The 143,257-nt window shown below is 48.3% G+C and overlaps 2 protein-coding genes across 5 annotated transcripts in view; one reads left to right on the plus strand and one right to left on the minus strand.

The window, feature by feature from the left end:
* CRACR2A (calcium release activated channel regulator 2A) overlaps positions 1-2,277 on the plus strand; it is a 237,888-nt gene extending 235,611 nt beyond the window's left edge. For all 3 annotated transcript variants that reach the window (XM_060190258.1, XM_060190257.1, XM_060190259.1), the window contains one exon: positions 1,531-2,277. In XM_060190258.1, coding sequence (XP_060046241.1) covers positions 1,531-1,615 — 85 coding nt within the window. In that variant the 3' untranslated portion in view covers positions 1,616-2,277. The remainder of the gene's footprint in view (positions 1-1,530) is intronic.
* A 12,690-nt stretch (positions 2,278-14,967) lies between these two features.
* On the minus strand, positions 14,968-105,316 carry PRMT8 (protein arginine methyltransferase 8). 2 transcript variants are annotated; one of them, XM_060190265.1, is made up of 11 exons: positions 104,972-105,316; positions 68,966-69,151; positions 53,335-53,490; positions 50,092-50,155; positions 36,875-37,017; positions 35,906-35,993; positions 29,069-29,184; positions 26,413-26,563; positions 16,676-16,797; positions 15,956-16,057; positions 15,655-15,745 (listed from the first exon to the last, which is right to left on the minus strand). In XM_060190265.1, exons 1-10 carry the CDS (start codon positions 105,044-105,046, stop codon positions 15,962-15,964), a joined length of 1,197 nt encoding a protein of 398 aa, XP_060046248.1. In that variant the 5' UTR covers positions 105,047-105,316; the 3' UTR covers positions 15,655-15,745; positions 15,956-15,961. The 2 variants fall into 2 exon arrangements, with proteins under 2 accessions (XP_007526315.1, XP_060046248.1); XM_007526253.3 differs by lacking the exon at positions 15,956-16,057 and having other exon boundaries at positions 14,968-15,745.
* Between the last annotated feature and the right edge of the window lie 37,941 nt (positions 105,317-143,257).

The following is a 143,257-nucleotide window of genomic DNA, read 5'->3' on the forward strand; positions in this document are numbered from 1 at the left end:
CCTCTGCCTACACCAGAATTCAGAAAACAACGACACAGAGCACCATTGTCAATGCTGTGGCTTTCACTCATTCATTTCACTTCATCCATTCTCCCGCCCACCCACCCACTCATTCACCTGTCTCCCCACGCACCCACTTGGAAAGAATTAAGGCAGGCGAGCAGTCCTTAGCAGTATTTTTCAGCTTTTCTCTCCTGCATTGAAGCTGGAATGCTAGCCGTAGGAAGCAACTCTCCTAGAGAATTAATAACCAGCTTGTATATTTTATTTTATTTTAATTTGAGTGCTAGTTTCTGTGATGGGTGAAAGAGACAAAAGGAGACAAAAGGAGACAAAAGGCCCCTCCAGGAGCTCATTCTCTGCTGGGAGGTGGCGGTGGGGGACAGGGTTCTGCTGAGGAAGCAGAGGGAGGCTCGGTGCCAACAGGGCACTCACACCCCCCTAAGGAATCAGAGCAGGCTTTCTGGAAGTGGTGTCTCAAAGGACAGAATAGACTATACTCTGGCTTTGACACTGTGGAGGGAAGACTTGAAAAAAAACGATTTAATTATGAAAGAAGAGAAGAGGTAGATAATTACAGCGTCATTCTGGCAAGAGAGAGAGGGAGGAAGAGAGAAAGAATGAGAAAGAGAGAGAACCAGAGCATCACTCGGGCACACACAATGCTGGGGATTGAACACGGGACCACGTGCTGGCCACCTCACTGTGCCACCTCCCACACAGCTGTCCTTTCAGATACTTATTCACATTTTATATTTCAGATACATATTTATTTCAGATACTAATTCCTGAAGGCAGACATACCAGAGGGAGTTTAATAAGCAGCTTAGACATAAAGGGAGGAAGAAAAGGAAGTCCACTCCTGGAGAGCTTTAAGAGTGGTCACCTCCACAGAGAAATGCTGGGTCCTGTCTTTTGTGTTTCCCTTAGCCCCTCTTTCCCAGTGTCCACCATCTGCCAGTTTCTGTCAGTGCAGCTGGCTGACTTCTGTGTTTGCCCTGTCTGTTTAAGTTGGGGTGGGTGGACCTTGGGGGGTGAAAGTTCTCAGGTCTCTAGGGCTTCACAGCTCAGTGTTAAGTTTTTCAGAGACAGAGCAAGGAAGAGGAGAGAGAGGGGGGTAGAGGGAGAGAGAGAGGGGGGAGAGGGAGAGGGAGAGGGAGAGGGAGAGGGAGAGGGAGAGGGAGAGGGAGAGGGAGAGGGAGAGGGGGAGAGAGAGAGAGAGAGAGAGAGAGAGAGAGAGAGAGAGGGGCAGGCGTGAGGGGCAGGGAACCACACCATTGAAGCTTCCTCCAATGTGGCGGGGAGGCTGGGCTAGAACCTGGATTGTACACATGGCATAGCAGCAAACCATTTACTTTCATTCTGAGGGTTTCACAGATCAACTTCTGCTCCACGGGGAGAGGGGTTATGGAACCCATCTTTTAGCCCTGGTGAAGCTGGCTCCCTGCTCCTGAACCCGGGAGGCCTGCAGTCCTGGGGTGTCTGGCCTCTGAATGCAGCTCCCACTGACACCACTCTTACTTCTTCCAGGGTCCTCAAGGAGCAAGAAGACACAGAGAAGGGGGACACGGTACAGGTGGGCTGCCCTGCCAAGAAGAAGCCCTGCTGCAGCTGAGGTGCACCCAGCTCAGCCCTGGGTTCAAGGCCTCTCCTTCACGATGCCCTGCCATGGCCTAACAGGACCAGTACCCCTGGCAGCCACCTGCCTCCCTGCCATGGAGGAAACACTGGTGCAGACCCAGCCCCGGGGTCATCTCTTCCTGGCTCTCCCTTCCCCCATGCCACCACCCCCAGAATGGCTTCCTGGGAACAAAGAGACAGATGCGCTTGTCCAGAAAAGCCACAAACGGACTCCTGCACCTCCCTTCTCCTCCTGCACCCTTGGGTGCCTCAGGTCTTTGGTTGTCATAGTAACTGGGGCCTAGTCTCAGCACTGGGGTACAGCCAGGGTCGTGGGAGGCTCCCACATCTGGCTGGAGGGGGGCAGCAGGGTCCTCTTGATGTAGCTTCGTGGACCTTGAAGTGCCTGCCTGGCATTTGGAGAAGCAAACCAGGCCCCTCCCTTTTGGGGGAACCCAGCCTCTTAGCCCCTGCCCCATAGGGCCCCCCTCAGACTCCATGGAACAGTGCCTTCCAGAGAACCTCAGTGGGGATCTGTGTGCAAGGGAGGCAAAGGAATGAAAGGAAATGTGTGTGGGGGGGGGCTAGAAGAGAACTCCATCTGCTGCCAAATAAAGTGGCCATTCTGAAGGGTATAAATAAAGTATATATTGCCGTGTAAAAGCCATTTTTCTAAACGGGTCTTAAAATAGCTCCTGGAAAAATCTGAACATGGTGATTAATGGAGAAGATTGACAGGTGGTGGCAGCGCCTGTGTAAGCCCACTTTACTTTCTGGTACTTCTCCTACCCCCAGCCCCCACAGAAGACCGTGTTTAAGAGCTGACAGGCCTGTCTGAGGGGGCAGGTTGGCCCCTGGGTAGCACCTTCAGCAGGGCTGGGGGGGTGGGGAGGGCACACACACCTTGACCTGCAAGGGAGCCGGGGTGCTTTTCTCTGGGGAGGGAGCTCAGAGAGAAAGAGAACCAGTGGATAAAGCACTGGACTCCTATGCAGAAGGTCCTGAGTTTGCTTTCTGGCATCACATGTGCCAGTCTCTCTCTCTCTCTCTCTCTCTCTCTCTCTCTCTCGTAAATAAAATCTTGGGGAAAAAACCCCACACAAGTAAAAAACAGAAAGTGTTCTCTCCCCAGTCCTTTTTAGGCCACCCTCACGGCTGACAGGTAAGTAGGACAGAGTGAGGTCAGGGAGGGAGGCACCTTCTGGCTCTTGAACAAGTCAGGATTCAGGCTCCACACCCATCTGCAGACGGGAGGGGGTCAGTCTCCCCTTTTCAAGGACACCTGTGTTCTGTGACACAAGGCACATGGAGTCCTGGGCACAGTGGCCAGCACACAGCAGATGCCAACAAGTAGGGGGCACTGTGTGGGGTCAGAGCACAGCCCTCAGCACCTCCTGCCCCCACCCCCTCAAAAACTGCACCTCACTGGGTACCTGTTTCTGCTGCCCCCCGAGCTCATCTTGCATCTTGCTCCCTTGTTATTGTCACACGTCACACACCCGTACATTCTGAGCATATCAGCACAGGTGTGTGATTATGACTTTAGGAAGTTGTCTTTTAAATCACATAGAAAAAAAGGTACACCACTGGGTGGTGGTACACTTAGTTGAGCTCACACATTACAGTGCACAAAGGCCCAGGTTTAAGCCCCCAGTCCCTATCTGCAGAGGGGGAAGCTTCATACGTGGTAAAGCTGGTCTGCAGGTGTCTCAGTGTCTCTCTGTTTCTCATTTTCTATTCCCCCTTCTCTCTCAATTTCTGTCTATATCCAGAAAATAAATGAAAAAATAATGATTTTTTTTCTTTGAAAAGAAAAAAGTTACAAGCAAAAAAAAATACATTTATACCATCTTCTCTGTTTTCTTAATTTATTTTCTGACCATCTCTGACTATTAGTGCTGCCAGGACTCAAGCCTGCAGACCTCTCGCATTCTAGTCCAGTGTGTTAGTGCTGCATTGTCTGCCCACTGAGTAGTAGTTTAATTTCATTTCAGTAGTGTTTTCGGAAGGACTGGTCTGCTAAAGACAAAACCTTTCAGTTCTGTGGATCTTAATTCAACTTTCATTATTGAAGGAAAGTTCTTTTGGTTGATAGAGTTTTTTTCCACATCTGCCTTTTGAATATACCACCCCACTTCTGACCTCTGTGGCCTCTGATGAATAACTATTTGTAATTCTTTGTGTGTGTACAGTGGTGCTAGAGCTTTGCAGATAAGTGATTCTACGCCTCCCCAGAGCCTTTTACTTGTACTTTTACTTTAAAAGCCTTGTACTTTTACTTTAAACATATGTGTGTGTGTGTGTGTGTGTGTGTGTGTGTGTGTGTGTGTGTGTGTGTGTGTGTGTGTGGAGAGAGAGAGAGAGAGAGAGAAACAGAGAGAACAGGTGAGACACACAGCTCTGTTTGTGGAGCTTCCCGCTTCCCCCAGTGTCACTCCTGGTGCTCTCATGTGGTGCCAGGGCTTGACCAAAGACAAGTGAGCTTTGATGTTGTTGTTGTTGATGTCAGCCAGGCTTCGCAACTCCAGGGTGATTTTTTTCACATGGAATGAGAAAGACAGAGAGGGAAAGACACTGCACTAAAACTGCACTAAGTGCAGAGGGGACTGGACTGGCACCTGGACCACGTTCCTGCAAAGCAGGTGCACTGTGCTGGTGAGCTGTCTTGCTAGCCCTTAGCTATACTTTCTTTTTTTTTTTTTAATTTATTATTTATTTATTCCCTTTTGTTGCCCTTGTTGTTTTATTGTTGTAGTTATTATTGTTGTTGTTGTTGGATAGGACAGAGAGAAATGGAGAGAGGAGGGGGAAGACAGAGAGAGGGAGAGAAAGATAGACACCTGCAGACCTGCTTCACCGCCTGTGAAGCGACTCCCCTGCAGGTGGGGAGCCGGGGCTTGAACTGGGATCCTTATGCCGGTCCTTGTGCTTTGCACCACCTGCGCTTAACCCGCTGCGCTACAGCCCGACTCCCAGCTATACTTTCTTTCTTACTGCTTTTAACACTCTTTATAGTTTATTACTCTGATCTCTGAGTTTATCCTACTTGAACTTCGTTGAATTTCTTGGGTGTGGAGATTCATGACTGACTTGGAATATTTTGGTTATTTCTCTAAATATTCTTTCTGTTCCTTTCTCTTTCCCTCCCTTCTTGGATTTCTTTATGCTTATGTTGGCAAGCTTGATGGTGTCCCATTAGATTTTGAAACTTGGCTTATTATCTCATTCATTTTACTTTATGTTCTTCAGACTGGATAATGTGTATTAACCCTGTCTTCAGGTATACTGATTCTTCTTTCTACCAGATCAAATATGTAGGTAAGACTGATTATAGTACTTTTGTTCCCACCCTTGTACCTTTTTTTTCTCAACTCCAGTGCTCCCTTGCTCCAGACTGACTTTCTTTTCAGATAGAAAAAGTGGGGCCAGTGAAATAGCTCACTTGGAATGTGAGCTGCTTTGCAATACATGACCCAGGTTTGAGGCCAGCCCCCACTACACTGAAAAAAGTTCCTCTACCTCTCTCTCTCTGTGTCTATCTCTCCCTCTCCCTCTCCCTCTCCCTCTCTCTCTCTCCCTCCCTCTCTCTCTCTCTCTCTGTCTCTCTCTCCCTCTCTCTCTCTCCCTCCCTCTCTCTCCCTCTCTCTCTCTCTCTCTCTCTCTCTCTCTATATATATATATATATATATATATATATATATATCCCTTGCCCTCTGTCTTTCTCCTTCTCTCTCTCTGCCTCTGTCTTCAAAGTAATGGAGAAGAAAATGTATGAAAAAAATGAAAAAAACTTCACAACACTCAAGTTTCCTTCACTAAAGTGGGACCTGGGCTCAAGCCCGGGTTGCTCACATGGCGATGCAGTGTTCTATCCACACAAGTTATTTTACTGGCCCTGTTTTGCTTTCCAACTTCAAGCTGGGGAGGATTTGGATTTTTATTATCATTTCTACCTCTTTATTGATTTCTCTATTTGCTAAAAAAAAAAAAATCTTTTTTTTCTTACTCTTATTTGGTGGAACATTCATTCTTTCCCTTTGGACATAGTTTCTTTTAGGTCATGAACACATTTAAGTTCGTTGATTTGCAGTTTCCAAAGCTCTCACACTGGTGGGGAGGTAAGACAGCCTCCTGGAGAATGTACCTGCTTTTCATGGCTGCAGATGAGCTTCAAACCCGGCCCTTACTGCAGTGGGAGTTTTGGTACTATGTTATCTTTCTCCCTCCCCTTCCTCCTCCTCCTTTTCCTCCACCTCTTTCTCCTCTCTCTCTAGCTGAAAAGCTCAGCCCAGATGAAATCCTGACAATGACCTAAAAAGATATCAATCACCCTGGTAGCCAGACTACGCTTGCGTGCCGGCTTCCTCTCAGTCCCCACAACACAGGGCCCTAGTTTCATTCCTCAGCCTGCCTTTCTCCTCCTCCCCAGCCTTTCCTCTCTTCAGGGCTGGAAGAAGGGCATGAAACTCATAAGTCCCTTGGTCCTGAAGACCTTCCCTCCACTCTGAGCTACTACTGCCTCCGCCTCCTCCTCTTCCTCTTCCTCTTCCTCCCCTCCACCCCCCACCCACCCACCTGCCTCCTCCCCCACCTCCTTCTCCTCCTCTACTTTGTAACCTATTATCTTTTAAATATATTTTATTGGAGCTGGGCAGTGACACACCCAGTTCAGTGGACCCTTTACCAGGTTTAAGGACCCAAGCTTAAGCCCCTGCTTCATGAATGATGAAGCAGGTCTACAAGTATTTCTCTTTTTCACTCTCATTTTTTATCTTCCTCTCCCCTCTCAAAATAGCCACCAGGAGTGGTAGACTCATAATGCTGGCACTGAGTCTGAGTGATAACTCTGGTGGGAATTAAAATTATATTATATTATAATATTAATTTTTTTAACCTGGAGCTAGGATGGGGACCAGAGCACTGATCAGCTCCTGCTTATGGTGGTGTTGGGGAATGAACCTGGGACTTCAAACTCCAATCAAGTTTGGTCAAAAGTCACAGAGTTTTTTGCTCTGCCAGTTATTTGTTCTCTATGATTTTTTTGTCATCCTATTTATTGTCTGTGTGACTCCATTGTTCATGGTGGACACTTTCTTTTTGATAGGGGGTGCAGATAGAGAGACCGACCCCTGCAGCACTTGTGAAGCTCCTCTTCTAGCAGGTGAGGACCAAGGTCTTGAACCCAGGACCTTGTTTATGGTAATGTGTGTGCACTACCAGGTGCACCATCACCTGCTACCCTCATCTCATCCCCAGCCCCATCCCTCTCATTTTGCCCTGTTCTATTTGTGTTGGGACAGAGAGCGGCAGTGGTTGGTGGTGGGCACTAGAGAGGTGCTATCTAAACCTCCTCACTTGCTTTCTCTATTGGTGTTTCTATTCCGAGGCATTTTAATTATCAGCAGGAACAGCCAGGAAGGCTGTCCCAGACCCACCCCTCCCGGCACAGTGTGGTGGCCACTGTAATTGAAGTGCCCTACTTAGACAGAGCCCTGCTAGAGAGGATGGGGGCCGACAGGCCAGATGGTGTCTGGCAAGGGCCCTGAAATTCATGTGGAGACTTGAGAGTTTATGCGAACTCGTGCCTTGTATCAATCTGAGGTAGGGCTGATTCCAGTCTGGGAGCTGGCGCTATGGAGGCACCAGGACTTGAGGGGGCTATGGCTGTGATTCAGAAACTGCATGGACAGCCGGGTCACTGCACCAGTACATGCCAATGAGGCCTCTGAGGACCAGTGTGGGGTGTGCTATCACCCTGAATGGTTACTGGAGCCGTCTAGATTATAAAAAGAAATACAACCCACGAAACACGGTTCTAAACTAAGACGCTGGAAGAACAGGGACGGAGGACTTGGAAATGGGTGTCAAAGGTGGGCAAAGGTGAGAGAAAAACGAGGGGCACTCTAGGAACTGGTGAGTTTCCAGGGAGTGTGGGATGAGTTTAGAGAATGTGGCAGAAAGCTAGGGACCACTGAGTGTGCAGCAGCCCCAGGTCAAGGGCAAAGGACAGGATGTGAGCCAATGTCTGGACCATTCTGTAACTCAGGTGTGGGCACTAAGCCCAGTTCAGGGACAGAAGCAAAGACCCATCTCCCTTCATGCTCAGCACAGTGTCAGCTGGTAGGCACAGGTGAGAGTAGAATTCTTCCAGAAGAATTCCCTTGATGCATTACCAGAGGCCCAGGTCCCCAAGTCTGGAAGCTTAGCCCCAAGGCCTGCTAGACCATGGAGTCTGCTTAGCAGTTTCAAATCCTGCTACCACTGACCTTTAATTAATTAATTTACCACTAGAGTTAATATCAGGGTCCTGTGCCTGCATGATTCCATCACTTTCAGTGGACACTTACTGACTTATTTTTAGGTAGAAGATAGAAGAGGCAGAGAGAGGAGAGAGAGACACACACAGATATAATAGCATTGCTCCTCTGCACAGGCAGGTGTTCTCATGGGGGGAGGGGTACTGGAATCCGGGTCCTTGCACATGGTAAAGTGGGCCACCTCCCAGCTGCCAGCTTTTGGCGCCCAGAACAAAGTGCTGGGGAGTCCATCAGTGACTTCGTGTCCATTACATCCAGGCAGCTGCCATCAGAGCCCCTCTGCTCACCTGTTTCCCAACGGCCCCCGGTGACCATCAGTTACCCGAGAGAGCTCAACACTTCTGCTATACTCGAGTCCAAAAGGATACAGCAGTGTCGCCCTCAGAAGGGTTTCCCTGAAGAAGTGGGGAGAAGTGAGGGAGAGAGAGAAGCTCCTCAATGGGGAGAGAGGTTCCTTATCTCTCAGAAGAGAAGAATTGCCAAGGGGCTGCAGGAGACAGAGAACATTTATTTGGACAAAAAGGTGAACTAGTGGCATTTTGTGCTCAGGAGGGCAATCAGTTGATTTGGTCTAGGCCTCCCTGGGTAGCCTAGAGACTTCTTGGGTGTGGCCTGCTGATCTGTAGGTAGATTACTCACTGGGTATTCCAGAGAGGGTGTCTTTGGATTTGAGGAATCCCTTTCTTCTGGAGTGTTGCCACCTTCCTCTGGGGGCTCGAGGTAACCATGGCTACTCTTTCCCCTCTCTAGCCCTCCATGGCCCTAGGGCTTTCTGGCCACTGTAGGCTGTTTTATATTTGTTTAAACTGCCTCCAGGGTTATCAGTGGGGCTTGGTATCGGCACTATGAATCCACTGCTCCCAGTAGCCACCTCCCCTTTTTCTCCTATTTTATTTGATAAGAGACATTAAGAGGGGAAGAGGAGATAGAGAAGGAGAGAGAGACCGGTATCCCTGCTCCACTGCTTGTAAAGCTTCCTGCCTACAGGTGGGGATCAGGGGCTTGAACCTGGTTCCCTGGACATGCTAACATGTGCACTCAGCTAGGTGTGCCCCTGCCCAGTCAGCCCTCTGGTGGTATACTTGCAGAGCCCTCTTCCAGCAGCCCGGCTTCTTTTACCATCCCAGTTTTGGCTAGGGTGTGGGGCAGAAGGGGGTGGAAGGAAGAGCCTCTCCAAACATTCAGAGTCAATGTTTATCTGCAAGCTTGGCCATGTTTTCACTCTGGCCTCCTCCTGCTTGCTCTAGCCTGCCTGCACCTCCCCCCACCATCAAGTCTCTCGGACAGGAGGTTTTTTTCCCTCTCCCATCAGGAGAGTCGAGAAGGAGGCTTCTCTGCATGAAGTGGGGTCTTCAGGAATGGAAAGCCCAATGCAATCAGTTCTGTGTCATTGCCTAGTTTGAATTGTCCAGCCCTGGTCTCCTTCCTGCACAGAGACTCCCACTTAGATGGGGCTTGTGCTGGTGGGGGGGGGGGATGGAGGGATAGGGGATGAGGGGACTCACATGAGTGTGTTGTAGCATCTATAAGTTACCTCAAAGCCGGCCTCTATGTGATTCCCACCCTAGGACCTTTAGGCAGAGTCAGACCAGGTCTACTTCTCCCCTCCTCTCCTCTCCTCTCCTCTCCTCTCCTCTCCTCTCCTCTCCTCTCCTCTCCTTTCCCCTCCCCTCCTTTCCCCTCCCCTCCTCTCTCCTCTTCTTACTTCTCTCCTATTCTCTCCTCTCTTCTCCCCTCCCTTCTCCTCTTCTCTCTCTTTCTTTTTCTTTCTTTCCCATCAAGGTTATTGCTAGGGGCTCAGTGCTTGGAGGACAAATCTACTACACCTGGTGGCCATTTTTCCCCTTCCTTCTTTTACTTTCTTTCATTATTTTCTTCCCTTTTTCTTCTTGTGGAATGAGACAGAAATTGAGGGGCAAGAAAGGGAGGGAGAGAGAGAGCTACAACACTGCTTCACTCATGAAGCTTCCCCCTGCTGGTGGGGACCAGGGATTTGAACCTGTTTCCTTGCATGTAGTACTCTGTGCACTCTATTGGGTGCACCACCACCTGGCCCCATCTCTGCAGGGGATCCCACCTCCCTGGAATCCTGTTCCCTACTCCCTCCTCCCCTTCCTCAGAAACTCCTTTTGCCAAAGGCCCTCTCCTCAGAAGCATGAGAAGAAATCTAATCAGAGGTAATCAATAGGAGATAATAGCAGAGCCAAATTAACTCCCCAGCTGGGTGAGAATCACCATGCCCCAGCCAGTTGGCAGCCAGTGTCCTTAATTCCATTTCCTCCTCTCGGTTATTAAAATGATTTTTCTGAGAGATACACCCATTGCAGTGGATTCACAGACTCATACGCCCTGGCCACGTGTCTGAGAGGCCTGAGCAGGAGCTCCGGGCTGGCATTTCACAGTCTGCCAGGAGCTCCACTGCCCCCTCAAGCCTTCATTACACACCCCAGCCTCCCAAAACAGCCCAGCAGCCAATCCTCTCCCTCCACACCAGAGACAGGACCTTGTTGGAAAGAAGCCCTGAGTGGGATCCAGTTGTGGTGCACCAGGTTAGAACACACATAGGCAAAGACCTGGGTTCAAGACCCCACTTCCCACCTACAGGGGGGAAGCTTCACAGCAGTGGTTCAAGGCTACAGGTGTCTGTCTCTCTCCTCAATCTACCTTTCCCCTATCAACTTCTCTTTGTCTCTGTACAAAATAAATAAATAAAATATGAAAGAGAGAGGGAGAGAGAGGATGGGTGGAAGGAAAGAAAGGAGAAAAAAGAGAGCAAGAAAAAAAGCCACGGGTGGGGGTGGATAGCATAATGGTTATGCAAGGGACTCTCATGTCTGAGGCTCTGAAGTCCCATCTTTAATCCCTGCAGCACCGTAAGCCAGAGCTGAGCAGGGCTCTAGTTAAAAAAATAAATAAATAAATTACAAAGAAGTCATGTGACAGCTGCTGAATCAAAGCATGTCTGATCCTTGAGCCCAGGTTGGCAGGGGGTTGGGAGGAGCTGAATTAGCACTGAAAGGCCAGCCTCAGGGAGACACAGCTGGGCAGGAAAGCAGGCTCTGAGCCACCACCAGGTGTATGAGCACAAGACTTGACCCAGGGGTGAGGTGTCCAAGGTCAGGCAGAAGTCACAACACAGCCCAGAGCCATGCAGTGATGGCCAGGGCACACTCCACATCCTAGAGGACTGTCTCTCCCCAGGGAAAGCAGCTAGAAGTTCAAGGAAACTGAGGCAGAGAAAGGCTTAACTGGAGGCCAGGTGGTGGTGTACCTGGTTGAGCACACATGTTACAATGTGCAAGAACCTGAGTTTGAGTCCCCAGTCTCCACCTGCAAGGTGAAGCCTCATGAGTGTTGAAGCAGCGTTGCAGGTCTCCCTCTCTACCTTCCCCTTACCTCTTAATTTCTCTGTCTGTATATAAAAAATAATGAAAGTGCAGAGAGAGAGAGAGAGAGAGAGAGAGAGAGACTTAACTGAAGTGCTAGAGGCTATGCAGCCAGGAGAAGGAGAATCAGGGTTTGAAGGGGGTCACCCACCCCCAGTGCCCTGGGGTACCTGGTCCCAGGACACTGTAAGTAAATAACTCATGCCCCCCCCCCCCCCCGCCGCTGATCTGGGCTGGCTCCCCTCTCAACTCTGCACCTCCAGTGCAGCCCCCTCCCTCCCACTCAAGGGGAATCGAATCCAGGCCATTACCCAAGGTCACTTTCAGAGTTCTCTTTGGATAGCAGAGAGAGGATCTGGCATCTCTGATGGCACAAAGTTAGCTCCCAACTGCCCCATGGTAGCCAGAGACCACAGGTGGGGGAGTCTTTCTCTTTCTGGAAAAGGTCAGATCCCCCAGGCCTTCTTGTTGGGTACTTGGCCCCAAGACCAGGAGAGCTGGCATAAAGGACTCACTCATTTAACCTGTGAGACAGGTCTTTTTGTCCTCATGACACAAGGGACAGATTCACACAGGAACAGAAATACTCGGTGACTTGATGCAGGTCATATGGCCACCAGCCAGAGCCAGGGGCCATCTCAGGCCTGTTCATATCCAAGTAGGTGGGAGTTGAAGGCACCTTGCCTGCCCAGGAAGTCAAGACGCTGTTCTGTAGGCACCTGTACCTCTCTCCAGCTGGGCCAACTTGTTGTGGCCAGAGGCACTGTTGACCTAATAACAGAGCCTCATACCCCCACAGAGCAGCCAGGGCTGCCTCCAGGACATCTGCTGTGAGTTGAAAGTGATGCTTTCATGATGCTCCCTTGAAAACAACAGGGCTGGGGACCTCAGTGCAGACCCAAAGGCTACCTGCCCAGCAGCCTGTGAATGGGTATGGTGTTCACAGATGGCCCTGCCACCTCCCACACTGAAGCCTTCCAGGAGCTTCTCCTTCACAACGAATAAGTATCCTCCATGCAGCAGCACACAGGGCTCTTGGTCTGAACCTCAGCTGCTTCACAAGGCTGCTGCCTCCCCTCCCCCCACCCTTCTGTTTTTCTGCTCCTCCTCTGGGGGTCCTGATCTCCTCTGCACTGGGCCTGGACTTTCAAACACCATCGACCTTGTCCTCCTTTCTTTCTTTCTTTCTTTCTTTCTTTCTTTCTTTCTTTCTTTCTTTCTTTCTTTCTACCTCTCTCCCTCCCTCTTCCTTCCTTCCTTCCTTCCTTCCTTCCTTCCTTCCTTCCCTCTGCCACCAGAGATATCACTGGGGCTCAGTGTCAGCACTATGAATCTACTGCTCTCGGTGGCCATTTTTCTAGGATTTTTGTTTGTTTGTTTCTATTGAGAGGGAGAGGGTAAGGGAGAGGAAGAGGGAGAGAGAGAGAGGGAGAGGGAGAGAGAGAGAGGGAGAGGGAGAGAGAGAGAGGGAGAGGGAGAGAGAGAGAGGGAGAGAGAAAGAGGGAGAGGGAGAGGGAGAGAGAAAGAAAGAGGGAGGGAGGGAGAGAGAAAGAGGGAGAGGGAGAGAGAAAGAGAAAGAGGGAGAGGGAGAGGGAGGGAGAGGGAGAGAGAGAGTGAGAGAGCTGCAGACCTGCTTCACTGCTCATGAAGCTTCTTCCCTGCAAGTGGGGCCTGGGAGCTCAAACCTAGCTCACAAGGTAATGTGAGAGATTACCTGGGTGGGCCTCTGCCCCTCCTCCTCTGCATTTTCACGGTGCTGTTTGCAATCAGCTGCAGAAAGGGTCTCCTTGCTTTTGTCTTTTATTCTGAATGCAGTAGGTTCCCACCACTAAAAACTCAGTGCCCAGTTTCTACATTTTGTGACAGTGTAATTGCTGTTTGTTACTAATAACAGAGTTCTCTTTTGAGGCCAGGTGGTGGTACAGTTGTTAGAGGTCATACATCACAGTGTGCAAGGACCCAGGTTCAAGCCCCCGGTCCCCACCTGCAGGGAAAAAGCTTCACAAACATTGAAAACAGTACTACATGTGTCCCTTCCTCTCTATCTCCCCTTTCCCTCTCAATTTCTGTCTAGCCAAAAGAGATAAATAAAAATATTGGGAAACATTCTCTTTTGTGCTGCCAGGGTTATCACTGAGGCTGGGTGCCTATACAGCTCCACCATTCCCAGAGGTCTTTTTATTTTTTCCTCTAGATAGAAGGTGAAAGACAGAGAAAAACAGAGAAGAGACACCATAGCATTCTAGGGGGCTGTGATAGTTGCTGTACTCACAAAGATGCATGAGGAAGGTCCCAGGAGACACAGAGAGGGATCAGGGATACCATCTGCTCAGCTGACCCAGTCCCATCTGGGACAGGAAACAAACCCAGGTTACAGGAGGCTAGTGTCTCTCCCCTGTCCCCAAAGGACCCTGCCATGTGCCCTGGTCACACACATCCCTGGGCCACAAGGCCATGTGAGCAGCTCAGCTGTGATGCCTCCCTGAGGTTGGCTCCTTCCTCCCCAGGATGATGTCCTCTCAGGAAGTTCACCGTGAGTCCTGGGTACATCATAACCTCTTTTGTTCTGTTCTTCCAAGGCCTCTGACTCACTTCTCTCACTTCTGTGACAATTCACAGCAGCAGAGAGCTGTAGTTTATACCGTATCACATGTCACAGACCAGCCTCAAGGATCTTGGGGCTGGGATGTAGCCCAGAGATGGCTTCTCAGCCCCACCCCTCATGCTGGTTCTCAGCACATGCTTCTGAGCCACGAGCTCTGACTATCCAAGAGAACAAGTGTCCAAGTGCAGATACTCAAACTCGTGTATATTCCTCACCATGGTCAAACAGGATTAGAGAAGAATTTTCCTGGGGCTGGGACCTACGTGAAAGGAGCATGTTAGATTGCTACCCTTTTCTTCCAGGGGATTTGAGTCAGACACAAGTGCACAGAAACCAGTGTGGATTTCCTGCACAAGAGGCTCAAGGTCACAGCAGTCCTCGAGATCAGACATGTAGCAGGAGAGAGACAGAGGTGAGGCCCAGGCCTGCCGGCTCTGAGCCATCCTGGAGAAGGAGTCTGTTTCAGTTTTCAGAGCAGTATGGCCAGGATGTGGCACAGTGGGTAAATGATTGACAAGCATGAGGTCCTGAGTTCAATCCCTGGTAGCGCATGTACCAGCGATGCTCTGGTTCTCTCACTCCCTCTGTCATGAATACATACATCAGTCTTCATGACAGGCCCTGTGGCTCACCTGCTCCCAGAAGCCTGCACTCCTGCAGTGAATGCTGGCCCAGAGCCTGAAATGGGGGAGGGGGGAGGAGCTGGGATGAGGGCCCCTCTCCAGTACCCGGGGGTGTTGTGGAAACTCAGCACCCAAGACAAAGAGTGTCTGCTGCCCCCTTCAGGCCTTGTCTTCATGCTCTGCCCTCTCCTCTCCCCAGAGGCCAGGACCCCAGCTCAGCCACCTATTTGTTCCTGGGCATCCAAGATGCTGCTCCTGGCCTTGACCTTCTGCAGATTGGGCTGCACTGGACACTCCCTGGAATCCATACAGCCCAGCTCTGGAGGAGCCACTGGCCCCTTCCCTGGGCTCCATGGTCTCACCATCCTCCCTGCCTCCCCTCCCTCTGGGGCCAGAGAGACAGCCTCCAGGCTCACTCACTCTCTCTCAGGTGCATTTATTGGGTCCCCACGGGGCGTGGGGTGCTCTGCCAGCTCAGTACACAGAACGTTTTCTTAGCTGCTTAACATCTGGGAAGGGCCAGGGGATAGGAGAGCTAATCACAGAACAAGTCCCTACTCAAAGTAACAGGATCTCTTCTGAGAGTGATACATAGATTCTACACACACACACACGCACACGCACACGCACACGCACACGCACACACACACACACACACACACACACACTCCCCACAGGGACAGAAGCACACCCCTCGCTGTGTCAGAGGCTGTGACACTGTGGCCATCTGATGACTCAGGCCAAGGCCTACACCGCGTCAGCCCCAGGTTCTAGGGGGCGCTCTGTCCTAGATGCCTGCGGCATGCAACACTCAGCATCCAGAGTCACGGTGACGAGGACCGTGGGGGTGTGCCATCTGCCATCTGTCCAGGCCCTCAAGGGCACTCCCTGCCTGCAAAGGGCTCTCAGAGCACAGCTGAGGGGCCAGGGCTCTCAGGCTGGTGGCTGGGCACCCCCAGGAGCCCCAGAGAGCCCCCTGAGCTCCAAGGCAGAGTCTGAAGCTCCGGTGTCTGAGGGTACAGTCCTGCAAACAGGGTTCCCGGGACGGCGCCGCAGGTGGGGCGGAGGGTCTCTCCCTCCTGGCTGCTCTGCCGCCCACTGGCCCGTGGGCTAACGCATCTTGTAGTCGTTAGATATCGATGTTTCACAAAGCTGGCCCTTAAAATCCAAGTCTACCGTGAAGTCGAGGTCTCGCTGTGGAGAAGGGGCAGAGTTCTAGCATTAGCATCAGAGGAAGAGTCAGAGCCAGCTGTACCCACCCCCATCCCAGGTAGAGGGACAGGTGGTGGGGTATGGGCAGGATTCTTGAGGTTCCCTGGCTGGGGGCTTCTGCAGATAACCTCAGGAGTCTGTCCTGGGGGCAGCACTGGAAGGCCACAGGTCTCTAACCGACATCATTCTTACTGTGATCTATGTAGGGTTGTTGCCTCTGATTTCATCCTGGGACAATAATGGGTGGAGGGGTCTGCAGCCAGGTGACCCATCTGTCCTGGGTTCAGACGAGGCCTCAAACACAGTGGAGGAGGAGTCAACACTGTGGTGGTCCCTCCTATCTATCTATCTATCTATCTATCTATCTATCTCTATCTATCTATCTATCTATCTATCTATCTATCTATCTATCTAAAAAAGTTAGCTTGGAGTGGTGAAGCCCCAGTAATGACAGAAGAAGGAGAAAGGGAGTGGGGAGGAGGAAGAAGAGGGGGAGGAGTGAGAAGAAGAGGAGGAGGAGAAGGAAAAAGAAGCAGAGGAAGGAGAAGACAAAGAAAAAGAGGAGGAGGAGGAAGAGAAGGAAGAAGAAAAAAAAAAAGGAAGGAGAGGAGGAAGAGAAGCAGAAGGACGAGAGAAGACAAGGCTCAGGCCCTGTCCTACCCACCAGGCCAGTGAGGAAACAGGAACCACAAGTCTTCCAGGCCCCCAAAACTACCGCCAGTGGCTGCCTCTTCCTGGAGGAGGTGAACCTCACACGCAGTGACACCTCCATCCTCCTAGCTCTCCCCCCACCCAGGTCCAGAACAGCCACTTTCCTGGTTGGGCAGGAGCCCCTGAGGGGTCTGGGTGATGGAGTCCAGGGGCTCCCTAGAAAGCCACCCCCTCCCCCAAGGAGGCCACCTCCACACTCACCACATTTTTGGCATTTGGCTTCATGGAGATGGTGCCGTAGATCTCCTCCCCCCTGCGCACTGTGAGGTAGTCCTCCAGGTAGAAGACAGTCTGCTTCCAGTGGGTGTAGGGGGCGTCGGGGGCTGGGAGCATCAGGGAGGAAGAGTCAGAGCAGACACCTCCCCTGCAGAAATTGAACCCCATCCTGCACCCAGGTCCTCCCAGCCTCTATCCTGAACACCAATCAGTCTCTTTCTTTTAATTTTAATATTTTATTTATTTAAACAGAAATGGAGAGGGGAAGAAGAGAGAGAGAGAAGGGTCAAGTGGTGGCGTACCCAGTTGAGTATACACATTACTATGTGCAAGGACTCAAATTCGAGCTCCTAGTCCCCACCTACAATAGAGAAGCTTCAGGAGTGATGAGACAGTGCTACAGGTCCCTCTCTCTTGCCCGGCTAGCTCAGTCGGTAGAGCATGAGACTCTTAATATCAGGGTCGTGGGTTCATGCCCCACGTTGGGCGCCATTTGTTGTTAAAATTTGGAAGGCTCTTGCTGGCCGGGCTGACTTCACAGGCGGGTAACAGAGACACGGAGACAACGGCTGGGCAGGGAAGCTGTATTTCTTTATTCAGGAACCACGATTCATAAACTAAGACAAACTAATCACCAAACAGAACTCGGCTGCCTCTTTGCGGCGGCACAAGCACTCCCTCTTACTCTGGAACTCTGGAACTCTCTAACTCTGGAACTCTGGAACTCTACTCTGGAACTCAGGAACTCTCGAACTCTCGTACTCGGGAACCCTCTGAAACTCTGACACAATGGAACTCTCTCTTACTCTGTAACCCTGAAACTCTCGAACTCAGGAACTCAGGAACTCTGGCACTCTCGAACTCAGGAACCCTCTCCCGGGGTTCCTTGGGGTGGGGCCAAGCAGGCCCGCGAAATTAATAGGACTGATCCAATTCTCTTGGCGGGGGAGGGCTAGAACAAACCAATGTAAAGCATACGACAGGCGTACCCAGTTTAGTATACACATTACTATGTGCAAGGACTCAAATTCGAGCTCCTAGTCCCCACCTACAATAGAGAAGCTTCAGGAGTGATGAGACAGTGCTACAGGTCCCTCTCTCTCCCTCTCTCCCTCTCTCTCTCTTTCTCCCTCCCTCCTTCCCTCCCTCTCCTTTCATCCCAATTTCTCTCTGTTCTGTCAACTAAAATAGAAAAAAGGGAAAGTAACCACCAGATTTTTAGTGCTGGCACCAAGCCTTGATAACCCTGACGGCAATAAAGACACACACACACACACACACACACACACACACAGAGCGACAGAGGAGAGGGAGATTGGGAGAGATGAAGAGACACCTACAACACTGCTTCACTGCTCATGAAGCTTCTCCCACTGCAGGTGGGAAGCAGGATCTTGAACTCAAGTTCTTGTGCATGGTAGCATGTCACTCAACCTGAGTGTTCCACTGCCCAGCCCCCAGCATAAGCCAGTCTCAGTGGAGACACCAAATGGGTTTGGAGAAGAGACTCCCAGAGTAAGTCACACTCCCTGAGCAAGTCACAGCCCTCCACCCCAGAAATCGGGGTTCATACAAACACCACAGCTCAGCCGTGCCCCCAGGACACCCCAGTCCTATGGAACCTTTCTTGGCCTCTGTCTCTGCCCTGGGACTGAATCCGAAGCTTGGGGGCTTGCTGTGGAGTGCTCAGGTCACCTTTCTAAGAGGGAGACCATGAGCAGCCCCAGCCTGACATCCCCCATGAGTCCATTCACCTCACAGTCATCAGCTGGCCACCGAGCACATTCCAAGTGCCACTAGGTGACCCGGAGGAGCCTTCCAATCCCCAAGTCTATTTTAACTGTGGTGAAGAGTCTGTCTCTCTCTGACCTTTGCAATAAACCAGCTTGATCAAATGTCAGTGGTTTGGCTAGAGACTCAAATAGCCCTTGAGGCTTGCACCTGGGAAATCAGTGCTAAGTGAAGGTCACAGAGAGGACAGAAAGCCACCAGAGCACTGGGCAGGGCTCCAAGGGGCATCGTGTAGGACCCTGAGCCCCCAGATACAACCAGCCAGCCAGATGTCTCAGACTGAAAGATGAAAAGAAGACCAGCAAAATAGCTCACCTATGTAGTGCACCTGCACAGATGTTCATGGAGAGAGCCCACCTGCTCCTAGCACCTGCCCTGCCAGCTGCATCTAATGAATTATCACTGGAGTGTCTCTGGCTGTGTAGAGAATGGCAGAGGTTCTCTCTCCCTCTTGTCTGCCTCCACCCACTCAGACAGGTGTTTCTCCTGCTCTTAAGGAGTTTCAGGAGAGCCACTTTGTGCCACACCTGGTCAAGCGCACACATCACCAAGCTCAAAGACCAGGGGTTCAAACCCTGCTCCCTACCTGCAGAGGGAAAGTGTCATGAGTAGTGAAGCAAGTAGGTTTCTCCCTTCCTCTCTCCCTTCCCTCCTCCAAAATTCTCTCTGTCCTATCAAAAGAATAGAAAGCGAGAAAGAGGATGAGGAGGGAGAGGGGAGGGGGAGGAGAAGGAGGAGAAGAGAGGAAAATATGGCCTCCAGGATCATCAGATATGTAGTGCAGGCACTGAGCCTCAGTGATAACCCTGGTGGCAATAATAAATAAATAAACTTTAGGCAAAAACCTTCTACCACCTCAGCCTTTTTACACAAATCCCAGCACATCACAGTCCTCAATCCCAGGAGCCTGCCTCTGATGGTGGCCCTCCCAAAACACCAGCCTTGGGCTTCAGGGAAGTGACTGTTTCCCCAAGATCAACATCAAGAAGCTAAGAATCTCCCTAAACATCTCACTGCCATGATGGGTCTACTAACCAGCGAGTCGCTGATACTAGTGTCTATAATCCTAATACCCCATCACAGGGTCCAGAGAAATTTTCAGAACCTCAGGTACTTGGCTGTGTGTCTGTAATTTCTAATTTTGTGGTTCCAGGAGTGGGTGGGCAGCAAGGAGGAGGTGTTTGTGAAGATCTAACAGTGTCCCCCCCCACCATACACACACTGGCTCTGACAGAAAGCCAGAGCCAATGGTACTGCCCAACCTGATATTTTGCCTCTAATGTTATTTTGCAAGTGGGTATTAGCAGAAGGAACATGGGCAAGGCTATAATAGCATCCTTTCCAGGCTCTGCTTGGTCATGCCCCTGCACTGGGACCCGGGGCTGCTTTTCCCAATCTGCAGAGGGTGGGGAGAAGAAAGAAAGAGAGAAAGGAAGGAAGAAATAAAGAGAGAGAGAGAGAGAGAGAAGAAAGGAAAAAAGAAAGGAAGGGAGGAAAGAAGGAAGGAAGGAAGGGCAACTGGGGATAAAGCACATGAGATTCAGCACAGAGCCTATGTAGAGATGACCAGAGGAAATGGATGAGGTGCATGCCAAGGTATCAGTACGATTTCAGATAGCTCACATGGGTCTATTACAGGGCTACGAACGACCTAACTTGCATGTGTGAATTATTAATTGGCATGGAATAAATTAAATCATAAGTTAAATTATAAATAAATATTATACAAATAATCAGTCATATTAATTTCGGATAGGATTCCATCCTACTAATTAATCATTTTCTTCTGGTGAACACTTATATTCCCACTAATAACAATCTCAGTATTAGCACATGCATTTTCATTCCCAAAAGGAAAATGTATTTACTTCGAAGGAGCACAGTGGTGAGTTCACAGATGTTCAAGATCATAGCCAACAAGTAAACACAAAGTAGATCTGGCATAGCCCAGTGCTGACAGTGTGCCCTGAACTGAGAACCAGTGATGAATCCAGTGCATCCTAGGGCCTCAGAAAGTAAGTGGAGGGACCAGGTGGAGGTGTACCTGCTTCAGTGCACAAGGACTGTTCAGGTTCCTGGTCCCCACATGTAGAGGGGAAGCTTCATGAGCAGTGGAATAGTGCTGCAGGTGTTCTCTTTCTCTCTCATTCTCTCATCCTCTGACTCTCTCTCTCTCTCATGCTCTCTCTTTATCTCTCACCCTCTATTAAAAATTACATCAGGGCAGTGAAGTCCTGCAGGCAATCAGAACAGGAAACCTCAATCAGAAGAGACAGATGTGTAGCCCTATGTTCATAGCTGTGTTATTCACAACAGCCAAGGGGTGGAAGCAGCCTAAATTTCCATGTGCAGATGAGTGGAGAAGTTATGGGACATGTATTCAACTGAACACTACTCTACAAAAAGAAAAAAAAAAGGTGATATATCTTTTAGGGAAAAACGGATGAAACTTGAGGTGATGATACTTAGTGAAATAAGGAGATGAAAGACTACCAGATGGGTTCACTCATATGTGGAATTAAAAAAACCCCAAACTGTCTGACTTTGGGAGAACCATGGTGGTTGGGGGGAGGTGGGGGGTGGGAGATATGGGGAACTTTGGTGGAGGGTGTGGATACACACAAATACACACACGGATGGATATAAAACTATAGCCCAATAATCTTACAATTCTATAAACCACTATTAGTTTTTTTAAAGTTAAAAGCTACATCTTGAAAAGCACCATTATATATGTACAATATTTTGTATAGCATACATAATTATATAGAAACAATGAATAATTAACTATCATTGAATATTGTGTTCATATAATTATAGTATATCATTATGATAACAATATATATTAATACAATAATTATGTGTCGGGTATTAAGTCAGTCCCCCCCCCCTGCTCCATCCTGCATTGCTGATAGTATATCCTATTTACATAATCATTGTTTTGCCTGAAAGATCCCCACGAATCCCAATTGATCTATTTTCTTTCTACCTCAAGACCTGCCCTGGTTGCAGGGTAACATTAATCCTACCAGTTAAAACCCTCGCAACAGTTGCTAAGGAAGCTTCTACCTTCCCAGCGTGCTTTTGCCTTCCTCCACCCCCTTTCCTAGCCATTTCCATTTCCGACTTGCCACTTCCGGTTTTACCCTATAAAAGCACTGGCTCTCTGGTCAATAGATACTTTTGCATTACCACGCTGCCACGAGTTTCTGAGTCATCTATCTCCCATGTTGCTGAGTAAGTAGAAGCCCAGGCTGAGTCTGGTTGAGTTCTCTCCAACACAGAGAGCATGCGCCCGGGGAAGCAACCCCACGCTAGCCCGGCAATTCTGATATGGTAGTTTGACATGTAATTACATATAATGTAAGTATAAGTATATATAATTATATAAGAATACATGTATCTTAAATATATTTATAAATACCCATGAGTATTTATACTCATGGGGAAGACATGAAGTACTTTTTTAAAATGTTTGCTTATTTATAAGAAAGAAAAAATCTGAGAGTGAAGGAGAAGACCCACTCTAGCACATGCAATGCCAGGGATCAAACTCAGGACTTCCATCTTGAGAAACCAATGCTCTATGCACTGAATCCATCCTGGATGTCAGGTGCAAAGCTCTGGCGAGCCCAGAGGATGTCCCTCAAGAGGAGATGGAATGGTTTCTGGAGAAGGACGTGGACACTGACCTGAGTTCCAGCTTCATGCTCAGACAACTTTGCACTGGGACATCCTTCTTGGACCTCACTGAGCATTCCCAGCACCTCAGAGGCTTTTTAGGACACAGATCTGGGGAGGACTAGCAGTGGTGCACCCAGTTGAGCACACATGTTACCATGCGCAAGGACCTGGGTTCAAGCCCCTTGTCCTCACCTGTGTGTGGGGGAGCTTCATAAGTGCTAATGCAGGGCTTCAGATCTCTACCTTTCTCCTTCTCAATTTCTCTCTCTTCTATCTAACAAAAAATAAAGGGAGAAAAAAAGGGAGAAATGACCACGTAAAGCTGTGGATTTGTTACGCAGGCACCAATCTCAGCGATAACTCTGGCAACAATAAAAGTAATTTTTGAAAGACACAGATTTGGGGGAGTCCCTAACTCAGCAAGTCTGGAGTGGAGTCAGCTGGCATGTTATATACTTTCCTGGGTGATGCTGAGACTGTCCAGCATGACCAGGAACCCCTGAACTGAGTGATGCTCTGGTTGGCTATGCTGACCTGGCTCTGGGGATCTGGACCAAAGGAAATGGGCAGCACTCCCACACTGCAAGGAGACAGAGCATCCTCCCCCACACACACACACAATGCAGGACCATGGTCCCGGGGGTCCGTGGGGAGCCCAGGGGTCATAGCCACCCCCCACTTCTTCCACATAGGACTGAGTAGAATGATGGCAGGTAGGACCAATAACAGAATGGGGACTTGGAGCCCTAGAGTCCTCTCTCTCAGGCTGCCTGGGGCTAACTGCTTTGCTTTGAACTTGACTAGTTTTTTAAAAGATTTTTTAATATTTATTTATTCCCTTTTGTTGCCCTTGTTGTTTTTTTTATTGTTGTAGTTATTATTGTTGTCATTGTTGTTGTATAGGACAGAGAGAAATGGAGCAAGGAGGGGAAGACAGAGAAGGGGAGAGAAAGATAGACACCTGCAGACCTGCTTCATTGCTTGTGAAGCTACTCCCCTGTAGGTGGGGAGCCAGAGGCTCGAACTGGGATCCTTAAGCTGATCCTTGTGCTTTGTGCCACATGCGCTTAACTCACTGCACTACCACCTGACTCCCTTGACTATATATATTTTTAAATTACCACCAGGGTTTTCACTGGGGCAGTCATCATTTCCTTTTTTTCCTTTCTACTTTATTGGATAGAGACAGAGAAATTGAGAGTGGAGGGGGCAGATAGGAAAAGAAAAGGAGAGCCACCTGTAGCACTGCTTTACCACTCATGAAGCCTCCCCACCTGCAGTTGGAGACCAGGGGATCAAACCTGGGCCCTTGTGCAGGGTAACATGTGCACCACCGCTTAGCTCCTGAAATTGAATTTTACTAAGCCTCGGGGATGATACTTCTGTTGTCAGTAATCCAGACCCTCTTCTCTGTGCAGAGTGGGCAGGCTCTCCACTTGGCCTCAGGACTGAAGACAGACCAGCTCACAGAGATGGATGCCTGGCTCAGATCTATGGCAGCAACCAGGGCTGAGATGCCGGCCTGGACCCCTGGCCTCTGGGACAGCCTGGCCTTCAACCTCCCATGGCCCCCACACCTCATAATGATGGGCTGTCTTTTTCATCTTCCCAACCCCACACCTGGCTACACTTGTCCCCTAGGAACATGAACTCACCTACTGCTCCAAGGAAAGGCCACATCTGTGAATAACCAGGTCGGGGCCTCTGGCCTCTTCATTCCTCCCTGCCCACCCCTGCCACTTGCAGGAAACACAAATCTTACATATGCATAGCTTCACTTTCCTGAGATGTTTGCATACAGATAGAGACAAGGGCGAGAGAATATAGCGATAGGGAGAGAACACACCCCCAATGCCATTGTATCTTCCATGTGGTGCCAGGGTTGCAGCCATAGCAAGGTGCATGTTTTACCTGCTGCCTCTCCTGCCCAGCACTGGATGCTCTACTGAAGAACAGAAGACCCTGATTTTGAGTGTCAGGAGATAGCACATCTGGAAAAAGTCCTTTTGTCCACAGGGAAGAAGTCCCTTTTGACCATGACTTAGGGAAGTAAATAATCATGGCCAAGGGTTCTGGTGGAACCTAGCTGCCACACACACACGCACACGCACACCCACACACACACACACCAGTGACATGGTAGCATGCTTGTGATTACCAGGGAGATATCACATAGACAGCCACCCTGGACACACTCAGGAGCAGGGTCACATCTTCAACAACTTATTCATAGCCATTGCCTCAGCCATATTTGAACTAATGTTCGTGCAGAAGCCAGAGCTAGAGATCAGGGAGACAAGATCTGAACCTGAAAGGAGACTGAGGCTGGCTAAAAAATACGTAAAAAATAACAGGTGGAGGTATGGAGGGAACCAAGGGCCATGCAGCGTCTCCTAGAGTGCTGTGAGGCCACTTTCAAAGCGAAGGCAGGTAAACCCAGAGGCCCAGAGTGTTAAATGCAAAGCAGCAGAGGGCATGGTCCACAGAGGTTTATGGAAGATGAAGCTTGATGCTGTACTACAGTTATGTCAGTCACCACCCTGGGGTGGGAGGAGGGCAGACTGGAAAAAAGGTTCACAGAACTCCATGTACTATTTTTGCCACTTCCTGTGAGTCTATAATTATTCCAGAATGAAAAGAAAGAGGTATCTATAGATAGGTAACATGTGTGCCCCACTGATGCATTCTAGAAGGGAGACAAAGAATCCTGGGCCTGAGGCGTGGAGCAGGGAAGAGGTGGAGAGAGCTTTCCTGACTCTCCTACCCTTTTGTCTTCTTGCTATCATGCCTGCGTACATTAATTGTGAATGAATATGCCTTTACAGGATTATGTGTGTTCCACACTTTCAGCATCACCTTAAGCAGGGAGCAGGCAGGAGAGAACAGAGGCCTGGGTGAGAGCTCAGCCTGTGCTGGAGCTGCTGAGCTGGGGTAGGGGGCTTAGCAAGGTGGGGACAGGTTGGGGAAACAGAAAGGGGCCAGGCCAGGGACATCCCATGTGCCATAATCAGAAGTTTGGACTCATTGTGTACAGGCAATAGAATATATCAGGAGGAGGGCAGAGTGGTCTTTGATGAGCACTCTCAGGATTGAACAGATGGGCCAGGTAGATGTAATGAAGACAGGAAGGAGGCAGAGAGCCATCGTGACAGGGAATGCTGACTCCTGTCACAGAAGTCTTGTTCTATCCCGTACTCCAACCCCTACTCCCCACCCACCATATGCTCTGAAGCAGGCCATGCCAGGCACCATTTAATTCACCTTTTCTGTGGCTGTGTGGACCTATGGCCTCTGTGGGCTGCGGGAAGCACAGGAAGGGCCCCCAGACAAAGGGCCAGGTGGTGGTAAACCTGGTCAAGCTCACGTGTTATCATGCACAAAGACACAGGTTCAAGCCTCCATCACCACCTGCAGGGGAGAAGCTTCACAAATAGTTTCTCTCTATCTTCCCCTTGTCTCTCAATTTCTTTGTGCATCTATCAAAAATAAACAAGCAACTAAGATTTATGAAAAAGCTACAGATATCAATTTAATTATATTAAATTACATTAAATAGATCAACATAATAAAGCCCAAACACAAGTATAAGGATAAAGAAAGGATGGAAACATATTATTGTCTCCAAACATCTAAATATTTCTAAGAAATTTTTGCATCTGTGTTAATGTAGGATATCAGTTTGTAAGTTTTTTCCTTTAAATGTTAGTGAGAATTTACCATTGAGGACAGGGTGGGGCATACCTGGTAGAGCTCACACATTACCATGCACAAGGACCCAGGTTCAAGTCTCCTGTGCCCACCTTCACAAGCAGAAGTATGTATTGCAGGTGTCTTTCTGTCTCTCTCCCTCTCTCCCCTTCCCTCTCAATTTCTCTCTGTCTATATCCAATAAATAGATATACTATTTAAAAGTACTTTATTTATTCATTCATCTGTTGGATAGATACTAGAGAAAATGAGAAGGGTGGGGGGAGATAGGGAAGGAGAGAGAGATACCTACAGCACTGTTTCACCATCTGTGAAGCCACAATCCCTACCTTCGCCCCCACAGGTGGGGCCCTAAGGGCTTGAACCCAGGCCCTTACACATTGTAATATGTGTGCTCTACAGAGCACATTGCCAGCAGACTCCTAATGTTTCTAAAAGGGCCCCCAGATTATGGCTCCTTTTCACCCTGAAGGAAGTCAGACTGGGCCCTGTCTACAAACGCTTGGGCCCGATACCCAGCAGCCCAGCCCCCAGTTCACCTGTGGAGAAGCCCATCTTCTTGTGGCACTTGGTGAACTCGATGTTGAAGTAGGTGACCAGGGCATGCACATAGTCATTGCGCTGGATCTGCAGGCAGAAGGCAGAGCTGAAGGACAGCTCCTCCGTCTTCACTGTGTAGATGTCCACCTCCTGTAGCCCAGGGGAAGAAGACAGACCGGCCACTCAGTGCCCCCCCTTGGGCATGGCCTTGCTGGGCAGTGGAATACTGGGGATACCCTCAGAGTGCCTCTCCAGGCCTGCCCCACCACTCTGTGACCCCCACCATCAGGTCTAGGCAGGGGCACAAATGGACCTCCTTCAGAACTGAGTCAGAGACTTCATCAACTCAAGGGATGGGGGCAAGAGAGAAAAGATGATTGGATGCTATGTCCTCCTCAAGCCTGGTCAAGGCAGCCCCTTAGCAAGGCCACCTTCACCTAGTTGTTGTCACCCTGTGAGCCCTGGGTAATGAGCATCAGTGTCATGGGGGGGGGGGCAGGTCCCTGTGAGGAGACACAGGAACCCTGGGCTCAAGGCCAAGCTCCCTTCAGACCCAAAGTCCTCTTGGCTGGAAGGTGGCTTTCTACACCTCCTCCATGCCTCATGGGCTCCCAGGGGTCTCCCATGGCTCTGCCTCCAGGAAGAGATGTTTCAAGGGGCTGCCTCCCTGCAGAAGGATGGCGGTCACAACAGAGTGTTACTTATAATAAAGTATCACACTCCGTGCTGCTACTGATGGTGAGAATAGCAATTCAGTGCATGGAGAAGGGCAAGTATTTTCCCTTCTCTGAAAGATATGAGCACATTAGCACATTAGCAGAGCTGGGGGGTTGGGGGGGGAGTCTCCTGGTCCCAGAGATTCTCCGTCAGATCACAGAAAGAGAGAGGAGCCTCCCCACACATACCCAGAGCCTTCAGAGTCTGGCTTCCTACCAGGAGAGAAGAGAAAGGAGGAGCCCAGAGGCCAGGTGAGGTGAACAACAGCAGATAAAGGCACACAGCAGTTCATGCACAGACCAGAGACAGCTGGGAGCTGGGGCCCAGCACCTGTTAGATTCCTCACCCCAGCCCAAACTTTTGCCCACAGGCACCTGCTGGGGAGGAAGAGTGGCCATGGGCTGTTCTGGAACATTTAATGGCACCAGCCAGAACCCACCTAGTTTGTACAGTGGCAGAGGTGGCCTGTTCTATGACCAGCCACTCCTGCAGGGCAAGACACTCCTTATCCTGGGAGCCTGGAGACCTGGGGGAGACGTGGGGGCAAGGGGAAGCTTGGTTTGCTCACCATCAGTTCTTCCTGGACTTGGAAGGGGACAAATGGAGAAGCAGGAGTCACTCTTCCCAAGGGCAGTGTGAGGCACCCAACATCTGAGGCAGCAGGTGACAGAAGGGAGTTGGGGGCTGAGAATACTAGATAGCACTATGGTGATGCAAACAGACTCTCCTGCCTGGTGCTCAGAGGTCCCAAATTCAATCCCCAGCACCACCATGGAGCTGAACAGGGCTCTGATCATGGTAATAATATATCAATATTAACTTATTATTATTATTGCCAGGGAGCCAGGTGGTGGTATGCTGGGTTGAGTGCACACATCACCATGTGCAAGGACCCAGATTCTAACCCCTGTCCCCACCTGCAGGGGGGGAGCTTCAGGGACAGTGAAACAAGTCTGTAGGTGTGTCTCTCTGTCTCTCTCCCTCTGTATCTCCCCCTCTCCTCTCAATTTCTATGTCCTCTCAGATAAAATAGAATGAAAAAAAATGACAGGTGGGAGTGGGAGATTCATCATGCATACAATGAACCCAGCAATAACCCTGGTAGCAATAAAAATAAATAAATAAATAAATAATAGAGGAGGATATGCCAGTCAGTTCCACATGTCCCCTGGTATCCTTTCCTAAAGTGGCTATGGCATGAGGGTCCAGGGCTGAGGGTCTCAAGAGATCTCCTGCTGTCAGGATGGAAAGCTGGTTCCTACCTGGGCAGGTGGCATTTTGCACCAGACCCTCCAAGGGCCTTCACTTTCCAGGCCTCATCCTCCATTCCCACCTTCTCCCCCATGGCAAACAACCCAAGAGAAGGGCCTTGGACAAGACAGTGAGCCGAGAACTGGGCAAGCTAGCGCACATTTACATAATGAGCTCAGATATTTTTAATTGGAAAATTAGCCTAAGCACTAGGAAATGGATGCCTTTCTAAGTTTAACCAGAAAAGCAGTCATATCACACGACACAAGTTATCTCTGTGTATAAATGTAAATGCTTGGGGGAAGGAGGCCAGAGGGAGCCAGCCGGCCACGACCCTGAGTGCTTGTTGCTGAGCAGGTGGTCCTCAGGGTGCACTGATCAAAGGTCTGGAAGGGCAGGTGGAGGGAGGGAAGTGTGTAGAGGAGATGCTCAGGGTGGGGGCAGCCGTGTGCTAGGAAGTGGGTGTGCAGTGACAAGGACACAAGACGCAGAGGAAGACAGGGGCTATATTCCTGAGAGGGGCTACTACCTCTGGGTCCAACAGCCTCTCCAAAGCTGAGCAGGCCCTCCTTGAGCCTTGCTGTTCTCTATGACTCTCCTACCCCAACCCCACTCCATGACCCTCTGGATCATTCCTAGCAGGTACACCCCAGGCCAGCCCCTGGCCAGCTGAGGTAGTCCACACACCTTGATGAGGCAGGCATTGGTCACCACTTGCTTTGGGTCCACGATGTCCACCAGGGGCTCCTTCATCGCCACGTCCCGGATGCAGGTCATGTCAAAGCCATAGACGTTCTCCCACCCTGGGGACATAGAGCCAGGCATGAGGTCCAGGGCAGGACCCTGGAGCATCCCAGTTCTGAATACTAGGTGCGAGGGAGAAAAATAGAAACTCAGGAACATCTCCAAGATCAGCAGAAGGAATCTTGGTGCTAAAGTTTCTATCTGTCATCAACTGACCTGTGTTTCTCTGAGAGACAGATACCAGATGGTTCTGCTCACATGTGTAATAGAAAGAACTGAAAAACACAAACTTGCTTAAAAGAAAAAAAAATAATTGAGCTGTCACTATGACTTTGGGAAAACTATGGTGGTTATCTTTCAGGGGAGAAGGGTGAGAAAGGGGGAGGAGGAGGGCAAAGAACTATGGTGCTGGGTGCCATGTAGAACTATTCCCTTGTAATCTTATGGTCTTATAAACCATCATTAAATCACTAATAAAAATACATTAGCAGGAGAGACAGCATAATGGTGGTGTAAAGAAACTTGTGTCTGAGGTTCCAAAATCCCAAGTTCAATCCCCAGTACCACCATAATCTAGAGATTAACAGTGCTTTAGGGGGAAAAATACAATAAATAAAAAAGAATGTAACAGGGATATGTGTACTAAAACTTGACTATTTTGGCACGTTCTCCCTCATGCCCTCCCAGTCAGTCATGTCCTAGGTGATTTCTGGTGGTTATCCACATTTCTCTCTCAGTGCCTCTGCTTATGTCACTCTATCACCCCAGAAAGTCCATCTTTCTCTCTCCTCCTATCCCTCCCCACAAGCCTTGAATGGTGCAGAGAGAAGCAAGGGCTTTTAAAGTGACATTCAGCTGCTGTATCAATCCCAGTGCCACTCTTTACTCGGCCAGACCCCTGTGCAAATTCCCTGAGTGCTCTGAACATCACTTTTTCTCAACAGCAAAATGAGGGGGCTGGGTAAAAGTCTGGATTCATAGAGGAGAATCTATCCTAAATAAGAAGAAATGTCACCAGTGTGGGACCCAAGTCATCCCAGCAGTACCATTGGCCCTGGGAGCTGCTGCTAAGACTCTTTGGGGGAGGCTGGGTGGTGGCACACCCAGTAGAGCACACATTATCATGCACAAGGACCCAGGCACAAGCCCCCAGTACCCACCTGCAGGGTGGACCCTTCACAAGCAGTGAAACTGGTCTTCAGGAGTCTCTTTCTCTCTCTATCTCCTATTCCTTTTCAATTTCTCTCTGTCTCTTTATCCAACATAAATAAATAAATAAATAAATAAATAAATAAAATGCTCAAAACAATTTTTATTTGTCTTTTAAAATATTCACCAAAGGGAGTTGGGTGGTAGTGCAGCGGGTTAAGTGCACGTGGTGCAATGTGCAAGGACTGACCTAAGGATCTTGGTTCAAGCCCCCAGCTCCCCACCTGCAGGGGAGTCACTTCACAGGTGGTGAAGCAGATCTGCAGGTGTCTATCTTTCTCTCCCCCTCTCTGTCTTCCCCTCCTCGCTCCTCTTCTCTGTTCTATCCAACGACGACGACTACAACAATGAAACAAGAGCAACAAGAGGGAATAAATAAATAAAGATAAAAAAAGTTCGACAAATAAATGGCACCCTAAAAGACTTCAGTCCTAGATGTGCTTTAGGTATCGGTGAGAGGAGGGGATGTGAAGGATCCTTTGAGTCATTCACTCCTTTCTAAGGCATGCAGAGACCTTCCCAGAAGAATAAGGCAGAGAAAAGTCTCTTATAAAATTCTGGCTGGAGAATGAGACGCCAGTCACATTCCATCAAATTAACAGAGGCTGGTGCCAAGTTCCTAACTGAGATTGGCATTTGGAGAAGGAAGATGCCTGGTTGGCAACTGCACTGACTTCAGAGAAGACCCCCCTCTAGAATCTGGAAATAACTATCCATCCTTTCCCTAGAATAGCTGCTCACCCTCTCTCCAAAAACATCCATACTGAGATTAATACCTCCAGTTTGCAACCCTTCCTGGGAGCCCTGTAGCACTGTAGCCCTGCTCCTGCTCTCTCTGTCTCCTTCCCCCCAGCCTATCTTATGTTAAGAGGCGGGACAGAGCCCAACAGTGGTTCACCAGGATGAACACACACATTACCATGAACAAGAACCCAGATTCAAGCTCCCAGTCCCCATGTATAGGGGGAAAGCTTCATAAGTGGTGAAGCAGTGCTACAGGTATTTCTCTATCTCCCCCCCCTTTTTTTTTTTAACATTTTATCTATTTTAGATAGACAGAAATTGAGAGGAGAGGGTGAGCTAGAAAGGAAGAGAAACACTTGTAGCACTGCTTCTCTGCTCTTGAAACTTGCCCCCTGCAGGTGGGCACTGGGGGCTCAAACCAGGGTCTTAGTGCACTGTAATGTGTGCACTCTACCAGCTGCAACACCACCCAGCCTCTCTTTCTCTCCCTCTCTCTCCCACTTTCTTCTTTTATTTCATTTTTTTAAGTCAGTGCAAAAGCTGAGCAAATACTCACCTCTAAGTGTTCAAGAAACAGCTAAGGGCCTGGTTCCTAGAGTTCAACTCTGGACCCTGCAGTGTGTCTCTGTAACAATAGCTAGAATTCAAGCTCTCCAAAGCATGACTTTTCCTTTAGAATGAAGATGATAGTAATTAGATTTACTCTACAGGATAGTTGAGCTTTTTTAACTGAAGTTCGGTCCTGCCTATTTAATGCCTGAGCTGCTTTAACAACACTTCAGTTGCCACTTGAGGAAGCAATTCACAGCTTGTTTCCCCAGATAGAATGCCCTACCTTCAGTTATTTGGGTGACAGGTCACTCCAGGATATTACATTTTTCCTCTCCTTTTTGTTGACCATGTATTCCCTACTAGCTTATTATCAATGAGGGAAGATAAAAACAAATTTAAAAAGATTAAAAAGATAAAAAAAAATCAAGCACATTTATTTTTGTTGCAGTTCTTGGTCATCTGTTGAGTAGGTGGGTTTGGGGTAAGGGCATTAGTCATTAGATAGCAAGCAAGAAAGAAAGAGAAAGAAAGAAAGAAAGAAAGAAAGAAAGAAAGAAAGAAAGAAAGAAAGAAAGAAAGAAAGAAAAGAGAGATGAAAGAAGGTAGGAGGGAAGAGAGACAAAGAAGAAAGAAGAAAGAGAGGAGAGAGAGAGGAAAATACTTGCCAGAACTGGTGAAACACTGGAGGCACTGAACCTATTGATAACCCTGGTAAAGCAAGCAAGCAAGCAAGCAAGAAAGAAAGAAAGAAAGAAAGAAAGAAAGAAAGAAAGAAAGAAAGAAAGAAAGGAGTCTTATGAGCCTAATCCTTACCATTCACCAATCTCTCCCTCCTCCTCCCCCTTCCCTCCCTCTCTCTCCTCTAGTAGCTGGAGAGCACAATGTGGGTAGTTTCCCTTCTTCAGTCATTCTTGTGTTTCCATGGTACATGTAGCCAGGAAGGGAAGGGAGAGAAGAGAAAGCTGTTTTTCTAGTAATTTACTTTCTGAAAGAGGTTGGGCAAGTTTCACTCTCCTGCCTGCTTGAAGATTTTTTTTTTTCCCCCTTGTCTAGCTGGTTCTTGAGCCAAGTAAAATTTGCTTACAGTTGTTCCCTTGGCAACCAGCAACCTTTCCACTTTACTTTGGGTTTAGAGCTTGGAGTAACCACAGTCTCCACTAGTTTTAAACATATTTCTAAATGCACTCACTTTCCAAACTAAAGACAAAACTAGTCATGTTTTACAAAGCCACTAAAATGCAAAATGTAGGAGTATTTTAAATACACTTAAAATGTGCCTATGGGGGCCTGGTGGCACAATTGGTTGAGTGCACATGTTACAGTGCACAAGGACCCGGGTTCAAGACACCAGCCCCCACTTGCAGGGGGAAAGCTCTGTGAGTGGTGAAGCAGGTCTGCAGGTGTCTCTCTATCTCTCTCCCTCTCTATCTACCCATCTCCTTTCAATTTCTGGCTGTCTCTATCTAATAAATAAACAAAGATAATAAAAAAATTTTTAAGTGTCTATGATTTTTTTGGAGGGGGAAAGGCATGGGATCAATTTTTTGTTTTCTCTTTTCCCCCATTTGCTTTATTTGACAAAGACTCCGGAAAAGTGATCCACAAGAAAAAATGAGTTTGAATTGATTTTTTTCTTTCCCAGAGACTATAAATATTGCAGCTGGTAGTATAAGACTAAGCTACATGATCCTCTTCCTGCTAGCACCTGCATGAGTAATAGCTACTGTCTCCTCCCCTCCCACCCCATCCGCCAACCAGCTCCTCACAGGGTTCAACTGGTTCTCTCACAGTCCTCACTGTTTTTTTCTGTCACCAGGATTATCAGTGCCTGCTCAACTCTACCACTTCTGGTAGCTATATATATATATATATATATATATATATATATATATATTTTCTTCTACATAAAGAATGAGAGAGAAAGGCTGGGAGAGAAGAAGAGACACCATAGTTTTGATCCACTGCTTATGAAACTTTCCCCACCCATGTTTTCCCATGTGGTGGCCCAGGAGTTGAACCTGGGTCCTCACACATGATAACATGTACTCTACTAGGTGAGCCAACCACAGACCCTACAAAGGACTCTTTTCAGTGTGCATGAGATAGAGGTTACCAGGTGGGATCTAGGGCATCAGAGCTCAGTGAATATTAAAGTGCACGTGAGAATTAAGGTTGTGCTGGAAGGTTCCCAAGACTCTCAGTACAGTTACATGGCACAGACTCCAATAGCCAAATTATAATGCAGCTCCAGGGCAAAATATGTCCTATTTATACATGCATTTGATCAATGTTCACTGTCGGATTGTTTTGCAATCTACTGTGAGAACACATCTGCCCTAGATTCCGAGTCACCGGAGACCAACAAACTTGGCAGTCAGGCTCGCCTCTGGAGCCATAGAAAGAAAAAGGCTGGTAAACCAGCAGAACGCACACTTCACTGTGCAAAAGGATGCAAGTTCAAGTCCCTAGAGCACCAGGAGAAGCACCATGCACTCTTCATGAGTGGTAGAGCAATGCTCGTGGTGTCTTTCCTTCCATCTCTCTCTCTTGAATTTTGATCCACCAGGAATGGTGGAAATTGTTGGCAAAAAATAAGAATAAATAAGGTTTGACAATCTTATGAATGAAATCCAGTCTAGCACCATGTATAACACCAAGGACTGTTGAGTCCTTTGATGTGTAGTGCATGCACACTTAAACTTGTCAACAGATTCTGGAAACCAGGACTTTGCATGAAGTCAATTTAACTATCACACACAAGGCAGACAGACCAGGTCTCAGCAACACTCCCAGCCATGAGATGATAATTATTTGAATGCACAGAACAACAACAGCCAGTTAAACAGGGCATCTTAGCCATAATAGGGAGAACGATATCAGCTCCACTGCTGCAAATGTGAAGCCTAAATCAGAATCTTGAAAATGGTGGGGGAGGGGCATGATACTTGACCTCCAGGAGGAACCCTCTACTGTACCTGGCCTGTGTGAGGGTGCCCTGCTCCTGGCTCTGTCTAGTTCTGGGAGAGGGGCTACAGCTACTTGTTACCTATGTCAGCATCTCACAGAGACCAGGCTGTGTCACTGAGAAGTGTTACCCTCTACAAGTCTAACCAACAGGGCAGGGGGACTTTTTTCTGCAAAGGTCTTTTGGATACTTCTAACAGCATTCACAGATCATGAGAATTATCAATTTAAATGAGCACTCAGTGCAGCTATGAGCAAAGCTCTGGTTGCCTTTGCAGGACCAGACCAAAGGATTTTTCTGGCATTTACCACCCATGCTTTAAATGAAGTAGGACTACATGGCCCTTGGGGTTGGGGGCAGCTAATATAGTGGAGAGGTGTTTTAATTTTTCCTAAGAGAACAACCAGTTTTCAGCTGACAAGGTTGTTTGTTTTATTTCATTGCCATCAGGGTTATCTCTGTGACTCAGTGTTTGCACAGCTAGACCACTACCCATGGTCATCCCCCCACTTTTCCTTCTTCCAGACAGAGGGTGAGAGACAGGAACAGGAGAGACACTACAGCTCTGCCCCACCATTCATGAGATCTTCCCTGCAGGTGCCACCATGTGATGGCTTAGGGCCAGATCTCAGAACAGAAAAAAAGACATCATACTTTTTTCTATTTTCTATTCCATCATTCTGCATAGAAAAAAAGACATCATAATTTTTCTGACAACCCAAAATATATATCACAGCACGGAAGCTTCTCCCAGTGCAGTGGGTCTGGACTTGAACCTGGGTCTCGGGCTCCCTCCCAAGTGATCTATCTTGCTGGCTCAGGTTGGCCATTTTTCTCTCCATGGCAAACTCTCAAGATAATGGGGCTTCAGAAGATTTTATGCCACTTGGATTTTCGGCAAAGCCCTCTGCTTTCATCCAAGTTGCAACTACCCCTTCTGTCTACAAATATTTGTCTGCTACTAGCCATGTTGATTACTTTCTCTCAGGCTGGAGAGACAGCATAATGGTTATGCAAAAAGACTTTCATACCTGAGGCACCAAAGATCTCAGGTTCAATCATCAGTACCACCATACACCAGAGCTGAGCAGTGCTCTGGTTAAAAAACAAACAAACAAACAAAAAACTCTGGGGTGTTGATTACTTTCTCTCAGCTGACCTCCCACCTTTGGGACTGGAGAGACCTATTCAGAGAGGAGCACCCAGAGCAGGACCCAGGTGCCCCTCCTCCACAGGGGCAAGACAGACCAGCCTAGCCTCCTGCCCCCAGGGAGTGGTCCCTCCCAGAAGGGGACTGCAAGGTGACTTACAGTGGATTTTGAAGTCCTTGTACTGCCTGTCCTCAATCGCTACCACGTACAACGCTGCCCGGTCTGGAAACATAAGCCCTCCAGGTTTCTGTTGATGAATTGTGGGGAAATGGGTCTCGTAATCTATTCACCTGACAAAGACATTACATTTTGAACTGCACGTGACGTCGGCAGACAGGCAGCCCCTTGCAGCATTCCTCACTCATTCCCCAGCACCTCCGTCAGGGGTTGGGCAGGGATGATAGTACTCCCATTTCCTTGGGGGGACCCAGGCTGGCAGGGTCAACTAAACACATCAGGTACGGCTTAGCTGAGTCGAATGTGTAATGGTGGAGGATGCAATGATCTCTTGGTCTAGAGAATCCAAGAATCAAGGTCAAGGTCAGAGGCACACTTAACTCCTGGGCAGGCATGCAGGTCCTAAGTGCTTACTGACCAGAGATGGCCTTTGTCGAGACAACTGAGGACAGGTGTCAGACTCAGTGAGAAGGCCCAAGGCTAGACCTGCACAGCACCCTGACAGACCAGCATGACAGACCCAACCCCTGGAACATTTCTGATTTACAGGGTAGTGCCAGGGGGTCAGATGGTAATGTACTTGGTTGAGTACGACTTTTACCACGTGCAAAGATCCAAGTTTCATCACCCCCCAAGTCCCCACTGCAGGGGGGACACTTCACAAGTGGTGAAGCAGGGCTATAGGTGTCTCTCTTTCTCTCTCCCTTTCTATCTCCCCCATCCCTCTCAATTTTTCTCTGCCCTATCAAATATTTTTTTAAAAATGGAAAAATGGCCACCAAGTGCAATAGATTCATGTAGACACTGAGCTCCATCAATAGCCCTGATGGCAATAAAAATAAATAAGTAAACAAATAAGTAAATAAATAAAAAGAGCTGGGCCTGGGAGAGGTGGCCTTCTGATCCAAGTCCTCTCTGGAGCCAACTCAGGGTCAGAATAGGGACACTCACCAGCCATTTGTCCCTGGCAAAGATGACAGTGTTGAGCATGGACTCGTAAAACAGGCAGTAGCCCATCCACTCACTGATGATGATGTCCACCTTCTCCACAGGCAGCTCCACCTCCTCCACTTTGCCCTTAAAGATGGTGATGACTGCAAAAGAAGATACCCTGCCTCAGGGCCACATGTGGCAGCACACACACCCTCCCTCCCCAGGCTGAGGTCTGCTGCAAGCTGGCTCTTTCCCAGGGCCAGCTCATACCAGGGAAATGGGAAGGTTCCCCCAACACCGAGAAGCTTCTGTGTGTCTGGCACAACCTATGCCCACTGCATGCTCCCTGCCACATCCTCCTGCAGCTTTATCAAGACCATTACTGGAGCTTCATCTGGAACTGAGGGGAAGGAGTGGCCACAGATCCAGACCTGGTGAGCCACCATGCTTCTCATCCTCGCTCATGATCCCCACTGACTGTGGGCCACCATGATGATTCCTCCCCAAAGGCAGGGTACCTCCTTTACTGCTCTTGCCCCTGTCACCAACCAGGACCACCCCTGGGGACTGCCCACTGAAGAGAGACAAGTTGGTATTCTGGCAGGAGTATGAGCTCCACAGTCAGACAGTCCTGGGTTTAAATGTTAAGTCACCTCATTACTAACTACATAAGTTTCTGTAAATTACTTGACATTTTTTCTTTTTCATTTTTAGAGAGAGAGACAGAGAGGCACCAGGGTCCCTACCACATGGAAGGAGCAAACCACAAAGACAGCAGGAGGTAGGAAACACCCCCAAGACTCAGTGCAAGCATTTCCATTTGCAGACTGCTCAGCCATACACTGTATAAACAAGGTTTGCTTGTAGAGTCACATATCAGGTCACCAAATTCTTCCCAAGCTAACAGGTAGTCCAAGATTTGAAGATCTTTTCTTCTGACCCAAAGACCCAGGCCACCGAGTCACTCTTTCAGCTCTTTATCCTCCATGAAACAAAGGACTGAGTAGGCATAGCTGGGCAGAGGCTGATGTGGTAGGGGCTAGACTTGGTCCTGAGTCATGCACATGGCAGAGCAGCACACTGTTCAACTGAGCTAATTCCAGCTTTCCATACATGACTTGACCCAGTGGAACTCCAGTTCCTCTGAAAGAATCCAGGGCAAGTAACCTCTCTTTGGTGGGTCATGACCAATTCAGTGAACTAACACACAGGAAGTGCCAGGCTCACAGCCAGACTTAAGGTAGATGGCATCTTGGTATGATGGTCTTTGTGAGCCAGCCAAGAAGAGGTGAAAGGACAAAGGGTGAGGGGAAGAAGTCTCTGCTATGTCTCCTACTCATGCCCAGAGACCCCATACAGGGCAGGAACTCAACCAAAAGCAGGGCCTTAGGTGCCCAAGAGAACTAGAGGACAAAAGAAAGGATTCCTAAAAAACATAAGCAGAGTGCTCAGTCTGCTTCTTGTTCTGATACAGAACTGACAAGGATACACTGGATCCACCTGCCTCATTGGCATGCAAAGTCTGCTTTGTTTTGCTCTGGTCAATGACTCTTTAAGTGTTCTCATGGCCTCCAGTCTTTTCTCCATATATGAACATTTCCCACAGACTCTTCTCTGAGGCCCACAGTGTCTAGGTGGCCGTGGGTCCCTCTCATGACCCAGACCCCACATCACTAAGGCAACGTCAACCCAAGGTTGCTCTGAGGTCACTCTCTCTGGAACTGCATCTTTATTATGTAAGATGGAAAGGGGGCCAGTGGTGGTGTACCTGGAAGAAAGAACACATTATCATACACAGGGTCCTGGGTTCAAGCTCCTGGTTCACACTTATACAGGGGAAATTTCACAGGAGGTGGAGCAGTGCTACAGGGGCCTAGCCCCACCCTCTTTCTCTCTTGGTCTCTCACAAAAATGGTCACTGAAAATGATGGAGTCTTATAGGTGCTAAACCTCAGCAATAACCCTAGTGGCAAAAGAAAACAGAAGAGTAAAAGAATGACAGAAAGTATGTTCACCTAGCTATGGCAGTACCACAGCCCACAAATTCTAGAATGATCCTAATCACAGCAGGGAAGGAACATGCAAATTGAACAACTTTCCCCTTGTAATTTCAAATCCATAAGCAAGACACCCAGATTCTTTTCATCATTGTGTTGAGGAAAATTCTTCTTCTTTTTTTTTTTTTCTGACTTTCTGACTCAAAAGGTTAGTACAGAAATCTGGTCACTTGGGCTCACAGTTGTTTGCTTGGTTCTCTTTAAAAAAAAAAATCAGGCCAGGCTCACATGTGCTCATGTGGGTCTCTGACGGGTCTGCCAGAGTCAGCTGACCTCACAGGGCTGAAGGGGTACCTCCACTTCAGACTCTACACTGTTTCCTAGAGCAGGTGCCATCCCACTAAAGAGTGGGACTGAGGTTCAGGAGTAACAGACCAGAGGCACTTTGTGATCTCCTGATGCCACTACGCCGCAGCCAAGACCCCCTGCTCCCATCACAGCTTTACACACATATACACATTCTCTCACACCCCTATTCTCTCTTTGCCACACAGGGAGTTTGCTGCAGCTGTCCCCATGGTCATCCCTTCCTGTCCCTGGGACCAAGCCATCACCACTGAATGAGTGAGTGAGTGAGTGAACAAGCACCTTTGAATAGACAGTGTTGAATGCAGATTGCCAAATGAACCAAGAACATTATCTCAACAGTGCCCACAGAACTCCAGTGGACTTCACCACTCCCTCAACCTGGTGAGAAGAATCAGATATCTTGAGGCAGGGCCAGAACTGGTGCAAGTCACACAGGCCTGCCCTTCCCCTGCAGGTGAGGAAGCAAGGGCCTCAAGGAAGAAAAAAATCAGGGAAGACCCTGGAAGACTGGTTAGAGGGAAAGGGGAGGCAGAATCACTGTGAGCTGCCCAGGAGGCCCAGAGGGTGGTGGAGTTAGAAGACTGGCTGTGCCAGCTCCCTCAAGTCAGTAATCCTTGGCTAGAGGTTCAACAGAAGCTTGAAGGAAGACTTTGGTCTAGATACATGGAGGAGCTTCTTCATCTTAAAGTTGTATTTACTTATCAACATTGGGAAAGAGACAGAGAGAGGGAAAGAGAGAGGGAGAGAACCAGGGCATCACCCTGGCATATGTGATGCCCGGGGCCTTATGTTTTTAAGTTCAAAGCTCTAACCATGGTGTCAGCTCCTGGACCATGGAGAAACTCTTCCTTTTTTTTAAGTTTGAGTTTACTATACTGATTTACTTACCCCTTTATTTATTTGATAGACTCAGAAATCAAAGGGAAGGAGGAGAGACTCTTGTAGCACTGATCCACTATTCATGAAGCTTCTCCCTGCAGGTAGGAACTGGGGGCTTGAACCTGAGTCCTTGTGCATAGTAACATGTGCTCTACCAGGTGTGCCACTGTCTGGCCCAAGAAAAACTCTTCCTGTAAGACCAAGCCTTAGTCTCCAGCCAGTGGAGTTGAAAGGAAGAGATGCCCAACAACTCTGGGGTCACTCTGATGGGATGTGGGCTACATCTGACAGCAGGTAGTTCCCAGTCCCCACTGCCTACTGCAGGAGGGACACTTCAAGAAATGTAGAGCAGGTCTGCAGGTGCCTCTTCGTCTCTCTCCCTCTCTCCCTCCCCTCTCAGTTTCTCTCTGTCTCTACTGAATAAACCAATGAACAAAAAAAACAAAAGATTTACATACAAAACAAAGAGCCACTGCAGGTGTTGCCGCACCTGGAATGATCACTCCTCACTCCAATGCCCTTGTGCAATGCACCTGGGCACAGACAGCAGCCTGTGGTGAGCTGGGCTGGGAAGGGACTGAGTTATGAGCAGTGCTGGATAGAGGGTTGGAATCAGTGAACACAGCAATGACCCTGGACTGGGAATCAGCATTATCCCATGCTCTGGCCAGGCACACTCACTCATTGGGCAGAGAGGACTCCCTCTCCTCATGGACTAACACCAGGAAGACTGTTAACCCCACTTCTATTTTTGAGTTTGCTGACCTCTGTCCACCAGTTAGGTCTGTCCTCAGTGTCCCCTCTCTGTCCTGGCACTGTGCTAGGTGGGGTTTAAAGATGGACTTTGAGAAGGGCAGGGAGCCCTGCCCACAGTGATTGTGGTGTGGATGCTTCCCCTGCATGAAGACCAGCTCTCGAGAGCACCCATAGCCTCCTCCCAGTTGGAAGGGGACACACTAGTCTCCCCCACAGCTCCACCATCTCTGAGAGTTATCCTCATCGTGCTGTTTGCTCACAGCTTGCACACTAGTCCTCTCAGGAGACTGCAGCTTTCAAGAGAGTGAGGTCGGTGTCTGTCCAGCTGGCCCCGGGCCCACCTGTGGTCATGGAGCACAAACACCTGAGGGAAGGAGCTCTGAGCCCACCCCTTAGATTATCAATGGCCACTCACAAGCCCTCAGGGACAAGGAGCTGCGTTACTGGGAGCCACAAGTACGGCTTCATTAAAAATAGCCACATCTAATTAACTGTGTTTCTTCTTCTGACAGGGCTATTAGTCAAGTCGGTGAGTGAAATGATAATGACAGTCAATGTGTATTAGCTCCTTCCTACCCACTAGATGCCACCGGGTTTGCACAGTGGGGAGCTAAAATGCACTTGACAGGAAGCCATGATTGGCAGCAAGAACTGGGTTCCATGTGTCAGAGAGCCCCCACAGCCCCCACCCATGGCCAATTTCATGCCATCAAAGTGACTTTTTAATTTAATTTTATTTATTTATTTTTGCCTTCAGGGTTATTGCTGGGGCTCAGTGTCTGCACCAGGAATCCACTGCTCCTGGAGTCTATTTTTCCCCTTTTGTTGCCCTTGTTGTTTTATTGTTGTTGTGGATTATTGTTGTTGTTATTGTTGTTGTTGTTGTATAGAACAGAGAGAAATTGAGAGAGGAGGGAATGACAGGGAGGAGGAGAGAAAGACAGACATCTTCAGACCTTCTTCACTGCCTGTGAAGTGACCCCCCCTGCAGGTAGGAGTCAGGGGCTTAAACCAGGATCCTTCAGCTGGTCCTTGCGCTTCACGCCATGTGCACTTAACCCGTTGTTGCACTACCGCCCAACCTCCACCATCAAAGTGACATTGTCTGTCCCACAAAAACACTGGCATTTCACTTGGGAGGGGGAACAGAAAGATTCTGGATCCTGCTCCAACACACCACAATGTACAGCTATAGCTCCTCACACTGGTCTTCTGGGAGACACACCTCTCCCCTTTCAGACAAGGAGACTGAGATACAGAAGCAGGTGTGACCAGAGGCTGGGTGGTAGTGCACTCTGTTGAGCACACACTTTACCAATCATAAGGACTTGGGTTCAAGCATCCCACTTCCCACCTGCAGAGGAAACACTTCACAAGTGGTGAAGCAGTGCTGTAGGTGTTTATCTTTCTCTCTATCTCCCTACTCCCTTCCAATTTCTCTCTGTCTTCATAAAAGACAGAACGAAAAAATAGAGAGAAAATGGCGGCTGGGAGCAGTGGATTCATAGTGCCAGCACCAAGCTCCAGCAATGAGGAGGATGAGGATGAGGAGTAGGATAGGGTATGACAAGATCTCACCTCTATGGCATCTTCATGGAGAAGGTGACAAATGACTTAATTCAAAGGCTCTGAACAAGAGTTAAATGCAGACCAGCTTGCAGGAGCTTGAAGTCACCCCAGGGCACTTGTTAAAATGCAGGTGATTGTAAACCCCATCAATTTGATCTGATCTAGAGCCCATATGCAGCTTAGGAGTTTATGTAATCTCTGTATCCCTGTAGATCTGAGCTCACATTCTGAGGTCAGGAGTAGGAACTTATCAAGCTGCCCCAAATTCCAGGACCCATCTTCCTCAGGTGGAACACAGAGTATCCCTTCGGAGGATGGAGCATTCTCTACCGTTGTTGATCCAAGTTGAGGGCAAGGTTCTATGGGGGCCCACAAAGGGGTTTACTGTGTTGTTTCTGATAGAGATGACTGGTAACAATGGAGAGAGGGATTTATTCGAGGACTAGTCTCATCATGTCTGTTTGGGAATCTCAGGACTCCCCAACTTGGGCCCCAGCTAATGGGGTGGCCTGATAGTAACTAAAGAGTCATTGTTACAGTATGCCAGTCTCTTGCCCTTATTCAACTTTTGCAGTCCTTACTTTGATAAGGTTAGTTTTGGAATGAGTGAGGGAAGTATAATAGGAAGTAGGTGAAGAGGGTATCTAAGTCTAAGTAGACACTATTTCATTAGGAACTTTATGGAGCTACTCTCTTCCCTGATGCAGCTTTCTGGTCCTTTTTCTAGCCATGGCATCATCTCCCCAGACAATAACTTGGATCCACCTGCATATCAGATGTCAGGTTCAGAAAAAAAAAAACTAGTATAGTTATGGGCCCTTTGGAATATAACTAAAATAGACCTACTAACTATCTACAAAAGGACACCCCCCAACTCTTCATCTGAAGTATTCCAGCCTTTAGGCTCATGATCAGTCAACAATTTGTGTTGACTAATAATAACTCTTTTTTCAGCCACCAGGTTCCAGATGCTATCATGATGCCAACAGGACTTCTCTGGGAAGACAACCCCACCAATAGTTCCTAGAGCCCCGCTTCCTCAGAGCCCTGCCCCACTAGAGAAAGAGAGAGACAGTCTGGGAGTATGGATCAACCTGTCAATGCCCATGTTCAGTGGAGAAGCAATTACAGAAGCCAGACCTTCCACCTTCTGCACCCCATAATGACGCTGGGTCCATACTCCCACAGGGATAAAGAATAGGAAAGCTATCAGGGGAGGGGATGGAATATAGAGTTCTGGTGGTGGGAATTGAGTGGAGTTGTACCCCTCTTACCCTATAGTTTTTGTCAATGTTTCCTTTTTTATAAATAAATTTTTTTTAAAATGCAGGTGACATCAAGCAGAGAACAACAACCCAGAAGAGAGATGTTCTAGGGAATCTTAGTTTCTGAAGATGGATCATGGCAGAGGGACTCCAAAACAAAGAAACTGAGTGTGAGTGAGACTTCAGGGGGACAGAGGTCACCTGGTGGGAAAGCAGTGCCTTCAACAACAATATCAAGGGACCCTCTCAGGAGTGCCATCGAAGGACCAGAGAAGTGTCTCAGGGAGACATTGCAAAAATGTCTCCCCACAGGGAGACATTGCAAAAGCAGAAAATTCCAGCATCATTTGTAGAAGAGACTTGGAGTGTGAGGCTGAGAATGAGCCTAGTGCAGCAACTGCAACCTGAAAAGTTATGTAGTTCACACTTGCTGATACAGATTTCACTGTGCATAGACCCTGTATTAGGCATTCTCTACTCATCCATCATCTGTGGTTCCCAGAAGCTCTGCAAGCAGAGTGTGTTTGTTCAGGGGCTCAGGAAGGTGAGGCAAGCAGACAGAGTTCCCTGTCACGATGACTCTTCTGGTCATTGGCATTCTGTCGAGTCTTGCTTGCCTCCGCTTTGTATTAATGATAGACACTGATGCTTTGGAAAAACAGGCAGAAATAAAAGGATGCATTTTTCCCCTATAAGTTTATAAGTAAATGGATCACTTTTTGTTTGTCTCCAGAGTTATAAAAATCATATCAGGAAGGGTGGTGGATTGTCCTCTAGAGTTCCTCCCTCAATTGTGCAGTATCTAGCATGATCCACCAAGACACAGAGCATGGAGTGGTCCAGCCTACATCCAGCAGGTGGCGTTGATTGGGAGAGATGCCCATAGCATAATGGTTATCCAAACAGACTCTCATGCCTATGGCTCCTACATCCCAGGTTCAGTCCCCCACACACCCATAAGCCAGAGCTGAGCAGTACTCTGGTATAAAATAATAACAATAATAATAACAATAATATCAATACCTGAGCTTCTAAGTCAGTTTCCACAAATGGATTGACCTTCTTAAGTAGATTGGCAGCTTTCCGGTTTCCATGGCAGAGAAAGAGGGGAAGAGGGAGGAGGAATATTGGGGTGTCGGAAAACTCATGACCTTTTTTTTGTTTTTCTATGCAAAAAGGCATCATGCCTTTCCCAACAGCACAATAATAGCTGTGTGTGCTCACAGTGACTGCTGCACTGGTTGCATGCACACGTGGACATGCCTCTGTAGGAGCTCAGGGAAGGTTTTGCATCCAAGCAGGTGGCTTCATGAAGAGGTGTGTCTCTGTGTAACTCATTGCACCCAATCAGCAGCTCAGAGGTGGTGAGGGAGAGATTCTGGGTGGCAGGTATTTTCTGGGTTGTGTTGTTGTGTCTCTCCCACCTACACTCCTGAGACCACACACTTAGTGGGCACAGCATCTCAAACGCATTCCCATGGAAGCATATGTGCAGCCAAGCTGTCCTTTCTCCAGTACACATGCCCAGGATGAGTCAGCAGGTGCAGCATATAGGGCCTGGGCAGCTTCCCTCACCTGTTGCAACCTCCTGGGAGGAAGCCATAAAGGCTGACTACTTTCCCCTGGGCATGAATCTCCTGCCTCCTTGGAAGAATGGGTGTTAGGAGTAGGCATGTGTTAAAGGCCTGAGGGTGGTTATTCAGGCAGGAATGGTGGTTTTTCCTCTAGAGTTTCTCCCTCAACTGCAATATCTAGCATGATCCACTAAGATGAAGAGAGTGAAGTGGTTGAGCCTGCAGCCAGCAGGTAGGTCTGAGTAAGTGAGGTGCCCATGCTGCCAAGAAGAGGCAGGTATATATGCTACAGCAGGCTGGCATGGGAGAGTGAAGTCTCAGTGATAAGGATGGCCTAGCTTAGCAAACCAGAGCCCAAGCAGGGAGGGAGCCTGTCCAGGACATGGTGTTGGAATGAGCTTATTAGATGTGTGTTAGTAAGTAAAACCTTTAGGGAGATGGACTTGGTGGTGGCATACCTGGTAGGGCACATGTGTTACCATGTGCAAGGGCCAAGATTCAAGCCCCTGATCCCCACCTACAAGGGGGAAAGCTCCATGAGTGGTGGAGCAGCGCTACAGGCGACTCTCCTCTCTGTCTGTCTCTGTCTGTCTCTGTCTCTCTCTCTCCCCTCCATCAAAAATAAAGAAGAAAAACACATGGGAATGCATCTGAGATGCTGTGCTCACGAAGTGTGTGGTCTCAGGAGTGTAGATAGGAGAGACACCTTCTATGCCCGAAGGTACGAACACTCACCAAAAACATGTGGAAGGCATGGGGGGGGTGGCTCACCTGGTAGAGCGCACACATTATTATCATGCTTGACGGTCCAGATTCAAACCCCCACACCTGCAGAGGGGAAGCTTCATAAGTGGTAGATCAGTTCTGCAGGTGTCTCTTCTTCTCTGTGTCTCTTTCTCCCTCTCTCTACCTCTCACCCTCTGTCACAAAGAAAGGAACAAGAGGGAGTCCAGCGGTAGCACAGCGGGTTAAGTGCAGGTGGCATAAAGCGCAAGGACTGCAGTAAGGATCCGGGTTCGAGCTCCTGGCTCCCCACCTGCAAGGGAGTCACTTCACAAGTGGTGAAGCAGGTCTGCAGGTGTCTGTCTTTCTCTCCCCACCTCTGTTTTCCCCTCCTCTCTCCGTTTCTCTCTGTCCTACCCAACAACGACGACAGTAAGATAACTACAATAAAATGACAAGGGCAAAAAAAGGGAATGAATAAATAAATATTTCTAAAATTTTTTTTAAAAAATTAAAAAATAAAGTAACAAGCACAGTGACCAAAGCCTGAGCACAGTGAGTGTTAAAGCAAGAACTGAAGATGATGGATCTCAAAGGACACTCAGACACTAATTAGAATGAACACATGCACCCCTATGTTCAAGCTCTATTGTTCACAATAGCCAAAGAAAGAGTGGAAGCAGCCTAAATGCCCATCAGCAGATGACTGGATAAAGAAGTTATGGGATACATATTCCATGGAATACTATTATGCAATCAGAAAAGACAATATTGTGTCATTTGGGACAAAATGTATGGAACTAGAGGTGATTATGCTTAGCCAAGTAAGTAAAGAGATGAAAGACAACTGCCAGACAGTTTCACTCATGTGTGGAATTTCGAGATCTGATTCACATGAACTTGGGGGTGGGGGAATCAGAAGCAAGCAAACTGTTTCTAAGATTTGTGAGAACTATGGTGGTGGGGCCAGGTGGTGGTGCCCCTGGTTGAGAGTACATGTTATAATGTACAAGAACTTGGGTTCAAGCCCCAGTCTCCACCTAGAGGGGGAAAACTTCACAGGTGGTGAAGCAGGCCTGAATTGTCTCTCTGTTTCTCTCCCTTTCTATCTCTTCCTCCCCTCTTGATTTTTGGCTGCAGTATCCAATAAATAAAGATAACAACAATAACAGCAAAAAAGAACTCTGGTGATTATCTAGGGAGGTGGAGAGTGGGGACACAGAACTCTGGTGGTGAGTATGGTGTGGGACTGTACACTGTAATCTTACAATTTTGCAACCAACTATTAATCACAAATGAGAAAAACAGAAATGAAAAATAGAGATGAACAAACAAATATGAAGATGGACCCAGCCTGTCTAGTAACGCAGGAGGTGTAAAATGAAGGTGGGAATGTGTGTGTAGTCTCTTGGCACCTCTCTCAGGACAGCTGGATGAGGAGGAGGGGAAGGCAGGAGATTTCCCTGGAGGGGCTGGCAGATGCCACCTTCACTGCATGACTTCTGAACATCACCATGACAAAGCCACAAGCAAGCTGAGAGCAAGCTGGGACAGTACCCAGGTGCCAGGGGCCTCTCTGCCAGGCTGCGTGACCTAAATCCAGTTGTGGGGAAGCACCCAGAACCCCCACACTGACCGACAGAGCACTGTCCTTGGAGTTCCAGGGTCAAGGTGATGGAAGCCAACTGAGAGCTGAGGAGGGTCAGCTGCCAGCTCAGAGGAGACTGGGTCCCAGGGGGAATCATACAGGTGGCTCAGGCTATGAGCTTCCTCCACTGGGAGGGAGGTGAGTGGGGTGATGGATATCCACACAAGGGCTCTGCTCCCCACATCACTGTCCTGCATCCATTGCCTTACTTGCTATACTGCCAGAGCACCCTGGAGGGGAGGGGTTTCCCTACTTGTGGGATATGCCCTGCGTGTATCCAGGGAGGTGGGGGCTTTTTCTGCACCTCATTCAGATGCTCCAGATAGAAAAATACATATAACTTTTTTTTTTACTATTTGATCATGCACTGTTTGGGTCAAATGGGGTGTTTTGGAGTTAAAGAAAGATGCAAGGAAGGAAAGAGGAACAGGAAAGACAGGGGTTTGAAGTAGGAGAGGGTAAGGAGGAGCCCAGAGGTGTACCTCAGGAGGATCCCTCCCCCTACACAAGCACAAGGCTTCAGAGAGCCCCCTCCTTAGAAAGGCAGGGTACCTCAGAACTGGCAGTGGGAGAGACAGATGAAAAGTGGGGTGTGTGTTCATATACCCCAAAGGTCGAACATCACCATGTAGGGGAACCAAGGCAGAAGCAGGTCTCAGTGCTATTTCTTGGGGACCCCTCCTGCCCTTCGCCCAGGGATGAATCTCTGCCCTCACATCCACTCCCTTTCTGAGCAGACTTCACTTCTCATTTTCAGAAGCAAGAGCCCCAGCTGTTGTGGCTTGAACTGCTGCATCCAGTCTCTGTTTGAGGGGAAACTACCTGCCTTGTTTCAGAGCCAGAGGGTGGGAACTGATGGGCACAGGGGTGCCAGCCTGTGTTGCCTGGACAGGAAAAGGACAATCTGGTTTCCTCTTTCTGATTCAATGGATGCAGTGCAGAGATCATCCCACAGCACCTTCTTCCCAGGTCCTGCCAATTCCCAGGGAATAGCATGGGAACAGACAGCACCTGAGAGACCCTGGGTGGCTCCTGTGGGAGGAGGAGAGTCACACGAATGTGAGAATGGGACACAGTCAATGTCTACGCCCACCTGCCTCCCCAAGTCACCAACCCCTCCAACTCCATCCCAGCAGTCACAGCACCCCACACCTTCTGAAAGGCCTTTCCCAGCCTTCTCATCACCCTTCATAGGCCTATTTATACACTTTTCCCATATTTGGGAGCTACTCTCTTCCCTCATCCAGCTTTCTTGTCTTTTTTCCACCTATGACACCATCACCCCAGACAATAACTTAGGTTACATACACGTTAGATGTCAAGCTCAGACAAAAACTAATGGAGTCACAGGACCCTTGGAATATACCTAACATAGACCTACTAGCTAATTCCAAAACAGAGACCTCAAATCTTCATCTGCAATATTCCAGTTTTTAGGTTCATGATTAGTCAACAATTTATGTGGCTTTATATGTTAACTCTTTTTTCAGCCACCAGGTTCCAGATGCTACCATGATGCCAACTGGATTTCCCTGGGCAGATGACCCCACCAATGGTTCCTGGAGGCCCGCTTCCCCAGAGCCCCACTCCACTAGGGAAAGAGAGAGGCAGGCTGGGAGTATGGATCGACCTATCAGTGCCCATGTTCAGTGGGGAAGCAATTACAGAAGCCAGACTTTCTACCTTCTGCATCCCATAATGACCCTGGGTCCATACTCCCACAGGGTTAAAGAATAGGAAAGCTATCAAGGGAGGGGATAGGATATGGAGTTCTGGTGGTGGGAATTGTACCCCTCTTATCCTATGGTTTTGTCAGTGTTTCCATTTTATAAATAAAAATTAATAAAATAAAAGAAAGAAAGATGTAGTTGGTCTGCTGCTGTGGGAAGTTTAGAAGCGTGACTGTATTAAGATATGCTCCAGAGGAAAAGGCCCAGGGAATGTTCGGGAAAGAAGCAAAGAGTGGTTGGGTAGGGAAGCCATCTCTAATCACAGTCAGATTCCAGCCAGAATAAGGTCCCACATCCAAGGATGAGCTAATTGCCCAGGAAGCCCCACCTGCAGCAGGGCCCGTGGACAGCAAGAGGTCACACTACTCAAAAAACAAGACCTGTGACCTTCCACTGGACAGGAGACAGAGAAAGAAAGAAGGCTGAAGACTGTTATCCAGAACTCAGTGTACTGCCCACCATTGAGGTCAAAAGAAGACTAAGAATTTGGTCAAAGTCTGGAATTAAGGGAAGCTGAATGGGGAGAAGTGTCCTTGGCTGGTCTGGCATGGACGTGGGACCTCAGGACCCCATGGGAACCTTCTGACAGCCTGGGTCAGGTCTGGGAACCCCCAGACCATGGGCCTGTACACTCACCTCTGCTGTCAATCCATGCCACCCACACAAGACAGAGCAAGATCCCATGGCCCCCCACCCATGGGGTAACAAGTGGAGCAGAGTCTTACTGTTGTCCAAGTGGTTGGCCTTAACGATCTTCTCTGAATAGTCAGAAATACTGGAGCATTCGATCTGGAAAGGACAAGGAGCAAGGTGTCAGGAATCAGTGGGGCACACCAGCACCAGCTTCACAGATGGGGATTCGACACCTGGGCCCAGCTGTCAGCCTAGCAGTTGCATCTGGAAACAGAAACTGGGCCTCCTGACACCCAGCCCAGCAGTTAGGCCCCAAATTCCAGCTGCTACTCTGCCTAGGAGCCAGGGGGTGGGGGAAGATATGGGAGAAGTCAGGCTGCTGTATATCCACTCCACATCACCCTCCCAAGTCCCAGGACCCCCTGACGAGGCTATGCAGACCCCTGAGAGGGCAAATTTCAAGTCAGAGACACCAAAATGTAAACACTCACCTGCGTTCCTTCTCTACATATGAAAGAACTAATGCAAACTAATGCAACACAGCATAATGGTTTTGCAAAAAGACTCTTATGCCTGAGGCTGTGAAGTCCCAAGTTCAATCCCCAGCCATCATTAGTCAGAGCTGAGTAGTGCTCTGCCCCCCCCCTTCAATTAAATAAAATGAAAGGAAGGGAGGAAGGAAGGAGGGAAGGAAGGAAAAAAGGTAGGAAGGAAAGTAGGCTCTGAGGTCTCAGGTTCAATCTCCATCACCACCATCAGTCAGAGCTGAGCAGGAATCTGGTCTCTATCTTTGCTCTCTGTTTCTCCCCTTCTTTCAAAGGAAATAAAGCATATATATGCTGATGCCTTCTGCACATAGTCTTCTTAGTCTCAAAAAATGCAAGACTAGTACTGTGAGTAATCAACTGGTCATCAGCTGAGAGCTGGGAGGACTCTGGGGGAGTGGCTGAAGATGGGGTCCTGCTGGGGGCTGCAGGTAAGGGCATGCCAGGGAAGGAGGATGTGGAAGAAGGGCTGGAAATGGAGGAGTTGGTCTTTTCTTTTTCACTGAGCCCCCCCCCCACCACAGCTGAATTAATGCCAAGGTAACTCACTGTACACATCCCTCCACACCTTGAGGAGGAGAATATTTGCAAAGGGTATTGAGGGCACTGTGACAGCTGTCACCAGAGCCTTTGGGGAGGATGAAGGGACCTGAGGGACTTTCTGGAAGGGGCCACTCTAGTCAGGGCTCAGCTCCCAGGAGGTTCAGGCCTCTGTGGGGCCAGCAGTTCCTATGTCCTTGGACCCTCCTCCTTCCCAGTCCACAGGACTCTCTGCTGCTCTCCCACTCCCTCCCCAACATGCTGTGGCATCATGCTATCTGCAGACATGGACAGCATTATTATGAAGGACTCGGGCCCTGGAGGCAGGCAGCCTGGTTTACACCAGCCCCTTCCTCTGCTCCATGGGGCCCTAAGCTGCAGCCACAGTTCCTCCTCTGCATCATAGCTGTGAGCACAGCAGGGCCCATGCTGCCCTTCTCCCCTCTTCCTCCTTGGGTCTTTTCTCATCTTCCTTCCTTCCTTCCTTCCTTCCTTCCTTCCTTCCTTCCTTCCTCTCTCTCTTCATTTCCTCCATCCTTTCCTTCTGAACATTCATCTTTTTTTTAAATTTCCCTATAGTGACTAGGCAATGATACACCTGTTTGAGTGCATGCATTACCATACACAAAGACCTGGGTTCAAGCCCCTGCTCCCCACCAGCAGGGGAGAAGCTTCACAAGAAATTAAGCAGGGCTTCAAGTGTCTCTCTGTCTCTGTCTTTCTTTCTCTGTCTATCTGTTTTCCCCTCCCTTCTCAGTTTCTCTGTCCTAGCAAATAAAATGGAAAGGAAAGGAAAAGAAATAAAGAAAGAAAGAAAGAAAGAAAGAAAGAAAGAAAGAAAGAAAGAAAGAAAGAAAAAGAAGGAGGAGGAGGAAGAGGAGGAGGAGGGGAAGGGGAAGGGGAAGGGGAAGGGGAAGGGGAAGGGGAAGGAGAAGACAAAGACCACCACCAGGAGAAGTGGATTCACTGGGCTGGCACCAAGCCCCAGCAATAACCTTGGTGACAAAAAAAAAAAATCAATAAAGTTGTTCAGGAGGTGGCACAGTGGATAAAGCATTGGACTCACAAGCATGAGGTCCCAATCTCAATCCCCAACAGCACATGTACCAGAGTGATGTCTAGTTCTCTCTCTCCTCCTATCTTTCTCATTAACAATATATATATATATATATATTTAAAAAAATCAATAAACCAATCTCCCAACCTTTAAAAGAAAAAAATCTCTGAACCAGGGAGTCAAGTGCAGGCTGTTGAATTCCCAGCACCACTTGAACTGGCAGAGTGATGCTTTCTCTGCCCTCTCTATATAAGCAAACAAAGGTGATATTTATTATTTTTTATAATTATTATTTTTATTGCTACCAAGGTTATCATTGAGGATAGATTTTAGCACTATGAATCCACTGCTCCAGGCAGCCATATTTTCTTTTTTCTTTCTATTTTATTGGGTAAGACAGAAAGAAATTGAGGGGGAGGTAAAAAGGGAGAAAGAAAAAATGAAGGAAGAAGAGAGAAGAGAAAGAAAAAAAAATAAGGGAAATGAAGGAAGGAAGGAGAAGGAAGGAAGGAAGGAAGGAAGGAAGGAAGGAAGGAAGGAAAGAAGAAAGGAAGGAAGGTAGGTAGGAAGGAAGGAAGGAAGGAAGGAATACATCTACAGACTTACTACTTTGCTTGTGAAGTTTCCCCCCTGTAGATCGGGAGAGAGGGCTTGAACCTGCGTCCTTGTGTATGGTAACATGTGCACTCAACTGGTGTGCTACCACCTAGCTGCAAAAATAAGTTTTTTCTTGCTGTTCCCTCCTAGGCCTCCTCCCAACATCACTATTAACCAATGAGCACCTGTCTCCTGCCAGACTCACCCCTTGACATTTGGCACAGCCATGAAACCCAAGTGCTCTTCACAGGAGCCAGCATCCTGTGCATTTTACTATGGGGAAACTGAGGCACAGAGAGAGAACTGTCCACAGCTTCACTGGAGGGAGAGCAGGGTGTCCACTGGATATCACATTGCACAGCCTGCCCAGCTCTACCCTGAGGTAGGGATGATGGGGGGTGAGAGACTTCTGCAGCTGTCCAAGGCCACCAGCCTCAAGGTCAGGAGCAAAACCCTGGTGACAGGGAGCTGAGGGGCCTGAGAGTCACACCTAACTCTCTCTGCACCTCAAGGAGTGGCAGCCAGTGCAGGCCCAGACTTCTAGAACATTCTGGAGGACACAGGGCAGAGAGTGAGAACAGCAGGGATAGGCTCACCCCAAACACCTTCTTGGCCCCGGCTTTGGCGGCAAACATGGACAGGATGCCGGTCCCACTGCCCACGTCCAGCACCACCTTGTCCTTGAACACATGCTTGTTGTGATACATGGAGTTCCGGTAGGTGAGCGTCCGCACCTCATCCTTCAGCATCTCCTGCAGGGAGGGGACAAAAGGGCAGCATCAGCCTGTGCCAGCCACACAGGAGGGAGGGTGGCCAGGTCCTGGGTCCCAGGGCTGAAGCTGAGCTCTTCAGAGGTGTCAGGGACAGCTGGGCTCCCAAAATCCATTACAAACAGCTTCTGAGACTCAGCCCAGCCCTGGGATAGGGGAAAGGGGTCAGCACCTATTTTGAGCAAGTGTGCAAACTGCAGCCTGAAATAATCAGGGTCTTGCAGAAAATTGTTTCCTCAATTAGAAAAGGTGGAGGAGGAGGAGGAGGAAGAGGAGAAGAAGGAGAAGAAGAAGAGGAAGAAGGAGGAGAAGGAGGAGAAAGAGTAGAATGAAAAGAAAAGGAAAGGAAAGGAAAGGAAAGGAAAGGAAAGGAAAGGAAAGGAAAGAAGAGAAAAGAAAGAAAAGAAAAGAAAAGAAAAGAAAAGAAAAGAAAAGAAAAGAAAAGAATAGAATAGATAAGAAAAGAGACCAAGAAGATAGCTTGCTTGATTCAAGTTGAAACTCATGTCCAGATCTGGGAAAAGCTTGAATTTTTACCGGAAAGCAAAAGGATGAGCGTGGTGTGGCATGAGGGCTTATGTTAGACCTGGCACAAAACTTTGCCCCAGTCAGAGAATCATCATGAGTTATCAAGAGTTGCTATGGATTGGCAAGGTAGCTCACTTGGACAATGCTCTGCTTTGCCATGCCCATGACCCAGGTTCAAGCCTGGCCCCCATCACACTGGAGGAATCTTTGGTGCTGTAGCATCTCTCTCTCTTTCTCCCTCTCTCTCTCTCTCTCTCTCTCTTTTGCCAATGACCTTGTAATTCCTCTCCTGCAGATATATCCTAAGGAACATAGCCATCCAAAAACAGATCTGTGTATAACTATGTCCATATCAGCATCATTTGTAATAGCCCAAACCAGGAAGCAACCCAGGTGTCCAACAACAGATGAGTGGCTGCGTAAGTTGTAGTATATATACATAATGGAATACTTCTCAGCTATTAAAAATGATGAATTTACTTTCTTAATATCATCTTGGATGGAACTTGAAGGAATCATGTTAAGTGAGATCAGCCAGAAAGAGAAGAATGAATATGGGATGATCTCATTCATGGACAGAACTTGAGAAATAAGAACATAAGGGGAAACACACAGCAGAATTTGGAATGGGTTTGGCATATTGCAATAAAGTAAAGGAATCTGAGGAAAGGGGGTTTTCAGGTCCTGGTGCATGATGATGGAGGAGGACCTAGATGGGAGGTGAAAATGATTTGCAGACACCTACCATGGTGAGATGAGAAACTGTATCCATGTGTCAACAACTGCACTTACTGTAAATCATTAGACCCTCCAATAAAAAGATGAAGATATAAGTTTAAAATGCATTATTTTATCCACTACTGCCAATGTGGTTTGTGGTGGCAGGGAGACCAGACTGGCATCACCACTGTCACCAGCCCAAGGAAACTGTAACCAGCCTGTGTGTGGTACTGAGGCAGGATTGGTACCCATTACAGGGCTCAGTTAGCACCTGTCACTCACCCACCTCCAGGACTACTGGGGTTCATAAGTAACTGATGAGTCCAAAAAATAATAATAACTTACATACAAAACACAGCACAGGTTTTTAAAGTTCTTTTTTTCTTTAAAATGTATTTAGTTGGGGTCCAGCAGGTGGACCACCCAGGTAGAAAGCATGTTATTGTGTGCAAGGACCAGAGTTCAAACCCCAGGCCACCACATGGCAGCATCTGCGGGGGAGATGTTTTGAGAGTGATGGAGTGGTGCTGTGATGTCTCTCCTCCTCTCCATCTCTCTTCTCTATCTCTCTCACCATCTGTCACACTAAAAGAAAAAACAGGGCCACCAGGAACAGTAAAGTCATGTAGGCAGCAAGCCCCAGTGGGCTTGTGGGAAAAAAGAAAACTGTATTTATTCATTTTAATGAGTGAGAGGGGGAGAGAGACACCAGGGCATTACTGTATACATATCTCTGGTGGTGCCAAGGCTCTGGCCTGAAAAGCACAGCACTTATTCATTTATTTATTTATTTATTTATTTATTTATTACCAGAGCTCCACTGCTCCAGGCTGATATTTTCAGAGAGGGGAAAGACACCAGAGCACCAAAGCTTCCCCAGAGCAATGGGGGGTAGGCTCAAACCTGCGCTATGCTCATGGTACAGTAGGTATACTGCTCAGGTGAGCTACTTTGCCGGCCTGTGAAAGCAGGGGTTTGAAATGTGTGACTGAGTGCATGCACTTTAACCAAGATGTTTGACACTTCCATCACCTCTGAAGCCCTTCATGCTCAGAAAGTTCATCCTCACCCCCCACCCTCCAAACAATCAGTGGTCCCATTTCTCCCACCAAGGCTGCTTCTGAAGTGTTCCATCAGCTCCATCATGCACTTTTCTGTGTGGCCTCCTCCTCTCAGCATAAGGGGTGGGAGACACATTCATTTTTTCACTGGCACACGCTTGTCATCCCTTGTTCAGGCTGGGGTTGAGTAGCTCCCTGTTGAGTGAACTGCCACGGTATATGGGTGTATGTGTTCATTTGCTTGCTGGGGGACATTTGGATTGTTGTGAACAAAGCTGTTGCGAACACTGCCATGGATGAAGCTTTGAGGATGTATGCTTTCACTTCTCTCAGTAAATGCCTACATCTGTTGTGATAGGGTAGCTGGTTAACTCCATTAAGAATTACCAGATAAGTATTAATGGGACAGGCCTGTCAAATTTGAATCAAGCAGGTGGAGACTTTTACTCCTTTGTTTTACACCTTTTTTATCTAGCAAAATGTCTAGTGTTTTATAGACAGAGTCAGAGCATCAAAGAGATAAAGACAGTGTAAGAGCCCACAGCACCTAAACTTCCTCCAGTGCAGTGGGGGCTGGGCTCAGCTCAAGTCTGGGTCATGCACATGGCAAAGCAGCACACTATTCAAGTGAGCTATTTTTTTTACCAACCCTAATAGAAGCATTTAAATGTAAAAATGTCCCTCCCTCTACAAGATACTTTAATTGCTCTCCCACAGATTCAATATGCTGTGTGCCTTACTACAGGCTGTTGTAGCAGGATGTCATAGATGAGATGACTTCAAAACAGACACTGACCTCCTCCAGTTCTGGAAACTGGCAAGTTTAACATCAAGGTGAAGCAGACTTGGTGTCTGGAAGGACCCTATGCCTCATTTGTGTCTGGCTGTCTCTGCTGTGTAGTCACACAGCAGAGGAGATAGAGGAAGGGACCCCCCCCAGGTCCCATGTGTGCCCTCCCAAGGCCTCCACCTTCTAGGATCCTCACACTGAGGGTTAGGACTTGAGCATGCTGGTGTGGGGATGACACAAAACATCCAATCCATGATACCATATTTTTACTGTCATTCAGTTTGGGTTTTTCTCTGCAAGTTTCTCTTCGAATTTCTTCTCTGACCCAATTGTCAATATGCTTTCCAAATATTCGCATATTTTGTAGATGATTTATGATTTTGAGTTTTTCGTTTAATCTCATGATATCAAAAAGATGGACTAGACATGATTCAATACATGAATCCCAACAGCACTGTGAATGCACAGGCCCTGAGTTGATCCCCAGTGTTTTATTAAAGACAAGAATATTTGTGAATATGTTTTCTGAATTTGTTTTATTATCGTATTAGAGCTAAAGACATCAAAGGCTCTATTGCCACTGGAAAAGATGACACTGGTAAATCAGTATAATAAAATAACAAGAGCTAATCAAGTCACCAGTTTCAGACACTTGGATTAAAGGATATGTAGTACACAAGACACTGGAGGACCAGGTATTTGTTCCCTGGGACATTTCAGTCAAAATCAGGAGTATAGGGGGATGGGGTAGATTCCCTAACTATGCTTGAAAACCACGGAGAAGACATAATGGAGTTAAGGATTTCAATTCCCCATACCCAGAGAGCTTCTGAATTCTCTAAGAGAAGCTTTATTTCTTGTGGGTGTATAGCTATGGTTGTTGAAAGACAAATCTAAAATCTAACCCTGCGGGTGGCTGAGTAATGGCATGCATGGAACCCCGATCTTTGAGGGGTATCCTTTGTTGAAGTGGAAGCATAATTGGGGAGAAATAGGATCCTAAAAATTAAAATGGAAATGGAGAGGCGAATTCTGATGAAGCTGAAACATTAAGAGAAAGTAAAATAGTGGGGCGGGGTAAAAAAAAGAGAGTGGAATAGCTCACCTGAATAGTGCGCTGCTTTCACATATGCACAACCCAGGTTCCAGTCCCACCCCCCACTGCATTGAAGGGAGTTTTGATGTTATAGTCTCTATCCCTATCTCTCTAAAAAGGATAAAATAAAATAAAATAAAATAAAGCTGAGGCCTCAAGCCCCTGAATTGAACAGAATGTCCTTTGTCTCCATTGGAAACTGCTGTGGTTCTCCCAAGGTCACAGGTATGAGCTGACTATTAGCTCTATAGCTAGCTACACACACACACACATTCCCCCCTTTTTTTCCTATGGCCCTGCCTTCTCTTCCTAAGTCACATCTACACCTATTATTACTTCCTAGTATCCATATCCTTCCTATTTTCCTCTTCTCTCTCAGGTTCCTGATGGAAGGAATTGGGTTTCAGAGCACTCTGTTCATCTTCCCTTAAAATTTCTCCCCCTCTGAAAGTATGGACCATAATTATTTGGGGGTACAGGAGGAAGGAGTCCTTAATTGCTTCCTTAATTGCTTCTCTGCTAGACATGGGTATTGGCAAGTCAATCTATACTCCCAACCTGAATAACCAGATTTAAAAAAAAATTATTTATAAAAAGGAAACACTGACAAAAACCATAGGACAAGAGAGGTACAAATCCACACAACTCCCACCACAAGAACTCCGTATCCCATCCCCTCCCTTGATAGCTTTCCTATTTTGTAACCCTCTGGGAGTATGGACCCAAGGTCATTGTGGGATGCAGAAGGTGGAAGGTCTGGCTTGTGTAATTGCTTCCCCACTGAACATGTGTATTGACAGGTCAATCCATACTCCCAGCCTGCATCTCTCTTTGCCTAGTGGGGCATAACCAGATTTTTAAGGATTATTAGACAAAAACTCTGAACTGTTATTGATTCCATGAGGCCCGCTGGTCCAGAGAACGCTTCCAGGAGACCCGCCTCTTCATCTCCATTGCTTATTCAGTCTTTGCAGAGGGAGGCATGGAACTTGGAGAATGACCACACACCCTCTCTTACATGGGATGTTTCAGATGTAACTTAATTGCTTGAGGAAATCAAAAGTGTTTGTAACTTTTTAAATCAAATTTATCCACCTATATTTGTTGCAATACTTTTCTGTCTTACACTTTCTCTTCTCAGGAACAAGAGAAACTCTTACTTATTTTTTGCCACCTACTGCTAACTGCTATGCTAATCAAGTCATTGGGGATCTGTTTCACTCTTTTCTTTCTCTACCTATTATTATTATTATTATTATTATTATTTTACCAGAGCACTGTTCAGCTCTGGTTTATGGTGATGTGAAGGACTGAACCTGGGACTTGGAGCCTCAGGCATAAAAGTCACTTTGCATAACCATTATGCTGTCTACCCCTGCTCTCTACCTCCCTTTTGGATGATTTCTAGTGATATGTCCTCGGGTTCATTATCTTTTTTTTTTTTAAATACATTCTAGCTACTGTCTTTTATTTCTTTCATTGCCAAGACTTCACTGTTCTGATCTAACTTTTCCAAATAGAAAGAGACAGAAAGAGAGGAAAAGGTAACACAATATCAAAGTTTTCTCTAGCTTGATTGGGGCCATACTCGAACATGAGCTGCACCTGAGTCACACACATTACAAAGCAGGTGTACTATCCAGGTGAGCTATCTTGCCAGTTCTATCCTACTTACAGTTAATCCCATCCAGTTAATGTTTAGTTTAGACATTATTTTCAGTTGTAGTATTTTACCTGGTCTATCTTCGCTGGAGATATTTTTTAAATGATTATATGATACTTATGTTACCGTCTTTAACAATTCCAACATCTGAATCATCTGTTTATCTGTTTCTACTGCTTATTTTTCTCTTGACTTTTTCACAGTCCTAGAGGCTGGCATTCTAAGATCAAGGTACTGGCAGATTTGGTTCCTGGTGAAGGTTCCGCTCCCTTCCTGGCTCACAGAAAGCTGCATATCTTCATATCTTATAAATTTTTGTGTTATGCCATAGATGTACCTAAGGATAAATAATAGCTGACGTCTTTTCAGTGGTTCTTTCCCCCAAGAGGGTATTTCCCTCTTTGTTGTGTAGCTAGAACAATCAACCAGAAGTTGGATAGGTTTAGGGTAGGGTTGTAGTTTGATGCTTCTATACAAGTCTTGGGATTCAATTAGATAGTGCTGAAAGAGCTTGTGTTTATTTTTTGGTTCATTACTGTTTTCTGTGCTGATTTGGGTCTCCTATCTTTGTTCATACTGGAAGTTGCTTATGATGAGGGTTTGTCTAGATCACATTCACTTTTAGCTCTAAGGACTAGAAAGCAGAGTTATAGGAGATCTACATGACTGCTAGACTTCAAACGGGCAAGGCCTTCAAACCATGATGCCCAAGGTGGTCAAAATGGCACCCACAGGTGTAGTACATAATGCATAGTAGGAGCTTGACGGACAGAGAGAAGGTAGAACATGATGTTCAAACACACCCTTTCTGGAGTTAGAATTCAAGGCATAGCTCCAGTGTCTTTGAGCTCTCTGATCCAAAACATTATTCAGCTTCTGTGTATCAATTTTCCATGTGGAAAATGGGTGATAATAACACATATAATAATCAATGTGATGATTAAATAAGCATAGTGTCATCTCTGGCTTTTGGTGACAAGTATGACCCTTTTCAAGAGTGAATTGTTGAGGCTGAGCAGAGAACAGAGGTAGGGAAATGGCAAAGGCTTTCATAAATCTCTCAACAACTGTTATAGTGAAGTGTCTTTCCTGATGCAACTAAATTGACCTCATATGTCTGGAGAGTATCTTAGGACAAAAGGGAGCTTCCCACTTGTCTTTTAGTACACTGCCTTTTGTCACTTCTTGGCCTCTACTCCCCACCCCCAAAGCTCCCAGACTCCAGAAACTGGGCCCAAAGGTTCAAGTTTTTGGCAGAAAAGAAGTTCTGACGAGCAAAGCATTCCCTGCTCTCTCTCCCCTTCCTCCACCCTACCTGAGCCACCCCTGGGAGAACAGCCCATAGAAGCCTCCAGGTGTTCAGACAGGAGTCTGCAAGCATCATAGAAAGTGGTCCCCAGCCCTCAGTCATGGGCAGCTGTGTCTCCGAGCTCCCCTGCCTATTAGACACATGACAGCACATTGACTAATGGCTGAGAAGCGAAGCCTGAAAATGCTCTGGCTGAAGAACTTGCAGCAAGACTGTTAAGAGAAGAGAGCCGGCTAGGAACAGAGCCCAGGGACATGCTGACAGCCAGGTGGCCACTGAGCCCAAAGCGGCCTGTCCAAGATGCTGACAACTCAGATCCTGGTTCCAGAAGGGTGTGAAGCTGCCTGAGCCAGGGATTCAGCACCTGTTACTTCTGTTTTGGCTCAAGACACCATGCTTCTCTAAGAAGTGCTGTGATGGACACAACCCACACACCCACCCCACCCCACTCCCCTGGACTCTGTCATGCAAAGGATGAACTCTTTAAAAGGGCTCTGGTTGGAGCCACAGCACCCAGCAGAAAATTCTAGAAGTGGCTCCAATCCCCTCCAGCAGAGCTCTCCCCTCACTCAGCACTGTTTGTTTGTATTTGCAGGTTAATCCAGCCTTGTCTCTCCTGTTAATCACCATGCTTGTGGGGCTGCACCCACCTGCCCACCTGTGGGAGCTCTTGCTGATAAAAGAAACACACTTCCAAGTGGCCAGCGGGTGGTGTGAGGTGTGTCTTGTCCTTCTCGCTGGGAGGGGAGTTCTCCAGAGCCTGATAACAGAGGTGAGCGAGTCTGACTCTGCAGAGACTGAAATTTTCCTTCCCTTTCCTTTCCTTTCCTTTCCTTTCCTTTCCTTTCCTTTCCTTTCCTTTCCTTTCCTTTCCTTTCCTTTCCTTTCCTTTCCTTTCCTTTCCTTCCCTTTCCCTTCCCCTTCCCCTTCCCCTTCCCCTTCCCTTCCCTTCCCTTCCCTTCCCTCCCTTTCCTTCTCTTCCCTTCCCTTCTCTTCCCTTCCCTTCCCTTTCCCTTTCCCTTTCTCTTTCCCTTTCCCTTTCCCTTTCCCTTCCCTTCCCTTCCCTTCCCTTCCCTCCCTTTCCTTCTCTTCCCTTCCCTTTCCCTTTCCCTTTCCCTTTCCCTTTTCCTTCCTTTCCTTTCCTTTCCTTTCCTTTCCTTCCCTTCCCTTCCCTTCCTTCCCTTCCCTTCCCTTCCCTTCCCTTTCCCTTTCCCTTTCCCTTTCCCTTTCACTTTCCTTTCCTTCCCCTTCCCTTCCCTTCCCTTCCCTTCCCTTCTCTTCCCTTCCCTTCCCTTCCCTTCCCTTCCCTTCCTTTCCTTTCCTTCCCTTTCCTTTCCTTCTCTCTCCTCTCCTCTCCTTTCCATTCCTTCCCTTTTTGTTTTCCTTTTTTCTCTTCTTTCCTTTCTTTTCTTTTCTTCTTTTCTTATTTCTCTTTCTTTCTTTTCTTCTTTCTTTCTCTCTTCTTACTACCAATGTTATCACTGAGGCTCAGTACCATCACTACAAATCTACCACTCCTTGCAGCCATTTTTTTTCCCTTTCTACTTTTATTAGATAGGACAGAGAGAGATTGAGAGAGAAGGGGGAGGAAGAGTGGGAGAGAGAAAGAGAGACAGAACTACCACTTGTGAAGCATCATCCTGCAGGTGGGAAATGGGGACTTAAACCTGGGTCCTTGTGCATGGTAATGCTTAACCAGATGTGCCACAACCCTGCCCACCAATTATTTTTTAATTCGACAGGACAAAGAGAAATTGAGAGGGGAAGATAGAAAGGGAGAGACACCTGCAGACTACTTCACTGATCGTGAAGCTTCTCCCCTGCAGGTAGAGACCAGGGACTTGAACTTGGGTCCTGGTGATGTGTGTATTCAACTGGGTGTGCCACCACCAGCTGGCTCTAGGAGTTCTTTCAAATCTTCCCTGATTTCCTCCCATCACAGATGGTCTTAGGGGCTAAAGACAAGGTGGAGGGAGGCCTGAAGGCTGATGACAGCCACTAAGATACCCTTCCCCTACCCTACCCTGGCACCCCCTATTAGGAACTTGGCTCTGGGGCCAGTGGGGTCAGCAGAAAGGACTTAAGTGAAGTGTCCAAAAGGTGGCTAATAAGGACTCAAGAGCAGGTGGGCTAAGGAAATAAATGGCACCTGCAGGGCCTTCTCTCCATGTTCATGAGCTCAGTTTGCTCTCTGTGCTTATACATTCAGGTACAGTTGGGGTGTCTCCATCAATGCACACAGCAGAGGATGGAAGAACACTCCTGCTGCAAGATTATTTGTTTTCTACCCATAGAAACCATGTCCTTCTGGGTAGATTAGCAAATGGGGCATGGAGTTCACTGATGGCATGTGCATCAGGCTTTGGGTTGATCCCCAGTATCACATGGGAGAGCCATGGACAGCACTGGGAAGCTCCATGACAGGTAGAGCAGTGCCCTAGTACCTCTCCCTCCTTCTATCTCTCTCTTTCTAAAAGTATAGAATAAAATTTGGCTCATAGAATTAAGAGATGGGTCACAGGTAGGTGTCTGTAAGACCATGTGTGGGACCCCAGTTTGAGGCCTGGCATCATATGGGAGATACTCCATCAGGGGAGAACTGTTCAGTGGTGCAACTTTGATGTGCATCTCTCTGAATGAAAAAGTGGGCCAGAGTAATGAAATTGAGCCTACATGAAGCTTCAGTTCCACAAAAATGAGGCCAGAAGGCATCTTAGAGGTCCTGAGTTCATTCTATAGGAACACAATTTAAAAATGATTATTGGGGGGAGTCAGGAGGTACTGCAGCAGGTTACATGCAGGTGGCACAAGTGCAAGGACTGGCATAAGGATCCAGGTTCAAGACCCTGGCTCCCCACCTGCAGGGGAGTCACTTCACAGGCAGTGAAGCAGGTCTGCAGGTGTCTGTCTTTCTCTCCCCATCTGTCTTGCCGTCCTCTCTCCATTTCTCTCTGTCCTATCCAACAACAACAACTAACTATAATAAGAGCAACCAAAGGGAAAATAAATAAATAAATATGAAAAATTAAAAATAAATAAATAAAAATGATTATTGGGGCAGGTGGTGTTACACCCAGTTGAGTACACACATCACCATGCTCAAGGACCTGGGTTTGAGCCCCCACTCCCTACCTGCAGGGAGGATGCTTCTCAAGTGGTAAAGCGGATCTGCAGGAGACCTTTTTCTCTCCCTCTCTATCCCCTCTCAATTTCTATCCCCTCTCAATTTCTCTCTGTCCTGCCAAATAAAATAGAATAAAAGGGAAAAATGATTATTAGGTGTAAGATTAAGACTTTGCAGATCAGAGAACTTGCCATCCTCAGTTAAAGGTAGAGGGTTATAGAAATTAATAATAGCGCTGGTGAGGCCATTCTAGACCCTGCATTCTAGAACAGCTAGAACTGAACAATTCCAAGGGAGAAGCCTTAGAAGCCAATCTGGAAAGTCTCCATGGAAGCAGTGGCATCTGGAGATGGGAAGGTTAGTGTGCAGTAGGTGCATCACAGAGGCTGGTTCCTAACAGGCAGGTTTCAGGCAGCCCCAGGGGAAGATTCTGTGGCTTCTCTGGGGCTGCGTTCCCTGGTCTGGAATCTTCCCTGAAACTTCCCCAAAGTCACAGCCCTTCAGTAGGTATTCATGACAGGGGCCTTTGAAGGTGTTCTTCCTGAAACCCCCCCCCAACTTCTCCCAGGCCTGGGGAAGCTCATACAGAGTCCCCATGCCCTGGTCCAAAAGACACAGGCTCCAGGAAGGCACAGCTGCCCTGCCACTTGCACTGAGAGGGTATCTGCTGTGCCAGGAGAAGCAGGTTTGACTGCCTAGGTCCAGGAGAGCCAGAACTCCAGACCAATATAGAGGTGCATCATCTCTCTGCAGGCGCCAGACCCAAGGATATTATTTGGAGAACAGTTTCTCAGGGAACCTGACCTGGAATCCTCTCTGCCCCATCCACACTGTCTCTATTGGAATTGCAAAGCAGTCCAAAAAAAAAAAAAATACTTTCCTTTCTTTTTCTTCTTTTCTTTCTTCCTTTTTTTTTTTTTTGTTACCAGGGTTGTTGCTGTGTTCAGATGACTGCATGATTCCATTGTTCTCAATAGCCATTTCTTTTCTGATAACATGTGAGAAGGAGAAAGAAGAGTGCCAGAGGGAGATAGAAAGGGGAAGAGAGAGAGAAAAAGAAAGACACCTGCAGCTCTACTTCACCATGTGTGAAACTTTCCCCCTGCAGGTGGGGACTAGGGGTTTGAACTTAGGTCCTTGTGCATAGTAACATGTTTGCTCAACCAGTTGCACCACCGCCCAGTCCCTTGGATGGAGCTTTCTAAGAGAAGCTTCCTACCTGGAATGGGGGCACTGCCACACCTGTACCTTCTCCCTCCTACACAGTATCTTCACCCCAGATCAGCACCTGCTGGTTCAAGGGACACTGGGAAGGGAATAGCCATAAGATGGGGCCATTTTCTGACTGTGCAAATGCATTTTGCAAAGAAGCCTGGCAGTTTCCTTGTGAGTACATGCTCATGTCAACTTTCCTGAACTCATGCCAAAAGGTGGCTTTTATTTTGTGTGCTCCAAGCACTGCACAGTATGGGTTCCCTATGACACCAGTCAGCTCTGTGTAGTGACCATTAGTGTCTGTCCTCATTTACAGATGAGGATGTAAGACCTTCAAGAACCAGGTCAACCTTCTCTGTCCTCTCTGCTTCCTTTGAGTCCAGAGAGCAGGTGACCAGAAAGAGCTAGGAAGTAGCCCTTGACAAGCTTGATCCCAGGCCTTCATTCCTGACTACCATACTGTATAGCCTTCAGAGTAGTTACTTCTTGGGCTGGGTGGTGGCACACCTAGTAGAGCATACATATTACCCTGTGTAAGGACCTAGGTTCAAACCATCAGTACCTACATGCAGGCAGAAGTCTCAGAGTGATAAAGCAGGTCTGCTAGTGTCTGTCTTTCTCTCCCCCTCTCTGTCTCCCTATTCCTTCTCAGTTTCTGTCTTTAAATAAACAAATAAATAAATGGGAAAAAAGTGTAATGATGCTAAGAAGATGAATTTTTAAAAAATGAAATTCTGTCCTGCTCCACTGCTAATATAAGCCTGGTCTGCTATGGCAGAAAGACAGCAGAATCATCTACAATGGGTAGTAAAGGGGCAGAGGGTAGATAGCATAATGGTTATGCAAACAAACTCTTATGCCTGAGGCTCCAAAGTCCCAGGTTCAATCCCCCACACCACCATAAGCCAGAGCTGAGCAGTGCTCTGGTTAAAAAATGATAATAATACATTTTTTTCTATTGTGCTATTGTTACAGGCTTCTAGAAGCAAGTTGGCATCTTCCATATTCTGGCTGACAATTTCCCAGTTAGAACTGTGAGTTTATTAGGATTCCTTTCTATCTTCTATAAGACCATAAATGTTTAGCATTGTTAAAATTCCCATTGCTTCATAATATCTTCCTTTATAGTTTCGCTATTTGTGTCCATGTGCCCTTTGAGATATTGCTTGTTGCCCAGTACTAGAGCCAAATGTAAGTAAATATTTCATATTTGGGGGGCAACACCTGATTTCAGGTACTAAATTCTTATATGACAATTGCACAGTCACATCTCTTTTGCAATTTAATATACTCCTTATTGTGTACACACACACACACATATAAAATTAACATTTCTCATTCTCTTTTGCTGCTTTGAATATTCCACCAGAAATGAGGTACTTGTATGTTAAAGGATCCTTAAGTCAACTAAAACTGTTTAGAACTAATAATAATAATAATAATAATAAAATAGGTATTAAAATAGCTCACGTGGATAGTGTGCTGATCTGCCTGTGTACAACCCAGGTTTGAGCTGGGCCCTAATAACACACTGAAGGATGTTTCAGTGCTGTGGTCTCTTCCTTCTTTCCATCTTTTCTTTCTTTCTTTCTTTCTTTCTTTCTTTCTTTCTTCCTCTCTTTCTCTTTAATGGGGGGGGTTTAGTGGTTTACAGAAAATAAAGTTGTTGATACATATGTAAAATTTCTCAGTTTTCTGAAAAACAATCTCATCCTCAGCCTAGGTCCTCCTCCACCATCATGTGTTAGGACCTTAAAATCACCCCATCCCCCAGTCCTTTACTTTGGTGCAATACATCAAACCCAGTCTAAGTTCTGCTTTGTGTTTTCCATTCTGTTCTTATTTCTCAACTTCTGTCCATGAGTAAGATCATTCTATATTCATCCTTCTCTTTCTGTCTTATCTCACTTAACATGATTCCTTCAACCTACATCCAACATGGGGTGAAGAAAATGAATTCACCATTTTAAATAGCTGAGTAGTAATCCATTGTGCATATATACCATCACTTTCTTACCCAAAGAGACTCTTCACAGAATGGGAGAAAATCTTTACATGCTATATATCAGACAAAAGGCTAATAACCAAAATATGTAAAGAGCTCAACAAACTCAGCAACATAAAAACAAATATATACTTTCCCCATATTTGGGAGCTACTCTCTTCCCTGATACAGCTTTTGAATCCTTTTTCCAACTATAACACCATCTCCCCAGACAATAACCTGGGTCCACCTGCATATTAGCTGTCAGACTCAGGCAAAAACTAGTAAAGTCATAGGCCACTTGGAATATACCTAGAATAGACCTACTAGCTTTTTCCAAAACAAAGACCCCAAATCTTTATCTGCAATATTTTTGCCTTTAGGCTCATGATTAAACAATTTGTTCTACTTTATATCTTAACTATTTTTCAGCCACCAGGTTCCAGATGATACCATGATGCCAACCAGACTTCCCTAGGCAGACAACCCTACCATGTGTCTTGGAGCCCTACTTCACCAGAGCCCTATCCCACTAGGGAAAGAGAGAGGGAGACTGGGAGTATGGATCCACCTGCCAATGCCTATGATCAGCAGGGAAGCAATTACAGAAGCCAGACCTTCCACCTTCTGCACCCCACAATGATCCTGGGTTTATACTTCCAGAGAGATAAAGAATAAGGAAGTTATCAAGGGAGGGGATTAGACATGAAGTTATGGGGGTGGGAACTATGTGAAATTGTATCCCTCCTATCCTATAGTCTTGTCAATATTTCCATCTTATAAATAAAAAAGAAAAAAAAAAGAAACAGGCTGGGAGTATGAATTGACCTGTCAATACTCATATCCTGTGGAGAAGCAATTACAGAAGCCAGACTTTCCACCTACTGCACCCCATAATGATCCTGGGTCCATACTCCCAGAGGGATAAAGAATAGAAAAGCTTTGAGGGGTCGGGCAGTAGCACAATAGGTTAAGCATACATGATGCAAAGCGTGAGAACCAGAGTAAGGATCCCAGTTCGAGCCCCCGGGTTCCCACCTGCAGGGAGGTCTCTGATTAAAAAATCAGTTAAAATTTTTTTTAAAAAATGACCCCATCCAAAAATGGGGAGAGGATATGAACAGAAAATTCACCACAGAGGAGACCCAAAAGGCCAACAAACATAGGAAAATGTCTCCAAGTCACTGATTTACAGAGAAATACAAATAAAGACAACAATGAGATAGCACTTCACACCTATGAGAATATCATACATCAGAAAAGGTAGCAGCAACAAATGCTGGAGAAGTTGTTGGGGGCAAAGGAACCCTCCTGCACTGCTGGTGGGAATGTAAATTGGCCCAACCCCTGTGGAGAACAGTCTGGAGAACTCTCAGGCTAGAAGTGAACATTCCTTATGACCCTGTAATTCCTCTCCTGGGGATCTATCCTAAGGAACCAAAAACAACCATCCAAAAAGATGTGTATATACATATGTTCATAGCAGGACACCTGGAAGCAGGCCGGGTGTCCAACAACAAATGAGTGGCTGTGTTTCGGTCTTTCCTTCTGCCACTCTCATCAGAATGGGGCCATCTATCCAGCTACCGGCTGGCTTAGGACAAGCCTTGGGGTTCAATTTCATACTGCAGAAACAATAGATAGCCCCTGAGGAGTCAGGACACTAGCTGAGGAGCCTCTGAGATCCAGGAGCCAGGACTGAGCCATCAAGTCCTCCCTGGAGCACAAAGACATAGGGGCAGGGAGAGGTGGGCACTGCATGGAGAGTAAAGCTCATACCAGCCCTTGCACTCAAACACACAGATACACACTTCTGCCTCTACCCTCCCTGCAGGCCTAGCTGCCATCTCTCCCTGAGTATAGAAAGCATGTCACCCCCACCTCTGCCCATCCACAGGGAGTATCCCTGCTGCCTCAGTGACAGAGCAGCAGGACCCAGCCAGCAGCCACGGTGAGGCAGAGCTCACCTCATGGATCCCAAAGTGGGCATAGGAGTCGAAGTAATAGTCTCGCGAGGTCATCTCCTCTGGGTTCAGCAGCTTGGACAGCTTGCCCCGGCCTGGGCAGCTGGGCTGGGTGGACACGTGGTGGACACACTGCACAGGCTTGGTGGGCACGACGGGCTGAGGGGGCTGCACAGGGGGGCTGCTCACCTGCAGGGAGAGAAGGAGCCCCATTAACAGCATCTGCCCCCCAAACCTGTCCCTCTCCCTCCCGGCTCCAACTGGCTGCCACTGGGTGGGGGCAATGGACAGTGATTCTGTGACAGTCAGAGCAGGGGTGAGACATGCTACCAAGGGGTCAAATGAGCCTGGATTTAACTCAGTTCCACTTCTGACCAGTTGCATGCCTTCAGCCAGATAGGTCTCAGTTTCTCTCTCAGTTAGGGGAATAATAATATCTTCCTTTACTTTGATTCTTGCTTTTCTTTTGCCACCAGGACTATTGCTATGGATTGGTGCCTGCACCATTCTGCCATTCCTAGCTTGTAGTGGTTTTTTTATTTTTTATTTTTTCTTTACAGAAGGTAAAATACAGAGAAAGGAGAAACACCGCAGAATCACTTCACCATTCAGGAAGCTTCCAGCCTCAAAGTGCTCAAACCCAAGTCCCCATGCACAGTGCTGTGTGCACTCTACCAGGTGAGCCGCCTGCCACATGCTCTCTATTTTGTTTGTTATAAAGGTGAGAAACTCCAGCATGATTCAGTCATTCTATGCTATTCCAAGGATGGAATCCAGAGCCTTGTGCCAACAAGGCAGACACTACTGCTGAGCCACCCAGCAAAGGTTTGCTCTGCAGGCAGGTGGCAAACACTCAAAGACAGGTGTAGGGAGCTGGGAGGTGTTGCATGAAAATGTCCCAGGTTCAAGCCCCGGTTCCCCATCTGCAGTAGGTGGGGAGGGAGGGTAGTTCACAAACAGTGAAACAAATACTGCAGATATCTCTGTCTCTTTCCTTATTTATCTCCTCCTTCTCTCTCAATTTTTCTCTGTCTCTGTCAAGTAAAGGTAAAAATTGTCCACTGGGAGCAATGGATTCATTGTGTAGGCACCGAGCCCCAGTAATAACCACAGTGCCAATTAAAAGAGAAAGAAAAAAAGACACACAGGGGGACTACCTAGTGTCACAGAGACTCCAGAGCCAGTCCACTGAGTCCTGTGTCCCTGCTCAGCCTCTTACTAACTGTGCAGCACTGGGTAAAATCATTAACCTCTCCCTTCCTCAGCTGTCCATCTCCACACTGAGAAGAGTATGAATGATCCTTATCTCTGGGAGCTATTCTGAGGTCTAGGCTTGCAACTATAAGGTGCTGAGCAAAGGGCCCAGCACACTGAGATAGCTCACACATAGGGCATGTGTGTCACTGCAAGTGTGGCCCAGGATCAAGTCCTGACACTATGTGGAACCAAAGGAAACTGCAGTATCTTCCTCTCTGTGTGTCTTTTCTGTCTTTCTAGCTAAATGAAAAAGTGGTGTGGATTGGTGGAATCACGTATCTGTAAGGCCCTTCAGCTCAGTAAATAGCGAATGAATGAATGAGTGATAACTAAGCTGAGTCCCACCTGTACCCTTAGAAATCTCAAACAGTAGGCCACTCCAAAGGTATCACTTGTGTCTCATGCCTGCCATCAGACCTCCTGGGCTCTAATGCATGGTCACACCCTGCTCCCCTCTCCCAGTAGATGCCACATCACACCCCCTGCCCACTCACTACCAGGAACAGCTCTTTCTGGGCTCCCCAAACTGGATGCCCAGGCCAGCTCTGCACCCCACTGCTGCTCCCTGGTGCCAAATAGCCTGTCCTCCACCATCTGCTAGAGGGAGAGGACGGGGGACTCAGGCAACCTCGCAGGAGCACAGCTTAGCCAGGAGAAGAACCTCCCCATGACTACCACCTGGGAAAGACAAAAGTGCAGGACACAGAGAAGGTGGGATGTGGGACAGACTGAGCTTCCATAGCCAGTCCCTGGGGCTGGGAGACAGGGCTTCATGGTCCTGTCCTGGGTCTCATGAACTTAACAGCAGACATTGAAAGGCAGGTGTCCCTATGCCAGAGTGCAAAGCCTGGGGCCCAGCCAGGCTCCTTGTGTACCAGACAAATGACCTTGGAAAGTCACCTGTCCTCACTAGCTCTCGGTGTCCTTCTCTGTAAAGCAGAGACTGAAGACCTGCCTGAAAGTGTCAGCATGAGGATGGATGACTCCACATGTGCAGAGTTTAGACTACTGCCTGGAATAGAGTTAGTGTTCCATTATCATTAGTATGTATGAAAATTTTATTTATCTTAATGAGAGAGACAGAGACAGAGAGAGAGAGAGACCAGACCAGAGCCCTGCTCAGCACTGGCTTATGATGGTGCAGGAGATTAAACCTGGGACCTTAGAGCCTTAGGCATGAAAGTCTTTTTGCAGGAGCCTGGGTGGCAGTGAACCCGGTGGTCCCCACCTGCAGGGGGGAAGCTTCGTGAGCAGTGAAGCAGGTCTATAGGTGTCTGTCTCCTTCTCTCCCTTCCCACTCAAATTTCTGTATCTATCAAATAAGATATTAAAAAAGAAAGCCTTTTGCATAACCACTATATTATCTCTCCAGCCTTCTATTATGACTCTGATGATTACTCAGATAGCATAAACATGCCCCTGTCCTTTCCTGTAATTCTCTTCTGTGACCTGGGTCAGTCCAGACTGCCTCCTGTCCAGCCAAGAAAACAAGGAGGTCCAAGGACACTGCAGATCAAGAAATCTTAGCGGGTCTACACCTGTGGGCAGAACCACCTCAACAGTGCTATGACCCAGGCTGGAAGGGAGTGAGCTGGAGGAGCGAATGTTTCCTGATGGATCTCATCTGCAGCCTTGGGGAAATAGAAGGCACCCAGTGAGCATTGCCAGGCCTGTGAGTTTCTGGGCCGCTGCTGGCAGAGGTGCCAGGCAGCCTCATCAGAATGCAGCAGGTGCGCCTGCCCGCAGCTCAGCATGTTGGTCACGGGCTCTAGGAGGCTAAAAATAGACCATGTCAATTGCACTCTCCCGTGCGGACTGCAGAGTCACCTCTAGCACTGAGGAGGGCTCTGTGCATACAGCTGACCCCAATCTGGACCCAAATTAAATACACAAAGGAAAGGTAGAATCCCCCACTGCTCCAAGGACCAGGCCAAGGTCGCAGAGCCCTTGTACATCCTTTAACTGCCATCCCACTGGATTCCTGTTTCTCTGTAGCCCCCTAAGGCTTTTCCTGCAGCCAAGTGACACAGTGTCTGCCAGGTGTACATGTCCTACATATAAGATAACAAGATAGGTTTTCAGGGGGTGGGGAGGAAAGGAATCATTCACCTCCAGACCACAGGTCTTGGGGATAAAGGTCACTATCCAGCCCCAATTGTTCAGGAGGGCTGGGAGAGGCAGCAGTGCCCTGTGATTCCCAGGGACTCAGCCACCTGTGTGTAGTTTTTCACTTCACCTGCTGATACCTGCCACAGCCAGGCCCTGTGACCCCAAGAAGCAGCTGACATATGGGAACAGTAGCCTCAAGGGATTCCACTTTCTAGTTGGGATGGAAGACTTGGTAATAGAATGAGGCTTGTTTTACAAGGGAAGATCAAGCAAGTAGAATTGTTCTGAGGATTCAGAGGAGGATTCACTTCAACTCCATGAAAATGGGTCAATTGGGTGGTGATGCATGGTAACTCATCTGCTGTGACAAACACAACACAGTAAATAGATATAATGAAATCTGCCATGCACCCCTGACACCCCCAAAATGTGACACACCAACAACTGCTTCAATGCTAAGGAGAGAAAACAAAAATAGTAAGAAAAAGCCTGAGATTGCTGTCAGTGGGGTGAGGTGGGGAGACTTCTGTATGGGCTTTGTTGGGAGGGGGTTTGAGGAGGAAGAGATGACTGGAGCAGAAAGTCAAGAGGCTGGGGAGTCAGGCAGTAGCGCAGTGGGTTAAGCACACATGGTGTGAAGCACAAGGACCAGCATAAGGATCTTGGTTCGAGCCCTGGCTCCCCACCTGCAGGGGAGTCACTTTACAAGCGGTGAAGCAGGTCTGCAAGTGTCTATCTTTCTCTCCCCCTCTCTGTCTTCCCCTCCTCTCTCCATTCCTCTCTGTCCTATCCAACAATGATGACATCAATAATAACAACAATAACTGCAATAACAATTTTTTTAAAAAGGGCAACAAAAAGCGAAAAAATATAAAAATTTTTTTAAAAGTCAAGGGACTGGAGAACAGTGAGTTTGTTTGGGGGAGTAACTGGTTTGGCTGAGGCAGTAGGAGACTGAATCAGAGGAAATGATGACCAGACTGAGTGACAGGAATTGAACATAAGGCAATGCAGAGCTGGAGGCAGGTAGTTTGAGGTGTAAGCTCTGCTTGAAGAAGGTTAACTGATATGGCACAGTCTGGGGTGGGGGGTGAGGGACAAGACAGGATTGGGGAGGTCAAGTCAGAATCCAGGAGGCTATTTTCAAAGTCCAGGCAAAAAATAATGAGGACCTGAGCCTCTGTCATACTGGAGGGGCTGCCAGCCAGAGCAGCCACAAAAATAGAATGTCCTGGAAATGGCAAGTGATGGCAGTAAGGGGAGAAGAGAGAAGCTGGAATTGAAGGTGATGGCCACATGTCAAGCCCAGGCAGCTGGGGGAATGGCAGTGACATGAGTGGAAATAAGCAAGTCAGCAGAGAGAGAAGGTGAGGGATGGGAAGGGGAAGTAATGAAGTTCAATTTGAACAGTAATGGTGATGGCTAAAATGTCGCTAAGTCCACTGAGGGAGGGACAATGCCCAGGCAGCAGATAGTCACCCCAGCTGAAGCTTCATCGAAAGGTGAATGATCAGATGAGAAATTGGGTTCTCACGCACGAGGCAGAGTAAAAGTAATACCCTTCATCTTGGAGGGCACTCTGACAGACCAACAAGGAGAGAGGAACATCCCCAATTTAACTCCAGATGAAAGATCTTACAGTCAATTCACAGGAGAGTCGGCACAAGAGGGAAATTAACAGTGAGCAAAAAAATAGTTCACCTCTTTAGCAACTGGGTAACTGTCGGTGAAAAGGAGAAATTAGAATTCTAGAACACCTCAGAAGTTTGACACTGCGACCCCCCCCAAAAAAAAAACACCTATCAACAGGCTTCACTTGTAAAGATTGAAGCAAAATAGATATTTTTTTTTCACCTATTTTTAGTGAAAAGGTGAACAGGTGGAGACTCTTGGGAAAAGCAGTTTGATGAAAGGCATTAAAAGTGTTGAAGAGCACTAATCTTTTCACTTAGTAATTGTGTTTCTTTACTTTGCCCTAAGGAGAGAATTGTGGATAATCACAAACAAAGCTGTAAGAATTTCATGACAGCACTATTCATTGGCCAGAAAAAGGGAACCCTCCTCCATAAACCAAACTGCTTATATATAGGACAGTCTCTAACAATAGGCCATTACTCAGGCTCGTGAAATGCAGAAGAGTGTTTAATAATACAGAAATAGGATTGTCATAAACTGTGGCTTGAGAAGAATCCAGGAGAGAGGAACAGACATTGCGGTCATATTTTTAAAATTAAAGCACAGTGGCCCAGGAGGTGATGCAGTGAGTTAAAGCATTGGACTCTCAAACATGAAGTACTCAGGTTGAACGGAGCCTTTTCCCAGGGGCACATAGCTAAGGTCAAGTTTAACTTACAAATGAGGCCCAGGAAGAAATAGGTAGCAAGGGTCTGGGAGGTGGCACACCTAGTTGAGCTTATATATTGCAATATGTAAAGACCCAGCTTCAAGCCCCTGCTCCTTACCAGCAGAAAAGAAGCTTCCAAGTGGTGAAGCAGGTCTGCAGGTATCTTCCTCCATCTCTATGTCCCCATTCCCTGTCAATTACTGCTTCCATCCAAAATTAATTAATCAGAAGAAGTAACTACTAACAGCCTAGAACAATTAAAGCAACACACTGTTGTAAAGGCTATGGGAAGATGGGTTCTCCTTTCTCAGAATGTCCTATTACAAGTCTCTAGAAGTGGTGGCCTCAGAACGGTGGCTTCAGAAAGTAGAAGCACATGGGGTGGGGGTGGGGGGCTTCTCTACTTAGAGGTCTTTAATCTGTTCAAGTGAGCTTTGAGTCTCTAAGAAGGGAGAGGGTGTCAAAAGTCCCCAGTTCATGGTAATGGCCACTGTTCTCTCCTGATAAATCATTATACTTCTCTAGAAATGAACGTTCCAAGGGAAAACCTTAGTGGGGGGGGGGGGTTCTGTCTGCTTCTCTGCTCCAATTTACCTAAGTCACTTTTGAGATGACTGAGACTTCACCCCTAGAACACTCAAATCAGAGCTTGTGAGCAGAACTTGGTTTTATTGTTTGTTTTTCTACTTGTTCTTTTTGGTTGCTGAGGCTTCATCTTGACTTTTTCAGATGGAGACAAGAGGTTGGCACACCTGGCAGAACACACACATTACCATGTGCAAGCACACCTGCAGGGAAAAAGCTTCATGAGTGGTAATGCAGAGCTGCAGCTATCTCTCTCCCTGTTCTCCTCTCAATTTCTCTCTATCCTATCAAATTAAAATAAAATTTTAAAGAGAGAAAGTACAGACAAATGTTTGTGCTGGAACATTCCCTGGTGAGGTGGAAGCTGGGCTGAAATCTGGGTCACACATATGGCAAGGCAGTGCACTATCCAAGTGAGCTATCTTGCCAGCCAATGGGGCTACCTTAAGAAACCCCCCAGTTTCACCTGTGAAGTCCTGGTGCAGACAGGCCTGGGGACCTGCTTTGGACCCTGGCACTGCTGCAAACCCCAAACAACATCAGCACCCCACCAAGAGCAGCCAGACCAGAATATGCCTTTACTCCCACACAAAGAGCAAGCAGTGTGTGTGTGTGTGGGGGGGGGGGGGGGCAGGTGATGGGAGCCAGGCACAGGGCTTGTCACTTGTCACTGCCAGCGTGGCTCTACAGTTTACAGGCAAGGAAGTCCCCACAGCACCACCAGCCCCAGCCTGTGGGCTCTGGACCCACACACCTCCTCTGACTCCGGGCCAGCTCCATGGCTACTCTGGGAAGGAATCTGTTGCATTTGTTGGGCCTGACCTATTTCTCCAATAAACGGAGACTGGTTTCCAGGTCTTAGTACCTTTCTTCCCAAACCTCCACATATTAGATTCTGTCTTGATTTCCTCTGATCTTTTTGGCTTTGAGGGATGTCAGGTTAATTGAATGCTTGGCTCCTGGTTCTTCCTCCTTAATGGGTGACCCCACCAAAGCTGTCTTCCCAGGTGTTCTCCCCTCTGACTCCCTGCCCTCCCTACCTCCAGGCAGCAGGAGTCTCCTGCCCTCTGACTCCAAGCAGGTAGTCTTCAGAAGAACAATCTGACCCAAAGCTCAGGTGCTGTTTTGAGGTTGCTCCTGGGCTCTGTGCTGGTCCCAGGCACAGTTGGTCCCCTGCAGTGCCCTCTGTCTTCCAGTTTCTTTGGCCTCCAGACCCTGATGCAACCTCTCCATATCCCCACTCTCCAGGCTCCCTGCCCCCTTCCCCTGAGCACCCCACACTGGCTCTCTCTGTAGCCAGCCTTGCTCTCCTGCCTTTACTCTGAACCCCCAGGGTACCTGATTGTTGTTTGTCTTTTCTTCTTGGCCAGAGGCCTCTGCACCTGTCTCAACAATAACAGATGTTGCACCTTCCACTCAGAAGTCCCCTCCCTCCACCCGGAGATCAGGACTCAAGTGCTTCCGTAAAACAGATGAGGAAAGAGGGATGGATGGCACTCCTCCCCTACTGTGCCCAGAAAGGGGAGTGAGGTGATATAACAGTCCCCAAAACACAAGGCTCAACAGTCCTCCAAAAGCCTTCACAGGGAAGAGCCTGGGATTTCCAGCAGAAAAGGTCCAGAACACCTGTAATTCCATCCCTACAGACTTTCAAGTGGCTTCAAGTGCAAATTCAAATGTGCTGGTTAGTTGGTTTCCCAACAAGCTCTTCACAGCCATGGAACCACCAGTGACGATGAGAGAAGCACCTGGCTCACCCACTTGGCAGAAGCCATCAGCACCAAGAGCTGCCCCTTGGTCCCAGACCCCATCAGCTGAGGACTGGAGGCAAGGGAGCTGCCAAGCCAGAATTCAGAAAGAAAACTGTAGGCTAGCTGGTAGAGCACCAAATTGAGTGCGCATGTTACCGTGTGAGAGCCCTGGTTCAAGCCCTTGCTCCACACCTGGGGGGGGGGGGGGCTTTATATTTCTTCCTTCCCTCTTGACTTCTCTCTGTTCTGTCAAAAAAAAAAAATGAAAGAAAGATAAAAGTGGAAAGATGGCCACCAGGAGTGGTAGATTTGTGTTTCAGGCACTTCTTCTAGCGTTTGCCCTTCTTCCGTAGCCAGTCAACAACGTCAGGTTGAAAGGTGTCAGGAGCTGCTTGTTGCTGGCTTTGAAAGTGACTGGGATCCATGTGGATTCAGTCGGCTAGGAAGGATCGTCAGTTTCCCCAATGAATGGGTACTCACGGGATGCACCACGAGAAGGATGCACCACGAGAAGGTCAATTTCAGGCACTAAGTCTCAGTGATAACACTGGCAGCAACACTGGGAAGGAAAGAAGGAAGGAAGGAAGGAAGGAAGGAAGGAAGGAAGGAAGGAAGGAAGGAAGGAAGGAAGGAAGGAAACTGCAAGTTGTTGACCAAGACCAGGCCACAGGAACTGAAGGAAGGTCCTCATCTAGTTTCCAAAGACTCTTCCCCACAGTTTCTGTCTCATTCTAGCCAACCTACTTGCTCTAAAGGAATTGATTTCCACCCAGAGTCTTAGCCAAAGTGATGAGTTCTCTGATTCAGAGATCCTCATTTGCCAGAAATGTCAGAAGAGAGACAGGTCAGCCACCCCAGTGCCACAGGGAAGCCCCATGGACAGCCCCACAGGGAGCTCTACAAATGGTGGAGCAGGGCTGTCTGTCCATCTGTCTTTCCCAGTGTCTCTCAGTCTCGATCTCTCTAAGCATATCAAAATTTAAAGACCAGAGTTTGAGAGACTGCTCCTCTGTATGGTATATGTGTGAAGCACCTCCCCAGAGATTCATCAGAAAAAGACAATTCTGGAGTTTTAATTATTTTAAAGCCATCTGAATAAGCAATGCTTGGGCCATACTATCTCCAAAATCTAGCTGCCGGTTTCCAATTCCTAACCCTTAAGAAAGTTCTGAGCCACAGAATGAGGTGTAAAAACAGCACAGTTAGCATTTATTTGTCAAATTAACACCTTAGTACAGACACATTCAGAAAGTCCCTTCATCCCTGGAAGGAGGGGAAAACGCTTTTTTTTTTCCCCTCTAATAATAAGAAAGAAGAGAGTTTACCAGAGACTATTGTGGTCACAGGAAGGTATCATCCAGATGCTCTGAAAGGCTGTGTGCTAGAGAATCACAGGGAGGCTCATGTTAAAGCCTCTTGGTCTTCCAGTTCTAAAGTTGTCTAATCAAACTCCTGCATCTGACACATACCTATAAGTCCTACAGCTTCTCTAAATCCCCTACTGTCTGTCCTCTGTCACCTTTACCCCACCCCTTGTCTACCCCCAAACTCAGCCCCACCTACAGAAACAGCTGTTCCCATATATCTGAGGGGCCCATTCTGGGTTCTCATGCAGGTCTCTGTCAAAGCACCATCGTGCTAGCGTGGCCCCATCCAGAGAAAACACCCACCTGGCTCCCTTTCTAGTCCCTCAGTTACTATTTCTGTACAACTCTTGAAAATGGCACAATTTCAAGCATAGCTGTAGGTGTTTGTCTTCCCCCAGCATGAAAGCTTTTGGGGTTTGTTTGATTTGATTGCCACCAGGGGTTATCACTAGGGCTCAGTGCCTGCACAATGAATCCACCACTCCTGGTGGCCATTTTTCCTTTTTAGTTTGGTTTGGTTTGGTTTGGTTTGGTTTGGTTTGGTTTGGTTTGGTTTGGTTTGGTTTGGTTTGGTTTGGTTTGGTTTGGTTTAGTTTGGTTTGGTTTGGTTTCTCTCTCTTTTTTCTTTCTATTTTCATTAGATCAGGCAGATAGAAATTGAGGGGAGGATAGAGAGGAAAGAGACTCGGGCAAACCTGATTCACTATTCATGAAGCTTCCACCCTCTAGGTAGGGAGTGGGCTTGAAACTAGTAATGTGTGTGCTTAACTGGGTGTGCCACTATCTGGCCCCCTGAAAGCTCTTTCTACACATGCAGGATTACTAGGCTCTTCAGCCAGCAATATCTATGTACTGTGCCTGGCAATGCATGGTCATTCAATAAAATATTTGTTGAAGATATGAATGACTAGATGAATGAATAATTCTCTTAACAAGGCTGGGGAGGGGGAGAACAATGCAAAGAAAATGTCTGAGTGGTGGGGCAACTGGGATCAGCCTTGAAGACCCTCAATCTGTCCCATGCAGGCAGCTCCATCTCATAGAAGCCCCTTGGGTGTCCCATGCGGGGGCGGGGGAGCTCCTCACCACCCACCTTGACCTGGCCCCATAGCAGACTCTAACCTGCTCCTCCAAGAGACTGGCTCTTATAGAAACCAATTCAGTGTCAGATACATGCCTCATAGCATCGAAATTGTGTTCATGGTAGAATGGCTCTGGCTGGGAGGGGTGGGGCTGCTCCTCAGAGAGAAGACTTGGGCTGGATGAGCACTGCCTCGTGCTACTTCTCTACAATGTGAGCCACCAGAAGTCACCAGGCTCTAGGGAACAGGTGATCAGGAGTGATGGCTTGAGTACATACACGTTGTGTCTTCTTTTCATGTCCAAAAAACATTTTCTTAGCAAGGAACTCAGATCCCACCCTTTGACAGGAATGAATGGCTCTGATCTCTGTCTCTCTGTCTCTCTCTCTCTTATTCTCTCTCTCTCTCTCTCCCTCCCTCTTTCCCTCTCTCCCTCTCTAAAGATTTTTTATTTGTTTATTAATGAGGAAGAGATAAAGATAAGAAGAGAGAGAGAAAGAACCAGACATCATTCTGGTACATGTGCTGCTGGGATCAAACTTAGGACCTCATGTTTGAGAGTCCACTGGGATCACCTGAAAACACAACAAGATAACTAGGATTACTTTGGAAACCCACCCAACTCACAGGTGAGTGCAAACACATGTGGCTCATGAATACAGAGGGGCTTAAGGAGAGTCGTTGGGCTAAAAGCCTGCATATGGGGTAGCGGCTAGTGCAGGTCTGGTAGTTTGCCAGTTGAAGCACCACCTCCAGTCTGAGTTTTATCAACAAAAAGACTTCTGAAGGGAAGAGAGAATCCCTTAAAATTCACCAGTTTACAGTGAATTCACCAGTTTACAGTTTCAGTGAGTCTCCATTGCTACTACCCTTCAGCAACAGAGATATCAGGGTGGGACTGGCCCAGTGACTCAGGAGATCTACACTCCTGGTAGTCTGGAGGTGTGGCTATATAGTGGGAGCCTTTCCTCACTGTCCTCCTGATAAATTAGGAAACATGATGAATAATTTCCTCAGAACCCATCAAATACAAATCGGATTTATTCAGAAACTCATAAGGGCAAAGAGTGCTACCTGGCTCAACTCTGGTTGGTAGTGGGATGGGGGATTAGGCCCAGGACTTTGGACCCTCAGGCTTGGGAGTCTCTTTGCATAACCGTTGTACTATGTATTCTCCGCCCTGTGTTATCTACTGGTCACAAGTGAGTAATTAAGCTAAAAAATCTACTTATAGAAAGTCCAAATGTTCTATCCATTGCTCCACCTCCCAGATATCTCTTCTCACTCTCTCTCTCTCTCCCTCTCCCTCTCCCTCTCTCACTCCCTCTCTCTCTCTCTCCTTTCTCTCGCTCACTCTTCTCTCTCTCTACCTCCCTCCCTGAAGGAGGCTGAGCACCCCAGAGCTCAGGAAGGATGGCGTAGCTTTGTCTAGCTGGTCTAAGCTTCAGTGGGGATCTCCAGGGTCCTTGCAGACCAAGTCCAAATCTGTCAGCCAGCTCCAGAAACCCCTTCTCCTGCCACATCTGAATCTGGCTTCCTCCTCAGTTCCCTCAAATGCTGAGTCCATCCTACTGCCCTTCTTTGTGCCCCTCAGTGCACTGTCCCCAGTCCCCTGGCTTTGCCACATCTTGTCCCTCTGCCTAGAATCACTACCTCTTCCCAGCCCAACTCCATGTGCCCTGCAGTGAGCCTAGAGGGGGACTCAGAGTCATTGTCTAGAGCAAGGTCATGGTCATCATCCTCCCTACTGGTCACAGGGCAGAGGGGGAAGTGGCTCAGACATTAGACAGCGGGGCTTGGTAGAACTCAGAAGATAGGTTCAATTCTCAGTCCTGCATATGATGGAGCAGAGCCATACTATTGGACCCTCTCTCTCTCTCTCTCTCTCTCTCTCTCTCTCTCTCTCTCTATCCTACCTAAAAGGAAATCAGCCACAGAAGTTGTAATCTTGAAGAAAGTGAAATTTCAACAGAATGGCAAGTGCTCAGAGTTTCCGCCTGAACCTTGTGAACGGGATAGTGAGAGGATCCTTACATCCTTACTCAAGGTGTCATGGGATGTCAAAAAGTCCCCCTGTCCTGTGCACCCACAAAGCAGCTTTCTTTTTTCTTTTTCTTTTTTTTTTTCATTCAACAAGGCAGCTTTCTAAACCAGAATTTCGTCTCTGAATGAAAGTGAGTCCATGGTTTGGGGGTGCTAAGCAAGCCTAGGGAATGAAGGCTCACTTCTGTATCGCTGCCTTCTGCACCACAGCTTCCAGTAAATGGCCATGGCCTCTTCTAACTGGGAGTCCTCCCTTTCCCCCAATGACATCCTCTGCTAGGTGCTCCCTGAATACCTGCTCCTCCCTGCAGACTTCACAGTAGCTCTGAAGCTGCAGTCACCAGCCCCAGCCCCCTGCCAAACCAGAAGCAGAGAGAGAGGCATGAGGGGGGAGAGACACCACAGCTCCAGTGCTTCGTCTGCTGCCATAGCATCACCTATGTGGTGCCAGGGCTCAAACTTGGCCCTGTACATGGCAAGGAAGGCACCCTATCCAGTGAGATATCTCTCCAACTCCTGTTTCCTACTCTTGTTGCATACAAGCAGGGATGATCTTCATGCATAGCTGCAACTCAGCCTCAGCAAACGCTTATTGAAGCTATGACTTATTAGATTGACAGATGGATGATGGACAGGCCTACAAAGGGGAGTGGGATTTATGAGTTTCAGCAGCTCACCCTGAGGTGGATGGAGTGGCCAAGAATGACAGACCCTGGCCAAGACACTCACTGGTCCAAGCCCCTCTCCCCTTTCAGGTCCAAAAGGTTCCCTTCAGTACATCACTTGGTTTCCCAAATAGACACAAATATCTGTCCCTCTCATGAATCACCTGCCCTGAAACTCCTTTCCAACAAACCAGCCAGGGTCTCCCTTTATCTAAACTTCAGAAAATAAGTGAAGATTCCAAGTGAAGATTTCTGATTGAGCAGCTTGTGAAGGCAAGGAAATGCACAGGGTTCCTCAGCCCCAGAGTAAGGAGCACAGGAAACAAAAGTCCCCGGTGTACCTACAGGAGCTCCTGCCTCTGGTCCCAGTGCCACCAATGAACACCAATCTAGAACACTGTCTAGATGTCCCTGAGTCAGCCTTTACCCTCCCCAGCCTGGAGGCCAAGTTGCAGACAGAGAAGTGACTAAGATGAATACTTAGAGTCTGGGGTTCAAATGTGCATTCTTAAGAGGCCAAGCAGCTGGTGTGAATTAGCAGAGTGGATGGTGTTGGTGAGAGTGACATCATGGACTGGCAGGGCAGGCAGGTGGGGAGCCCATGGCTTCTGTGAGTGGTGACCAATGCACTATGCTGGTATCTTCCCATTATTTGTCACCACTGTCTTCACACCTACATAAATGAGATCCAGGAAAAAAGAGGAATATGGAGCTTAAGACAGCAGCTATGAGGAGAAACTATGTTTCTACTGATCACAATCACCCCAAACAAAAATAAAATAAAAAATACATAAGAGCCACCAGGCTAGAGGCAATGGAAGGGTCCTGAGGGCAGCTTCTTACTCAAAGCAGGCTAGAGAAAGGCCATGTTGGCTCAGTGCTAGAGAATGTTCACAACTATGCTAGCTCATTCACAGGGCTCTCAGAAAGAGGCTCTAGGAAAGTGAACTGTGCTCAGACCCAAGCAACACAATGGAAACAGGGGGAAGTGATGGTTCTCAAACTTGAGTGAACACCAGAAACAGCTGAAAGGCAGACTGTGGGAACACCCCCAGAGCCCTTGATTCAGCAGGTCTGGGTGGGCTGAGGATTTGCTTTTCTAGCAAGTTTCCAGATGTTGCTGAAGAGGTTAGTCCCCAAAGAACACTGGGAGCTGGGGGGGTGGTGGTGGTGGTGGTGGAGGGGAGGCAGGATATGACTGTTTCTTTGTGGAACCAGGTTTCACCACACAAGGAACATGGCTCTGGGGGATTTAGTGAAGCTAAGTATCCTCATCTGCAAATTGGGGATATTATTAGTATCTACTCACAGGATTGTTTGAGAATTAAACTGTATAATCCATGTAAAGAGCTTTGAAAGGTGTTGGGGGGCAGGAAGGTATAATCAGAGCTCAGTGAAAAACAGCAAGTGTTTCTACTGCAAAGATGGCTCAGGGGACAGCACCCTGGATTAGCAACAGAGGAGCTTCACAATGACCCCTCCACGGATGCAGGCAACAGGCAAGAGAAGAGAAGGTGCTGGAAGCCAGAGTTGGTGAGCCATGTGGATGGGATTATTGAGAGTCTAGGTTTAAGAAAAAGAGTCAGTCAGTAGTGGTCACATAGAGGAATAGCTAGCTCAATCCCCTCCTTTCCCTGATCTGATGATGCTTTTGCTTTTTTCAGTGTTGGAATTCAACCAGCTAGAGGCTATGAGGAGCTGGGGAGGAGTTTGATACTAAAGTTGCTATAGCTCAACAGAAAACCATGGAGAAGGCTGTCAAATAAGTCATCTGGATAATGTGCTGCTCTAACTGTGTGTGTGGCCCAACTTGAAGCCTGGCCCCCACTGCACTGGAAAAAGCTATGATGTTGTGGTTTCTTTCCCTCTCTGTCCCTGTCTTTTTGTTTCTGTCTCACTGTTTGCAAGTCAGACTGGAACAGTGAAGCACCAAAGAGAAAAGTAAAATGCTATGCAGAAAGACAGAGAGTAAATTAGAGACAGATATAAGAGACCAATACACTGGGAAATAACCTCCAGATATCATTTGGCCTACACTTCAAGGCAGGGGGACCACTAACCCAATGTCAATCAGTGATTGCTGATGAAAGAGCTGATGGACAAGGCTTCAAGAGCCTGGGAAAAGAACTGCTCTCCAAATCACCTTGTGAGCCCAAAGAGGCGAGCTATACCCCAGCACCAGCATGGTCACTGGCATTCCTGGAGAGATGGTTCAAAGGACCTAGGTTCCAGGCCCAGCCAGAAATCTTGCACTGAACTGAGCAGCCACCAAGTAAAGAGAAAGCTGAAATGTTTAGCTTTCTTTTTTTAAAAATTTTATTTATAAAAAAAGAAACACTGACAAAAACCATAGGATAAGAGGGGTACAACTCCACACATTTCCCACCACCAGAACTCTGTATCCCATCCCCTCCCCTGATAGCTATCCTATTCTTTATCCCTCAGGGAGCATGGACCCAGAGTCACTATGGGGTGCAGAGGTGGAAGGTCTGGCTTCTGTAATTGCTTCCCCACTGAACATGGGTGTTGGCAGGTCCATCCATACTCCCAGCCTCTCTCTCTCTCTTTCCCTAGTGAGGCAGGATTCTGGGAAAGTGGAGCTCCACGCTGGTGGGATTGTCTTCCCAGGTAAGTCTGATTGGCTTCATGTTAGCATCTGGAACCTGGTGGCTGAAAAAAAGAGTTAACCTATAGATCCAAACAAATTGCTGACTAATCATGAACCTAAGGCTAGAATAGTGCAGATGAAGAGTTAGGGGGGTCTCCGTTTTGTAGATATTTAGTAGTCGTATTTTAGTAGGAGACAGGGACTATCTTTCAGGGACCAGAAAAGACAGGATTTGTTTAGAAGAGACTAAAAAACAAATATAGCCACCACAATCAGGCAGTCAAGACCCAGGGCCAATGCTCAGATTTTGACAACACAAATAACACTTCCCATCCCTCCTATCCACTTCCTCTGCCTGGCTTCTCCTGATCCCTCAGGATCTAGGAGCCAGGAAAGGATTCCAAGATGTGCTAAGTCACCTCAAACGCCTCAGAGGAAATCACTGAAGCAATGCCTGATATAATTGCGATTGTTCATTACCTGAAATTGAATGGGATAAAGTAGTGCAGAGTCATATACTGTAGGGATTGGGTCTTCTGAGGCAAGGAGCTGAATTAATGAATCGTTATTAAACATTTTTTTCCAAGCCAGGTGACTTGGCTCATCGACTAGTTCTCATATACTAATTTTTGTATACTGGCTCCCATATACTAGTTTCCATATACTAATTCTTATAAACTATCAATAATCCTCACATACTAGTTTTCACGTGCTGGCTCTCATATATTCATCTTTGTATACTGATTCTCATATACTGGTCCTCATATTCCCATATACTAATTCTCATATACTAGTTTTCACACACTGGTTCTCATATTCTAATTTGAATGTACTGGTTCTCATATTCTGGTTCTCAGGATCAAACCTTTAAGCTGATTCTGCACAACCCCTGCCCATCCCCCATGTCTGATGGGGAAAATGAAGTGGAAGAGGCAATTAGTCAACTCCCCACCCCCACCCCCCAAAAAAGAAATCGAGGTACAGTGAAGTCTAGAAGACATGACAGGGAGTTTTTCCTGGAAAGAGAAAATGGTATGGGCAAACCACAATCAGAAGCTGGAAGGAGTTTCAGTGAGTCATGTCAGCCTGGCCCCTCACTCCTGGTAAGATGATATTAACCAGGCCCAAAGAGCTAAGGGATGTAACATTCAACAACTCAAATATGAAATTCCTACTCAGGCAAGAATATCAGGAACAGATATCTGTGTTCACCAGGTGCATATTAGAAGTCATTTTGGGTGTCGGAATCCTGGGACTTGTGTGAATCCCCAACACCAAACCTGTTAACACAAAGAGAAGTAGAAGGAGGAAGTGACAGAAACCACCTTAGAACTCTCTGGGAGGGGGGCTGGGTAGTAGCACAGTGAGTTAAACACACATGGCATGAAGTGCAAGGACTAGAGTAAGGGTCCTGATTCAAGCCCCGGGTTCCCCACCTGCAGGGTAGTCATTTCACAAGTGGTGAAGGTGAAGCAGGTCTGCAGGTGTCTATCTTTCTCTCCCCCTTCTGTCTTCCCCTCCTCTCTTGATTTCTCTCTGTCCTATCCAGCAGCAAAGACAGCCATAACAGCAATAATAATGACAACAAGGGTAACAAAAGGGGAAAAATGGCCTCCAGGAACAGTGGATTCTTGAATTCTTAGTGCAGGAACCAAGCCCCAGCAATAACCCGGAAAAAAAAAAAAAAAAAAAAAACCTCTGGGAGGGCTGGGTGGTGCTGGGTCAGCACACACATAATGAACAACCAAGAGGCCTCCACCTGGACTCAATCTCTTCTCTATCCTTCCTCCTCACACAGGACACTGTGGAACAGTCAGCGCAGAACAACTGAGGCCACCAAACTCCTCGATTCTTGGTTTCATGGTGCTCTCAAGGTTACCTCACAAAAGACCTATCACAGAGTGAGCTCTCTGGAGAGCCTGGAGAATTGCTCAGGACTCAGGATTCCCATGAGCCTCATCCTGAAATCATGTAACACTCAAGCTTCTCTACTGGGGCCACATGAGCTGGAGTGTGCTGTTCCTGGTGCCACCTCACAATGTGTCTCTTTACTGCACTCACAGCTCTTCCAGCCACTGGCTCCTTCATTACTTTAACTAGTTGCCTCTGAGTCCTGGAGTCCAGACACAGAACTGCAGAAGAGAGAGGGGCTAGAAGGGAGTGAGGAGCCGAGGTTGGAGAGAAGGAGGGTCTGACCTCTGGCAGGTAGAGAAAAAAACAGAGAGGGTCGGGAAACTCCCAGGCTGGTAAGAAGAGCATGTTAGAGGTAGGAACTTGCAGGCATGGCAGAAACCTCCTGGACACCCTGTGTGGAGTTTATCTGCTGGCAGCAGCCCAAGGACCCAAAAGAACACAGCCCCCAACTTGGGCCTGCCTCCCTGGTGCCAGCACCTTCGAAACAATGGTCTGGCCCTGCACACAGGACAGCACTGGCAGACGTTAAGCTTCCACCTTCGCTTTCTTTCTCTTTTCCCTGTGCCATCCAGAACAGTCTCAGAAGCCAATGGCCTGATGGAACAGCTGCTGGAGATGCTGTTCTTTCTGACAACAAGGCCCCATGGAGCCCAAAGGCAAGAATTTGGGGCAGCCTCCTCTGCCACCTGGACAGTGAGGCCCTTGGTCTGCAACCTGCCAGAGGAAGTCCTTGTCCCCAGCATCCCAGAAGGCTACAGCTGGGACAGGGGAGAGGATGGAGGGGGCTGGGCAGGCAGGCATAGGGCAGAAATAAAGGCAGAGGCACCTGCAGGAAGGCCCCAGGGGACCCAGCGAAGTTCCTGCCCGCAAGCTGCCTCCCCCTTCAGTCTCAGTTTCAAATCAGGACCTCAGGAGAAATCAGCTCCCTGACTAGCAACCCCTCCTCACTCTTTCCTGAGCACCCCCAGAGCTGTGCTGTTTGCCCCCCGGGGAAAGTAGTCTCCATTTCCCACAGACTGAATTTAGCACCCGTGGGCATGTCTGGGAGGGAAGCCCATGTGGGGGCTGGTGTGAGCTCCTCGCCCACCCTGCCAGTAGCTCTCTGAGGGGAAGCAGGCCTGGAAATAGCAAACACATTGCAGCAAAATTGAGGGCTAGCATGACACCCCCCTCCCTCTCTCAAACATCCTTATGCCACTGTCACCATTTATTTGAGGGGCACTAAGACTGAGCAGGACAGAGCAGGGCCAGCATGTCAGCTTTTCCCATGGGTGCCTGGGAACCACGGAGGGCAGCAGGCAGGTTGCAGGGTGGTCAGATGGTGGGTTCTGCAAAAGTGGTATAGTAGTGCTACAGGCCTCTCCCCACCCCAATCTCTCCCTTTTCCCTCAATCTTTCCTTGTCCTATTAAATACTGATCAATCTTTGTGGTCCTGGAGATGGCACAGTGGATAAACGATTGGACTTTCAAGCATGAGGTCCTGAGTTCAATCCCCAGCAGCACATGTACCAAAGTGATGGCTGGTTCTTTCTCTCTCTCTCCTCCTTTCTCATCAATAAATAAATATTAAAAATAAATAAATAAACCTTTTAAAAACCTCCAAGAAAAGCCACCGAGGCTTGTGAACAATGTCTAAGGGCCCCATGGTCACCTAGGCCACTGGCTTGGTCTTCTTTTCTTCCAATATTTGATCTTGTACATGGAGGAGTGAGTGCCAGTACACCATCCCTGGATAAAGAGGGCTTGGGCAGAGCTGAGAAGGGGACCTGCTTCCACTCTGAAGAATGGGAGCCTGGACACCCTTGGAGGACATTTCGGACCCTCCGCCAGTAGCCAGGACCTTGAAGGAACTCAGAACCTGTGTCTGAGGAACTACCACCCTACCCCCCACCAACCCACCCCCACCCCCCAACTCCCACCCCCCACAGTTGCCTCTTGCTCAGATCATCCCATGAGGAGACATTAAATTTACAGAGAAAAAAATATATATCACTTGATCTAATTCCTCTGCCTCCAGTGAGGCCTTTCACAGGTGCCTCCATGGTCTCCCCACAGCTTCTTCCAGAAAAGTCCATCCTCCCACACTCAGCCCTGACTCCTGGGTCTTGCAGAAGCTGCCTTCTGTCATGCAGTGAGCTTGGACCCTGGATTATACAGGTATTTCCTCTGGCCCAGTTTCACTGACAGCAAACCCTTCTGTGGTTCTGGCTTTGTCGCTCCATAAAAAAATATCTAATGGGGATAGCTGAACTCCACCTACCTCAGCCAGAGGGTGACAGCTGTTACCTCAGAGGCCCCCTCTGTCATGAGAGCAGGGGTCTATGTTCCCATATGGGGCAGGAACACAGAACGTATTCACTCCAAGAGCTCATGGTGCTAGGCCTCTCATGGAAGCAGGTGAGCTCTGGACTACAGCATGGAGTCCAAGAATCGCCCTGCATACTTGCCGGACATGCCAAGAGTAAGAGTCTAGGGAAGGTCTAAGGCAGGCAGGAGAAGAAAGCAGGAGGCCATAAGCCAGCCTGGGCACAGAGGTTTCAAGTCAGCCAGAGAATCAGAACCACATGGCCCCCAGCTCTGAGACCCAGAGCTCTCTGTCTACAAGGCTCTAATGGCACCTCACTCTCAAAACTCACCCCCAACAGCCCCCCCACATGCAGCATGTTTCCCATGTTGAGTCATGGGACCCCTTGTCTGGCTCTGAAGCCCTATGTTGACAGCTTATGTGCATCTGATCCACTGTAGGTGCCCTTTGATTCTCAAAGCACAGGTGACCCCACCACCACCACCACCAAAATTGACTTTCACCCAAGGCCTACATTAAAGCCTATCTTCACTAAAAGAAATATGCTTTGATAGGGACAGGTGGTGGCACACCAGGTTAAGTGCGCATACTACAAAGTACAAGGACCCATGCAAGGATCCTGGTTCAAGCCTCCAATTCCCTGACTGTGAGCGGGGGGGGGGGGGGGGGGGGGGGGGCTTCACAAGCAATGAAGCAGGTTTACAGGTGTCTATCTTTCTATCTTCCCCTCCCCTCTCAATTTCTTTCTGTTCTAAGCAGTAAAATTGCAGGGGGGAAAAAGACTGCCAGGAACAGTGGATTCTTAGGGCCAAGCCCCAGAAATAACTGGAGGGAAGAAAACATCTGCTTTTATTCTTGATTTGAAATATGTGTGTGTGTGTGTGTGTGTGTGTGTGTGTGTGTGTGTGTGTGTGTGTGTGTTTATTAATGGGGGTGGGGGAAAGAGAGAGATAAAGAGAGAACCAGAGCATTGATCTGGCACATGCAATGCCAGGGACCAAACCTGAGAGCTTTAGGCTATGGTTCTAGTGCCTTAAACACTGCACTACCTCCCAGCTTCAAAGATTGTTGTAAAATGCAGAAACCAGTTGGCAATGCTTTTGCCAGAGTCATGCTAGAGAGAGCCCACAGCTCCCAGCAGCAAGAGTGGCCCCATCAGGCTCCTTCCAGAACCATTTCATATAGCGTGTAGACAGACAGACACCATCATCCCTGCTCCTACTAGATGCTGGTGCTGTCTAGGGACACGTGTTGTTTGTCAGTTTGGGACATTATATTTTTAGTTCTGGGGAACGGGGAGACTCCACAGATCTTGCCCACACACAAGAGGCCAATGCTTCTTAGTGACACACCAGTTTATGCTGGAACCCGCCTTTTACAGCAGGGGACATTGGTGTCCTCATGAGTCACTAGGAAGCATGTAAAGTGATGGACACTGCATCTATGACCTCGGAGGTGTGAACACCTGCCTACCTGCACACTCGAGCACTTCAGTCAGGGTCAGAGAGGTCTACGTACTGAACACAAGGAATCGTTCCCACTTTGCACTAGAAACGGTCCTCTCCCCCACAAAACCAGCACTAAGGGGGCAGACTGACATCTGTCCGACATCTGCCATGTGTTCTGTTTCAGGATGGAATCAAATCCCCCTGCCTGCTCTCTAAAATGGCCTTTCTAATCCTAAGGGGATGAAAATGGGACTGAAGCTCAGGTCTGGTCCCCAAACTCTCCCCTCCAGCACAATGGAAGAAAGAGACTCTTATGAGAGGGGATGAGTGCTAGTTAGATGTGCACACCCACACATTAAGCTCCATTGTTCATTCAGCATATACTCATCAACTACTTTGCTACATACCTGAAGGGAGAACTGTACGAGGGGAGCGGGTTAATCGAGACAACTTCTTAATTAGGACCCAGCCTGCACTGTGATGGATGGCAGCCATCTTGGGGGCCCTCTCTGATGGAGTCCCTTTGGGGAGCAGCTGTCATTACTGCTTGTCAGGGAGAGATGAAGTCCTGGAGTCCAGCGCATTGGTGGGAATTGCTTTCTTTCATTTTCTGCCAGGATCCTTCAAAGTCTACCCCTGACTTCACTTCTGCTAATGAGAGATGATCTCTCACAAAAGCTCAACTAACAGGCCCTAATTGATAGATTTGCTAATCATCCTTCCCTTTTGTAATGGCACGAATCCATCTTGGTACCAGCTGCAGTGCTCTGGATCTGCTGAGAATCTATTCTACGGGAACTATGGCTGAGAGGACCAGATGTTCAACTGGCCTCTGGCCCACTGGACAGCCACTCTGTCCCAGATGTCTGGCTAAGGTCCTCCCCTCTCTTCCCTGCTCCCTGACTCAGTTTTTTTCAGTTGGAACCTGAGGACTATTCCCCAAGCCACATGATAATCAGCAGGCAGGTCCTGCAGACAGGCTGCTGTGAGGGTCACTGCAAGTCTGAAGTGGTGATCCTCCCCTTGGGAGGCACCTGGGGAGGTGCTGAGAGGTGCTATCCCACTTGCCTCCATTTCTCCCACATTTGCAAGATGCAGTAAGGCCTCCTTCACTCTCTAGAGATGAGAAGAGAGGTCTAGATGCGTGAACTCAAAGTGGAAGGGCCCCCTACATGTAGCAGAGAATCAGCCACCTCTTAACTGGGAACATGTAGGTAGCCTCTCCTCCCACTAAGGGACTTTGAAAAGGCCTGCATTCAGGCCAGGTGGTGGCGCACCTGACTGAGTGCACACACCACCATGCTCAAAGCCCTGGGTCCAAGCACCCAGTCTCCACCTGCAGGGGAGGGAAACTTCAGAAGTGGTGAAGCAGGACTGCAGCTGTCTCTCTTTTTCTTTCCCTCTTTTTCTTTCTACCTCTCTATTTCTCTCTGTCTTATCATCAAAGAAAAAAGAAAAGGGAATGGAAGGGGAGGGGGGAGGGGAGGGGAGGGGAGGGAAAACATAGCTTTTGGGAACAATGGGTTCATTGTGCAGGCACCACATCCCAGTAATAACTTTGGTGGCAACTTAGAAAGGAAAGAAGAGAAAAAGAAAAGTATTCCTTTAGCTGCCTTGAAGGCTCTCACTGACTGATCTGAAAATTACAGAAGCCATAACTCAATGGCTCAATGATGGAATGACCCAAGTCAAAGAACCCCTACCACAGCGTCTCTGTCCCCCACTCTGCTCCAGTTCTGCCAGCACTGACCCCATGATATGACCAGGAAAAGTGACTATGCATCTGCCCTCCACCTCACCCCAGACTCCTCTGGAGAAGCCCAGGTCCCGCACAAACAATTAATCTTTTTTAAGCCTTTGCCCCATGCCAGGTAAGCTCTATGTGAAGTGGCTCATCTAATCTGCATTGTATCTCTACTGAGGAAGAGCCCTTGCCCAAGGTTAGTGGGTTAAGCCAGGAGAGATGACTGTGCTGGCTGGTGTAAGCTGGGGCCATGCACTGTCGCAGAACCCACCTCTGTCACCTACATACCCACCGCCTTGGGCACAAAAGTTGGAAACACACAGTTTAAGAGTTTAGAAAGTCCTGTATGAGTACCAGAACCTGAGTTCAAGCACCCAATCTCCACCTGCTGGGGGGTGGGGGAGCTTCACAAGTGGTGAAGCAGGTCTGCAGGTGACTCTCTCTATCTCTTTCTCCCACTCCCCTCTCAATTTCTCTCTGTCCTATCAACTAAAAGAATAGGAAGGAAGGAAGGAAGGAAGGAAGGAAGGAAGGAAGGAAGGAAGGAAAGAAAGAAATAAGGAAAGAAGGAAGGAAGGAAGGAAGGAAAGAAGGAAGGAAAGAAGGAAAGAAGGAAGGAAGGAAGGAAGGAAGGAAGGAAAGAAGGAAAGAAGGAAGGAAAGAAGGAAAGAAGGAAGGAAGGAAGGAAGGAAGGAAGGAAAGAAGGAAGGAAAGAAGGAAAGAAGGAAGGAAGGAAGGAAAGAAAGAAAGAAGGAAAGAAGGAAGGGAGGGAGGAAGGAAGGAAAGAAGGAAGGAAGGAAAGAAGGAAAGAAGGAAGGAAGGAAGGAAGGAAAGGAGGAAGGAAGGGAGGGAGGGAAGGAGGAAGGAAGGGATAAGAAAGTGAAGGGGAGAGGAGAGGAGGCAAAGGAGGGGGCCAGACAACTGGTAGCACACTTGATTGAGCACCCTTGTTACAATGCGCAAGGATCCAGGTTCAAATCCCCAGTCCCCACCTACAGGGGGAAAGCTTTGCAAGTGGTGAAGCAGGACTGCAGGTGTCTCTCTCCCTCTCTGTCACACCTTCCCTCTCAATTTCTGGCTGTCTTTATCCAATAAATAAATAAATATAATAAAAATTTAAAAGAGGGGGAGGGGAAGAATGGGAGGGGTTAGGAGAGGGGAGAGGAGAGGTTGCTAGGAGTGGTAGATTCATAGTACAGACATTGAATTCCAGAGATAAACCAAGTGGCAATTTTTAAAAAAGAGAGTTTAGAAAGTTTCAAGGAAGTCTTTGTCCCCCTGCCCACCAGAAGAAGCTATGGTGGGTACAGCAGTCTACCACACAAGTCACTTCTCTGACAGGGAACACACTGCTTGCACAGAGCTTGACACACACCTGCAGCACCCAGCAGCTTAGTCCTTCCCCACATGTGGAAATTGTTCACTTCCTTCCCCAGCCTCTGAGGTTGGGGATCCACAAGGGCACCCTCACTCTGCTCCTCACCAGCTCTCTATTCCCAGTCAAGACAACCAAGCAGTATGAGTGTTTCATTTGCAACATGGGAAGAAGAGTTGCCTGATAATGGTGGTGTGTGGACTCAGCAAGACAGTGATTACTCAGCTGTTGATACTGTGTCCTACAACAATGGAGACCAGAGAATGGTGTCCCTGATTATACCACCACTCTGCTCCACTAGGAAGAGCACCTGATGACAGCTACATGAATCTGGCAGGCAGGGTGGAATGCTGAGGGAGCAGGGAAAGCAGTGAGAGGAGAAAAAAACGTCTTTCTGGCCTTGTGACTGCTGTAACGCCTATGCACATATTCATTCCATCACTCTTAAGCCATGTCCAGCTCAGGCCCACTCTGTGATGAATGATGCTGTGGGTCAAATCAAGTGACCTCAGAGACTGTTGAAGTTCTAGCCCCTATTACCTGTGTCTGTGATCCCACTGGGAAGTAAGATCTTTGCAGATGAAGCCGTGAAGACAAAAGCATGCATATCCCAGTGGTCCAAATTCAATTTGGCCAGTGTGCTTTTAAGAAGAGATACGGGTCCGGGCTGTGGGGCACCTGGTTAAGCACACAGGCTACCATGCACAAAGGCTCAGATTCAAGCTTGCACTCCTAACCTGCAGAGGGTGGGGGAGCTTCAGGAGCAGTGAAGCAGGTCTTCAGGTGTCTCTCTTACTCTCTCCCTCCCTTCTCAATTTTTCTCTGTCTTATCAAATAAAAAAAATAGAAAAAAAAAAAGGAAAAGATGGCCACTGGGAGTGGTGGATTTATAGTGCCAGCACTGAGCCCCAGCGATAACCCTGGTGGCAATAAAAACAAATGTATGGTATATTTTCCATCACGTATTACATAGGCACATGGTGAATGATGGTATACACTGGGCAAGGCGATGTGCAATAGAGCATTTATTAAGATTTGTTTTCTAAATGTCTAATTATGTAATTATTAATGAAGAGGAAGAGGAGGAGGAGAGAGAGAACCAGAGTATCACTCCAGCACATGTAATATTAGGGATGGAACTTGGAATCTCCTGCTTGAGAGTCCAATATTACATCCACTATATCACCTCCCTGGTCACATATAGTAGAGCATCTTAAATGCCATGTGGAAACAAGAGATATTCAGTACAAACATCAGTTTGAGATATTACATATCAGTATATACTAGAAATTCAGGGCACACACACCAAACCAGATAGTCCAATGAGACTGTATAAAGAGTGTCAAAGTGGGGAGTCAGGCGGTAGCGTAGCGGGTTAAGCACATGTGGCGCAAAGCGCAAAGACCAGCGAAGGATCCAGGTTCAAGCCCCCAGCTCCCCACCTGCAGGGGAGTCCCTTCACAGGTGGTGAAGCAGGTCGGCAGGTGTCTATCTTTCTCTCCCCCTCTCTGTCTTCTCCTCCTCTCTCCATTTCTCTCTGTCCTATCTAACAATGATGACAACAATAATAACTACAACAATAAAAAACAAGGGCAACAAAAGGGAAAATAAATTTATATACATATATATATATAAATTTAAAAAAAAAGAAGAGTGTCAAAGCTAACTCCCAACAGCCCTGAGACATGGGACAAGCTTTGTCCCATCTTATTTAAAATGGCTAGCATTTCCACCCAGCTCTAAGAGTCTGTGGCTGCATGAAAATGTGCACATCAAGCTGTCTGTTCTTATGAAATTACACTTTAAGAAGTGACCTTTACTTGTGGGTCACCCACTGCAAATCTGGAGCCAGCTGCAGTGCCTGAGGGAACTCTAATAACAAGTGAAGGAGAAATGTCGTTTGACGCCTGCATTAGCCAGTGGGCTAGATGGTGCCAGAGAGGCAAGTCAGCTCAAACACTTCTCCCAACAGAAGTCTGGCACAAGAACATCAGAGATAGAACTTGGAATCACTCAGAACAAAAATTATCAGAGAGATGGGGCCAGCAAATGCACCTGGTAGAGTGCACCTGTCATGCACAAGGACCTGCATTCAAGTCCCTCCTGCAGGGGAGGATCTTCAGGACTGGTGGAGCAGTGCTGCAGGTGTCTCTCTTTCTCTCTCCCTCTTTCCTCTTTCCTCTAAACTTCTCCTCTTTCCTGTCTCCTCTTTCCTCTAAACTTCTCTCTGTCTCAACTCTAAATATTTTTTAAAGAGAAAATGAACAGAAAAGGCAACCAAAGAGTCTTTTTTTAATTTCCTTTAAATTTTTTATTATCTTTATTTATTGGATAGAAACAGCCAGAAATCAAGAGTAAAGGGGGTGATAGAGAGTGAGAGAGACAGAGAGACACCTGCAGCACTGCTTCACCATTCACAAAGCTTTCCCTCTGTGGGTGGGAATCAGGGGTTCAAACCTGGGTCCTTGTGCATTGTAATATGAGCACTCAACCAGGTGTGTCACTACCTGGCTCCTAATTTCCTTTTAGAGTGGCATAAACAAAGGTTATATGGATTGCAGTTGATAGAACTGAGGTCACATTTATGGAAGAATTTCCTGACCACAGAGATGCACATGGCGTTTGGGGAAATGGTCTCCTCTAAAGTTGTGCAACAGGAGATCAAATGGCCAGCTGCACAACTGGGGTTAACTGAGTGAGCTCTGCAGTGGGGACAAGGTCAAGGTGACTTTTTGGAGGTCCCCTCCAGCCAGTGTCCCCTCTGTCCTTTAACCAAGTTGGTTCACAGGGTTAGTTCAACAGCACTGGCTCTTCACACAGTTCTGCTCTGAAATACAGTTCACATGCTGTCAGACTGCCCACTTTCTGCTGGTAATACAGGTTCCAAGGTATAAGTACTGTTTTTACAGATTTTTTTACACGTTCCTCTCTGGTATGTGATAATCACTTCACATTGCAGTTAGCAAAGAGGAGGAAAGGAAGCCCACTCCTGAGTTGGGAGAAAGGAGTATGTTATACCCTCTCTGACAGCCAAAAGCCAATTTAAAACTCCTTGAAAAGCCACATTTCCAGGGAGGGGGTGGTATCGAGGAGAAATGTGGGTATCTTCTTAATTCTCCTGTGCTTACTTACAGATGAGGATCAATGTTTGCAAAAAGAGAAGATATTGATGTAGATGCTGCACGGCTTATAGATCATTTCAGATGGAGAAGGAAGCAGAGGGGGAAGTTCTGCACTGTGTAGACCAGATTCCTAAAGGAACCCTCCTCCACATTTGATGGGCATCCGCCCTCCTCTGAATGCCTCGTGTGAAAGAGCTCACTTAGGCTCAGCAACTGGCTGAATGTAAGGACACATCTAAAAAGTGCAGAGGTGGCTTTAAAACCAGTCTAGGATAGATCAGAAGACCTTTAAGGACACAAGGCAGCCTCAGTGAAGGAGGTTTAGCTCAGTCCTCCATTTACTCTGCCTCCCTCCCCCTTAGATCCCTTGACATTTGTATAGCCTCCCTCTGCAGATGGGAATACATCCCCAGACCCCCAGTGAACATCTAAAACTGTGCATAGTATCAAACCCTACATATACCAGACATACACATTGGAGTCCACAAACACAGGTTTGACTTAAAGATATATCTATTAGAACTGGTCAGTGGTGCACCCAGTAGAGTGCACACATTACTATAAAGATGACCCAGATTGTCCCCACATGTGGGGAGCTTCATGAGCAGTGAAGTGGTGCTGCCCAGGTTCTCATTCTCTCTCTCTCTCTCTCTTTCCTACACTCTGCTGTATCAGGGGAAAAAATGGAATTATGCAGGCACTGAGTCTCAGTGTTGACTTTGGTGGCAAAATACATAAATAAGTAAAAATAATATGTCACTTAATTATTGTGTATTTCATATACATGATTGTGTATATTTGATCATGTATATTTACATGTAAATATACATGATATTACATGATCATTCATAACATGATTATGTATTTACATGTATATTTACATTTAAATATACATGATCATGTATATTTCACATACATGATCGTTATATTTATTCTTTACAATAATTGCTGTGAAGGTGCTCTCTCTCCTGTCTCTCAAAATATCTTCTTTTATTTATTTTATTTTATTGAGATAGATCTAGAGAAAGATACAGAGAGAGAGAGAGACTGACCAGCTCAGCTCTGGCTTATGGTGGTGCTGGGAATTGAATTAGAGTCTTTTTGCAGAAGCATTATGCTGTCTCTCCAGCTTTTTTTCTTCTTGCAGGAAATACTTTTGAACCTCTGGTAGCTTGTGTGCTTTACTGATTGCACCATGTCCTGACCCCAAACCTCACAGAAGGAGAAACTGCAGACACCTGGGGGCCACTTGCCTTAGTACTTCCTGAGTGAAAGGTCCTTCCTAAGTGAAGAGTGTCCTAGCCCACACCACCACTCACCAATGTCCACAGGGGCTGCAGTAGCACAGCTCTCCCAAAGCTCCTCAAGTAACACTCACACACACTTCTTGCCACACTGTTATGGGCTTCCACCCCAGCCTAGAAGTATTCTCTTTTCCTAGGCCAGTAACAGAACATGCAGAAGCAGGTTCCAAAATGTCTCATTTTCTGAAGCTGCTTTCTCACCCCTGGGGGTTCTCCTCTGAGATGCAGGAACCCCAATGAAGGAACCAATTCCAAAACAATTTAGCAGGCTGGACTGATTTCACTCAGCACCAGAAAAGCAACACAGTGGTGAAGGGCCCAGGGTCCCCTGGGGTTAATAATTGGCTATTGTGATTAATCCATTTGTCTGCTATTCAGATGAACACCCACTCTTAAAATCAGTAATTACTGAATATCGAACAGATGCAGGAGTAGTTCAAAATGTTCCCATGCTCTGAGCTGCTGTAGCACCTGGATTCCCAGAATCAGGCTCACCCGGAGCTGGTAAGGGCCACAGGAACCTATATGTGGCACAGAGGGGAAGCACAGAAGCCCACTTCTCAGAGAACCATGACAGATAACACCCAGAAGCTTTCTGAGCTGGCTCCTAATCATATTGTGGGGTTGTGTCTGTGGTCCCCTATGACTTCAGCCTCACTGCAGGATTGATTACTCAATCCAGCTCAACCAAATAAATGTCCAAAGACTCCAGTGTATTCTTTGGAAAGCCAGTGTGGCTCACACCTTTGCTATCCTTTGGGAAGACAGTAGAAGTGTAGCCCTGAGCCCTGGGTCTCTTGCCTTTTATTAGTCGAAAGATACATCACAGGACTTCTAAAACAGATTCAATTAGCAAGAAGAAGTGCAACAGATTAAGAGAACAAATAATACTTAAAGGGAGCGAGATGAAGCAAGAAAATAAGACAGTGCCATTAAATCTCTTCTTTCTTTTGTTTTAAATTCTCTTAACGGACCTGCCTAAAGGAGGCTCAGCAAATTTATGGCTGCAATGTCAGCAGATCAAGTACTCCTTCATTCACATGAGGCATCAAACTGGCTGTGGCCTGGAGCTCTGGCTTCATCGACACCTATCTGCGTGTAAGGGTTACATATCTCTGCCAGCCATGCAGAATAATTAGGCCATGGGTTGTATCAGCCTGTGACAATTACAAGTCTGGCAAATAAAAACCTAGCATCATGTGACTCAAGTCAGTCAACATTTTTTAAAATTTATTGGCATACAACCAGACTTCCCTGGACAGATGTCCCCACCAATGTGTCCTGGAGCCCCACTTCCCCAGAATCAACATTTATTTATCAACATCGGTTATTCATTATATTAGCCCCAGGGTTAAGAGCAGGGAGGTCGACCAAGCTGGCAAAATACCTCACTTGGATCGTGCATTGTTTTGCCATGTGTACTTGGTTTGAGTTTGGCCACCGCTGCACTGAAGGAAGCTTTAGTGCTTCCGTGCTGTAGCCTATTTCATGCTCTCTGCCTCTATTTAAAAAAATTAAAAAGCAGCATGTATGTGTCCCCACCCTCAAGTTCATTAACTAACTGAAGAAGTAGGTAGATGAAAAGCTAACTTTGTATCTGGTGATGGGAGAAATAGGTGAGAAGTGGGCAAACACACCAGAAGGAAAAAGAACACTCACCCACCTTGGGTGAGTGGGAGAAGAGGAGCTGTGGGGAAGGATACATGACAGATCTGAGAAGGCTACATGAAGGAAGTGACCTTTGAGTGGCTGGGCCCTGGAGATTGAGGAAGACCACTTTCCCAGAGAGAAGAGTAGCCCTGGAAAAAAGAGGCAATATGAACAAGAGCATCTAGACATGAGGCCAGTGGTCTATGTAGAGAATTGTATGGGGCAGGTGACTGAGGCTTGTCCATTCAACTGAGGCAACTGGGCTCTGGCTCACCCAGCAGGACCAGTGAATGGAGATGCCTGATGGTGGGAGGGTATTGGTACTTCTGCAAGCCCATCAAGCAGTGCTCATGGCACTGGGTTCATGAAGGAGATAAACAGTCTATAGAGGCCTTAGTAAGGGCAGTGATGACAGTGCACTAGGGTCTTTGGTCAGAAGGTTACATCAAAAGGCTTGAGTACATGTGTGGAGCAGGGGAGAAGAGGCTGACAGGATAAGGGAGGATGGAGAAAGTCTTACTGGAACTGATCTTGCTCTATGTCCACCACATGCCAGGAGCTGTTCTAATGGTCCCTACTATCTTGCCCCTCCCCATGCTACAGGAAGATAGAACTCCAATTAGCACTCAAGAGCATGGCTGGTGAATAGCTCACTTGGATAGTGTACAGCTTTGCACTATCCAGGTTCAAGCCAGATCCCCAAGTCACTAAAGAAAGCTTAGGTGCTGTGGTCTCTCTCTCTCTCTCTCTCTCTCTCTCTCTCTCTCTCTCTCCCTCTCTCTCCCTCTCCCTCTCTCTCTCTCCCTCCCCCTCTCCCTCTCCCTCTCTCTCTCCCTCCCCCTCTCTCTCCCTCCCCCTCTCCCTCTCCCTCTCTCTCTCCCTCCCCCTCTCTCTCCCTCCCCCTCTCTCTCCCTCTCTCTCTCCCTCTCCCTCTCCCTCTCCCTTTTTCTCTCTCTCTCTCCCTCTCCTTCCTTCCCTCCCTCCTTCTCTCTCTTCTCTCTTCCCCCTTCCCCCCCCTCTGTCTTAATCTAGAACACACACACACACAGGAATGAAGTCAAAATGGTTGAAGAGGACACTCAGGGCCCACCCAGTGTCAACCTTTGCCCACCAAACCCTGGAGACTCTGGGTCTTCTTGTCTCCTCAGGCCTGGCTCACGATGTAGGTAGTGTTGGTCCTTACTTTCTTCTTCCTGCCTAGCAATCGATGCATCTTTCCTGTCTTTACTTTGGGAAAGAGCACCTCCTCCCATCACCCTTGCCAGCCCTCACAGCACATTTCTCTCCCCTACCCCAAGAAAGTACTTCCCTCCCTGTTTACTCCCATTCACATGGGGAGTCTTCTCAGAAATAGAAGTGGAAGGAAAGGGTAGTGAATGGATGGGACACGGGGGCCTCTGTATTCCAAGGTTGATGGAACCAACCAGGTGGCTTTCTGTACTCTATTCTGAACTCTAAGATAGGGAGAAGGGAAGTCAGAAATGAAAGGAGACCCAGGCTAATCCCACAGCATCACTGTGAAGAGGAAATAAGATAAAGGGCTTGCAAATCACACCAACAAATGGCAGGAGAAGGGGGCAAGTGGTGGCACACCCAGTTGAGCACACACCTTATAGTGCACAAGGACCCAGGTTCAAGTCCCCAGTTTGCAACTGCAGAAGGAAAGTTTCACAAGTGGTTAAGCAGAGCTGCAGGTGTCTCTCAGTCTCTCTCCCTTTCTATCTCCCCTTTCCTCCTCGATTTCTGGATGTCTGTATCCAATAGATAAAGATAATTTTTTTTTAAATGGCAGGAGAAGGTGGTCCCGAATTAGTGGGATTTCCAAACTGCCCAGCAGACTAAAGGCAGAGGTTTGGTCACTTCATTTCTGGATCTTTGGATCTGGTAATGTGATTTTTCTAATTAACAAGCTGAATTAACGATGAAAGCCACTCAGACCAGGTGGTGACACACCTAGCACATGTTATCATGACCAAGGATCCAGGTTAGAACCTCTGGTACCCACCAGCAGGGGGAAAATTTCAGAAACAGTGAAGCAGGTCTGCAGGTGTCTCTGTCCCTGTCCCTCTTTATTTCCCCTTCCCTCTCAATTTCTCTATATCTCTATGCAGTAAATAAATAAAGTATTTTTAAAAGAGTAAAAGCCACTCAAGAGATCTTGTGAAGAAAAGATACATATGGTCCACAAACATATGAAGAAATACTCCACTTGTTATTAAAGAAATGCAAATTACAATCACAACAGGATACTACCTCATACCCATGAGAATGGCCTACATCAACAAAACAGGCAATGAAAAGCCAGGACAGGTAGGGAAAGGAACCCTGTTACACTGTTGAAGGGAATGCAAACTGGTACAGTCCCTGTGTAAATTAAAAAAATTAAATTAAATTAAATTAAAAAAAAAAAAAGGTTTTGTAATCCAGCAATACCATTTTGAGGCAGATACCCAAATGGCATGCAAATATCAATCAGAAGGGACAGAGGCACTTCTATGTTCACAGCTGCATTATTCACAATAACAAAAAAGTAGAAACTGCCTAAATGCCCATCAACAGATGAGGGAAGAAATTTTGGGGCATATGCACAATGGAATATTAATCTGCAATTTAAAAGGATGTTGTTGTGTCCTTCAGGATAAAATGGATGGAACTGGAGGCGCTTATGCTTAGCAAAGTAAGGAAGGAAGTGAAAGACAGCCACCAGATGGTTTCACGCATATGTGAAATATAGAGACTTGAGAAACAATAAGAAGAAAGAGAAACTACCGAATTATCTTAATTTAAGGCTTTATATGGGGCCAGGTGGTGGCACCATGGTTGAGCACACTTGCTGTAATGCTCAAGTATCCTGTCCCCACCTGCTGGAGGGAAGCTTTAGGAACAGTGAAGCAAACCTGCAGGTCCCTCTCTTTCTCCCTCTCTCTCTCTCTATCAATAAATTAATTAATTGTTAAATTTAAAAAATATATTTAAAAATATATTTTGTTCATGAGTGGTGAAGTAGGGCTGCAGGTGTCTGTCTGTCTCTCCTCCTCTACTTCCCCCTCCCCATTCAATTTCTCTCTGTTCTGTCATAGTCTGTCTGCGGCTACAGACAGACTATGACCCACATAGTCAATGTCTGCCACCTCTCCAGATTCAAAGGAGGTCTCGAAACTTTACATCAGGCTCAACCTGACACTGTTGACTGGCTACGGAAGAAGGGCAAACGCTAGAATAAGAAGTAAATAAATATTAAAATATTTAAAAAAGATTTTGTGAGGATTGTGGTGGTTATAGTTGGGAGGGAGGCAACTTCCATCATCACACCCACACACAGTTTTCTCCCTCTCTCTCTCTCTCTCTCTCTCTCTTTCCCATCATCAGTCCAGGGTCCCCACTTTAGGAAGTACTGCTCTAATCCAGACCTATTCCCTCAGTCAGTTAGTTCCCGGAGGAAAACCAAGGTACTGCCAAACAGTCTGCCCACCTCCGTGGGGGTAGCTCTAAGGCAAAGCTCTTCACTCTCTGCAGCAGGCAGGGGCTACTAAAAACAGCCCCAGGCCCCAGGGCTTCCAGGTGCTGGGAGATGGGTGCTGGGTGCTAGGTGGACTTCCTGCTCTCCAGAGTGGCAGCTTCTGCAGGGCCTCTGAGTTCATTGATGCTGGAGCAAAGCTGGCAAGGGCAACAGCTGAGAAGGGGGAACAAGTGAAAATTGCCCGACCCGGATGCCTGGAACCCTAGCCGCCAAGCTGAGAGCTCGCCACTGCACACTACAAAAAGAGGCCAGAGGGTGCGCTGGACACACACCCTCTAAGTTCAACTTTGCCTTGTAGAATGGATGCTGGGGAGGAGGTGGTAGTAGGGTAGAGTGGCGGGGTGGGGGGGGCCTTCTTCCAGCTTGCAGCGCCCCAGCCACCTGGCTGCAGGGAATATGTAGCAGCGTGCCTGCACTTTGCACAAGTTAGCCTTGACGCCGAGCTATTTTTAGCAGCCTCGTCCAGGGGTGGGCGCTGGGGGGAGGGGGACTGGGAGGCCGCAGCCGCGCTCCTCTGCACGCTGGAGGGGGGGGGGGCGGAAGTGGTGGTTAGGGGACAAGAGATCGCAGGCTTGCTGGCGGTGCCCTAAGTTAAGAAGGCGCTCCAGCTCGGGGTGCCCCCGCGTGTGCTCTGCAAACCCACAGTCGCAGGTGTAAGGCAGTTCCCGGGCTCCGGAGAAGCATGATTTCCAAAGCGCCCTGCTTACGCTGGGGGTGGGGGTGGGGGGTCACTGCAGTTAAGAGCCCCCGGAGTCTCTGCATCTTTTTTATTATTTATTTATTTATTTGCATGCGGGGAAGACCGTGACCCAACCCCGCCACACCTCCTTGCCCGCCCCACGCTGCATATGGGGAGCCATATGTGCACCCCACCAGACACCGGCTATTAATAGCTCCCCGAGTTCGCTCTCTTGTCTTTTTCCTGCCGCCGAGTACAGAGAAGCTCACACACACCCCACTCCGCCCGCCCTCCCCCCCACCGCGGCGCCCCGGGTTCCGGTAGGTAAGGGGGCTGCCCGCTCGGATCCCCCCTGACCACAGGTGCCCCGAGCCCCGGGGCGCCGCTCGCGGTGGGGACACAGCGACAGACGGGGACAGGGTGCCGGCAGGAGGACTCTGCGGTGGAGGGGTGCCGGGGTTGGGGGATAAAAGCCAGGCCGGGTGTCCCGCCACCCAGAGGACCGCCAGCAGCCCAGTCGGCTGCCGCAGAAGCAGGCGCTGTCCCTGGTACTGAAACTCCCCCCCCTTCCCTCACACACACGCACACCGAGCCCCAGCCGGACGGGAGGACCCAAGGGTGGTGGGGTACCCAAAAATCACCCCGGTGCTGAAGGCTCTCCAGCCGAGCCAGGACATGGGGGTGCCCGAGGAACACCCCAGCACCCGCACTCCCACCCCACGTCTCTGCAGACACCCGGGCTCGGGGACTGCCTGAGCTTGAAGGGTAAAGCGAGGCCGCCGCCAAGCCGAGTCTGAGCGCTGCAGGGGGTTAAGAGGGTGCAGCCCTGGCCCTGGGGTCACCGTGCCAACCTCCCCACCCCGGGATACCAGAAGCAGAAGGCCGAGCAGCAAGCCGCTTGTGCTCGGGAGTCGGGAGTCGGGGGGGGGGGGGGGCAGAAGGTGAACTGGGGCGACAGCGACTCCGGAGCACCCTGGAGAGGGGCGCCGGAGCGCGCACTGTCCCCCACCACCACCCGCACACACCGCCAAGGGAGCCGCGGGAGGCAGCGGGGAAAGTTTGCTGAGCGCAGCGGTGCGGCGCGGAGCCTGGTGAGGCCCGGGGGTCTGGGGGTGCCCGGCCCTTGCCCCCCTCACCTCGGCGCTGTCGGCCGCGTTCTCCGCCATCTTCCTCCGCAGGAGCAGGCAGCGGGAGGAGTGTTTCATGCCCATAGGCGCCGGCGAGGGTTCGGAGTTGGAGACAGAGACTGAGCGAGCCGGGCGGCTTTTAGAGCGAGGAGTGGGGGGGGAAGGGGAGCCTGCCCCTCCGAGAGCGTCAGTCGCCCCGGGCGCCGCGGCCGAGCCTCTCCCGCAGCCCCCCCTGAGCGGGGCGCCCCGCCGTCCGCATGGGCTCGGGGGCTTCCCCCCTCCCGGGGCAGCGCGGCCGGTGGAGCGGGCACAGGCTGCCCGAGGGTTCCGGGCGGCAGCGGGGCTCTAGGAGCCGCCAACTCCGCTCAACTTCTGCCGGCAGCGGGCGGGGCGGGGCGGGGAGGTGCAGGGGGGCTGGCTGGGTGCGGGGGGGTGGGCGGCGCGGGGAACCGGCTCCACCTCCTGGGGCGCGGGGTCCAGCTGCCCTCCTCCTCCCTGGTTGGGGTTGAGGTCAGACCAGTAGGGGCCAGACAGCTGCAGGTGCTGGGACCTGGGCCTGGGTGCCTCCTCCCGGGAGGCGCGCCTGAAAGCCTGAACCGCACCCCGGCCCCCACTCAGGGGTTTCAGGAGCGCTGCAGCTGCTGGGGTAGAGAAGTACCGGGGATGGGGGAAGGGGAAGGGCCCTGTGTGGGGGAGGGTCCTTAACTCTGGCGAAGTGTGGGGCTGAGCGCTCTGGGCTAGGAGCTGCTCTTAGAGGTTCGGCGGGAGGTGACTCGTGGGGGGGGGGGCGGCGGCGGCTCCTGGATGGGGAGGGTCCTGAACTCTCCAACAAAGTGTGGGTACTGGGCTCTGCCCCCCGCCCCCCTACCCACGCCCATGGCGGCCTGGGACCCTAGAGGCTCTCAGGGATTCAGCGGGAGGTGACACCGGGAGTAGAGGGAGGGGGAAGAGTCCTCCTTCTCCCGCCATCTGCCCCCCCAAGTCCCTTTTCTGGGCGAGACGGAGGATGTCACGTCCCCATCAGGATGCTCTGGAGGCTTTTTTTACAGGGAGCTTGAGCGAAGGCAGGGGGTGTGCATTTTTATACAATGCATCCCCCGCTCGGCTCTGAGAGCTGCTTGCGCTCACACGGGCCATCTGTCGGCGGTGGGAGACAGAACAAGGTCCCACAGGAGGGGGGGCATCATGTTTCAACCTCTGCAATAGGCCACTGGGAAGGCGGAGACTGCTGCCCTTTCAAGCCTTCAGCCCAGAAGGCAGGAACCCAAGCCCCAAAAAATGCCCCCCTGGGCCGGGCTGGCCCCTCTTAGGCGCAGAGGGGCACTAGTAGACAGCCCCTCTTTGCTCCTTCTCTCGTCACCTTTGACAGCCCACTGTCAAGTGTGAGGCTAGCTTGTCCTCAGTTCACCCAATAATCCATTGAAGAAGTGGGCCAAAGATGGAAGGCTGACTCCAGGGAAGCAAAGGGCACTCTGAAATAAGTGAGAGAGGAGAAGACAGCTAGCCAGAGAAGAGGGGAGAAGGAAGAGGAGGAGGGAGGAAGACATCTAAAATGAATGATCTTAACCTCCTTAATCTTTGCTTTTCTCAAACCCAGACTAGTGATGGGTGAGGGTCTCTCAGGGCACTTGAGCAATCGCCCCCCCCCCATTTTTCCCACACCCTGTCCCTCTATGCAAAGGGCAGGGCAAGGGACAGATGAATGGGATGGACCTCAAGAATGACTTTTACCCTTTTGAGCCCATTTTTCTCTAAACACCTTTCTGGGAGACAAACAGTCCTCTAGGGAAGTAGCTGATTCCCTCCCTGGAGGGGGGTGGGAGAGAGAGAGGAATATCAAGGAAAATCAGCAAAAGACCCTCTCAACTCTCCCTTAGTTCATTTTTGCAAATCAGGAGCTGAGCTCAAAAAGAGGAGGAAGCTGGTCCCTGAGCTATTGGCAGCCCAGGGGGTCATCTGAGAGCACCTCCCCACCCTCCCTGTTTCTGGTCCACAACTTGCCCCCCACACATACAGCTAGCCCCACCCCACCTCACCCCACAATGCTTTCAGCCTGTGCATTCATTCTGTGACTAACAGGAGGGAGGAGGGGAGCAGAGACAGGCTCCCACCGAAATAGGCTGCTGCCTGTGAGCGATGATTATGTTGCTATGAGAACCTCAGTGGGTGTGTTTCCTCCGTTCTCTGTTGAAATCTTTCTCTTGGCTTGGCTTTTCCCCAAGTACAGACACAGCTCCCCTTGGAATGGGGAGTGGAGAAGCTGAGATGGAGAGAGTGTTCTGTTCCAAGCCATCCTACCCAGGGATGGTGGCCTGGGGCTACAGGTGCCAGCCTTGGTGACAGTGGTTTCCTAATGATGGAGAACAAGACCTAGCCAGCACCAGCAGAGACTTCTCCCTGTCGGGCTTTCACCTCAGCACAAAGTCTCAAGCAAAGCAGTTGTTACTTACAGAGACTGGGGCCGGGTGGGGAGTTGGTCTAACTACCTACCTCCATAGATTGTGAAAATTCATGATGCACAGAAAAGAACCTTGCACATACTAGGCACTTTGAAGTACAATTGTCTTTACCATTCACAGAAATTGGGCTTAAGTGGTCTGGGAGGTGGCGCAGTGGATAAAGCATCGGACTCTCAAGCATGAGGTCCTGAGTTCAATCCCTGGCAGCACATGTACCAGAGTGATGTCTAGCTCTTTCTCTCTCCTCCTATGTTTCTCATTAATAAATAAAATCTTTTAAAAAAATGAAATTGGGCCTCAACCTTTTTGCATGATATTAGTATTTTTTATGGGGACAGAGAAGCACAGAGAGAGGGAGAAGGAGAGGGAGACACTACAGCACTAAAGCTTCCTCCCATGCAGTGGGGACTTTGTGTCTGTACCTGCTGAGGAGCCTAAGCTTAGCTCAAAGTTGAGAACAATTTGTACTTGCCAGAGACTAGTTCTCGATGCAATGTGCTCCTGTGTTTTTTTTCTGAACTCCTGGAGTTAGAGACCATTACTGTCCCCCACTAACAGACAAGAGCATAGAGTACAAAGAACTGTCCGAGTGGTAGCATCAGGATTCAAACCCAGGATGGCGTTCACTCCCTGGTGTGGCCTCCAAGAGGCTAGAATCAAAGACATGGTTCTCATCCTCAACTGCACAGGGCAATCATCTGGGGACATTTTTAGAGCACTGATGCTCTGACTCTATTGCAGAGAGTATGATTTACTGAGCCCTGGGTGACAGGCTTCTTAAAATTCCCCAGTTGATTCTCATGGGCCAGGTGGGAGTCAGGCCAAAGCTGCAGATGTCTGGGGTACCTGCCTAAGCCTCCAGGTGGCGCTACACCTGGCCAGCCGGCAGACGCCCAGCTCCTTGACCCAAGGCCTGGTCACTCCCTAAACCAAGCAAGGAAAGGACTCTGGAGAGCAAAGAATTCTGTCATCCCTTCCCCCACCCCGAAAAGTCACAGAAAGAGCCTCCAGAACTGAAGGCACTCTCAGTCTCATGGTAGAAGTTCATCTCTATCAACCAGGTTCTTCCGTGTCACAGGTCCTATTCATCATATGAAATCATGGGAGACCAGGCTGCTGCTCTGCTCTGGCTGACGGCAATGCCAGAGATTGAACCTGGGACCTGTATGTTTGCAGGAATAAATGCTCTGTGCTTCAGTGCTGTGAGATATCTCCCCAGCTCATCCCAAAACTTTTGGTTAACAGTAGGCAAAGACTGGAGTGAGCCTCTGGTGGAGGGGTGTTGATCGGAAGATCTCCAGATTTCTGAGACACCACCCAGAAAGTGAGTCTCTTGTCCCTGGAAAGTTCAGCTCAGACTCCTTGGAGTCACTGCAGCAGAGCTGCAAACCCCACAAGGCTAAGCAAGGCCTCTGTGGCCCACAATTCTATCATAGCAGTTGTCTCTTTTCATTTCTAAATACTCCAGGACAGTGTACTACTGTGCGTAGCACCTCTGCTTCCCTTGCTGCCTCCTCCAATCCAGGGTCGCTGAAAGTGGGGTGCATATCTCACTATGGAGGAGCCAGGCTCGGCTTGTTCAGTTGTGGTTGCTATAATACACAGCCGTGACGAGGCCCTCCTCTCTTCAGGAGCCTCACACACAATTGGGCCAAAGACACTCACAGCCTGACCACATGTGGCACTCTCCTGTGAGTTGGTGGAGCCCTAAGAACCAGACTGTAGTCCTTATCTATCGCTAGTTCATGGCAGCTGAGCCAGCAGTGCCCTCTACCACCCATGTCTCTGAGCCAGAAGGCCAAGCCTCCCAGCAGGCAGCCCCACAATTCAGCTGCTCTCCAGCACTAAAGGCTGTAGCCCACTTTCCCCCCAGCCTGGGGCCTAGTCATTGCTTAAATGACCTTCCAGAGATCAATTTGCCATTGAGACCAGAATGTTACTCTGGTGATATCTGATTAAATCAGTTCATTGTGGTTTTGTACTGGGGGCAACACTGGCTTGATTAGCCTAACAATGTTTGGAAGGGCATTTTCTTAGTGTTCTACAATAATAGGTGTGTGTGTGTGTGTGTGTGTGTGTGTGTGTGTGTGTGTGTGTGTGTTTTGCTGGAACCTCACACGTGAAGATTTTCCCACCCTGCTGCCTGTTTAGAAACAGAGATATCTCAGAGATGTCACAGTACCACAGCTTCTCCTGATGCCATACCACCTCCTGTGTGGCACCAAGGCTTAAATTAGCTGGGACTCACACAGCCTTCGATATCTGCACTCTCTCTCTCTGACTTGCTAATAGCTCCTTAATCCTTCATGCGTTATGTTCCTAAAAAGCTGAATGTCATCAGTACCTGCTTTTCTGCTGAGGCAAAAAAGTTCAAGATATTGTCTAGATATTTCCTTAATAGTTTATGACAGAACACAGACTTCTCTGGAGAAGGGGCAAGTAACAGGCCCTAAAGATACTGAGCAAACCTTCCTAAAGTGCTTTCACAGCAGAACCTTTTCTTCAGAGGGCTTGCTTGCGTGATCCATTCCTTTCTAAACCCTTTATGAAAGCATTCTGTGAACAATTTCTCCTAAATCTTCCAAAGTTAGCAAGAAAAAATCCATTCAGGCTATCTGGTGCTAGTAACATAGTTTTCTTGTGTTAGCCTTCACATAGCAATTAGCATGTGCCAAACACCATTCTAGAAATTCTCAACCTAAGTGATGAAAAGGTACACTTCAGTGGCATGTCTTCCAGGAAGACTGAGAGATTCAGGTACTTTCAGGGTTATTACAGATTGGTGCCTATAGGTTAAATATAGCTATCATTTCAATGGCTCAGAGTAGGGTAGACCATATAAGCAGTATCTGAAGCCCTGGGCATTCAATCAAGTGAGGCTAGGGGCACATCAAATACTAGTTTTTTCATATATATATGATATTTCCTTACCCACTCATCTGTTGTTAGACACTTATGCTGTTTCCAAATGTTGGCTATTATAAATAGCTCTGCCATGAACATAGATGTGCATCTATCTCTGTGGGTATGTGCTTTTGTGATATATATCAATAATGAAATACTACACATCTGTGAGGAATGATGATATCTTCTCTTTTGCTACATCATGAAAGGAACTGGAGGGAATCATGTTGTACAAACTAAGCCAGGAGAAGGGTGAATGGGATTGGAGAAGCAAAGGACAACACAGGGTGAACCATCAGTGCATTGTGCTCTACTGCAACTGACCTGGGGACTCAGAAGAGAGGAAGAAGGAGCCTAAGGCCTTAGGATGGAACAAGATTATGGCTTTGTGAAAGGTCAGATGTAGCAGGCTTTGAGGAAATGTGGAAATGTACCCTCCAGATGACAGTTCTGTAAATCAATATCCCCTCAATAAAATGAGACTAATTAAACAACAACAAAAAAAAAAAACAGAAAAAAAGAAGACCATGCTTTAGAGGTATTGCCACATCTTTTTCTTTCTTTTTTTTTTTTTTTTTTCCTTTGCCACCAGGTTATCTCTGGAGCTTGTTGCCAGCACTATGAATCCACCATGCCTGGAAGCCATTTTTTCCTTCTTTTTTTTTCTTCTAATTTTTATTAGATAGGATAAAGAGAAATTGGGAGAGGGTGGGGAGATAAGAGGGGTAGAGAGATAAACACCTGCAGTCCTGCTTCACAAGTCATGAAGCTTCCCCCCTGTAGGTGAGGATCAGGGGTTCAAACCTGGGTCCTTGCGCTTGGTAATACATTAACTGATTGCCTTTAACTGGGTGCATGACTGTCCTGAGGTAATGCTATAATCTTTTTTTTTAAAAAAAAAATATATATATATATATATATATACTGGGGTTTTTTTGTACCTTTGAAACTCTGATAGCAGCCTTCATCCCTCAAATACCATTACATGTGGCTGCCATTTGGAACTCAAGGCTCTGGGGTCTGTGCTAATTGGGGGGTGGGGATTGCTGAGCTCTGGCATTTTAGGGGCATCCCTGCCAGGATATGCACACCACTGTGCTAGTTAAGAGTTCATCTACTTCCTTTCTGGAGCATCTCACCACCCAACCTCTAGTCTTCCTAGAGGCCATTCTTACTCGTCACAATTTTCCTTTTTTCTTTTTTCAATTTAAAAAATCTGGTAGTAAAAGGCTTTGCTGTGTATCTTTAACTTTTGCCTAGCTAATGCACATGTAACATGTTTCAGATTGTGCTTCATAGAAGTGGAATCATACCATGCACAGAACTCATCACCTTGCTTCATTAAACTACAACAGACTTATTTCCAGTTTATCACATTCAAATTCAACTGATGTTTATGGCCTATACAGGTCTCACTGTATGGAGATTAATTTTCTGGATTTGTACCCTACTCAGGAACTTCCATGTTGTTCTTCTTTCCTGTCACTCTAAGCAGTACTACAAGAAATGTTCTTGGCCACACTGTACCACTATGAGCAGGAGCTCTGATTGTTGGGTGGCCATCACTCAAATGGGCATTCTCTTAATGCTAGACCCCCTACCAAAATTTGATTTCTCAAGTTATAACCTGAACTCCTAGAAGACAGGCACTCAACAAGCCCCCATACCCCTAGACACATACACCTGTCCCAATGTAAAAAAAGAAAGAAAAAAAAACCCTGCTTAATTCCAAGCTCTGGGTGAGACATTTCAGGAGGAAGAAGCATGAAATAAAAAGACACAGTTCTGGTTTCAGAGGGGCTTCTATACAGAGAGCTTCTCAATGCCTGAAAGGATCGGGAGACATGGGGCATCTTTCTCTAGGGAAAACCAGGTCACTCTCATGGACTGGGATGCAGGGTGGGAAGCTCTTATATGGAGAAGTTCTAAGTAAGAAGAGACAACATTTTTTTTTGGATAGGATAGAGAGAAATCAAGAGAGGAGGGAAAGACAGAGAGAGGGCAAGAAAGATAAGACACCTGCAGACCTGCTTCACCATCTGTGAAGCAACCCCCCTGCAGGTAGCAAGCCAGGAGCTCTAACTGGGATCCTTATACCCATCCTTGCACTTTACACCATGTGTGCTTAATCTGCTGCGCTACCACCAACCTGCTTCCCAGTCTGTTTCTAACTTTCTATAGTGGAGCAGGAGTCTAGAGTGGTGGGGTTCCATGGTACATCAGTATTGAAGTCAGGTTGGCATTGTGGTAGCATCTGCAACTTGGTGGCTAAAAAAGTATTAAGATATAAAGCAGAACAAATAATTTAATAATCAGGAAATCTAAAATTAAGACTATAGCCCATGAGATTTGGGGTCTCCATTTTGGAAAAATCTAGGAAATCTATTTTAGGTCTAGTCCAGGGGGCCCATGACTTTACTAATTTTTGCCTGAGCCCAACATCTAACATGCAGGTGGGCCCATGGCACTGTCTGGGGAGATGGTGTCAGAGTTGGAAATAGGACTATTAAGCTGGATCAGGGAAGAAAGTTGCTCCCAATTATGGGAAAAGTACACAAATATTCTTAACTGTAAACCCCATCAATTTGATCTGGGGCTCATATTCAGCATAGGAGCCTGTGCAACCTCCACATCCCTGCAGGTCTGAGCTTGCATTCCGTAATCATAGCTAGAACATTTGCAGGACCATCTTCCTCAAGTGGCAGAATATGCCTATCCAACCTCCTTTTGGAGAATGGGGCAGTCCTCACCAATGTTGACCCACATTGAAGGCAAGGTCCTGTAGAGGCCCTCAAGAGGGTACACTATGCTGTTCCTGATGAAGATGACCAGTGACAGTGGAGAGAGATCTCCTATAAGTCTGGGCCCATCATGTCTACATGTGAATCCCAGGAATCCCTGACTAGGGCCCTGGACAACAGGGTGGCCTGGTAGTGACCAAAAGAGTCATCATTAAAGTATGCCAGTCTCTTGCCCTTATCCAGCTTTTGTAGTCCTTACCTTGTCTGACAATGTTAGCCTTGGAATGATTGAGGGAAGTGAAACAGGAAATAGGTAAGGAGGGCATTTAGTAGAAATATTTAAGTATTTAAGTAGAAACTATTTAATTAAGTACTTTATGGTATCTAATATTAAAGGGTGTCTTTCTTGGGTCTTTCTACTTGCTTGCTGCACTTACTGAGTCATTGCAAACTACTGTGCACTTTTACATGAAGGTATATATTTTCCCTTAACTTATGGATATATGTGCACATATGTTCTGTCTCATGGGCCATAGTCTATATCTAGATTCTGTGGCTTTGTTAGAAAGTGCACTGCCCTATATGGAATTGAGAAGTCCTATGAGTAGGAACGGCCTCACCAGAGTACTGGAGCTGAAGGGTTCCATGCCTGGCATCTCTGGACACAATCCAAGGTGACACATATAGAAGGGGTACTTGTTGCATTGATTTGGTTGAGCTCAGCAGACGCAGTATCAAATGGTATGAACTGAGCGAAGTGTGCAGGAAAACGAGCCACACCCCAGAGTTCCAGGACCAGGAGAAATATGGGTTTTATAAAGAATGGGGAAGTTTTCTGCTGTCTTAGAGTTTAAGAAGGCAATAGATAGTTACTATTATAACCAAGTTATTTGGGAACTTGGTTTACTTTGAAAATCCTGCATTTAGGATTTTCTGTATCATATAAGACCTTACCATCATTTATGCCATTTAATGCTATTTACATATAGCTGTATCTTACATAGTGACACAACAGTTACTTCTGGTCTCCTTGGTCTAATACTATAGGTGATTTAATATTTCAAATAAATAGTCACTTTTAGAAATGTATAAACAATTTAGGCTCATTGTTAAAATTTAATCTGGTTACCAATTTGAAACCATAAGTGCTTAGATTGAAGGAATATCGACTCAGAACTGGGGTCTATGCATCAAAAAGTTTGGGACTTTCAATCTATCTTTCCCCTCTCATATTGATTAAATAGTGATTTATAAGATTATAAGTTAAAGATATATAAATAGAGAGACCTACAAATCTACTTCAGTACTCATGAAGCTTCCCCCCTGCCCGTGGGGAACAGGAATTCAAACCTGGATCCTTGCACATTATGATATGTGTGCTCTACCAGTTGTTGCACGGCCTGGCCTCCAACAAGAGAATTTCTACCTGCCTGAGGATTCTTGGCTGGAGCGTAGTCAAGCAGAAGTGTCAGTCATGGATGAGGGTCTTAAGTCAGTCTGCTGGGCAACTGGAGAAGACTGTCAAGTCCTCAGGGCACCAAGAGAAGCTCACTCTCAGGCTGACTCACCTGTGGGGAAACAAGATTCCATGATCCACCCAGCACACCTCTTGGGATCAGAAGTTATTAGAAACACACACACAAACACACTCATACCTTGAGAATAGCTCCATCTAAGCTGTACGATGTTTCCCAGTCACACAGGAGCAGTGTTGCTTTGTTTTGGGGGGCTTGCAGGCAATCAATCCCTCAACTCAGATGCAGCCAGATCAGAGCAGAAGGCTAGGGGGCTGTCTTCTGCTGGGCAGAGGCATCCCAGTCAGGCTCAGAGAAAGCATGGTTCTGCTTTTCCAGGGCCATGGTGAAGTGAGTTGCTTTGCTGTCTCCATTCTATAGGTCAGAAAAGTGGGAGGGGGGCTCAGAAAGGTTGAGGTATCTGTTCTAGTAGCACCCCTGGAGAGAGACTGTGTCCTGCTCCTTCACTCCTCCACCCCAGAAAAGAGACCATGGGACATTAAATCCCTTGGGGCTTAAATCCAAGATTCGGGGGGTATTTATTCATTCAATCATTCACTCATGCATTCATTTTGCCACCAGGGTTATTGCTGGGGTTCAGTGCCAGCTCTACAGATCCACTGCTCCTGGTGGCCATTTTTTCCTTTTTTTTTTTTTCTATTATTCTTGATAGGACAGAGAGAAATTGAGAGTGGAAGAGGAGGAGGAGATAGAGAGAAAGAGAGGCACCCACAGACCTGCTTCACTGCTTGTGGAGCTTCCCCCACAGGTGGGGGGATGGTTTGAACCCTGGTCCTTGTGCTTGGTAATATGTACACTTAGCTGAGTGCACCACCACCCAAACCCAGATTCTGGGATTTTAGCTCTGACTATGTACCCTTCCCTCCTGTAAGCCCCAGGCCCCTGTGTGGACAAATATTTTTCTGGGGAGACCGTCTAGATCAGCCCAGAAGCAGGCCCATCAAAGCCCCTCCATGAGAGATACCAAGACTGCAATAAACCAGTTAGATGCAGCAAAACCACATCTGCTGTGACAGTGGGCCCGTGGGTACAAGTGCCAGTATGAAAATGTACACCTGGCCCCTAGGGGCTCAGAGCCTCTGTCAGCCCAGTAATGGCCTCAGGCAGGCCGCCTGCACCTAGTGTCACCCATCCATCAGCCTAAGTACTTGCTGCCATGCCCACTGTCACCTCTGGTTAGGGACTGCTCTGAGCTGGGTCACTATGGGTCAGCACCGCATCTGCACTGGCAGGAGGAGGGATCCAGCACATTGGTGGGTGGGTGTGGAGGGAACATATTCTGTCAGAACAGTTCTTCACATCTGTCCTCATTCTGCCTCAGTCTTCTCAGTCCTTACTCTTTTTTTTTTTAAGCCCTACCTGTATCTGCAGGGTTTTGTTGTTGTTAGGTTGTTGGTTTTTATTTGTTCATTTGTTTGTTTTCTCTCCTGGCCTATAAATTGCCTCCTGGGAAGTTCAAAGTCAGGCTTGTGGTCAGGGGACACTGGGCAAATCTGATCTTCCTTTGGCTTCATTTCATCTCAGGGCTGTTAGAGAAAGATTGGGGGAAGTTCCCTTACAGCTCAGGAGGGGGCACCGTGGCATTAGAGCTTTGGACTCTTTAAGTGTGAAGTCCTGAGTTGAGTCCCTGGTGTGCTATGTGCCAGAGTGATGCTCTTGTTTTCTCATTCTCTCCCTCTCTGTCTTTCTCTCTCCCTCATACTTCCCTTCCCATAAATAAATGTATCTTTAAAACGATGGGGGTGAAGTTGCCTCCTTAACGCAGTAGGTAGTGAGTCAGTCTCATAACATGATGGTGGAGAGTGGCACACCTGACTGAGTGCACATGTTATCATGAAGAATGGCCCAGTTCAAGTTTCCAGCCCCACCTGCAGGGGGAAGCTTCATGAGTGGTGAAGCAGGGCTGCAGGTGTCTCTCCCTAATTTCCCTTCATTTCTCAATTTCTGTCTCTATCTAAAATAAATAAGCAAATCAAACATGATTGGGCTTCTTACTTGTTTTACTGATGGGGTCATCAAAGCCCAGAACTGTTGTTCTTACTGCACTCTGCCAGGGTGAATCTGTGATGTAAACTGTGTGTAGAAGTCTGGGCAGTTGGGAGGTGGGACCACTGAGCTACTGGATCTTTCCTCTAAGCACAACAAGGGGCTGTGGCCCATGCTCCTAGGGTCTCAGGAAGCCTAGACACAGCTCAGGCAGGACAAGGCTGAAGGGGAAGTCACTCAAACAGAAACAGTCCGCTCCAACCTGTGACAGTTGCCCAGACTTCCTCTCCATGGGTCCTTTTGGGACATAGGGTCCCTGCCTTCCCCCTCCCCTGTGAAAATTCCTGACTGTGAAGGTTTCTAGGAGACTTCAGGGCCCTGACCAGTGCACTCACACCTCTGCTTCACCCTCAGATCTTCATCATCTATACATAGCTCCCCCACCCAAGGTTGGTCTGAGATGATTCACACTGCACACAGTGACAGGTTCCCATGTAGGGATGCTGGGGCCACATTGATGGGTATGGGGGTCTGCTAACACAAAATGGGGTTCCCTTGCAGCCCGAGAGGGGCCACTGTGGCTGGAGTGTTGGACTATTAAGCAAAAGGTCCCAGTGTGCCTCATGACCTCTGGCTGTTTTGTGGCCAGGGCCCAGCAGAGGAGCCAGCCCCCCAGCCCTAGCCTGAACTCCTCAAGTTCAGAGTCTCCCCAGCTCCCTGGAAAGGAAGGGTCCTGGAGTGTGACCTGGCAACCTACCCATGGTATTTGCATTTTGAGAGGAGACTCCCTCCCCGACCCCCCGCAGCTTCACCACCAAGTAACAAAATAATCAGGAAGGGCCAGCTGGTGGAACCATGCTTGGGGGGTTGGAGAAGAGATTCCCCCCAGATTCTTTCAAGTCACCTGTAACTCCTTCTTCCAATAGCTAGGAAGTTGCACCCTGGTTCATAGGCTTTAGGGAAAACACCAAACTGGAACCAGGAGGCTCAGATTCTAGCCCCAGAACTCAGGAGGTGGTGAAGAGGCTGCAAACCCCCCCCCCAACAGGCAGGAGGCAAGATTGAGACTCTTGAAGAGGGGGAGGGGGTGGCTAAGGTTCACCTCTGGCCTAAGGATCTCTGTTTTCATCTCTCTGAATCTGGGTGTCACATCTAGCTCTTCCGTTTCATTATGATGACTCCCTGGCTGGCACTGAAAACAGAGGGTCTGTCCCCAACTTTTCTCATGACACAAAGGAGAATAAATACTGGGAAAGTGCAAACTGCTAGTACAGAAACACTTGGACTTCAGCAGGCCCAACCTTGCTGATCTCTGTTGTTCTTGAGAGAAAGAGATGCTCTAAGTGCCAGGTCCTTTCCTTGAGGAGGGCAGGTGCCCGGGGCCTCCTGGTGGGAAATGCTGGCTGTGTGGCTTTGCAAAGGCCTCTCCAGCTGGGGCTTCATGCAGGAGAACATAAGGAGCTGGGTCCTCCTTCTCCCCATGCCAGGGGTGGGTTATGATGGGGAGACAAATTCACAGGCTGGGGGTCTTAGGGTCTCTGTGGGAAAGGCAGCCATACCCAGGTCCCCATTTCTCCACACTTCTCCCTGGGTCCTACTACCTCTTCTTCCTAAATTCTGTTCATGTTATTTCTAATGGACACATGAGACGGAAGAGAAGTCTACGTGTTGAATTTGACACTGGTGTGGAACCTGTTACAATCTTTCTACAGTGGCTTTAAGAACCAAGGGGCCATCTCAGTCCTGAGCAAAGGTGACATGAAGCTGCATGGTTCACTGCTCTCTGCCTGCTGGAGGTAAGGTGGGGAGTATGCCTGGACTGATCCTTCCACCACCCTCCCAGTCCAGTGGTACTATGGAAGACTAACTCCACTTCTTTCTTTTTTACTTAGTTTTTATTGAGGGGTTAATGGTTTACAATATAGTTTTTTTTTCTCACCACTCCCCTCCACCCCCAGAGATAACCACTGTAGTTCTCCCATAATCTTGAAAATAGCTTGACTTTTTCACACTTGTATGTTCAATTCTCTATATTCTGCGTGTGAGTGAAACCACTCTGTAGTTGCCCTTCACCTCCTTACTTGCTTCACTAAGCATATTTTTCTCCAATTCTATCCACTTTATCACAAAGGGCATAATATCATCTTTTTATTACTGAGTAATACTCCATTGAGTATATGTCCTATAACTTTTCCAAGTTCTTGCTATTGTAAATAAAGCTGCTTTGGACTTAGGGGTTCATGTGTCCCTCTGAATCAGTGTATCTTTTGTGACCCCCCCCTTCCTTGACTGATAGCAAGTGAGATGTAAGAAAGCCTTCCCAAGAGGTGCTCCAGTGGTTACTGTTTGGGGAGGCATTTGATACACGTGTACGCGTGTGCACCTGCGCGTGCGCGCGCGCGCGCGCGCGCGCACACACACACACACACACACACACACACACACACACTCACACACACATCAAAAAAAGGAGGGGGCTCAGCAAGGACAGTCAACTGGATAATGTGGCATGGAGTGTCTTCTCCAGGATTTCACAGACTCTGATGGCCATTGCTAATGTGATAGTGGAGATGAGCCATGTTGCTGGGCCTTCTGTGAAAATCATCCACTGGACTCGGCTGTTTTCAGCCTTATTGAATTCAAGAAAGCAGGGGACAACCAGGTGTATAGGTGACAAGGAGGATTAAAGAGGGGTGCCACCACCAGGAAATCACTGGCTCACACTGAGGACACAAGCCCTGCCCAGTCTTCTCAAACTCAGTTGTGCCAAGGACAGGCATCTGAGAGGGAAAAATTACACATGCATTTTTAAAGGCTTTCCTAACCATCCTCTGAGGAGCAGCCTGCCAGCTGGTGCACACCAAATTCCATGGAAGTAGCTAGGCTCCAGCACAGCCCCTGCAGACCTTTGGGCCAGCAAACCACAACACCCCATACACACACACACACTGACACCAATAGACCTCCCTTCCCAGAGCAGCATTGGCTGAGGTCACCTAGGTTCTCAGTACCTGCACCCATCTGTGGTTACTTTCACTTCCCTCTTCCCCAAGCCTATTAAGGACTCTTCCCTGGAGTCCATCACAGCTAGCAGCGTCCCCAAGTGCCAGAACACTGGACAGTGTTCCCCGAGGCTCAGCTGGTCACATGATCAAAGACCAGAGCAATATGAGCTTCTTGTTCTCTTGTTTCCCATTAGGAAGAGGGGAAAGTCACAAAGGGAGGCATGTTTATTGCTTTCAGGAACATCTGCCTGGGGGATGGGAATTTCCATAATCTGAGCTCCTCTGGACATGCACAGTTTGGCAAATTTAAGAAAGAGCAAGTACTTAATGGGCTCGTGGCAGCTCCAGCCAGATGGCCAGACCTATGTAGGCTCCAGAGAGAAACACAAGGATTAAGAAGCACAGAGAGAAGATCAGGGTTCAGAGGAAACTGCCAAATTACCATTTCACTCTTAATCACAGGAACTTTGCAAAGGCATCTCGAGATTAGGACAACTTCTGTACTGGGGGCTGCTCCACTAGTTATCTGGGGGATGGGAGGATGACAGATAAGCTCCCTTTCCCTCAACCAAGAAGAGACTGCCTTGCTCTCAGACAAAAGGAGTGTGTTGTCAGCAAAAAGTAAGTTCTTAACTCCCATTTATTTTGCTTCTTAATGACCCTTCTTAAATAGGAAGCCCATAGAGGGTGGGTGGTGGCAAACCTGGTAGAGTACACACATCACCATGTGCAAGGACCTGGGTTCAAATCTCCAGTCTCTATCTGCAAAAGGGAGTAGCTTCATGAGAGGTGGAGCAGTGCTGCAGGTGCCACTCCTTCTCTGTGTCTGTCCTTTTTCTGTGTCTTTCATCCTTTATAAAAGCAAATAGCCACCAGAACCGGTGAAGTTGTGCTGGAACCAAGACCCAGCAATAACCATAGTGGCAAAAGACTCAATGGATGCTAAAATTTTGTAATCCATGCTGTCCAAAATAACTTATACTGCATATACACTTGAATGATAGTTTTGCAGGATATGCAATTCTAGATTAGATTCAATCCTTCCCCAGTCCCACTATTTTGTGCAGTGTCCACTGCCTCTTGCATCTAATAGTCCAGTGAGAAGTCTATTGTCAGTCTCTCCCTTATTAAAACATACTTTTTTCTATTGTGGTTTATGTAGTGTTTTTATCCATCCTACTGTACATGTGAGCATACTGTGTAATCCTGAGATTTTTGTCTTGCACTGTTTGATAAAATTGTCTTATCATTTGATAAAATTTCTATTGTTTCTCTCCCAATTTCTTCCTTCCATTCCTTCTCTCCTCCTAAAGCATGCAGTCTATCCCCCCATTATCCCCTCCCCCTAAAATATATCTGGATCTTTTCTTCCTATCTCAGTTCTCCCTCCAAGCTTCTATCTCATGGCTCCTGCAAACCACATGCTCAGGTCTTTGGTTTCCTCTTCCAGCTCACTAGTTTACTCCTCTGTTGTGTCTACTCTATTAGCACTACCCATCAGTTTTTTTTCTTAATTTTATTGTAAAGTCTTCTAGTTTCCAAGGTTTCTGGTTGAATTTTTACAAAGTCACCAGCTTTGATTATTCCACCAAAGTGCTACTCTGTGTCCTCAATCTTCCTTTGAGTGTAAGATTTTGTTTGTTGCCATCAGCACCAGTCTTCCACACTATTGCTCTTCCATACATTTTGGGTGAGTTCTGATACCTACTCGTTTTTCAACTTATTGCACCAAAAATTCTATGATAGTCTACTCATGAAAAAGGAAATGGGGGGGGGGGAGGCTCTATGTAAGTCTGTCCCACCTGAGTGAGTGAGGTTCAGTGCCCTATGGTCATCACATGGACCAGAAGGAGGTGCAGAAACAGAAATCTTTCTCCTGGATTGTGCTGACCACTGGGGACATTGCTCTGATCCCTGCACTGGAGAGGTCAGATGGAGAGATGCAGAAGCATTCACCCATTTATCAGATCTTACTAATAACCTCAACTTTTCACTGTGATAAGTATTCCAGGCTTCCCTCTTCCTGCACCTGCCTCTCCCAATCATGAAGCATTATTTAAGCAAAACTTCCACAGAAATATTTGAAGCTGTGATTCCCTTTACCAGTCTGTCCTTGACTGTTCTCCTTTCCAAGCTTCAGGTATTCCTATTTTCTAGCATTACTTATATATGTTTCAAGTATATGTTCTGTTGGGATGGGGGTTGAATGGAAGGACAATACTGCCAGTTCTGTTTACTCACCATATTGAAGTAAAATGCATGACATGGTCTCAAAAAGGACAAATGAATTCTAATTCTTTGATGTAGCTTTTAAAAATTCCTTTGCATTTAAAAAACTGTTGATTCATTGGCTCGGCAAGGATTCCAGTACATTCCCCCACCACCAGCACCACACACACATACCCTAAATGGATACATAGCTTGGCATCAGAGGTTGTAGCTAAGGCCTCAGTGGCTCTGATGATCCTTGTCCCCACTCCCCAGTTGTCCTAGATTCTGCCAGGGCTGATAAGTGGGAAAACAAGTGTCTTTTATTGATAGCAGATGCCTAATGAGCTGATGTCCATTGGTAGTGGCTCTTGGCATTGAATGAAACTATGTAACCCTTTAGAAGAATTAAGAAGATTCAGATTCCAGGAAGAAGGGTAGCCTTTCGGCTTCCTAAGATGAAGGTGAAGCTAGTCCTCTTCTTTCCCTGTCCTTAAGGGACACACAGAGTTTCAGGATACTGTCTCATTTCAGACCCTCTGAGTGGAAGCCAAGATGCCCCATTTCTTTCCTGTAATTCCCGCTCACTACTCGCAAGCAATCTTAGCCAGCAAATGCACAGACCTTTCCTGCAGACAACAGAAGAACACATAAAAGGCTTCAGAGGAACAAGTCTCTGCATGGGCTAGCGACAGATGACAAAGCATGCAGTGTAATCTCCTGGAGTTATGTCCCTCCCCTGTGAAGGTACTGCTTTGAGCCTGGCCACAGATGGGTTCACCTAACCTACCCCACTGTGTCATGTGGCCTCTTGCCCTCAGCTGACCGAAGCTCTGCTCTGTCTTCCAAGTTTAAGTCAGGTTAATTTCCATGAAACCCTCTATACTCTTGGAGGAGTCTTTTTTTTTCTCTCCCCCATATGCTCTCCCAGCATTACAGATGTTGTCACTCACTGTGTTGCTTCATCTTCTAGAGAGCTCTGTCCTACTTTCGCCAACAGCCACAGCCAGCCTCAGTGACTATGCAGAACAGGGCTCAGGAGGAGGCAGACACACAGGCACAATGCCACCCAGTCCTTCAACCCTCAGCCAAATGTGTGCCCTAGTTGCTCACTAAAAAGAGCTCCCTTGATCCATCCTCCAGCCAACCTTCTACTCTCATTGCTTCTGGGGATCAGGGCTCTGCAGCAGTGACTAGAACATCTCAAGAAAGGGCTGCTGGTGGTTTGGAAGAGCAAAGTGTCCACCCACCAGAACAGACTTTGGGTGGAGGTGCCTGCTTCAAGGGGAGGGCAAGGTAGCAAGAGGCAGGATAAAATCAGTCATGTCCTCTGAATTCCGTTCACCATCGCCAGCAAAAAAGATACCTCGAAACACAGATCTCATAAGAATTGCCACTGTAGGAAAATCCAGGTACATTGGGACTCCTTGAGAAAATGCCAGCCCGCCTCCCAATGTGGCCATGCTCACACCCTGGCTCCTTTCTCCTTACCCACGGGATCTAGTGGGATGGGCTTACACCTTCACAGAAGGTGCTCGTGCACAGGAGTACTATGAATGAATGAATGAATGAACACACACATCTCAGCTCTGATCCTTTCCTCTAACTTTTCACTGGAGGCTCACTTCCTTTCATCCTTTTGGAGAAAGATTAGAATATAAATCAGAAAAGAGAAGAGAAGAGAAGAAAAAGAAAGTGTTTCGAGCAGCCAGGAAACCTTGTATACAGAGGACCTCAGGCCCACAGCCCTTGTTCTGGGCCCAAAGCCCTGTCAGAATATGTGTTCTCACTACACCGCACACTAGTCCTGCAGGTGGGAAGTTCTGAAGGTAAATAAATAAAAACACTAGACACCAACTCTTTTTAAACACTCTGATTTCTCCTATCCTAGGTTTTAGATGTTCTGCTAAATGGCTTCTCTCAACCCATTGTCCTAGCCTGTGGGAGCCTCTGCTGAGACCACACACACACACACACACACACACACACACACACACACACACACACACACACACACACACACACACACACACACACACACACACACACACACACACACACACACACACCACACACCTGCCTCTTGACCCATGCCTTCCACAGAGATGACCCTCCTGCTCACCAGGAGGGCATCTGCTGGGTGGGGCCCTGGCACTGCAATGAAATCTGCTCTGACCAGGGACTCAGAGCTCAAAGACCCAGTCTGCCCTAGGCTAGCAGCCTCAGCCCAGGATGCTCCCATTTCTGTCTGTAGCTCCACACCCAGACTCCAGGGGGCGCTGCTACAAACTCCCTCATTTTCAAAGCCCTTGCAAGAAGTGCTGATGTGAATCCTAGTCTAAGCTACTCTCAAGATCCCAGCCCTGAGACCCAGCCCTAGCAAAGGATATTCTGTGCTAAAGTCAGTGTTGGGGTCAGTTCCCCAAATTAAGTCTTTCCATCAAAACACCTAAATTTTTGACTGAGCCTCAGGCTACTCCAGGTCCACACCCCCTTCTGGGCAAAGAACCAGCAGACACCTAAGGATGCAGAAGAGATTGAGCATAATGAGTGAAAGTATCCTGGAAATGCCAGGCTCCCCAGAAAGGGGAGAGCAATAGCTGGCTGTCCTCATTACCACAAAAGCCAGTGTCTGAGCTCCCAGTTGCTGGACACTGAAAGGGGAGAGAACAGTGTGGCTACAGCACATAGCCAGGGTGGGGGAGGGGGGCAGCAAGGGAAGAGGCCTAGCCAGCCACTGATGGCCTGTATCTATCCAGGGGAGACCAGAAGACAAGGACAGCCTGGGTCGTCCTGCAGTGGGGAGAGATAGACTCTGTGGGGGTCAGGGTTCTGGGGAACAGTCCCAGGTGGCCTGCTGGCTCATCCTTGAGCTGGTGGGAAGTGACGTTCAGCCACACTCTCCCACCCCCGACAACTGACTTTCAAACACAAGCCAAAGCCCATTTGTTGGGGAAGCTCCAGTCTGGCAGACAGTCCTGGGGAGCACAGGGGTGTCCACACACCTAACAGCCCACAAAGAATAGCAGGCCACATGCAGCTCAGCACCACCACTGCCTGACAGCAGCCTCAAAGAAAGTCCAGGAGCACCAGGGCCAGCTCACATGGACCCAAGCCTTGTGACCCCAACCTTCAGAGCCTTCCTGGCTGGCAACCAGAGCTCTGTCCCGCAGTGGGGCCCCTACTCCTGAGGGGAAAGGAGAAGTAAACAAGAACGAGGAGAAGAAGAGGCTGGGCTGTGCTGAAGCCTGTTCATTCAACAAATGCTCACTCAGAGTCCAGGGTAGGTCGAAGGCCAGGCCTTGGGGTCAGCAAGAAGAGAAAAGGGAGATGGAAGCCTCCATCCTCGGGGACACAGAGATCACAGCAGAGTGCCCAAGGGAGCAGGGAATGGCCAGGTGCCCACCCAGGAGAGGCCCCAGAGGTGGCTGGCTGGGCCTGGCAGGCTGCTCCCAAGAAGCTTCCAGAAAAAGAGGGACAAGGACTTCCCAGCAGACAATTCTTGAGGAGGAAGGGCCGTGAGTAGCCGTAGGAAAATCCCCAGGCAGATCTCAGGGGACACTGGGTAGCCGGAGCTGTGACAATGTCAGCTAAGGGTGGAGGGCAGGACACACACACAGCAGAGCTGGGAGGCGGATGGAGGAAGCAGTGCAGGCATGGCAGCTTGTGGGACCCTCCCCCCCCATAGCCTCCAGGACCCCACCACCAAGGCAGGCTAGAGACCCTCATTCGACACAGAACACGCAGGCTCATAGAGGTTAAGTAACTTGCTCAAAGTCACACAGCAAAAATCCCAGTTAGGACTCGAACGCAGGAGGCTGGGACACCCCGCTAAGGAGTTTGGACTTTATCCTGAAGGCAGTGGGGAGGCCAGGGTGGCATGTGGCTGGCATGAGAAGGTGTTCACAGGTCCAGGGCCTAGCCAGCACTGGGCTGGGAGGGAGAGACAAAGCTGGCCTTCACAGACAGGTAGAAGTCTGGGGGGGGGGGACGTGGAGGCGGGTGTCATACAAACACTCAAGACAAGGAGGCAGGACAGGATGAGGTAGAGCTGGAGCTTCCAGAGAGCCACTGGGGGTGTGGAAGGCTCAGCCTGGAGGCTGGAAGTTGGGCTCTGGAGAGCTGCCCCAGTGTAGTGTCTACTCCACAGGACACTGGGCAGGATGGCAGCAGAAAGCCTTGTCTCCCCCTGGGGAGCAGGCCACAGTGAGGATCCATGGGGGTAAGGGGGGTGTCTCTGGAAGGTCCCAGTATCTTGGGACAGCCTTATCAGGGAGGAGGAGACAGGAAGGCTCTAGGGGCCAAAGAGGCCACTGGTGTCTCTTCAAGGCCCTTTGAAGGGCAGGAAATCCAGTCTAAGGAATTGGATCTATGAGGAGAGGGGAGCAGCAAGCGCCCTGGAAGCAGTGAATGCAGATACCACCTCCAGCCAGTCTTCCAGGCTGTCACTTCATAGCAACTCAAAGTTGAAAGAGAGTTTGCTGTCTGGTTCTTCACTTTTTCTGCCATTGCTGGGGCTTTCTCTTTCCCTCTCTTCCTCTGGCTCTGCCTTCCTTTCTCTACAAACAAAACAAACAAAAAAAGAGGGCTTTGTCAGCTATGTTCAAAGATTCCAGGAGCCTGTTGAAACACTGTAGGGTTTAGAAGGGCCAGAAATGGAGTTTCAGCTCTGCCAGGGGGTGGGGAGAGGGAAAGTCAAAGCTGCCGGGGAAGGGCAACATTGCTAAAACAATAATAATAATAATAATAATAATAATGATAGTAAATAAATAATGACAACAAATTAAAAGCAGACTCACTGGGGAGAAGCAGCCAGCCTGGAGGAGAGGGCAGGGGAAGCCTGTGAGTGAGAAAGGGGAGAAAACTGAAATTCCAACAGGACACAGAGCTGGTGGCCACCCTGGGGAAAGGACCCTCTCCCTCTCCAACCCCAAGGGGCAGCCCTGAGATCCCAGGGGATGTCTGTGCTGGCCCAGGTCCCCCTGGCAGCTTCCAGGCCCCATCCAGGGTGGTTCCTCTGTGATGGCTGAAACGGGCAGGTGGGGAAGCAAAGGTGGCCAAGGGCAGCTCAGCAACTGAGGCAGCATCAGGCATAGAGGTACGAGTGAGCCTGTCAGGGACTGCCCGGCAGTGGGGTGGGGAGGGAAACACAGAACCCAGGCCCTCAGCACCCAGGCCTGAGATGACAAGGATGTGAAGTCGGGCTGGAGGGACCTGAAGAGGGTGATTTCTCATAGCAGCCCACTAATGCCACAGGCCTGTGGTCACTAAAGGGCAGGCTGAGGAGGCTGAGGGGGCTGAGGGGGTATGGAGGGGCTTCCAGAAGCATCCCCTTCTGCATCCCTGCTGCACAGCCCAAGCAGACACTGGCAGAACCCTGATGGGCCTCAGAGCTACGTCTTTAAGGAGAGTGAGGTGCTAAGGGTCTGTGCCACCAGTCCCGTGGCCCCTCCCCTCTCTCCCCACCATGCTGTAGACTCTTGAATCTGCTTTGTGTCCTCCTCCCCCTGGAGAATTTGATACCACTGCATCTTCTGGAGTTGACCAACCCCAGTCCCCAGCCCCCACCCCCCCACCCCCCGACAAAGGAAAAAGAAAAAACCTGATAAGATCTGGCTTCCTCTACATACCTGACCTGCCAGGCTGTCCTGGACCTGGTGAGACTGGCTCTGTGGTGTAGACTTGGTCACTGGTTTGCTCCCCAGGTGGGGGGAGGGGGCATGGCTGAGCCAGGGAGCTGAGGAGTGGACACAGCCCCAGCCTAGCAGGTGGGCCCCTACCTCCTGCCCTTCTCCCATGGGTGCTGAAAGAGTTGTCCCTACCCTCCTAGTCCCTTTATCTTGCCAAAGCTTCACAGCTCTTGAAACTCAACACCCTTTGTCAACCCCTGGGCTAGAAGGTGGCAGTCACAGGGGTTAACAGTGACCCTGACATGACCTCATGGTGGGGGTGGGGGGTCAGCAGGGCTAGGGTTCAGATTCAGTCTCAGCCCCCTTTGCCAAAGCCAGGCCCCTCCTGGACCCCCTTATTGACTGGTGTTTCTTGAAGTACTGCATGCAAGCTCATGTTTTCTTTCATTCAGTCAGTCAGTCACAAACTCACTCACTCACTCACTTATCCATCCACCAAACATTCATTTAAGTCCATCCTGGGCTCCTACTGCTATTCTGAAGTGTGGAGATGATAAGAAGAGCACAAGAGAGCTTGGATGAGCCAAGTGGGAGCGGAGGGTGGGTTTCACGGGGAACCAGCTGCCCTGTGGTAGGCAGGAAGGGTGTTCAGAACCACTCCCAGACATTTTCCTGGTGCTCATTCCCAGAACCAAAAGGGGGGTGGGATGGGAGTGAAGCCCTGCCTCCCAAGCCTGTGCCCCGATAAGCCAGTGGGAGAGTTGGGGCTCACTGACACTCCCACTAAAGACAGATTTGGAGTCTTCTCCAACACCCCCCCCTACACACACACACACACACACACACACACACACACACACAGCCCCAAGTGCTCCTGGTTTGCTACTGCTGGTGCTAAAACTCAGGCTGGCCAAGTCTTAGGAGTCTCTCTCCCTCTCTCTCTCTCTCTCTCTCTCTCCTCTCTTTCCTAGCCAGGGACATGGCCCTTCCACAAGAGAAATGTGACAGCCACCTATGGCCATGTTTTCCCAGTGACAGTCTTGAGGGCTTTGGTGGTCTGGGGATCCATCTGACCTTAAGTGGCCACAGGCAGGGACAAAGAGGGAGTCATCTGGTTAATGGAACTCTCCAGAGAAGTGGGGGGGGGGGTCACAGAGGCAGCCAGAGCTGTAGTAACAATATGACACAGAGTGAAGCAGTGAGTAAGCAGAAGACATGAATAAGCAGAAATCACAGGCTAGTGGGGAGTTAGCAGAGAAAAAAGATGGGAGGAGTCCTATATTCTGATGAGAGAGAGAGAAAAAGTATATCTCCAACCCCGGGTGCTGCTGGAGACCCTGAATCCTATTCCACAGACCAAGTGGCCAGCCTTCCTCAGCATTCACTGCTTCAGATGGGCCTCGGGTGGTGGGGCTTCTGGTTTCCAGAAATATCCTTACAATACATCCTCATTACAGAAGGTAGGGCTACAGGCCTCTGGGTCTGGGGGAACCTGGCTCCTACCCTGGTTCTCCGGGGAACAGACCCTGGACTGGTACTGTGGACACAACTGTACCCCAACTCCTCATTTCTGCCCATCACACAGCCCACACAAGCATCCAGGACAGAGGCTCTGAATCTCTAATCTCCAGAAGCATCTTCAGACTGCCCCGCCAATCCCCCACCCCAGCCCCACTGGGGTCCAGGTCTCAGAGAGGAAGCCACTCATCTTGGGTCTTGGATCAACCCCCCAGACCCCTAGCTGGACTCCCCTGTAGCCCCTGCCCAGCCAAGTAAGGTATGTGTGTGTGGCGGTGGTGGGGGGGGTGTCTTCCCTACTTGTATCTTTAAAACTCTCCCCTAAGTGTTTGCAAAACTTAGAAAGCAGGCCTTGTGCATCCCCCCCCCCACCCACACACACAAAAAAAAACCTAGGTTGGAACAAGGAGGGGGGACACGCCCCACAGAGCAGTCGGAGTATGGAAATCACTAAATGGCTTCAGTGCCATTCTTCAGGCCACTGTTTAGCCAGAAGGGAGTCTCTGTTTCTCTTCTGCTCTGTCCCCCAAGGGGTCCTCTCAGGTCACCCCTGGGATATCAGCTATCCCCATTCTAGTTGGGGTGCTCAGGTTCCCCCCAAAAAAAACCTCCAGGGTCTACACACCCATGCCGGCAGTGGAGCTCAGGTCCTGGGGTTCTAGATGGGGGAACTAGGGGGCCCCATAAGATCCCCTCCCCATGGTTTATCTCCACCAGGAGAGGGGGGCTCAAATTAGTCCACATCTCCCATCTTCTGAAGTGTTAAAACTATGGTGGAGGTCTCTCCATCAACATAGTAGTTTCTCACTCCAAGGAAGGAAGCATATCCACACACACTGTCTTTCTAGATGACTACAGTTCAATGCCTGAAGGTGGAGGGTGAAAGGTGGCACTGTTTGCTTAAAGGCCTGGCAGTCCTAAATTTAATTATGCACTTTTCTTTTATAAACTATACAGAAATACTACCTAAGTTTTCCCCCTCCCCCACCTTTTAGGGAAAAAAATTCATGTGTCCATGTGTGAGATCTGGAATATCATTCTGGGGCTGGCAACACAGGCAATCAAACTCGAGACCTCTACCTCTGAGCCCAGAGCACTAACAACTATGTAGCTCCCAGGCCTCTTCTCTCCCCTCTTAAATCATTTTCAAAAGAATGGGGCCTTTCCCTCCCACCCCTCACAGCTCCTGGAGTTGCTGGGGGTGTCAGTCCATTGCTGTGCTGTCACCTTTGTCCCCCCTCAGCACATGTCCCATCTGGGGTGCTTGGTTAACTGTGGGGTGAGGGAAGGTGGGGGCTGCACACTTCCATAGCCTCTCAATTTTCTGTCATGCTGGAGCCCACAGGTGTAGAGGTCTGGAGGCTCTTGTATGGCTTTGGAAACAGGAGTCCCATATATAAAGTACACCCTTCTTAGGGGGTTCTCAGTATATGCACAAAGCACCACTAATTCCTGAGAATTTTTATCATTCCTCCAAAAGCAATGTCACCCCCACTCACTGTCACCCCCCTGGCCCCTTCTCCCAGTCCCCCCTGCTCACCCCCTGCAGTCAGCAATCTACCTTCTGTCTCTCTGCATTGGCCCATTCAGGTTGTGCCCAAAGGATGGACATAACTTGAGCCCTGGGGGCACCTGGCTTCCTTCACCCAGCTTCCTACCATCCATTGGACTCCAGTGTGGGGGCCTCTGTCATCCTCCTTTCAGCCCCTGTCTGGCTGGGGTGCCCTTTTCCCCCTTCCCAAAGTATGGGAAGAAGGTATGTCAGAAATGTGTGCAAAACAGGGTAGCTGGAGCTCATGCAAAGCTGAATCCTTGCTTCCAGCCTCTTGGACTGTGTTTCAGTTGGCCAAGGACATTAGTCTGGACAGGCAGCTCTGGAACAAGTACCCCCACAAGACTGGTCAGTTCATTCCCACTGTGCTATCCATCTATGAATTGATCCTGTAGAGCTTGCCCCTAGCTGGGGTTCCCCAGTGGCACCTAAGAATGGGTGGACTTAAGAAAGAAAGAGAAAAAAATGGCCCCATCACATTCAAGAGCTGGCCTGATGCTCAGAACCAGGCTGCCATTAGCCAGGGGCTGACTGCAATTCTGGACTGTGCTCTTCTGTCCAGCACAATGTCATAGTCACCGACACCAAACAGAGTGAGCCCGTAACGACAAGGGAGACAGAAAAATAACAACAAAGAACAAATAAATAAACCACAGGCAACTTCCCCATCTGCTTAATAAAGACAGATGGTGCTGATCACAAACACACCAAGCACCTTTCCAACTCATCCATTTGTCCACTTGCACTTTTTAAATTTATCAGTGATTTAGTAATGGTCTACATGACTGTCAAGGTCACAGGGGTCTATTTCACACCACTCCCACCCCCAAAATAACGCCAACCACCCCCCCATAACCACCACAGTTTTTATCCCTTACAGCCTGAGCTGTGAGCCCTGCTCCCCTCTTTGGGATGAGTTATCCTATCGCCACAACTGGGTGCAATGGTTTCAGCCCCCAAAAGGGGTCCTTTCTTCTGCAGTACCCCTCTGGTTCCCCCAACATCACCAGCTGTGAGTTCTGTTTATCCCCACTCCCACCACCCGCCTTTGCCTGCCTGTATGCTTCCCCTGCAGCTAGTTAGTCAGCTCTCTGCAGCCCCCAGATACTCTCAGCTCTGGCTCTACTGGGGGCAAAAATGGAGGTCCCACTATGACTCCACTGATGCCCTGGCACCCACAGTGAGGAGAGGAGACCCTCACCTCTGCTGTGATGTCGCCACCAGAAGCCTCTCAGGCATTGGCCTCTTTGGCCACTACCTGGCCCAGCTCCAGGAGGCATTATTTGTTGAGGCCCTTCCACTCCAAGCTTCTTTTCTCAGGATGAAGCCCTGTGGCTCTGCCAGGGCTGCCTGGTGAAATTGTCTTGTCCTCCAGTGGCTGCTTCTCTGACTTTCTGCTTGGTGTCCACGGTGTGTTGTCTGGGGGATGGAAGCCAGCAGGAGCAGCAGCAGACACAGTGAGACCCATCCCTGTGCTGGCCTTGGGGACAGAGGAGTCCATCTAGGATGCCCTCAGGCCAGCTTCTGCTGGGGCAGACCCTTCCCCAACCACAACTCACTTCTCTTGTCTGCCTGTGGTTCCAGGAAACCATCTTCTCAAAAGTTCCTTCTGCCTAGAATCTGAGTGCGTAGCTGCCCATCCCTGGTTTTTGACCTCTGACTATGCTGCACACACACGTGTGAACACACACTCTCCCCATAGACTCTTCTGGCTCCCTTGGATCTTCCTAATCTAAAAACAGCACTCTTCCTGGCCAAATACCAGCTACTTACATATTCTCCATCAAACTGATTTATTGCTTTCTATCCCTGGCACCATTTAAGAAACCCATTAGAATTGCAGTGGCCACCCGGGGAAAAGTTTGACATGAACAAGAGCATTCACAGGAGATGTAGCCTCCAATAGGAAGTGAAAAGACCCCACAAACAGTTTATCCTCTCAAAAAAGAGACTTTTTCCTTTAATGTAAAAAGCACCACCCTTTCTCTTTTGTCTCCAGACTCCTAGAGTGATGAATGCTGGCTTTTTTTGTTTTAGGCTTAATGAAATTATTGATGCCCAGGTTATTGCCTTAAAAATAATGTGACTCTCTTTTGAGTATGTACCACAAAATCTATTTTCCTATATCTAATCATTTTTTTTCTAGACTTTGCAAAATGAACCAGTGAGAATTCTATGATTCCTGGAAGCCAGTTTCCTCTGTATTTTTGTTTCTTTTCCTCTGTTCCTTCTTCTAGGAAACTGTCAAAAACTATATCCACAGCCCAGACAAGCAGTCAAAAATTTATTAAAAGGGAGTCGTTGAATGTTATGTTTTTTGTGGACACTAAAAAGTCTATTTATATGATCTTCTACTACACTTTGAAGACAATAAGAAAAGGCTTGAATTCTGAGATAGAAGTGTCTCAGGATGTATTCAGAGTCTTGAAAAAAAAACTGATTCCTTAATATAAAAGTGATGCCAACACACTTACTAGTTTTAAGCAAGGCTAGGAGTCAAACTCTCATGATTCAGCCTTCCTAACTTCTTCATACTCATCTAACTCAACCCACTGTTTCCAAGCTTAAAAAAATTTTTTAAATAGCTATACATCTGCTTACAATATTCTTTGATCAACTAGAATAATTACAATGGTTGGGGTGGGTGGGGGACCTATTCAATGAACCTTGAGACTGTGTGCGTGCCATCTGCCACTTGACACTTGCCCAGGGTTCCTTGGTCTGAGCTCCCTGGACTTCCTCCTGCTATCTCTGACTCTCTGTCATCTTCTGCCACTTGAGAAGAGAAACAGCACCCTGCATTTTTCTCCATTATAAGCTGCTACTTTTGAATTTAACTGATTTTTGACACACCTTCTGGGCCCTTCTTTAGACATTTAGGAAAGTCGAATTCTTGAGTCTTGTCTCCCCTAATTCATTCCAACTGTGAGTCTTTGGAAAAAAAACAAAAAACAAAAAAATAAGAAGAAAAATAATTAAAACTTGACCCCACTTCAGCTGGGTGCTTCTGGAGGAAGTTATTCTCAATGCAGTCACAAAGCCTGGCCTGACAGGAATAGAAAACAAATCAGGGGTTCTTTAAGCTGCAAAAGTCAGTCTGCCCTTGCCAGGCAGGGGCTCTATAACTCTCCTTAAAGAATCTTCCCATCTTTAGGGAACAAACAAACAAACAAAAAAATAGCTCCTGTTATGCTTTGAAAATGGGCTTTATTCTCCTGGTACAGTCTGTGCTCCACCAGTGGCTGATTCCCTGTGTGGAAGCCACCCTCCAGCAAGCTCACGTACCCCCCTCCCACCCCCGTTTTCAGGATAGCTGTCAGAGGGTTGCAGGTGCTTCAATTCACCATTCCTCCATGGGGTCCAGTTTCCCTGGAAAACACAGTCAGAAACCTACTGAAGAGGCAAGCAAACAATGTTTCCTGTTCACTCTGGCAGCTGGCACACGAGGGAGGAAGACACCTGAGAAAGGTAAGTCCAGATGAGTTCCTGGATGCCAAGGGATGCCAACTTCCACTCTAGAAATCTAGCAGGGCTGCTTATGCTTCAGAGCCTGAAGAGGCTAATGGTGGGTGATCCCACAGCCCTGAGCTTCTACCCCACAGATAGTCAGAGAGAAACTTCTGTTAGGGTGAAAATAGCCTCCTTAATTCTAAACCTTAAGTTGATTCTGCAGGGCAAGTAAGAGTTTGTGTGGCCAGGAGAAAGAAGAGGGCACTGGAATCTTTAAAGGGCATAGCCAGATGGAGGCAGGGACATGCTTGCATTGTCTGAGTCTTACAGTCGATAACCCTGGACTATGGAGCCTGTTCCTAGGCCAGGTAGTCCCTTGTTTCTAAGGACTGTCCATGTTGCTGCAAGTAGGTGTGCTCTTGCCTGGGTCTTTGCTGCACTAGCACATAGCCTTTATTCACTAACTCACTTTGCACCAGCAATGGCAAAAGTGAACAAAAGGACAAAAAGGCTATTCTCTGGTCCAAAGAAATACACTGTATTTCAGACATCTTTTCTCACTGTGATCAGAAAAACTCAGCAATGGGCATGGTCTGTACCCCAAAACCTACTGCCCTATAGTACAAGTCTATCATCCTTGGTGAAAAGGGAATGTCTTTGACTGGGGTACGGGGGTGGCATCAACATAATTCATCTTCTGTCTAGGAAAAGGAGGCCAAGTCTTAAAAAGTGGAGTGACCTGCCCAAACTCACTTAGCAGACAGCAGTGCCAGAAAATTCACACTTACAGAACTGGTCAGGGATCTGGACAAGAGGGCATCCTGTTGAGCTGCTGTCCTTCCCCCATCTTCCATCATCAATGATGGGGGAGGGGGAGGCATCAGACTTTTTAAACACACTTTTAAACACACACACACACACACACACACACACACACAATGTCTGAGTTCAGAGGGTCTTGAGCCCAGCCTGTCTAAGGTTAGCTCAGTTTAAGGGGTGGCAGCTCAGGTCCAGAGAAGAAAAGTGACTTATTCAAGGTCACACAGCAAATTAGTGGCAATGGAAGCAGGAACTCCAGAGCTTGATGGGCTCCAGCACTGGCCTGTCATTAAAAGCCCATGAACCTGTCCCCTACTGTTTTGCATCCTGCCTTGCTGCCTTTGCTCTCAGAAACAAATGATTCCAGACTAGAGGAGTACAGTAAGGGCATCTTCTCCCTCAGGACTCCATGGAATTTCAGTGAAAAGCAGCCCCTACCTTTCTTAAGTGTCTGCAACTAACTTCAGCCTTGGAGATGAGAGAATCTCACTCTAGTGTGCAAGTGCACTGCTTCTCACTCTAAAACAAAAAAAAAGGTGAGAAGTGGCAGCTCTGATATTAATGAAGAGGCCAGCCACCCCCCCACGCCCACCCCCAGTGCTCTTCCCTTTCATTCTCAAATAGTCCTTCCATCCACCCACACAACTGCCTTCTTAAATTCATTCTCAAAATCCAGATTCCAGGTTGCAGGGTCTATTTATAACAGGATGTTCATGCTACTCCCCTGCTTAAAAAAAAAAAAAAATGTCTTACTCCCCATGCCTTCAAAAAGGAAGCCACACATCCTTAATTCATTATCCAAGTCCACCTGTTATCTGGTTTAAATTTACCTCTTAGAGTTTGTCACCCACTATTTCCTGCTCAGGCTCTCCCCCCCAACCCCCACCTCCCACCTCCCACCCCCAGTAGATCAGAGGTGCTAGAAATAACAGTGCCTTCTTCTGAAGTCCCAGTCAGATCTCTCTCTTGACAAATCAAATCATTTTCTACTCAAATACGGGTGCTTTATTATTTGTGAGCTCCCGCCTAGCAGAGAGTTCATCAGATGATAGAGCTGGATAACTATCAAGCAAAATAACTGAATGAATGAGTGAGTGCTTGCTTGGGGGAGGAGAATAACATTTATCCTCCCCCTTGATGCCTTGAGAAGAATCAGCCACTAAGTGAAAACAGATAGCGTCTTGGATTTTCTTAACAGACTATAAACACACAGCTCAAATGAACTAGCAAGTTGAAAAGAAGTGTGACATCACTTTATTTTTAGGATTTTTTTTTTCTTAGAGAAGCAAGAGCATCAAGGAACAAGCCAAGCCCTGCACTAAGGAGCAAGGCAATGGCACTGACTCTCTGTGTGTCTGGTATGCATTTTATAGCCAGGATCCACAGCCAGGGAAAACAAAAGAAGCTCTCTGCCTGTGTAATTTTTGTTCCCTTCCTTGGTTGCTTTAAATAGGCGAGCTGTGGTGTGTGTTCCTTTCACTGTGAATGTGGGGTGCTTTGTGTTCCTGAGCGAAAAATAACTCGATGTGCAGACTGCTCTCTAAGGCTGGGAGGACTCCCCTCCCCCTCCTGGGTCCCTCTCCTTTGTAATGGAGGACTCTGGCATGGCTCACAGATCATCTGAAGTGACATGGTTGGTGACTGGCTGGCTACCTTTGTTAAAAACCAGGAAATATTTGCATCCTTACACCTGTGCTCTAAAAATCTGAAAGCTGGCAGAATCTGGCCTTCTGTCATTTCTCTAGGAGAAAATGTGCACCAGCAGCTCAGAAATAAAGTAGATCATCCCCATCACCTCAGCTGTGTATCTCCTTCCTTGTTCCCCTTCTCCTTAAGCATTAAATGCACCCTACATGATAAGAATCTTTCTGGACCTCAGACAGAATGTGTTTAGTGACCCATCCTAACCCAGACATTTTGGCTTTAATCCCAGACAGGACTGAGCTATAAATCTTTTCGAGGGCTGTGTGGATGTTCAATCCCTGGTCCATCTGGAGGAAGAGCAACTATAACCTTCCTTGATAGTCTAATCTTGTTCTTCTGTGGTCAAGAGGGAATCTTCAATAGACCAGGGGACTCAAGTGCACATCCATTCGCATGTGCCCATCCAGCAACCCTAATTTGTGACCCAAAGCATGCCACTGGAGAGAAATGATCAAGGCAGCTATTTTGCTCAGGAAGTCTCAACTGTGTCAGGGCTGCTCCTCAGGGTCAGCACTGATGGCCCCCAAACCCCCCACCCCAGATGTCTCTGATTTTTGTGCTAGCCAAATTGTGAAGTCTAGAGCTTCCTTCTTTCCACAGATTCCCACTCTCTGGAAATTTCCACTGCTCACTACCCTTTAGTCAAGGTTAATCCCCAAACTAGTGCACTGGTGGCTATTTTCTGTGTCTTTTTCTTCTGCCTGCAGCTGTGTTAAAAGGTTTCAAGGGGGACCAACTAGCCAAGTCTGTCTACCAAATATGTTTCTAGGACTTTGTAGAAATGGCTTCTACCAGTGTGGCATTTTTAATGTTGGCTGCAATTAGGGCACTGCCAACTTTCTGTAGACATTGTGAATTTCTCTTTCCATGGCTTCTTCCCACTCTTGCCAAGCAGCTCTTCCTGGGATCAATCTCTGACAATTACACAGGAGCACATAATGGCACTGGTAATGGGAATAGATGAATGGCCCCAGCTTTTCTGTCTGAAACTTGAGCTGCCACATTGAAGGACTTCCAGCCCTGAGGTAGGAGAGAAGCTATCTCAGAAGAAAGGGAAACACATGGTCCTTTAAGGACATGGCCCTGTCCAATGAGGTCATGGCAGGGCTGTTGGTCACTTCCGTTAATTCCGTTGGGGGCAAGCAAGTGATGACCGGCAGTTAGTTCTGAGGTTGAGCTGAGGACACTGGGATGGATTTTATAGGAAGCACTCTTCCCTTCCTTACATAGTGAACCTAGCTTAAGTGCCCAGAGAAATGGATAGCAGGAAGAAGGGATATTTGCAAATAATGCCAAAACCTCTTGTTAGTCTTTGGCTTCCATATCCTCCCCAGAAATTTCATCCCAGGTGCTAAGCACCCAAACTTTCCCAGCTCCACCCCACCCCTTCATAGTACAGGCTCCTGCTAGTGAGACAAGACTAAGAAGCAAGTGAGGCTATATACCTTACCCTCCATGACCTACAAAACACTTGTGGCTGTAGATTTCTGAGACAGAAATATTTGGGAAATCAGCCATGCTAGCTTTAGAGCAGGTATGTGGTGAATGATTGTTGGAGTCTGCAAACTGCCTTGGCCAGCATATAACCACAGTCCCCAACAACTGGATAAACCTGCTAAAAAAAAAAAAAATGTCCCCAGTCTCTGAGACCCAGGAAAAGCAGGCAAGGGCAAGTCTGAGCAAGCCCCTCTAGTTGCCCTGACCCCCACTGTAGCACCAAGGATCCCAAAAAGGCCAGTCATCAAAAGAGCCAGAGCAGCATGGTAATAGTCATTCTTGAGTGTGGCCATTTAGAAGTCAACTTCACTCAGCACTGCCCCGTGAGCCATGGGCAAGCCTGGGCCCTGAAACAAGCAAGCCCTAAGTCTGAGTCCTGGTGCCTCTTCTTAACTAGGTGTAAGACTGCAGGCAGATTACTTAACCTCTCTAAACCTCAATTTCCTCAACTGTAAAATGGGGATAATGTTGGATCAAATGTCAGAAGTATAGTTAATGCTCAATGAATGTTTTGGCTTCTATAATTTCCTTTCTCCTTTTCCTTTCCATCAACTTGAATTATGTCACTGCCAACAGCCAGAGGACCAAGTGCTCAAAAAATCTAGGTGGCCTTGGGCAGCCCACAAGCCGTCTACATATCTGAGGGGAAGCAATTCTCTGGTCTCCCCTGGGCTTTTGAAAATCACAACTAGAAACTAATGAGGTCCATCAGCCCATGTGGATTCCTAAGAGTGGCAGGAGCTGTATGTTCATGAAGTTACTCTTAATCCTTTAAAGGGAGACATATATATATTTGCTCTGCCAATTTCTCAGCCAGACCTTAGCTAAATTGCCCAAAGCCTGCTGTCCAATGAGCTATGTCTCCCAAGGGTATCATAAGGAAGATGTAGAGCTATGACCTGGGTTAACCACTTGTCCGTGTCTCATTCCCCTCCTGTTTAGTGAAGGGACTAGACTAAGCACTCACTGCAGCACCCACAGGATCCAAGTGAGAAAGAGGAACCACAGAAAGGGGAAAACACATCCATCTTAAACTCCCAGAGGAACAGGAGAAACAGTTCTGTTTGAAGTGGCAGCATCTAAATATACTGGCACAATACTGGCACAGAGAGAGGGCAGAGAGAAGCCATAACTGAGGCAGCCTCTGGAACTCTGATCCCAATGCCAGCTCCAAAGTAGCCACCAGAGTGGCAATGCAGGGGAGGGAGCAAGCCATCCCCAGATCTTTCCTTCTTCCCTCTTCCTGGATTTTTTACCTGAGCACCGCACCCCCACCAGGTGCCTTTTATCTGCCAGATGTAATTTGGGAGGGGGAGAGCAAACCTTTGGTGTGTTGTCAGCATAAACTTGCAGGTAGAGAGGGTTCAAGGAAGCCCAGTTAGAAATGTGCAGTAGGAGAGCACAGGAGATGTGAGCTCAGGAGAGCTCAGCTGGGTACTGACGGAGCAGCTAGGAGATCTCCCTCTGTAGGGCTGGGCTGTCTTCTCAGGAGTTCCCACATCCAGAAAACTGAGACCTTGTCACCTTTGAATTGAAATTGAGTGCTACCCACTCAGAAAGGAGGAGCACAGGGCTTCCAGCCCCAGCCACCCTCTCCCCATAGTGAGTGTCTTGTAACTGGACCCTAGCATCCTTGGCACCCCCATCCTCCCCAAGCAGGCTCTGAGCCACCAAACTACTGTGCCCAGGGAAGTTAAGGGAGCAGAGGTATCTGACTGAAGGACGAGAACTGAAAGAGTGACCCCAGCCCCAGGGGAGGCAGTGACTGACTGCCTACTCTCTATGCACACAAAGATTTGGAGATGCCCAGCTGGAGGGATAGGTGGGCAGGCATCTACCAAGGGGCTTGCAAATCGAACCCCTTGCGTCCAGTGGCAAGACTCTCCCCCAGGGGGACCTGAGACAGCCTCCTGTAATGGGCCCAGGCAAAGGGGACTAGGTGACAACCCCAAGGGGAGCCTCGGTGAGATTAGGGGGCTGAGCTCCACAGGATGGAAAAGATGCCCAGAGGCAGCCTAAAACAGACATTGAGTTTTTCATTTGCCAAGCAAGTGAGTGTTGTAATATCTCTCTCTCTCTCTCTCTCTCTCTCTCTCTCTGAGAAGGCTGAGGGCCTGAAGTTCAGGGGGATAAAGATAATGGCAGAAAGAGGGAGGAGAGATTGTTGAGTCCAAATTTCTAATCAGCTCAAAGAAAAAGCTGCACTTGCTCACATGTTCTCATCCTCTCTCCCAATTGGTTGCTGTTTGGATTGTGTTCCCAGAGCCCAGGCACAGTCTGGATGACTCTGTCTGTCATGCATGGTCCTGACGGAGGACACCTAGGACAGCCTAAGTGTCCACCCTCTTTATGGAACTTATCTTTCCACCCCCATCTGAGCTGAGTCAGGAGTCCCAGGGACCAATGGCTGTGACAAGGCTCTGTGGCCAGCCCCATCACTGCTTATAATGAGGGACCTGCCTCTTTCTTGGCCAAGTAGATGAATCCTCCCCCTGCCAGCAACCTGTGAGAGCAATTAGAAGATTTTGTGAGCTGACAACACCTATTTCTAAACTGGGGCTCAGAGCCCCACACCCCAAAAGAACACTGCAAAAGGGGGTGGGGGTGCTGGCTGGGAGAGACAAACACTTTATGGTCCTGAAGTCTGGGTGATGGGATTGCAGGTGATTTTTATTTTCTTCTTTTCTGTATTGGTTTTCGACATTATTCTGTCTCATGCTTCTAGAGGCTCCATTGAAAACATATGAGGTTGTTGGGGGGGGGTTGTTTTGATGCAGTAAGGATGAACTCAGGGCCCAGGGTGGGGGGAGCTTGATTGGGGTGTCAGGAGTGACCAGTGTGCTCTCCAGAAACTGGAGTCAGGAGTTGAAACTTGTAGCTTGTGTTATAAGCCCAGATAGGCCTGTCTCTAATGCGCCCCCCCAAAGAAGCCCAGGGCCTCCACCAGCCCCTGCACACGATGTCCTCAGATACTGGAGAAGCAATGACACCCAGTGGAGTGTCGTCTTCATGAGACGGTATGTGCCCCCACCCCTCGCACCCTTGTCAAGAAGACTTGGGAGTACCCTTTGTTCTCTAATACTGGCTGTGGCCCAGAGCTCAGGACCTATTTCTCTGGGCTTGTGTTCTCATGGCAGGCTCTGCCTGGGAAGCCAGTGCCCCCTCCCAGCACCACAACCACCCCCCATCCCTGTGCTGCTGGAGCAGGAACCCTAAGAAAATAGCAGCTCTGTCCTGTTGCTTCAGAGCAACTGCTCTGACTTGAAGAAGCCAAACATGGCTTCTGTTCTGTCGTTCACCTACTTTCCCTACTCAAAGGGTTCTGATTCTTTCTGATGACAGTCTTTCCCCCACCTCTCTGTCTCACTCAGAGTTGCTTTTTTGTTGTTGTTGGGGGGGTGGGAGGCAGGAGCAGAGATAATGCTTCCAACTTGGGTTAGTTCTTTAGCATCCAGTCCCCAGCATCCAGACCACAGTAGCTCCACACCCTGCCACTCACCCTCTATAGTCACCTCATATCTGGGGTCATGTCTCCTAACCCCCTGGACACCTCCATAAGGACCATCTCAAGGAAAAGATGGCCTAAGAATCAGGGAGTAGTTAGACCAAACACCCAATCCCTCAGGACACTGAATTCAGGCCCACACATCCTCAGGTGATGGAGTTTTTTGTGTAGCTTCAGAGGTTCCGGAAGTCCCTGGAATTCCTTTTCTGTGGTCACTGGGAAGTGAGGCTACAGCAGGAGACAGTGTGGCAACAGGCAAGAGCTGACAGGACAGTTCATAGAGTCTTCCTCCTCTTCCTCCTCCTCCTCACTCTTGCTGCAAGGTAGGGCTTATTATCCTCATTTTACAGATGAGGAAACAGGCTCAGAGAGGCTAAGGGCCACCCACTATGTCACATAGCTAGCAAGAAACAGAACTGGACAGGAACAGCAGGTCCAGGCTTTCTCCTCTGGCCCCAGAGCCCCAGCCCAGTGCCCGCATACCTGCTGGAAGGGAGCTGGGAAGGAGCTCCCTTGGACACCCTTGGAGATGTCACCTAGCCCCTTGGAGGCTGGAGTTGCCGCAGCTGCACAAGAAGGGTCCAGCCCACCCTCTTACCTCCTTTGGTCTGGACGTTAATCACAGAGCAATGGAGGACACCCAGCAGACTGACCCCTGCAGGCCCAAGGTCCCCATCCCTCTCCAGCCAGGAGAGGTGCTGGGGGCTAAGATATGGCAGGCCCTCAGTAAGCACAGGGATCTAAGAGTAGGCTGTCCTCTCTCTGCCCGGAGGCTGCAGTTCACAGCCAGGACCCTCAAACGCAACACTGGACTCGATGCGCCAACTCCTCCTCCCCACCCCAGCCAGCCACAGCTAAGTGACAGCAAGAATCTTTGTTCAGGGTGGCGAGGATGGGGTGGGGACTGGGAGGGGGAAGAGGTAAGGGCAGTGCCACCTTCCCACCAGCTCACTCTGAGGGTCCCATCCTCATATCTTCACCCCCTCAGGTGTAGACCACAAATTGGCAGACACAAGAGATGTGACACCGGGGTTCAGGAAAAACAAAGTTTCTTTGGTGCACCAGGCTCAGAGAGGTGCGCACCCCAAAGTTCTGAGCCCCTTCCTGCGGTAGGGGGTCTTTCTTTGATACCATAACAGGCTGTTACACAAATGCTGACAGAATGCTGGACACTTAAGGCTGAGTAGTGACTCAATCTAAGGCTAAATATATGACAGCTTGGGGGAACAGGGAGGTAGAGGGAGGTTTTCAGCTCAGACTCTCAGGGTCATGGAAACATGACCCGATGCCACACAGACATTGTGCAGATATCTGTGAATTCCTGTATGCCCCATATCACAGGGGTCTTCACTCTTTGCTGGCCTCCATGTTCATCTTGCAGTCCCCTGAAGTGAGCTAGTCCCTTACTGGCCTCAGTGGTAGGCCAGGAGCCCCTCCTTGGGACCCGTCCCTAACTCCCACCCCCAGCCCTACTGCCGTAAGGAGCTTTAGCACAGCACAGTCCTGCATTAAGAGGGGCGATTTCCAGCAGACCCCCACAGGCTTCCCCTCTGAAGTGAGAAATGAATGTCTCTGAGGAAAGTGGAGTGGCAGCCTCATCCCTCTTTCTGTCCCTGCCTTGGCCCACAGAAGGTCTGGCCAGGCAAGTGGTGGGGGCACTTGACAAACCAACCCTAAACCAGCTGAGAAGCCAGCAGGGAGTGGGGGGGGAGCAGCGATATAGGCCCTTGGTTCAGGAGCAGCTGAGAACCCCGTGCTGGAGCATGGGGGTGGCTGGGGTGC

The sequence above is a fragment of the Erinaceus europaeus genome, chromosome 4 (genome assembly GCF_950295315.1).
Source record: "Erinaceus europaeus chromosome 4, mEriEur2.1, whole genome shotgun sequence".
Lineage (NCBI taxonomy): Eukaryota > Metazoa > Chordata > Mammalia > Eulipotyphla > Erinaceidae > Erinaceus > Erinaceus europaeus.

Excerpts from the sequence above, each read along its gene's own strand:
- PRMT8 (XM_060190265.1), bottom strand. The coding sequence starts at position 105,046 with ATGGGCATGAAACACTCCTCCCGCTGCCTGCTCCTGCGGAGGAAGATG. Across the intron at positions 35,994-36,874 it reads TTGCCAGGGACAAATGGCTG|AAACCTGGAGGGCTTATGTT; the intron begins GTGAGTGTCCCT and ends ATTCATCAACAG. Across the intron at positions 26,564-29,068 it reads CCAATGCCTGCCTCATCAAG|GAGGTGGACATCTACACAGT; the intron begins GTGTGTGGACTA and ends CCTGGGCTACAG.